Raw genomic sequence first — 104,806 nt, forward strand, 5'->3', positions numbered from 1 at the left:
AAAACCTACCTACCTTCGAGGCAATCATGAACTACCTCAAAGGGCAGACGGGAGGTCATCATGACCAGGAGCCTAAGGTCCAAGAAGTGGAAGGAATTGGGCGGTCAAAATCCCGAACGGGAAGTCCTAATCCCCGGCCGAAGCGGGCGCGCGGGGAGCTCATGCATGAACAGATTGAGGTCATGGAGCCTTCCCACAAGAACTCCCGAACTGAGCACCCGGAGCCCTTCCGAAGGTTTTCAAGGGGAGAGCTCTCCCCACGGAAAGAGCAACACCAGGTACAGGACGAGCTGGACCTACTGTTGGACCCTGAAGCGGACAGGTACATTGCTTCCCCCTTCGTGCCCGATATTGAGGACTACCCGCTGCCCGCGAAATTTAAAATACCGACCATGAAATCTTACGATGCAACTACGGATCCGGAGGATCATCTGTTCGTATTCATGACGCAAATGCACCTGCAAACGGCCGCGGATGCGGTCAGATGCAAGACCTTTCCAATGTTCCTGGAGCGAAAGGCGCGCCAGTGGTTCCAGGGACTACCCCCCAGGTCAGTTCGGTCCTTCAGCCAGCTTGCGCGACTGTTCTCAACTCAGTTCATTTCGTCGCGAGTCTTTTCCAAGAGCACTGCTCACCTGATGACAATCCATCAAAAGCCTGAGGAGTCGCTGCGGGGATACATGGTGCGATTCAACAACGAGTCTCTCCAGGTTCGAGATCGGGACGATAAGGTCGTCATGGCCGCCTTCATTAACGGACTGCGCAAGCAGAAACTATACAGCGAGTTCGTGGAGAGACCTCCCAAGTCAGTTCGGGAGATGCTGAATCGAGATCACGAGAAAGCTAATGCAGAGGAAGCCAATCGCTTGAAAAGCAGCCCAGGCCGAGCTGACCGGAGACACAGTTGAGGCCGAACAGGCCGGAGAAAGCTGTCGAGGTCACACAGGTCACAAAAGCAGCCCAGGCCGAGCTGACCGGAGACACAGTTGAGGCCAAACAGGCCGGAGAAGCTGTCGAGGTCACACAGGACACAAAAGCAGCCCAGGCCGAGCTGACCGGAGACACAGTTGAGGCCGAACAGGCCTGAGAAGCTGTCGAGGTCACACAGGCCGAGAGAGCGGCCAATGTCGAGCTGACCGGAGACGCGGCTGAGGCCGAGCAGGCCAGAGAAGCTGCCGAGGTCACACAGGCCATAAAGGCAACCGAAGCCGAGCAGACCAGAGGAGTAGCCGAGGTCAAACAGGCCGAAAAAACTGATGAGGTCAAACAGGCCGAAAAAACTGATGAGGTCGGACAAGCCAGAGAGGCTGTACAGGCCGAAGAGACCAAGAGGGTTGCCGAACAGGCCATCCCAACCTGGATATTGTATACCGATGGAGCATCAAGCACGGGTGTGGAGTCGGGCTCCTCCTAATCAGCCCTACGGGGGAAGAATGGGCTTGCGTCTTGAGGTTCGACTTCAATGCCTCCAATAACGAGTCCGAGTATGAGGCTCTTTCATTAAATTTCACTCACTCTGTCCATACATGACCTGAGTTGTTTGGCATAGCTCTGAACAAGTTAGAAGTCAGCTTGTGCATGTCAGGTCGTGCATGCGTCTATCTTTTCGCGCAAATGTATGAACTATTTTGCATTAGTTGAAAGTCAGATCGCGCGCCAGCTCGGGGTCTGTTCGCACAAGTGTATTTAGACAGTATGATAAGAAAGACATGGATGAAAAATTTTGCTAAGTATAGAAGAAACAAAAGTCTATTCAGTCCACAAGAGTCTATTTACAAAGGAGGAGTTCATACAAAAAACGGACTGATCCTACTCACTTCGGTCTTACAAGTTACTCGAGCAAGGGCCGCAATCGTGGAATCATGGGTCTCACACCGAACTGACTCTTCGCCAAGAAACTTGGTCTAGACTCACGTGACTCCCCAGTGACTCTAGACTCAAAGGGGGGTTAGTGTAGTGGGGCAAATTTCCCAGTAGCCACGTGTCAGTTCGGACATGAGGACCTGTCAGCTCGGCCAACTAATCTACGGATGCCACATGTCAGCTCGGCTGTTGTGATATGGCAGCTCGGGCAGAGCAGCTCGGAATAGAGGGAGGTCAGCTCAGCCGTAGCCGCCGCCTCTCCATGAAGTGGGCCTGATGGGCCGCCGCCTCCGGACCTTTAGGGGTTGTCATACGAAACCCTAGAAGGACTCCGAACCCTAAGGGGACTTTGACTCCTATATGGAAACTACTACCCATTAAAGCCTATATATACAACGCCACAAGACGACACAAGGTACACCATCTATAGTACTCTATACTGTGACCCTACTCATAAGCTCTACTGACTTGACCGTCGGAGCTACTCCGGGGACTTCAGCCCCGCCGTTGTTCTTTCCTTGCAGGGCTGCCTGCTCAACTTCCCCCTCCCAGCTCGGCTACACTCAGCCAACCCGGCTCGTAGCAGCTCAGCTCGGACTGTGCCTTTGGCTCCCTAACCAGCTCGCCAGCTCGCTCAGCCCGTCGTGGGAGTTACTCCGGGGAGCTAGCCCCCTCCGTTTATTCTTCTCTCTGCAGGACAGGTCGTTCGTTCTCTCCCTGTCAGTTCGGCCCCTCAGCTCGCTCCCACTCAGCTCGCTCCCACTCAGCTCGCTCAGCCCGTGGCAGCTCAGCTCGGATCTTGTTTTTGGCAGTCGCATCACACACGTCAAAGAATTTATGTTCGGAAGATTCTGATTCCAAACTAGAACATATAAATGTTAAAGCTGAAAAAAAAAAAGAGTTGATTTTGTTGGATACCTTGCCGGATTGCATCTTACTAGACCAGAAGAATTCGTATGCACCAGACAAGAAGAATTATTCGGATTTCATTGGTCATTATGTACAACAATAAGGAATTTTCACCCTAAAACTAAGGGAATTGTAATTAGGAGCACGTACTACATTGCATAGGACTACTAATTGCAGAAGTCGAGATAGGTATCTTGACTAGTGCTGCAAAACAATCAAATCAATCGCGAGCGTTCTTGAGCCGGTTTTGTCAAAACTCAACTCCAATTTGATCAGCTAGCTCAACTAGGTTTGAATTTGAGATCAAGTTCGAGTTCAAGTTTTACATTAAAATCTCATCGAATTCGAACCAGAATTTGAACTTAGTAAAATTGAGTCGAACTCCACTCAATTAGGCCATCAAATTTTAAGCTAATTCAACTCGTTTGCAGCCCTAATATTGATTATCACTGGGATATAGAGTTCTATTGATAGGAACAATGACATATAGTTTTGTTGATTATTGCTAGTATATGGCAAACAACTATCGCTTAAGTCTCCCTTTATGTATTAAAACTCTTCGTCTTTCCGGGACCTCAATAACAGACAAACTGGAAACAACCAATTAATTGAAAATTTTCAGTTGACGTCAATGAAGAAATGGTCCAAATTAATACGTTAATATCAAGTCATTTCTTAGGTATTTTCACCAGTTGATAGTTACTACTCCTACATGTAAAAGTTAAAAGGACGTTGGTTAGCTGTTCAAATTTCAAATCTCTTTTAGGGATGGGCAAGCGAACTGTACTCCATCTAATTAGGTCTGGAATGTGTTATTCAGCTCTGTTAAAATTTTCCCCACAAGTGCCCCGCCTTTTCATGTTCGATCATTTTTGGAGAGAGAGAGAGACACACAGAACATCCAATTTACTCAAATCCATCGTACAAGAGTGATTGGTCTCCGCAGATTAACTGTCAAAGTCTTTGATCCCCTAGAATAGAATCAACGGCTCTGTTTGGTACAACCATGATGGTGTCCCCTTAATCTTCCAACCGACTTCCTGTAGCTAAATATACAAAACATGCATGGACCATCCAATTCACCTTGACAATTGACGTTTGATTGCAGCCTACAAATTGCTTCTCTTTTTTCTCTTGTTCTATGCTCAAATAGTGCCGAAAGTAGAGGAAGACTCAGACCATGAATGCTACTGCACCAAAACACGCAACTGGGATAAATTTGGTTGTGGGACATCGGCAACTAAATGAGACAATCCCTTGGAATCTGCCTCCTTCCAAAATTCGTGGTTAACACATGCTCAAGTCCATTAAAAGGGAGGAGGGCTCATCTATATTTACTGAACTTTAATTAATAGCATAATTCTGCTCGGGTAATTCAACCGAAAAAAAAAGAACTATTTTCTGATACTCCAAAAGGGTTTGTCTCAGTTAATTTTCTTGATTTTTCTCTGCAAAAATATATCCACGCATTTAAAAATCCTGCGGCTTGCATTTGTAACTTCACCTTCGAGAGATAAACATGAGTGTCTTGCATATAAATAAAACAAAACTGCAACTATTTGCATACCAATCATATACAATTAATATTCACAATCAACGATCTTCCTGGAGGAAAACTACCTTGTACAACTACTACGTATTAATCCAGTTGAATAAGCAGGACAAGGGCTTTGTTTCCTAACAGTCTGAGCATGTGGGCATGCGTTAAATTTTTTCCAGAAAGCATGCACCTTCCGAAGCCACGCATCTACGGATGGATCTACGTTGTCCAATAAGGTCACAATCACAACTGTCCTTGCCTTATCCCAATCATTTCGTCAACTCTTCTCGAAAGCTAATGGATGAATCATGTCAACAGGTTTCTCAAACAATATCTTTGGATAGATCACGATGTTTTGGTTATGGTTCATCAAGTTACACTGTAGTTGTTTAGTCTATCCGCAACCCAATTTCTCACATTATCGCCGGTTGCTGACAACTTTATCATTATGAAAACTTGGAAATTCCTGCAGTGCAAGCAAATACAGATTACTGACTTGTCTTTGTCGTTGCCTCTTTGACAAGCTTCCTTTTTCGTCATCTCTTATCCTCTTTCAAGAAATTCTGAGCCTCCCCCAAGTTTGTGCACGAGATTACAAATCGACTTCTTTCACTAAACTAATTACAATAATTTTTCTCTCGCACTGTTTTTTTTTTTCCTTAGTTTGTTTCTATGACAAGGTCATTAGCATTTTCTCAATTCACTGTGACCGAAAACTATGATACTAACCTTTAATTTGGACAGCGGTTTAGTTTTTAAGATTACCTTGATCTTCCAAGGAGTTTATTAATAATTACATAGACCTACGCACCCTCTTACTCATGCAATATAATGACTTTTTTTCTTTTAGTTGCCAAAAGGGGATGAACATAGGCACCCAATATCTAGCTAGCAAAATGTCTTTATAACCAGAGCTAAACACACTATAGAATAAATTAGGTTAGGACAACTTTCTTTCAAGCTTGATATCATGTCATATTATTTGTTGATTTTAAATACTCGTGCAATTTGGTAATTGTCACCCATTAATTCTATGTGGTGTCTCGTAAAAAAACTCCATGTGGTAAATCGCCATTAAGAAGGTTGAGGTAATAACACATGGTAAGCAATGCTCTACTTGAAATAATTAATGGAGGGTTCTTAAGGTTTTGTTCATTGTTAGATTTAAGGTTCGAATATTGTGCTTGACAATTGGGGGTGAAAAGGAGAATAAAAACACTGTCATCTATTGACGACCAATTTTCATTGTTTGTTCTATTATAGTTGTAAAAGACTAGTGGGAGGACACTATCAAACACTCAAATTAGACAAAAATTATGCCTACAGCAAATTAAAAAATGTGTAATATATTCTGAAACAGTTGAGTTAAAGAATTCTGGGTGGATAAAGTGAATAAAGAATGAGAGACAGAGAGATGTATGATGATGATGTATCAAGAATTCTCAAATACGATCGAAAATCAAACACGTTTTGAGGTTCGATACCGTTTGGCAGTTGACACAGGTCATGGTCGCATAATGGTCCTGCCAATGCTATAATTGAATTGTTCCCAGTATTTGGTTTCCCTCCTTTCAAATGGTCCACATCACGTTAATACTTGTTACAACTTCAGGACAATCTTGCTCAGCCTTGTCCTGCTCATTTTTAATCATCACTCTTCAGTTGGGTTCAAATGCTGAGGACAAAATAAATTTCAAATTCTAGCAATTGAGCTACAAGCTGTTTAAGATGTACTCACATATGATAGAAATGATACAAGTGTAAATTAATCAAGCTAATCGACTCAAACTCATGTGTAGTTTGATTCAAAAAATCAAGTTCGAGATAAAGTAATCCAGTCGAGTTCGAGTACAAAAAAATTACTTTTGGGATTAAGTATTTTTTACTCAAACAGAGTTTAAGTGTTGCATTACTCAAATTCGATTCAACTCGACAGCAGCTCCAATATTCTAGCATCTACACTACTTTTGGGGGTTGAAGGCCAACAAATGGTAATTACTGCAAAGTTGGAACAAATATGTAGCACGAGTTACTAGTACTAGCAGTGTGTGTTTCCCGAAACATCGAGGAGGAGGAGGAGGCCATGCGAACAAAATTAACTGGAGCCTACTTTTTCTGCATTGAATCTCACTGGATATCCTCATAAATATGGCGAAGGGGACAGGACAAATCCAAGCAGGGGGACCAAATATCCTTAGTTCTAGACTTGTCTGTTACCGTATCTATCAAACTTTTCCTGAGAATACATTGGTAGAAATAGAAATACGTACACCAAAATAAGAAATGCCAACACTTTTTACAATAAAGACACTAGTACGTGCTCATTTGCTGACTCGGTACCGGATAGCTCGAGCCTTAATTCGTATTCTCATTTCTCATCTGTTGCTGATCCGCGTCACTAATTGTCGCTCGTTCCAAACTTGGCATGACTAGCCAATAAAATTGCTAAACCAGAATGTCGGTCCAATACAAGTAAACAACACTTACTTTTGTTCTTTAATGTTTCTCTGCTAATTACCTAGTATTTTTATGTAGTATTTCTTTTCATCTGGACAACGACATCATGCGGACAAGTAAATAAGCAAGTGAAAATAATTCCAGAACTCCGACGCAATCTAAATACTTCCATGCATATGCTAAATGCAGATTTATTCATTATATCCATCTGAGACGTATCCATGGCGGATAAAGTCCACACGTAGGGTATGCCGACGACCTTTTCTTCTTGATTTTCCGGCTGGCTTCCATCATTTTCCCAATCAGTATATAGTACCACTATTAATTGGATGCCAGACGTAATAGAACAAAAACGCCAAGGGACTGACCTTTCTTCTTCTTCTGAACAGAAGCAGCCAAGGGCAAACTTGCATACCAAGAGGACCTCTCTTTCTGTCTGGAGCTACCTGCCATCATCACTGTGCTCCATTCAATTCAAGCCTATCTGTAAAGTGCCATTTCCATTTCCCACAGGCCCCAATGCCAATGGTGGGGACTCGATGACAGGAATGGTGACAACAAACACCATAGTTATTGAGAACCCACATTATCCCAGCAAAAACCCAACACACGACTGTTCAGTGAGTATGAGCAACACACGATGCCATGCATTTTTCGGCGATAACCACCCCATCTATCATCATACCATCACGCTCAGGACGATGGAAATTTCTGAGGATAATTGTCCTGACTTCCAGTCCATGACGTCTATCTTCTGCTTCTATATTCTACTAGACTAGACGGCCAGTGCTCAGTGCTGTTTGTGCTCAATAGCTTGCCTTTTTTTTACTTGTGTAAATGCAACGTCTTGAATTCAGAACTTCCGACTTATAATAACTTGCCTTTAATTGCAAATTCTACTGCTAATGGTTATACATTCTCTTAGACTAATTCATTGAACCAAACAGTTTGAAAGACTTCATGATGATTTATACAGACCACTAATACATGCATTATATTCGTGTTCAATTCTGTAGACATCATCGGATAATACTAATTCACTTCCTCTGTGTAATTTTTCCTGCTGGAAGTGCAGCTTTCCTCAATGTTTTCACCGAACTCATATACTTGCGCTCAGAAGACAGAGATCAATACCAGGCCTCCGCATCTTCACTTCCCCATTATGTCGCCGGTCTATCTTTAAGTAAAATTAAAATTGGAAAACAATAAGAACAGACAAGAACCGAAGAACAGGAGAGTCCCCAATTTTTTACAGCAGGAAACAATTACATATCACTATATTTCGAATAAATTATCTAAGAGACGTACTTTCATCATTTTGTCATTAACAGATTCAGGAAAGTTGTAGCACTTCATCAGTAGGACTGTACTTCGGAATCAAATGAAACACTGCCCTAAACATCCTAATTCATACTTCTCAGATCTCGTAGGATTCCAGAGACCAATGACAGGACAATCCTCTGATGAACTATTTCCCCAGCAAAACCTCAACAACACTATTAACTATTTGCAACAGGGGCTGATCTCAGAAACAAATCCAATGAAAAACATCGATATGTATGTATTTATGTACATGAGGATACTAATTTTCTGTATAAGACGGTGTACTTACATGGAAAATACGGAAGGATACATCTGGGTAAGCAGGTATCACATCCAGTTACCTATTAAGAGAACATTACGTAGAAAGGGGGGAAAAGAATGAACAAATTGCAGAGGAGAATGGATAGATCAATAAACAATAGCCACTGTTAGAGCAATTATATCGATGTTGGTTGCAAACAAATATATGGCAACAAAAGAGATCTACAATTGCCAGCATCTCAGGATTGGTAGTTGGTGTATCAGCCCCCATTTTGTACGTGACATGAGATTGTCTTTATCATGCAATCCATCACTGAAGGCGTTGATATCGAAGCTCTATAATGACGTGCAGTTTTTTTACTCAATCAACCTCCTTTGCACCCTTGGGAACCTGTCCTCCCAGAGCATAAGAATGCCATCAGGTAAATCTGATATTTGATTAGTTCGACTCGTGTTTTTATTGTTCTCATGAATCATGAGATCCTTCAACCATCAGAGTTATACGCCTAGCATGGTCAGCACGCAGGATATCACCTTTATTTCCAATCTGGGATTAGAACATATCCAACACTGCTCAAAACTCTTGATCCAAGCACAGATGGGGGAAAACCACTTCAATGTAGCCAATGCATCTAAAAACTTACAAGAGAATCACATATAGCCTAAGTTTCAAAAAGATTACCTCATTTGAAACATCAGGGGGGAACCATCGCAGTAGCACTCCAAGGTGTACAACAGCAGGAATCAGTTTGAATAGCAATGGCGTAGTCACCTGCATCCTTGCTTCATAAGCATATTTGGATGCACATTTGGGAACTCGAAATAATCATACATTCAGAATAAACACTGGTAAACTTGGTAAAACTCAAAATTTAAAGAACAAAGGTCACAGAAGATGCATATCTACGGGAATTATTCAACTCATGTGAAAGCATTGTACTTCAATTATAAGTAAATGAGATGGCACTATTAACTGTGCAACATGACTAGAGCACAGCATACAAAGCAGACATTTTTATACTTTTATTTCTGCTTTGTGTGGATCAGTGGACAATAGTTACAAGAACCCAGTAATGAATGATTTTAACTGCTGTCTATCACATGTTATTTTCCTCATGTAACTGAACCATAGATAAGCATTCTTTCTGGTTTAAACCATGAGCATGCCTGGATTGACATAGAGCTTTCTTTTGATTTTGGTCAGAAGACACAGTCGATTAATAGCACACAGTTTCATGTGTCAGGTCTTAAGGTTAAAAAATGCATAATGAAGCTAGAGTTCTTGTGCAAAGGAAAAAATATCCTGATATTCATAATTCACATTCAGCATTCACATGTACAAACTAGAACTCTTGCCAGGCAGTAACTTGTACCCTTGGCAAAATAACAACAAAGGCTCTAGTCATCTAATTTATACCAGGTTAAAACATTACATTGCTCAGATGCCAAACGAATAGAAATCACACACTTTCCCCTATGCCCAATATAAAATTAGAAAGGCTTGAAGAAGTAATCTATTATTTTTCATTAGAGGATAAAACAGATTTACCCACCAGGCTGAGAGCTGTTGTGCCAAGAAGCAGCATGTACAACTTACCCTGTAATATATATAAATGTATGTTAATAGCTAAATGAATGGAATAACAGCATAGTAGGGAAACCCAAAACTGCAAGGAATATTCTTGCTTTGCTTGGTTAGAATTTTTGCAAATCAAGATTTCATTTTGCTGAAAATGCTCTCTTAATAGAGAACAGCACAGATTTTATTCTTGGAAATAAAATCTAATACGATGGAATGTAACCAACAAATGGTATAGTTCCACTTAGAAAACCACCTCAATCAGATGAAGATTTGAAGCGCGACTTAGAAGAAGAAAAGCAAATTCTCCTATCTGGGACAAGGACATTCCAACCTACACAAGATATAACTAAGACCCATCAATAAATTTGAAGTAGAAAAGTAACTTTAGAAGTAATGACACAAATAAACTTGGCAAGCACTTACAAGAAGTGATGTTTTACTACCATAGCCGAAACCCTTAACTACTGCTGCAACTACAGCAGTTTTAAAAATAATAACTAATATAACTGCAGCCAGCAGTATGTCAATATGATTCCAAAGGAATTGGACATGAATAAGCATTCCAATGCTGGCAAGAAAAAGAGCAGCAAAGAAGTTTCGGATGGGCTCAACCTACAAGAAGACACAAGAATTAGAAGTTGACCATTACTACGGTCTCCATAAGAAAGTACAGAAAGCTACACAGGTTAATAATCCAACAAAGCAATTTTATGCAAATCTTCCACAATGTCCAAGCACCTCTGTCTCACTCAAAGGAAGATAAAGGTCAAGCTCAATGCTTCAGCGATACTCTTTTTCCTTGTCTTCGCATATACAGTTCATTAAATCTTAATCCAAAACAAATTAGTAGAAAAGAATACCACTCTAACAAGGCAATAGCATCCAGATATAACTGAAATTCCATTTATCACTCGCAAGAAATTCTATATCTTGTTCCAAGGGATAGATTGCAGACATCAGCATTAAATTGACAATTATAAGTTGAATTATACCTATCTGTGGAGAATTTGTCATACAAATTAAAATGAATAGGTTAGACAAAGAAATTTAAAAATATTTATGAAAAATTGCCTTCATGACAATTATCGATGGAATGATATTATCGATAATGAGGAAATTAGCCAAATGGGGCTGACAATAAAAATGAACAGGAAAACGTTAATGGCATTGTTTAGTGACACTGTGCCTTCATTATTGCAAAGAATAGTGGCAGTTCGAAAATTAAAACAAACAAAAGGCACCTGCATACACATGAAAATTTCAAATTTGACATCTATCAACAGCATTTGTCTGCCAAAATTTAATGAAGTATTGAATATACACTAAGCCATGATAGGATCATTAAACCACAAAATGGAAATTTGAAAATAGAAACAGAAACTTGATTGAAAGTCTGAAGCACATTGATCATCCATAAGCCTCTAAGCAAACATCAAACAACATCACCATCCATAAATTTCTTATCCACAGGGGAGTGAAGTAATTTCTGTAAAACAGTGGTTGTTTAGTTATGAACTGAAGCGCTTAAACATCCTAAGGAATTGAACTTGCTGTTATGGCTCAGGATCCATTGTATCATCTTTTGCCACAAAAAATTGCCATCCTATAAATCTCATTTTTTTTATTGTTCAGAAATAGTGGTTTGCTTTCTTCTAAAGAGTTTCATATTGATGAACAATTATTGGAGGAAGAATAGAAAGTCAAGTGAAGCTATTTACAAAACACAATATAGCATGAACTAAAAAACTTACCTGCTCAAGAGTGTGCTGACCAAGATCAGTTGTTGATATCATCACTCCAGCAGCAAAGGAACCCAATTCAAAGCTTAGACCCAGCTTATCGCTACACTGTTAAGCCGCAATAATGTACATTATTCAAGATAAAAGAAAATCAATTATTCCTCAAATAGCACCTGATAAACAAGTTAAGGACCGCCTAGAAGAGTACCCCTACATATAAATAACTTTTGAGGTTTGAATCAGCATTCTCTTAGACATAAATATATTCACAGTTAAAGCTAGGCAACTGAAGTCCCATGACAGGTTGCCATAATTAATTCATCCATTTTTAACCTTTTGAAAGCACTGACATGGCTAGGAAGAACATTATATGTTGATAATTCAACAAATAGTGGTGCTTTCTTTTTCATATAACTTTTAATGTCAAGTGTATCCAGCCGTAGGAGAGTGGAAACTATTGAGAGGGTCCAAAACAACTGAAGAAATCCGATGGACCCTAAAAGTAAGTAGAGAAGAATACTCCAAGCCCTAAACCAAATTCAATAGAATGCCATCCAAAAACTGGGAAAGAGACAAACCCAAGCAACAAGCAAGCAGAAAGCCACAGATGCCAATTGGTAAAGCTCATTGGTCTGCAGAGATTCAAGGGGTACCCAGTCAAACAAGGGAAACATCAGAAAGTGGAAATGTATAAATTCAGTTAGACCAAAATTACCTGTGATGAGAGGCTTATCATCAGCTTAAGAAACCGAGGTATGCATGTACGTGCTAGTACTGCCAAAATGGTCAAGAATGTAACTAGAACTACCAACCTAGAAGAGGAAAAAGATAGTCAGATAGAGCGCACTTGAATGACACCTATAGGATGATGATTGAGATTCAGTAGTGAAACCCTATTTTGAGAATTCTCAATAAGAATTAATATTTTCAATACAACAGATAAATCACAGAGATAGATTGAAAGAATAACATCACTTATACTGAAATTGCCAATACAAAAGATTAAATGACAAATTTCAGAAAAGCACTAAAAATGGTGTGGCAATGTCAAAATGACTTTCTGAAGTCCTACTCCTCCCTTTCTTTACTTGCTTTGTTATTTATTCCTTGTCTCTACTTTTTATTTATGAATAAAGGCAGGTCGAAGGGGCCATAATCCGAGGTCACAGTTTCAATTTTCAAAGATACCTTTTAGCTATCAGTTAAAGGAGTATTGACTTAAACAAGATCATAAAGCCACTAAATCAAGCTATGAACCTGCTTTTGGTTGCTTCAGTTTTCTAAGGCCTTTTAAAAAAGCTGTTAAACCAAAGCACCTTCATGGGCCTTTTTAGTAATCAAATTGTTTCGGCTTGAAATAATCTAAAAACATATATTAAAACCAAATGAGATGCCTCGAAATTTTATCCTAGAAAAAGCAAGAATTAACTGATTTTAAGCAATGAAAGCAGCACCTATATAGCATAATAAAACTTCATATGTTCCTACCAGGTGCAAATCATTGGAGATGACATGGCAGTTATAATACAAGCAGTTGAAGTAGTCCTACTCACAATTTAGCAATTGATATTATTCCATCAAAAGCACCAGATGTACCATCCAGAATTGGAAGTAATGCAAACAGCAGCCCTACAGCACAATCCTGGTAGGAAAAGATTAAATATTCAAGCAAATATTCGATGTTGATGGAAACATAAGAAAATTCTAAACAAGATAAAACAGTTATTTCATTTTAATCCGTAAATACAAGACACATCATAGAACAATAAAGCATCAGAATTAGCTTGTTATCATAAATATACTGGTATCATAGTGACACAATCAGCTTGAAAGTACATACACACCTGCAAAATTAAGGTCCCAACAGTAATCCGACCGTGAAGCGTCATAATACTTTTTCTTTCCATCAAAAACTTTAAAACCTGTGCCCAGATAGTATCTCAGCAACGTTAAGAACTAAATGCAGAGCAATGAACATCTTTCTATATTTTCTCAATTAAAAATGTATTTCAATCTATTTGAGATTAAAATAAATAATTTAATTCAACTGTATGAACCTTTTTGCCTGTTAATAAGACAAACTACTCCTAGAGAATAAGAAGAGAAAAAGTGGCAATAGGTACGAAAGTATGAAAAGATTTGTCCTAGCTTGCATTTAGTTAACAGAATGAGACAACACTCTAGTGGAACCAAATTATAACCATAAATCTACAAGAGAAAAATTCAAAATTCTTATGCTCCTAAAGAGATAACCAAACAAATAGAACAGAGGCTTGTGTTTCCAACTGGCTATGTGGAGTGACACACACACGAAAGAGGCTGAAATCCAACCCCCTAAACATAAGTCATTCAGAAACCAATTGTTTCAAGAATATAGCACAAATGCTACTTTTAGCTAGAATAAGTAGGAAATTGTATATCAGTGGCAACAGTTACCACCTTCCTGGGTCATAATAAGGCAGACTTATCAAAACAAAGTAGTGGCTTGCTTATATTTATGATATAGTTATATAATGCACTATAAATTGTTAAATAATTGCCAATTCCATACTGAATCATACGCCCTAAAGACATAAAGATGCATAAAGCATTAGCAATGCATAGTAAATCTCAAAAACTTAAAAAAGAGGCCAGTCAGTTCGAAAATGTTGAATTAAATCTGAAGTAGATCTTGAACGGCAGGCAGGACTAGTAATTAATTCCAAACATAGAAATACTAGTCAATCAATATAAAGGGCGCATACCACAGCTGTCGAAGACATTGACAAGAAGACACCAACAAAAATCCCTTCAGAAGTTTCACCACTGCAGAGCTGCAAAATCATACATCATAACATATGAACGAGATAAAAAGGACCAGGGGTGAGCTAGGCAGTTATCACCGTTGAAAATAATAAAAACAGACAACCGAGAAGGGCTTTGGTTGAAAGGACAAAACTGTAGACCTTAAGTCATATAACTAGAGTGCAATATGGTCAAATCCTACATGCAAAAATAGAAGGCAGTAGCTTATGATGACCCAAAAAAAGGTGCACACACCTAAAAATATGATGAGAATATAACTCACCGAGGCAGTTATCCCGCACAAACACATAAAAAGAAATATTTGGAGCAAGCCCCCTAACACAGCAACTGCTTGAACAACACGAAGCTGCAAGTAGAGCTTCGGTCTATTAAAACTTCCAGAACATTGATTACCACAAATTGAAAACATTCAAAGTTTAGGTGGAGAAAGGTACACCTTAGCTGTGGAGAACTCCAAGCCCAATGCAAAAAGGAGAAAAATGACACCAAATTGTGCTACTGTTTCAACCTTCAAGTGTAAATGATTAAACTATCAAAAATTGAGAATGAATTTTGAACAACTGTCAAATGCTTAATGAAAACAAATTATCACAAAGACAATGACAGATAAAACCAAGACAAAATCACAACCTTCCTTGTTTATCGCAAGAAACACTATAAATCATTACAGAATGTTGGAACTTCTCTCCTTAGCCTAATTATTTAGAAAGGCACAGCAGCAAAACATACACTCTTCCACCTCGCAGAAGTAATAACTTGTAAATCAAATAATAAGGGTTAATATGTGACTTTTATTGAATCTTAAACTTTCAATCAGAACACCTCCAACATTCAATTACATGCTACAACAGCCACCCACTAGTGCATAGCAGCACAGTTGTTTGCTAATTGCCCCAAAGGCCCAAAGCAAGAGGAAATAAAATTTATTGAATCTTAAAAAGATGATGAGAGAAAGACAGGAATCTCAGAAATTACTTAAGGCATGGTCAAATCCACATCTCCTACCTGGAAGAGGTGGTCATATAGGCAAACGAGCACATAAAAATTTTGACAGAAAGTACAAGTGATTGCCCAAGGAGGATATCAAACTAACATACTTGCACCATTTCACTGACTATACTGAACCCCCCAGGTCCAACAACAGATCCTGCTAGCAGATACCCTGTTATTACCTGCAAATCATAGACAGGTGAATGAAACTTCTTTCAGGAATGAAGAAGCAAATCACATTATCTGCATCGAAGCTCAGCATCAATCATCTATGTTGCAACCAAGAAATGAGATACAAGTAAACTGATTACATTTCCTTAACAGATCAACAGTAATCTCACCGGTTGTCCAGCACAAGCAAAAGCAATTCCACCACAAGTTGCAGATACAATGACAACTACCAGATCCGATATTAATCTGCCAATGGTAATAAGACATTTAGAATTAGTTGATACTCACCATCTACTATGGCTATGTGCTTGAGAAGGAGGGAAAACCTTATGTCCAACTGCAGTATTGGAAACTTTGACTTGGAATTGGACAGAGTGAATTCATTGTCCTAAGTATTCCACAAAGGAGTCAGTGTCCAACCATCTTAAACATCTTAAACATGAATAATGCCTAAGGTTCTGACTGGAAGTATAGTGCATATTTCGCCTAGCAGTGAGTAGAAGCAAGATGCATGCATATATAGAACATGAAAGAACAAAATACTTTAGTTGATAAAGATAAGTTACCTCCTGATCTATCAACCTTGGCATATCTTCATCTCTGTTTTCAAAATCAAAGTTGAAAACATCAGGCAACTGAAAATCGGCATTAATCATAGGAGTCTAAAAGTTCAGTATTGCAAGTATTTACACTTTTTAACCAGGAAATCCAGGAACCATTTCTCTTACTGCACAGTAAAAGCTATAGAGATTTTTAATGGTACATTAATCGAGTACATTGGATACTCAAACGTACTCTTCCTTTGTGTCATTTTTCTTGGTCCTAACTCTTGCAACAGTTTCCAAAACTGCCTACAAAATCAGAGTTCAGGGAAAAAAAATCACTCTAAAAGAACGAAAAACAATGAGCTCAAATGTAGCAAAAACGGAACTAGACTGCAGCACACATGCTCCACAAGGCACCCTCTCTTGAGATTTAGAAGCACTAAAATTCAATATGATGAGCTACGTGAGAATTAATTGCATAAAGGATAAGGGGGCTGCTTCTAAGGACAAACTTTACCAAAGCTTAAAACAAGCTAAAAATGGAAGTGATAAGCAAACTAGGAATCTCACAACAGTTTTATAGCACAATGAGAAATTATAATAAGTAGATTAAGAGAAACCAAGAAAAGTCACATAGCATTTCATATTCATAGGCTATACACCAAAAAAGAAACTATAATATTAAAAATAAAAGAAACACCGAAAAGTCAGCTTATAACAAGTCTCAAGCTCCTAATAGTCCATGTTTTGGACCTCCATAACTCCATCTGCCAATACAGATTGAAAAATTAATCACAGCATATACCCATTTGCAATCAATTGTTATGTGAAAATTATTAGATCAACACACAACAGATCAAACCTTACCAAAATAAATGCAATTTAAAAAACTCCAATGAATACTAGATAAACACACTACCAACCTGCTGTTCCGCAACGCTATTATTGAAGCTCCCGTGATCAATTTCTACAGCAAGGATGAGACAGAAAAACAACGATAAGACAAAAGCCGTAGAAACCTACACAACATACACACATACATTGCCTTAATCAAGCATTACTTGCCAACGGGCAGTCCTTTCTACTCGAATTTAGCCAAAATTAGCTTAAGATTACATCTAGGGTTATCAATTCTAGAGAACGAAAACGGAATAAAAAAACAGACAAATGAAGTAAAAAAAAAAAAGAAAGAAAGAAAAAGAGAGTAATGTGAGTTCCGTTCCGTTAACTAACCGTCGGATTGTTCATTGGTATCGTTAAACTCCTTTTCCAGAGCTCTATTCATCATGTCAGCGAAGCTATCTTCTTTGGGCTTGTCCGGCGAGGAAGAGTTGGATTCAAGGAGCGCGGCATTGCCGACGTTGGCTTGATCGACTGCAGTTAGAAAGCAGCAGAAGAAGCAGAGAATGAATGGAGAGAGAATCTTTTGTTTCGGTTGATGCATTTCTGGAATCTTAGTTGTAGAGATGAAATGATGGAGTCATTGAAGATGGGGAGGGTTTTAAATGAAAGGGAGGGAGGGAGGGCGGGGTTTGGAGTTTGGTGGTTCGCCCGGATTGCGGGAACGGAGGGAGATGGAACGGGCGGGGAGTTGGACTGAAATTACGGAAAGGACCTTGGGATACCGTACTTGAGAATTGAGCAGGTGGGGGCGTGAGGTGGAAGTAAAGGAATGTTAGGCGCGAGTTTGAGAGTGTGGAGACGACGCGCTGATTGATGATGAGGAGCTCAGGTGGGTAGATCATGCAGATTTATTGCAGATCATGGAGGAAAAGTGGTCAAAATGGAGTCACAAAAGGAAGGGGTCAGATTGCATTTCACAAATCAAACGCTGAAATTGAATATATTTAAATCTTTTTTTTTGTTCATTCTTTTTAGTTTTAACATTTTCTTTTTTTATTTTAATATTAGAGTAATGTTATTTGCATTCCCTTTATATTATTTGCACTTCTATTATCTCATTTTATCGTGATGAGACCGTATTACCCTTGTCTTAATTTCTTCGCCTTACCCATGAGTTAACTTCACTAGATTTAAGATTATTAAATCTTAACATTACCCTTAATATTATTGCACAAAATTCAAATTGGGACTTAGATTTAAGATTTTTAATCCTTGGACCCTCAATTTTGATTATTAGATTAAGGCCTTCAGTTCTTTTTTTTTTCAAGATAAAATCTCTCCAAATTTGGAGAACATCTGCATTACAAGAGATTATGTCTCAAAATGTTATAATTAGTTAAAAAAATTTTATTACGGACATTTAGGTAAAAAAGACAGTTCTATATATATATATATATATATATATATATATATATATATATATATATATTGCATTTTAGGTTATGTACTTATTTTTTGTTGTTGATTAATCTCTCAACAAATTTTTTTCTTTTTATTTTATGTTAATGAAAGTGTACTTTGACAATATTTTGGTCTACATTATGGCTCTTGTATTTCTTAGTAATTGTTAATATCTTTTTTGATGGTCTATGGCAAATGCTAAGTGGGTATGGGTGTGTTTTTAGATGGTAAGTTATTTGAGATATTTTTACTGTGGTACCTTTTGTGATGTGATGTATGTGAGATAAAAAAACAATTAGGAAGATAAAAAGGTGTATTGAAAATTGTAATAATGATGTAAGCAAATATATTTGGAAAAATAATCAGCTGTCCAAACAAATGCATTGCTTCTGCTGTGGAAAATAGAAATCAGTTGGCTTGGGGCTGTACTAACATGGACATACTTTTTTTTTTTTTTTTTTTGAGTATTCAATGAGAAGGACGTAAATTCTGGGGATGACTCGATCATTAGAAAATTATTTTCTCACATTTAGACGGACCCTGGAAGGCTCAAGGGCCATGTGGAGTCTGGACCGTTTGCTTTGCTGCTGGACTTTTATGTCTTCTGAAAAGTTTGGATCAAACTGGGTACTCTATTCGCTCTTAAACTCGTGGATCCATCTGAATCAGTATTGAACGCGAATTCCCAGATTTTCTTTTTTCCTTTGTTCAGCCTCAAAACTGATTGAGGTAAACTTTGTCCAAGCTCCTGGGCCTATAGCCCATGCCATTTTCCAGCCGCGTGCTTGACTTTGTCGAGCAGGGAAAAATGCATGGGGAAGAAGACCTGTGATGCTGGACTTGAAGGAGACTTAGGTTCCGTTTGAATGTTTGATAAAACTGAATTTGAATTCTGAAGTCTGAATTCTAAAATCTGAATACTGAAACAATTAATTTGCTGAATTTTAAGTACTGAAAAAAATATATGAATGTTTGAATTTTAATGCTAAATCTATTTATACTGTTTGATAAATATTTATAGATGAATGCTTAATAAATTTAATTTGATAATTTTGCCCTTATATCCTTTCATTCAAAAAAGAAATAGAATCTATGATTTAATTAGTTTAAAATTGTTAGGTATGAAAATGACAATATTTATTTTTAAATCAAATTAATATAAAAGATGAAATATATTATATGAGGAGTATGGAGAAGATGTGAAAGTCATTAAAAATGAAGAAAAGAGAAACTTAAAATCGTTAGATAGAGAATATTAGGTTGTTTAATTAGATAAGAATTTTGAACATAATTAACAAACAATGGTAGATTTGGTAGATAAGATAAGGTAGTTGAAGTAATTCTATTGATTCGTATCAGAATTAAGCATTCAGTTAGGATTCTTGTGCTGAAAAAAATATACACAGGTTCAGCACTGCTTAACAAGTTCAGCAAATAGATTTTCATTTATCAAACACTCAAAACATCTGAATGTCTGGAAAAATTCAGATTCAGCACTTTTTTATGTTATCAAACAGACCCTTACTTCTAGCGAGCATCATCACCAAACTGTCAATTTTCTTTCCTAATTGCCAGCTAACGTAATATAATACTAGACAAAAAGAAGAAAATGTAAATATCTACCCCATCAGTAAAACCAAAGGAACTTGTTCAACTTCAAAAACTAGACAAATATTCCGTGGAAACAATTTCCTAAAGATTTCATGCATTCCTCCCTTGGATCATAATAACACGGTTTTACCTGAAAAGTCTACAAAGTCACATTAATGAAAAAATGACTTCTTGGCATTTCACTATGATTCCCTGGTCGTTGTCGTCCAAACTCCAAACCTAACCTATAGATGAACAATGACTATGTTCCACACTTGCACTAGCTGAATAATTGAAAAATCTGCCGGCACTAGTTTTTGTCTCGAACCTGTAACGTGAAAGACCAGGATACATAGCAATCAGTCAACGATAGAAAAAGGGACTCCCAGGTACTTCATGCCAGAACCGCCCATTGGAAGGCTGAGGCTGGGGCGGTTCCCTTTCCACTTGACGCCGCCTGAAGCCATTACTGCCCCTGGTTTTCCGCAATGCTGATGAATTAGAATCCAAGGAACTTCCAATCAGAGTAAAGTTTCTCAAAGCATGTACTGCTAGTATTTAAAGTCCTAGATGACAATTAGTAGTAGATTACAAACAGAAATAGAGAGTCGCAAAGGGTCACATGGGTGGGATAAATATAATAGAGAGAAGCAAGCAAGAGTGAATTCTTGGTTTTAAATGATGAAAGCAAATCTTGGGTGTATGAGAGGGAGAGAGCAGTTAACTGGAAGTCAAAGGTTACAAAATTATTCCAATCACATGGTTGGCGGTTAACTGCATTTGGCCAAACGTTCTTTCCAATGCACCACCCCTATAATTCTCCCTTCTTTGAGGTATGGTTTAACTGCAACTACCATTGCTTACAAATCTAACTCCTGTTTCCTTGTGCAGAATATAATAACAACATAGAGTTGAATTCCAACCTCTTTGCCCCGTGCCTATATATACTGCACCAAGTTGCGCATCTTAGCCATCCCGAACGAGAGAAAGCAGAGATGGAAATTCCTGTCATTGACTTCAAGAAGATTGAGGGGGAGAGCAGGAAGGAAACCTTGTCCCTTCTGCACCAAGCTTGTGAGAAATGGGGCTTCTTTATGGTAACTCGTTATTTCATTTTATATCTGATCACGTACGTGAAACTCTTGTCCAAAATGAAAAATTCAATTTGAACTTTTGCAGATTGAGAACCATAGCATTGATGTAGAGTTGATGGTGAAAGTGAAGGCATTGGTGAACCAACACTATGAACAGAACATGAAGGGCAGGTTTTATAACTCGGATGTGGTAAAGAGCTTGGTGGATAAAGAAATTACGAGAAATGTTGACTGGGAAAGTGCCTTCTTCATCTGGCATCGACCAGTGTCCAACATCAACCAGTTTGCAAATCTCCCGATGGACTTTCAGTAAGTGCTCGTGACAACGTACTTCAAGCTTTCAACTATCAATGACGAGGCTTTACTTTAGAACTTCATTCAGTGACAACAGCATCTTGCAACCGCAGTACTATATATCAAATGGCAAAACTATTTATTGATTATGATGTTCAATACAATACTTTAGCTATACTTTTAAACTGCGTAAAATTTTGCTTACAAATGAATTACGCATGCAGGAAAACAATGGACGAGTACATTGATCAACTGATCAAGCTAGCTGAAACCTTCTCAGAACTCATGTCTGAGAATCTTGGTTTAGAGAAAAGCTTCATAAAGCAAGCATTTTCAGGGAGCAAAGGTCCCTCCGTGGGAACTAAGGTTGCAAAATACCCTCGTTGTCCGCGTCCGGAGCAGGTGAGAGGGCTTCGAGAACACACGGATGCTGGTGGCATCATTCTCCTACTCCAAGATGATGAAGTCCCTGGTCTAGAGTTCTTCAAAGATGGAGAGTGGGTGGAGATCCCGCCATCAAAGAACAACAGAATCTTTGTTAACACGGGTGACCAACTGGAAGTGCTGAGTAATGGCATATACAAGAGTGCTTTGCATCGTGTAATGACTGACAAGAATGGAAGCAGACTCTCCATTGCTACCTTCTACAACCCTGCTGGTGATGCCATAATTTCGCCAGCATCCAAGCTCTTGTATCCCGGAGGTTTCTCCTTTCAAGAATATCTGAAAATTTATGCTGAAACTAAGTTTGCTGACAAGGCTCCCAGACTCGAGTCCATGAAGAAACTGACAAATGGTCCACGAGATCTTCTCATGTAACAGAACGAATCATACACAACTCTTGTTTTATTTCCTTGCAATATTCTGCCTGTGTTTTCGTATTCAGAGTTGCCACCAGCCGTTTGGGGTAAAAGTTCAAGAGAAGCCAATGTGTATCGCTTCCGGTACTTTGCTCAAAGATGGTGACTGACTGTCTCAGCTTTTCCAAAAGTCCTGTTTTATTTCCTTGCAATCTGATTGTGCTTCCAGTACTTTGCCCAAAGGTGGTGACTGTTTCAGCTTTTCCAATAAATGAAGATTTATTATAGTGCTGTGTCCAAGTAAACTCAATCTACAACGTAATCTAAAAGCATAGACAGTGACCTAAATTCGTTAACCAGCTTAGATGAACTTATTTTTCCCTTTGCTTAGGACAAGTGACGGCAAGCTGAGCTGGTTTAGTCAGGCGTAATGCACACGTGGAAACTCAAAAAAGTGATTATTAACTAAACAAGTTTCATAACTAGTCTGACGCTCATAAATTGTAGATTAACCTTTGCATTTTGGTAGAGGCATTTCATGCTGTCCCAATAAATTTAACCAGAAAACTATCAGATCTATGATGTATTGTCAAAACTAGTGAAGCTTCATTTCATAATCTTAGGAAGGAGAGCAGATCCTCTCCTTAGGAAGAAAATTGTGTAAACAAAGGAAACCCAAAAAAGAAGAAAAAAAAAGAAGTATAAGGCAGCCAAACAGCCACCTATTTTTAGTTGCCATATCAGCAGATATAATAAGTGAAACTACGTAGTTTCACATTGGACAGGAAATTGGACACAAAATATTGGACAGAGGATCTGCTCTCCTTAGGAAGTAGGCCGTCAGAATATCCTGAAGATAGATCATCGGAAAATTTATATCCCATTCTCTTAAGAAGCCACAGATAATCGAGAATTATCATCATCATAGTAAAAAAAAAAAATTCAATTGTTGATTTTCTTTTTTGGGTAAATTATCCATTTGGCCCTTGAACTTTTAGTTTAAGTAAAATTAAGCCCCTTAACTATTTTTGGGCAACTTTTACCCCTCAAACTTGTAAAATTGTGCACCCGTGACCCTTTTGGCCAGTTTATCCGGTTTTGTAACCCTTTTGACCATTTTGCAACCGGAAAACTAGTTCACACGAATGGCAGTAATTTGAGTGGGAGGACATTTTTGTCCGCATATTCTAAGGAAAAAGGGAACAACTCCTCCCTATTGTGATGAAACGCCCAGTAGGGGAACCATCCTAAAAGAGGATTTTTGCAACTGAATGCCTGCGTGTCGAACTGCCACCTCCATGGCCATCTTGACCACGGCCTTCATTGTGTGACTGATTCGTATGGCCTTTGCTCTTGAATTTTGCACTTACGTTCCTACCAACGAAGACTCCAACTTTTACTGTTGTATACAAGCCAACTGCAATTGCTAAAGGCCGTACAACCCAGTGAAAATCCTCAGCATGCTGGTACTTCTCCACTACTCCAGGACATGTATCGAAAGAGACAAGCTCCACTTCAGCTGGATCTGCCAAGAAACTTTTACATTCTCCCCCAATCACAAGTATTGCTAGGAATTTCACAATGAGGCACCCATTTGGAAGTATTTGAGAAATTCTTCCAATTGCCCACATACCTCTGCCTTTACGAGGCCACTCAAAGCGGGGATTCACAATACTTGCCTTCAACCTCACAAACTGCCCCACAAAATACGGCTCTGCCATTTGGAGATCAGAAGGATGTCCTTTCCACAGAGTTTGTAGCCCTAAGAAACCAACAGCAACATTTCCATCACGTTGTATGAAGTGTAGAATACGCACAGATGAGTGTTCTTCGTTTTCCTTAATCAAGCGGACCCAATTCCCAGCAGCAAATCCAAATGTAACCCTCTCAAGAGTTGAACGTTCAACCTAAGAGGGTTTGGCAAACTAGGGATTCGCACAAGAACATATCCATCTTGATCAGTGTCCTTCTCCAAGCCAACTACAGTTCCTTCTGTTACAGCCATTGTCTAAGTACTACAAGAATTTATTGCCTTCCGTGAACGCACTATGTCACCAACTTGAAGGTGATCGTTTGAGAGAAACCATGAGGCATAGCTCTTGCAAGTTGACTTGTCCAAGAGGATGCTCTGAGGACCACTCCAGTCCCCTTCAATAGTAGCAACATTCAGAGATCTACAAGCATCCGCTCCTCTATTTCTCTTAATTTTGCCTTCAACTTGGCAGCTTTTGCCTCGAATCTTGCTGCTGCAATTTCAAATTCCTCTTTTTGCTTTTCTGTTGCATTGATCCGCCTTAGAAGACCTGGTATCAACTCAATAGAACGACGGCACATCTCGTCGTCAATCCAATTCCAATACCCACAGCCAACAACTTCTTCTGAGCAAACGGCATACCTTCTCCTTGGATTTCTATCAGTCAAAGAAATAATCATTTTCGTGACTTTACCGCAAGGACAAATAGAAAGCACAGGACTACGATATTTGCGCATTTTTTCTTCCCTTCACTTCACTTTACCTTCTTCCCTTTTTCTTGTTTCTTTGCCAACTTCTCTCTCTTCCCTCTGCAATTCGTTTGTTGAATAAATTAGCAGTTGGATTAGGTTAAGAAATGGGAAGAAGGAGAAGGTGTTCCCTTTTTGCTTAGAATATGCGGACAAAAATACCCTCCTACTCAGATTACTGCCATTCGCGTGAATTGGCTTTCCGATTTACAAAAGGGTTGCAAAACCGAATAAACTAGCCAAAAGGGTCACGGGTATACAATTTTACAAGTTTGAGGGCTAAAAGTTGTCCAAAAATAGTTAAGGGGCTTAATTTTACTTAAACTAAAAGTTCAAGGACCAAATGGATAATTTGCCCTTCTTTTTTAACTTATAAAAGAACTCTTTGATTTGTTTAAGTTTTGGTACAATATAAATCACCGAGACAACAGTCGTCTACAGAATAAAAACAATTTTTACTTTTTTTAAAAAGTAAGACTGGTGAGAGTACAAACATAACATCACCAACCATTATCTTCAAATATCTGATGACGATCCTCATCTCATATGCTCCAAAAAAAGGATTAACTCCTGCCCAGAATCCTACCTGTGTCAAAATATCTGGCAACAGAACGGTAATTTTCCATGTGCAGTTACAAGCTAGCCAATTTAGATATCAAAGATTTGGTAACTAGAGTATCAGTATGCTCCACAGCTTCCATCAGCGATCGCTTATGAGGCCTTAAGAGAGGAGCAAATTTGTTGACAAAGCTTAACAAAAAGTTGCCTAACTTCAAAGATCTTGGAAATCGCTTTGTCGACTTGTATACCTCTTGAACGAGTTGCTCAACAGCATCTTGGGTCAAATGAACATTGTGATTTAAAACATTTTGCATCAAGTAAAATAACGACTCTGTCCATACCAGTTCACCGGCTATCAGGCATCTGTGGCAGGGAAGGCATATGAAATTCTTGGCATCTTCACATAGAAGTTTTTGGAAGAAGGCAGCTGCATGGGCTGGATGCAAGCACTCTCTAACTATCCTTGTAAGAACATCACACATGGGATTATTTATTCCATCAACTTTTAGAATCAATGGAAACAGCAATGCATACTCAGCAGCCCTTCCATGGATCTTGCAGTATTCTATGGTGGCACTGACCAGCACACGAGAAGCAGGCTCTGTAAGAGATAACATTTTGGGAAGAATGATAGAGCAAAGAACATGACTTGGCCAGCCAAGTTCATCTTCACCTCCACCTAAAAGCTGTGAAATCATAATTGAAGCAGTCTCATCATCGGCCTTCCAAGGTTCAATCAACTCCAAAATAGCCAAAGAATCCACTCTACTTTCCACACAAAGCCGGCGAATCTCATTAGTCACTTCCACGGTCTTGGAAGTAGTCTCAAACTTTAGGATCTGATTTTTCAGGAAATCAGCCCTCGTTTCAACTTCAGGGTTCATACCAACGTCTTCCTGACCACCAACCACATCTTCTCGCATTACGTCATCCCCATACTCTTGTTTCTCCTTTTCAGCATCGTTATCCGAATCTTCATCATCTTCACAATTACCAAATGGCTTTCTCAAATTGACCTCATCAGGTAATATCGGAAGCCAAGGAAGTAGTACAGAATTACGATTCTTTGCAGCATCTTTAAGCCAATCTGGCATTGCCCTAAACTCATCCTCGGCATTGTCTTCTTCAGAATCCAGGTTTAAGTTAGAAATCCATTCGAAACCTGAGCCAGACAACAAATCAAGCAATTGGTGCGCACCTCTCTTCACCCAAAAATCCAGCTCTTGATCCTCACCCAATATGCTTCTAGCAAATTTAATCAAATCTCTCCTGCAGAATCTCTTGCGGTCATAAACAAGAAATGACAAAATTCGAGCCTGGACAAAATTAGGCAGCGTCTGTATAAACATAAATCTGCTCATCAACAATCCAAAAAAGAAAAACAAAAAAAAAAATAATTCATGTCCCGATGTAAAACCTTTAAAAAGCACGAGGGCCAGTATATAAAGATAATTAAACTAAAAATTACTGCACCTTTTGGTATGAGGTGGTGGAGATTGTAGAGAGGGGGAAGAGTTAAGAACGATGACGTCGGAAGGATTTGTGAGCAATTGAAGGAAAGAAGATGTGGAAATTGGGGGAGCAGTTGATGAAGGGTCAAAAGAACGTTGCAGCCATAGAGACGCTTCTGTTTCAGGACAAGGGGAGTTCAAGAAAATGTCGAATAGTGGAAGCCACCGCTCCATTCTTGGCTCTGTCTCGCTTCGGAAAGGGAAACAGGCAGAAAGAGTGGGCAAGAGCTGCAGCTCCAGAAGAAAGCGCGGGAAGAACTTTGCCGCCCAGAGCAGAAGTCCTGGTTTGAAAAGTCCCCTTTTGTTTTGGGCTTGTCCCAATTTGGACCTGTCTTTCTTTTCTTTTTTCAAATTGGGTCGCGTTCAGTTTATAGTTTACACTTTATACCATTACCAATTTGAAACATCAAATTTTGTTTAGGTAGTGGCTTACTTGCAAATTTTTATTTGTTTGTATCGTCGTCACCATAAACATATTTTTTAACTATCTTTTTATTTTAGATATGTTACATCAAAAAAGTGTTATAATTTTTTAAAAAAATTTATCTCAAATAATCTACTATCCAAACACATTTATATAGTAAGAAAATGGATTTGAAAGTTAAAATTTTCTTTGTCGTGGAAGAGAAAAAGATAAAGATGTTTCTTTTGTGTAATAAGGGTGAGATTTCTCGATAGCTCAACTTCTTTTCAATTTGGACTAATCTCATTGTGAGGATCATCGTCGACCTCGCCATGAGTTTAGCTTAGATCCTAGTTGTCAAGCTGTTGGATAGTGCTAATCCGTAACCTTTTCTAAGTGACCTCATGAACTTCTCAAAGTGGCACGAGCCTCCGAACTTCACTTGAAGCAACACCTTGAGGGACTAACCTAGTTTGACTCCTTGACGCATGCTAGGTTTCAGACCTAAACTTTGACACTGCAGAACTATCTCAAACTGGAATATCAAACTCTCTTTCATTTCCCTTTCTCTTGTTCACCAGCATAAACATCCCCCCAAGTTTATGATGTGCATACTCACTCCCTTGCTTTCACTAATGCCCGCCCCTTTTGGGAATCCTTACTTATTTAAGTATCGGAGTAAAATCGAGAGATAAGTTTCACTCGAATTTCTTTGTGTTCACAATTTTCTATCTGATATTTATCCCGATATGATACTTGGACGTTTAGAATCCTGCCTCCACACTCATCGTATGAGATGAATTGAAAGACAGTTAAATGTAATTTAATAAAATTTCTTATGATAATACCACTTTTTCTTGATAGCACGCACTTATACACGTTACGTGGAAAGATATGCTTGTAAAAGCATATTGAAAATCACTCTTTTCTTTTGTCTTCCAAAAACTAGCATAGAATTAGTAATTGCCTGCCTTTTGAGTATGTTGGTGGAATTACCTTAGGTTAGGTAACCGTGTGTATTTGCCGCTTAAAATTGACAAAAAAAAAAAAAAACTAGCATAGAATTGCTACAAAACATTAAACGAAGTAATAATCATTCTAATATCTTCTAAATTATGTTCTCTTTTATATCCTAAACTCAGAAACTAGATCTCGAAGATTAAACTACTCAATGAATATTACGTTCCATATTAACTAGCAAAATGGCATGTCCACTTTACATGTACAGGCCAGCAAAAGCTATTAGGAGGTTAACTAAGCTATTTGTCTCACCGTCTACGCCCATGATAAACGTAATTAAGCATATGAATTACAAAAAACACACATTCATATTCTAATTGCTGGGAAGAGTCATTTCGTCTATAATTACTTCATAGTTATACCAACTTGCAAAATGCAATAAAATTAGAACCATGCTTAGTACAAGCTACAATTTGTCCTTCTAAGTCCGAGAATAAGGGAACCCTCAAATGTTCTGAACTTCCGACCAATTAGCTAATGTTGGTATAATAGATCACGGACTCTTTATGAGAAATCCAAATTCAAAGCCGGAATTGTAACAAAGACAAAAAGAATGAACTAAAGTCGTCCAAATTGTTACATCATAGTATTTCTTTTTGAGAAAGTTCACTTTATATTCTTCATTTGTATCTAAAATACCTTAGTTAACCTTTCCTATGGGATTCACTTATTACTATTCACTTCATAAACTTTAGGGCAAAAAATCTCAGCGGCCACTAAACTATTGGTCAGATCATGTTTTGGTCATCAAACTATTTTTCGTCAGTAATTAGCCACTAAACAACTTAATCAGTAAATTCGTGACCATTTAGTCGATAATTGCTCTTAATCTGTGAAATTAGCAGTACACGTGGCAAAGTGCGGGGTAATTTTATCCAAAAACTATGCGACCCTATCTCATAGATTAACTGCTAATTTGACAAATTAAGAGCAATTATCGACTAAATGGTCACAAATTTACTGATTAAGTTGTTTAGTGACCAATTATTGATCAAAAATAGTTTGATGGCCAAAACATGATGTGACCAATAGTTTAGTGGCCGCTGAGATTTTTTACCCTAAACTTTATTACTATATGATATGACAGTTGCTATATTACTTATCTGTCTTCAACTAACAAAATTCAAAACAAAAAAGAAAATAATTTCCAACTGCTGACTTGTAGTACCTCTTCAAAGTAGCACTGTCAAAAATTGTCGCATGGATATAGGAATAGGAAGTAGTACTCCTTGGACTGTATGTGAGGGTTTAAATCTTATCTGCAGAAAAAAAAAAGTTAAAAGTAGTGTCATAGCATTTTCTTGATTTAATTGGGTCTGTATACCCACTAATCTCTAACACAAGTCTCTTTAGACTCCCCATTTTCTTATATTAGAATAGAGTAGATTATACGATATATCGTTGATGGGAAAAATATATATATATAGGAATAGGAATACATGTCTAAGAACTCTTTTGTGAACATGACTTCGAAGTAAAGAGGACGGATCAAACCGAATAATTGCCCAATTGCCACCCAGCTAGGCAGATAAGAATAATGCGTCGGTAACCCAAAAGGCAACGTCTCTCGTATTTGTCGGGGAAAGAATATACTAACACTCCTACTTTTCTATCGCTTTTGTTCCATAAAATAATGATGCCATGTTTGTCATTTGCGAGATATTATTAATTGCTTGCATCTTTGTTCTGTCACTACCGCTCCATCTCAAGTGTATTTTGATAAGGTTGAAGACCTCAAGTTTGACATTCCCTTTTTTTTTGGTTGAAAATGTATATTTTGACGAGTTAAATCCAGTTAAATTGCAGTCGATACTCCACCATTCATAGTCCATTCGCATTCTTGCACAATAATTATGGATCATTTAATTTGACATTTCACCAAAATAGCAATACAAAAATAATGATTTGCTTTTATGCTACTAAGTTAGTACAAAATGAGAAATTCCTAATGCATTTGTAAAGCTCAAAATGAGGCTTTGCTCAAAGTTATACGGCTTATTTTGATATCAACAAATGTTTCCGTAAAAAAAAGAAAAAAAAAAATCATCCCTCTTTCATTGCTTTACGCGGACGGGAGTGCGGGCATCCACAATGGGAAACAACGTGGCAAAGCTATATTGGGACATGTGACATGCTGTCGTAATGCGAGTTCTTTGCCATCTTCGAGGTTTTGGGCAAGGCCAACTCTTTCTTTTTTTTTTTCCCATGACGGTGGCAGTAAAATCGAAAAGAGTTAACATATACTAGTATAGTAAACTATTGGGAAAGTAGCTGCGCTGGTGGTGGCGCGTCATGGAGACGCTGTAGGTGCTCGCCGGTGGGAAGTTTGCACTTTGCCGTATCTTTGCGGCTGTTTAAAGCGAATTGAATGCTCCCAGTCCAAAATGGGGCAGGCGCGAGCACGACACGACCTCTCCTCCCGTGTGTACAGTGTACGGCCACCAAAGTCTTGGCTTTTCACGCGCAAAAATTAGCAGTTGATTTCGATGTTGCCATTTTTGTACGGAAATGGGTCTGGTTAGTCTGTACTTAATTCAGTATGAACTGCGGAACAGAAAAGGAAATAACAATAATAATAAGAAGTCGAAGTTCTTATTTTAATGTTTTAGCCCTTTGTCTAGATTGCAAGTTTTTACATGAAAATTCTCTCAACATATTTCTTAATTATCTTTTTACTTTATATACTTAGGTTGTGTTTGGATTGCATTTTCCATGATTTTTCATGGAAAAATTACTGTAGCGATTTGATGTATGTGAGGGAAAAAGGTAATAGGAAAATGTGATCACGGAAAACGACGTAATTTTTCGACGGAAATCGGCGATCCAAACAAAAAATTCAAAAAATTTACAATTCAAACAACTAGGCTTTTTTCATTAAAATTTACAATCATCTTTCACATTTGGGCAAAAGAAATATGTACGCACTTTGTGTTATTTATGAATTAGTCCCCCCATCCTGGGACCTATTCAGAGATAGATTTATGCATTGAAAAACTAGAATTGTAAATGCCTTTTACCTTATCATTTCCCATCGGAGCACTGAATCTTTCAAGTCTTCACAACGTTTAAACTGAAGTTTAGTAGCTACTAGGGCTGCAAACGAGCCGAGCCGAGTCGAGTTTTGAACTAATCGAGCCGAGTCTCGACTAAATTTTACCAAGCTCGAGCTCGAGCTCGAGCTCGACGAGCCGGCAATTTTCGAGCTCGAGCTCGACTCGAATCAAGTCGAGCCGAGCTCGAGTCGAGCTCGAACTCGAGCTCGAGCTCGAAAAAAATAAAAAATAATTATTTTATTTTTTAAAAAATAAATAAAATAATATTTTTTCTTAATAAATAATAAAATATTAAGGATATATACGTAATTTTACTATGAAAATAAAAAATAAAAAAAATATATATATAATTTACGTAATTTTATTATTAAATAAAAATAAAAATAAAAAAATATATATATATATATATATATATACTTAAACTCGCGAGCCGGCTCGCGAGCTAACGAGCTTAATATTCTGAACTCGAGTTTGACTCGAGCCGGCTCGAGCTCGACTCGAGCCGGCTCGAGCTCGACTCGAGCTTGACTCGAGCGGCTCGCGAGCGGCTCGATTCGTTTGCAGCCCTAGTAGCTACTCATCAAAGGTAATAGCTTATGCATGAGCTTCTTATGATGGAGTTTAAGATTTGGGTATTTCTTTAACCAGTGAATATCCAAAAAGAAAGGTCATTATATTATTAAGTATAGTACGAATTAATCACCAAACTTTTTTTTTTTTTTTGCCACAAAGGTCACTAAACAGGCTAAAAAGGGATCAGCGAAGTCATTTTATCAAATTTTATAAAAAAAAAAAAAAATTCCTACTGGTAAAGGCCATTTTTCCAAAAGTATCATTGAATTTTAATGATTTATCGACTGTTTTACTAGTACAATTTGACAAAATAAAGACTCTTTTTTGTCAATTTAGTAACCTTTATAGCCAACAAAAAAAATTGATGAGTGAGCCGTGTTATATAATAACTAGGTATTCTGCCCTGACGCTATGCGTCAGGTAGCTAGGACCTGATATTTTATTAGAATGAGTTTGAAAAATTGGAGGGCAGAAAGAATTATTCAACCCACAGGAAAAGGCAGCAGGGAAAGGTTAGGCCGTGGCGGTGGGTTGTACTGGTGTTAGCCAGGTGTTGTTGGCATGCCTGTTTGCATGCCTTTGCAGTATTTGGTTTCTAATTTACCTGAGTTGGGTTGCTACTTGTATTCCAATGCGTTGATTGAGTTAGGAAAGGATTGCCAAGTAGTGCTGATTTTCTTTGTACGTGGCCAATTTCCTGCTGCTATATAAAAGGATCATTGTTTTTTCATATGGGTAGTAGCTATCTCTTTTTTCTTCAGGGTGATACAATTCAGGGAGTAACATATTTATCTGATCTGGATGCTATGGATTGTGCATTCAATTTTGCCAAGATCTATCTAGCCTTTTTTTGCCAATTAAACATGAGGAAATGCAGCAGATTGAGAAAGTCCCAAAACTGAGATAGTCTTCACTGCTTCCTGCTAAAGCACTACTACGTCAGCTGATAATCACCATAGAGACATTCAATCAATTGGAAATATCCCAAAGGTATAACACGCAATAGAATCAATCTAAATAAAACAAGACACAATCTAATCACATAGAGAAAACAAGCCACTCTGAAGATCCTTAGGAGCAATATAAACTTAAACTAAATGAAACAGACAAACCTATCATCCCAATAGACACAATTTAGCAAAAAGATTCAATTATTACCTAAAACCATCTATTGGGGAAGCTTCAAATGCTTGAGACATGGCTTAGTACAATGGATATCTTTGACTTATCTTACATCAGAAACATTGCTAAGCTTAGATCAATGATACAGAAGCCAAAAGCATAACTATGATACAAAAGTAAAGCAACTAAAAAAAGAGAAAGCATGACTTGTATACGAACATCAAACATCCAATTTGCAACCAATGAGTAGTAACGAGTAGTAATGCAAATTTACCACAAAAAACCAATCCCAGTTCAGAAATATCCGTGAGAAAAACAAAACTTAATCCAATGCTCAGGCTCCATAAGAATTGAAAGGAAAGAATCCGAAGTACAGCATGCAAAATACCAGCCAGATTCTAATTCATATAAACCTCAACATGATTGAAGAACACACATGCATGACAATCAACAATAGCAGAATAATACAAGACCAATTATACCTCATATCTAGCATAAGATCAGTTCAAAGTACCGGAGATTAGGAGAGAGTCCCAAAACAGAGATTGATGGGCATTAAGTCTCATAGGATGCAGAGAAAGGGATTGAATCAGCAAAATCAAATTGGCCTTGGTGGAGTGAAATGGATATAAGACAGGTATATGAAAAATAAAAAGGGATTGAATCAGTAAAACCAAATTGCCCTTGGTGGAGGAGATGGATATAAGGTGGGCATATGGAAAACAAAACTGATGAGGTTGGTAATTCAAACTCTGCCAGTCATAGGAGAATCGAAGATCCGGTTTTGCATTTGCTAGGGGATTTTAGATAGAAAACAGTAGAGAGGAGGAAGAGGAAGAGTGGGAAGCAGAGTTTATCAGTGTTTTGCCATGGAATTGCCGTATGTCCTCCAGGTCGTGTCTTAGCAAGCTACTTGTTGGCATCATAAAACACAAAAACAAATGCGAAAAAAGACTACAACTCACCTTACCCAACACAATTAGCAGCTAGCCCTCATATATCCGCTGCCGAGCTTTCTTAGTTACACATCAGCCATTCATGCAAACCAACAAAACAAAGTAAGGCTCACATAGAACACCTGCAGAACACCTAAATACTGATGAAAAATCCTAAAATCCACTACAACATTTCAACACATCCCCAGATTAAACCGCACCACTGTCAAAAACAGCAAAAATTAACCAGCTCCTGCAAATAACACCTACCAAGTCACTTGCTCCTTCCTAGACTTAATCGGCCACCATGAATTTCCCCACTCTTTCTAGAACACTTAAAAGTCAATTATGGACGAAGACGCAGTGGAGGAGGCAATCAAATTGGAAGATGACGAGGTGAAAAAAGGACCGGTAGAGCAGGCTAAGAAAAGACTGTAATGGAAACTGCAAAGCTTTCGAGCGGTGACTCTTGCATCTTACCTCAATTCGCCGCTAAACTTGTTGTTGTTGAAGAACAACACGTGGAGAGCGGTGAATTTCCAGCAAAACCACTCCCATCCAGCGCCAAGACACCGCCCACTAAGGCACTAACCAGCAGCAATTGCTAGCAAAAGCTAAGACCGCCCACCGCCCACTAACCACCAGCAATTGTTGACTGCCAAAATTGTGAAATTCCAACTGAACCATTGCCACTGAATGGTAAAAGACCAAAAAGCCCCTCAAACTCACAAAAATAACGGCATAACCGGTCCATTTTTCACTGTTTACAAGCGGATTCTCGCTTTATATATGTAAGATTTAATGACCTTGGTTTTCTTTAATATATCACTCTCCTATTTCAAATCTTGGCTTTATTTGTTCACCATCTGTCCATCGCTCAAGTTTTTGATTTTGCAAAGATTAGACGCCCATTTATCTTCCCGGCATATGTGACAGCAAAACACACACACCTGTGCCTCCTATATGTACACCTTTACCGCCCAAACACAGTAGTTTCCAGTTTTCACACCAAGAAAGCGAAGTAGCTGCGAAACTTCAAGACAACAACTCAGACCCATCACTTCATCCCCCCACTCACTTCCCTTCTTCATCACCTCATATTCCCAGATTAAATTCCCAGCTTCTAACAACATTCCACACAGTAAACTATAAGCTTCTTCAAAGCCCACCAACTCAAATACCCTCTGCTGCTCGCTAGCTCATCCCCAGCCATAATCATGGCAGTAAGCAACAATATTACAGCCTTCCTCAACTTCCTCGCACTCATGTGCTCAATTCCCATCATAGCCTCCGGAATATGGCTGGCTTCTAAACCGGACAACGAGTGCATCCACTGGATCCGCTGGCCGGTTGTCTTCTTGGGAATAGCTGTTCTCTTGGTTTCTTTAACCGGCTTCGTGGGTGCCTACTGGAAAAAAGAAGGCCTCCTCGGGCTTTACCTCGTATGCATGGCCATCCTCATAGTACTTCTCCTGGTCTTCCTCATATTAGCTTTTGTTGTCGCCCGTCCCAGCGGCGCCTATGATGTGCCCGGAAAGGGATATCAGGAGTACAGGCTTGAGGGCTTCTCTTCTTGGCTCAGGAATCATATTACTAGCTCTGATAACTGGGGGAATATAAGGGCGTGTTTGGCCGATTCCGGGATTTGTCTTAAGCTTAACGAGGAGTATCCGACTTCTGACCTGTTCTTTAATGCCCACCTCTCTCCTATCCAGGTTATTTCTCTTCTTATTAATTTCTTCAGCCAAGACAATCTTAATTCGGTTCTGTTTTCCTCACCAGAAACAGCAATTTCCACCCTCATATATTGCCTTGTTTGTTTGGAAATTAGGATGGCAGAGATCAGTCAGATTTCGAGATCTATTTTGCTTTCACCACACAAATTATCTGAAACGTCCTTGTAAACCATACAACTCGATTATCCCTTGTAAACCATAGGTTTTTAGGCGACTTTTTTTTTTTTTTCTTTTCCCGCAATCGTCTGTCTTTTAATCTCGCCTGTTATGAATTGCAAAATATCACAATCATCAATTAATTTCAAAATGAATTGGAATATTAGGCTTTTCAACGAGCATCACGAAAAGTCAAAAGGAGCATGGTACTTAATGTTTTTATAGTTAATGAACTTTACATTATTGGAGTAATAGTAGTGATAATGTGATATGGTTTGTCCGACTGTGTAGTGGACAGTAGAACATGGGCGAAGCTTTGCTCCTCGAGAGACCTGTAAAAATTTTATATAGGTATAATTGCAGAGGTTGACATTTGCACTGATCTCCCCTATAGTTTGAAAAATTACACTAACCTCCCCTGAGGTTACTAATCCTTTGCAAATTCAGTCCAAACGATTAAAATATTGTTTTAGGGAGTGAAATTAGAATTTTTTACCAAATTTGTCCTTTGTACTACATGTTCAATGAATGAAAAAAATACTACAAATCAATTAACAATTAATAAACTTTAAGGAGTATAGTTTATAGGTAAATATGTATTACCTATTTAAAGTACCGGTTCTTTATGGGTATTTTACTTTCAAACATTTAATTTAATACAAATATTTACGCTCAAATACATATTTGTATTTACTTTCAAATATTTAATTTTTGTTAAATACAAAAATTACCAATCTCTTTTCCGTAAAAATATTAATATAACACTTTTTCAATTTTAGTTACAAACATTTATGTATTTAATATAAATTAAATGATTCAGAATAAAATGCACATAAAGAGCGAATACTTTACTCGTGTAATGGATGAAAGCCATAAAAAATTAATACTTTATGGGCCATTTATTTTTTTTTAAAAATATTTAATTTATATTAAATAAATAATTTATCGATTTTCTTTTTGCAAAAATATTATTATAACAATTTTTGAATTTTACTTACAAATATTGATATATTTATCATAAATTAAATATTTGAAAGTAAAATACTCGTAAAGAGTTGGTACTTTAAATGAGTAATGCATGTTTGCCCATAAATTATACTCCTTAAAATTTATTAATTGTTAATTGATTTATAGTACTTTGTCATTCATTGGATATGTAGCACAAAGGACAAATTTGGTACAACATTCTAATTTCACTCTCTAAAATAATATTTTAATCGTTTGGACTAAATTTGCAAAGGATTAGTAACCTCAGGGAGGTCAATGTAATTTTTCAAATTACAGAGAAGGTCAGTGCAAATGTCAGAAATCTCAAGGGAGATTTCTGCAATTATCCCTTTTATATATAGCACTACTCTACTCTACTAGGATATTCCAATTGCACTCAACTATTGGACCTACCATGGAAATTTGTTGTCAAGTTACATTCAACTAGATAATTATTCCATGACATAATCAAAATGGGTGTATCTAAACTTTTAGAAATGTCAAAATCTGCGATCATGATTATGCTTGAAATATGACCGCCTCCCCCTAGAAAAAAAAAATTGTCTATATGTAGTCTTTTGATTGATCCAAGTTGTTGATTTGATGATGAATTCAGAAGATTAAGTTTGACATAATCAAGAGTTGGTGACTCCCCTCCTTGTAATAGCATCATCATTTTCCTAGGAAATTGTTGTATGTTTTCATGGCCACCCTAGGAACCATGATATTGAAAAAGAAAAGAAGAAAAGTTTGCAACATATATTATACGTGTTTCCACTTTGCCAGGAATCATTACACAATCAATCTGGATATTTGAGATCAAATATGTGTCTCCGTTAGTAAAGGGTTGCCATCAAAACCACTGAATTTAGTTTAGTGGCCACCAGGAGGGATTTAAATCCCTTCTTGGATTATAGGTAGGGGTTCAAACTCTATTTATAGCAAAAAAAAAATTTAAGAATGATATCATAGTACCGTTTTGATCTAGTTAGATAAGCCTATCTATTAATTCCTACACATAAGCCTCTGATAGTACCGTTTTGATCTAGTTAGATCTGCCTATCTATTAATTCCTACACATAAGCCTCTGTAAGTTCTCGCTTTCCTATAAATTAGGATATAATATGTTATACTTATCGTTGTTAAAAAAAAAAAAAAAAGTAAAGGGTTGCCATCATCTATCTAACAATAATGTATTATTGTGTTGTAACAACCATGTAATAGGCAAATTTGGAGGACCTTTCACGTCTTGTCGGATGTGTTTGTTACATATAGTCTTATTGATGGGACAGACTAATAATCACGTCATTTAATGTCTTGAATTCGTAATACGATGCAGTCCGGGTGCTGCAAGCCTCCAACTGTTTGTGGATACCAATTTGTGAACCCAGTTATGTGGACTAACCCAGCAAACCCAGTGGCAGATGCTGATTGCTCCATCTGGAATAATGACCCCAGCCAACTCTGCTATTATTGCGATTCTTGCAAAGCTGGATTACTGGGGAACCTGAGAAGGGAATGGAGGAGTGTCAACATTATCCTCATAATCACTGTTGTAGTTTTGATATGGGTATATATCATAGCCTGCAGTGCTTATAGGAATGCTCAAACCGAAGGACTGTTCAGCCGATACAAACAGGGTTGGGTATAGACTGTAGAGATTTAATGTACTAGTATCAAATGGACTATTATATTGTGTGTGCTCTCCACTTTTTGGGGCTAGTGGATATGGTCTCTGTAACTTTTTTTTTTTTTTGTTTTGTTATTTTCCCTCCCTCTGTAATTGCATGGTCTTTCTTTATGAGTTGAGGTGTACAACTGTACATATTCCTTTGTACTATTAGATCGAGTTCTAGTGGACTACAAGTAAAGACAAGTCGCGCGGATTGAAATTTTTGATTGCTTTTGTTGTTCCATACTCTGGTAAATTTTGAAGAAAAAAGAGAACGGGAATCGAATTCAAGGAACAACCCTTTACTATAACTCTTTTTTTATTATCAGATTCTTCTCACTCCGCATGTTATTTTGGGGCAACTTGCACCGTTGTTCCCTTAACTTTGGTAGATTTGCGTACGTTATTCTTAAGAGTTTTCCCGGGACCAAAAGTCAGTTATTCTTTCTTTGTTAGTCAATTTCTTTTGTTTGTTGCTGCTGATTGGAATTGAGGTGAATGCACGAAAATGCGCGTTTTGTGTGTGGTGAGAAGTGAATGGAGAGATACATGTTAACTGCATATGGGATTCGAAGACACAGCCACCGACCACACCGACGCGGTCGCGAAAAATTGCTAACTCGTTTACATGACATCTTTTAATTTGTATCAACAAGGAACAGTGACCACTACTGCGTTCAAAGCTGTTGGCAACATTGGGAATTCCCGACCAATCCCATCCTTCCCCAGCCCCAAGGCCCGAAGTACAGCCACTATTATCCAATTGAGCCCTCAAAGAATGATTAAGATTAAGAGTACAGTATTCTTACTAAGTCAGCCCCCCCGCACCCCACCCCCGAAAAAACCCCAACACACATAAATGATAAACCCTTCCCCCAGCCAGTGTTGTGCAAATGCACACAATATACACTTCTCTCTCTCTCTCTCTCACACACACACACACACACACACGTATAAACAGAAGAGAGGTGAGAAGATTTAAAAAGCGGAGAGGAGGATTTGAACTTAGGTTCTTCAATTTATGGAATTTTAACCTTAACTACGAGATGATGGTCACCTTGGCATGTTTAAGGAAATTACTTTTTAGGAGTTTGAACAAATTTCCTTCACATGATATAGCAACATTAATAGGCAGTCAATTTCTACATTCAAACATCTGTTAACAAATAAACAAGGATTGATGTACACAAATTACCAGTGGATACTTTCAGGTTTCAACAAAACAAACTAGGAAGCATAGCTTCTCTCCATAATGCACACTAGAAATGTTGTCCCTATAGTACCTTGGCGAGATAGAATTATAGCACAAAAAGAATAAGCTGAATCAAGAATTTCCTTTCTATAAGCCAGATGTATATAGCCACTCTGGAGATACGTGGCACTAGTTAGCTCTCAAAACGACTCTGGCTTTCAGGCGGCGGCTAGCTTTCTTGAGTACACAACATACATAGGGTCTGACCGTCCAGGGTTTGGAGATATATCTACAGCCTAAAGCAAAGTTAGACAAAATCATAAGAACTCAAGAGCGGGAGAGTTATTCTCCTGAATCTGACGAATATGTTAATTCACGAAAACAATAATAATCCTCACGAACGATCTTGTTTTGAAGAAACTGGGAAAAAAGGCATGGACATGGAGAACATGGAGTATTGTAACTTAATTGGGTAGCCCAGAAATTCCGTGATTAATGCAAAATGCTAAAAAAATCCTGTTTCAGATTTATCAGCTGGTTAGTCTACGAGCTAAAATGATGCAATCACTTGTGTTAAAAGGAACTTCCAAGGCAGGCTAACAGGTTTCAGCAGTACTGAATTTAGTACCTGAGGCGGTTCAAACCCTCCAGCATAATGGAAGTAGGATCCAACAATCATGGCATGATCAGCATCTCCAGTTGATGTCCATATAGAAATTGCTTTTGTCCAGAAACAGCGGTTGGAAAAACTGGTACACAAGCACAAGTCAAGAACTTAAGATCCATGCAGCACAATTCTCAAAACAGAGGCAATTTTTCAGATTATATCTGACAAAATGATTTAGTTTTAGTAAGGTAATATGGACCTTACCTCATAATTTAAAGATTGGCTTGACTAGACAGTCAAAAGTTAAAACATATCAAAATCTAGTAGTAATTAACATAAGCTCACCTCATTATGGCAAGTCCACCTGGTTTAAGGATGCGAGACATCTCCTTAAAAACCTCAATAGGCTTGGTGAGGTAATCAACACTAACCTGCAAGATGTACCATACAAAAGGTCTATTACAAGAAAGGGACAACAAAGACCAACCTATTACTTAGCGTGAGTAAACCCCATAGATTCATACAAATATAAACATAAAATTTCCAGGAAATTAAAATTCCATTGGTCAAGGTGTTTAGCGCACGGTTGTTTGGTTCAGTTTTGAGGAATTATACAAGCTTAGCCAGGTTTGCAGTCATGTACAAGAGAAAAGAGGCAAAGCAACCCCTAGAGATGGACAAGTCAGCACGCATGTGCACAGCCGCACACACAGAGTGCCAAAAGTATCAGAAGAATCAACTGATGATTTCAACTCAGACTTGCTTAGCATGCAATGGATTTTAGTGCTCAATATAAACAGAAAATCAAGGAGTTTATCTCTATAATTAAGTTTGTGATACTGCTAATCTAGATGGAGACCAGACAGATATGCACATAGAATGTGGCAAACAGATATAACAGGGAACTTGCATAAAAGTCTAGTTAAACATAACGTAAAGCAATTAGTTGTCGGTGATGGCCAAGACAGAGTACTTAGGAAAACGGAACGTACCACGTTTGTGATAACATCAAAAGTATTGTCTTCAAATGGAAGTTTCGGGTTAACATTCAAGTCTTGCACAATATATTCTGTCAGAACCTACAGTGAAATTGCGTCAAGATGGCAACCTTTTTTGTCTCATCAGAGGATAAAATGACGTTTAAGTTACATATAACAGTGTTGAGAAAAATTCAAGGCAACTGAATTTTGCACTGTATGCATGTCATATCTCTCTCTGATAATAACACCTCAAGGGCAAATCTCTCTCTCTCTCTCAAGAAGAACCTGATTGAATAAGAAAAGTGGGCATGAAAGGAAGCTAAAGTCATATTTAACATCTTTCTAACTAGTACCCCATTCCTTTGAACACAGTGAACAACTGGGCCAAACTTTAAGTTTTGCTAACAAAATTAATAATGAACTCACAGGATTCCGCTTTAGCTCTTCGTCATTCATTCCCATCCCTACAATGCGGTCTTGCTTATACCCTTTAGGGTAATGGCTGACCTAGATAAATATAATATCAGAATTATGACATGAGATTATGCTCAACAAAGTGTGTGAAGGATGGTAAGACTTGTCTCACCCAGCTGCTGCACATGTCAAGGACAGCCACTCCAGGAGTATTACTAGGAGGCAGAACTTCAGAGTAGTATTTAGTAAGTGCAGCTATAGCTGGGTCATCTATATGTGTCACAAATCTCGGTGTATCATAGAAATATGAATCAGATGACCTGAAAATTTCAATTTCATCCAAAAGTAAGTGAAAAAATTGTCCAAAACATGCAGTGCATGGCATCATTCTGAACTGGCACCATAATTAAGCTTAATCAAGGTGTATAGCTGCTAGACAGTTAATCATCATCAAATTTCCTTAGTCTGTTTGCTATAGTAATCAGACATCCTCAACCAATTAAGCAAGTTTAAGGTGCTGCTTCTGATTATGTTTAACCAACTTCTGGGTTCAAGCTTAAACCTCAAACAGAAAGGGCATGTAAAGCAGAGCAAACCAATTTTGGGTTCTGGTTTTTCAGTATTATGGAGATGAACAATGAGTTGCAATCAGAAATCAAGTTCATTTTCAAGTTTTCTTTTCTTCAAAAATCAGCCCAAAAGTGCCCAGCATTTGAATGTTCCAAACATATATTTCCTGTACTCAAACGTATTTTTGTAAAATCATTTTTTACTTTAATTAAGAATTTTTTACCATTTATTCTGAGGGCCTAGACAAAAGAGCATTTAGCTCGGTTCCTTGATTACGCTACTTTTACACAGAGCTGTCCAAAAATAAAAGAAGCTCTAAGTAATTTACTCATCAAAGCGCTGGAAGTCCCCTTCTTTAAAGGGAAATTGCTCTGGCCAGTCCACATTCTTCAGCACCTTAATATTAAAAGCAATAAGAGAAAAGATGATTGAGTATCAATAAGCAAAATGACTTGAATTGAGCAATCAGCAGAAAGAAGCATAAAATTTTGGAAACTAGAAGTGTATTGCATACCGTGCTATGGTCGAACATCATAACACAAAACTTAGCAGGTATATATAGGGATTGATTAACAGTTCTACTTCTATTACTACACAGAACACCAAGGCATCAAGGATCCCAAAATAGGAGTTAACAAATTTATCGACGTAGGATCTTTAGAAGCAACCAAGGACACTATGACAAACAATTTGAAACACCAAAAAGGACGAAATTTTCTCTAATTCAAGGCGAAACATCTAGCCCCAAAGTTCATGAGACCCCATAACCAAATTCTTGGATAAATAAAAAAAAATCACCAAATGGCCAACCATTCGATCAAGAAATAATTATTATTCGAAATTCAAATGCAGTCCTTCTCCAGAAATAAAAGTCAGGAAAAGAATTGACAGCACCGCAAAATTTGAAGAATAGGAATGTTTACCTCCTCAATAACACCCTTTTGCCTAGCAGAAGCTAAGAAAGCCTTATCACCAAGATTACCAGCCGTACTCATCCACTGTGACCAAAATGACGCTCCTAATCCCAACGCCACCCTCCTGTTTAATCTACAACCACTATTATATTCTGTATTTCTTCTCCTAACAATTCTCACAAGACCAGGAACATAACCCGTTTGACAAAAGCAGGTGACTGAAGTACTGTTAGTCGTTAATGGTAAAGACTGATAAACCCCCGCCAAATTTGGTAGACTCTGCTGTGACTTAGTGCCGAAACGATTAGCCATAGTTTTCCTTCACTACTACACCCAATTAGCTGAAAATATAGCAATGGGCCTAAATCTTTTTTTTTTTTTTTTTTTTTTAAAGTTTGGGAAAATTAATGGGGCTCTTTTGATATCATAGATTCTGTTGAAGGACTAATTCCTTGGCTAGTGATGTCCGTCGCCTTTACGTGGCTGACGTTCTATCACTGTGATGCATATTTAAATTCATATTTATTTTTTGATTTAAAAGATAATCAATCAAGGGTGCATTATGACTTGGATACTACTTTGTAAAGTTGCGTCACCTCTGTCTTTTAGTGTCACTTCTACTACGTGTGTCAATAGGGTCTTGTGGGCCGGGTTTTGAGAAGTTTACATTGGGGTCACACAGTAAAATAGAGCTTTCGGGCTTTGTAACTCAGACACGAGTTCAATTTCCAACGTTCACGTCCCACTCACAAAGAAATTAGAGCTTCGGACCTAATTCGACGGAGTTTTTACTCTCATCGACTTTCTCGTAGATTAGAATAGATTAGGTTATAATAATGTTATCGTTGCAACAAAAAAAAAATATGAAAGTTCAGTTTTAATTACCTCAGCACATTTCCCATAGGAACTAGGAAGCCTTTTTTCCCTTTTCGGGTAACGTGCTACTCCAAAAAAATAAACTTGGAATAAGAGAGTCAGCTTTCATGCAATAAGACTACGATGGATGGACGATGAAGCATAGATTTAAAAATAAAGTAGTTTAGACACAGAAATAAAACCAAAGATCTTTTTCGCACATTTTCAAGAGGTTGGCAGTCCGTAAAAGCCCTCCACTGCGAAAATTATCTCTTGAATTTTTTCGTATGCACAAGGCAAATGCTAAAAGTTGAGCTATTATTGATGTCACTAATCCTTATATATAGGCCAAGAACTTCCACCAAATATTTGATCTGTTAGAAAAGCAAGTATACTGGTGTATACAAACAAAAAGCAGCACAATCTAATTAAAGTAAACATTTTATGCTATTGTATATTGATCTGTCAAAAAGATAGCAGTTGAACATGATGTACAGACGAGCAGCATTCTGTAATTCAAATAAACAGTCTATGATGGTGAAATAGTATCTCTGATTGGATAATGAACGGCAAATATAATACAAGTAGAGTACCTACCATCTTACTTATAAGGTTACAATGCTTGCAAGCTAGCGCCACCTAAAACTATAATATTAATGTGCAAGTCAAGTAAGAATCCTACGTCGAAGTCTATTGGCTAAAAGCCTAACTTGTTTACGTATACACCTGCAAAGAGCAGGAAATTGAAAGTAATTTATCTCCTCCTGGAAGCTAGCTAGCTAGATAAAGAAAAAGAAAAGGGACATCAGAAATGACTTAAGGTAACTGGTTTAGAATAGCAAGTTTTACATCAAAATCAATACATTATAGCCATATATATATAGGAGAAGAAAGTGTAGGGAGTGGCTGAGTAAGAGGGGACGTAACTGCAATGGTTTTGATAATTGATGTTTGAACCAGAGAGAAATGTCACGGTACTTGTGATGATCTTCTAGAATAACTCAGTTTTAGCGTCCTGTCCGATCGAGTTGATATCAATGAGGATTCTTGCCCTTTTCTTTGGCTACAAACTTTGTAACAGCATTTGTGCCGGATCAGACTACTTTTACGGTGCATGCATGTAACTAGATCTTTTTTTTTTTGCATTTTGGATGCATGTGGCGGCACTAACCTTTGCGAAACAGAAAAGAGCCGGATCTCTGGACGCCTTAGCCATTATCAGCCACGGCCGGAATGGGATTCTGGTCCTCCATTGCCATTTGGTGGAAATGCCATCCTCTATAAAGGACATCTTGTTGTGCAATGTGCGTCTTTTGCATCCTTCTTTGGTTGCCAATTAATAAGGTGGTTGATGGGAAAGTGCAAAGAAGGCTACCCTTTTTGGACTTGGATGTACAACTAACAACCCTCCTCCGTTCAGTGGTAAATTTGTTGATCTAGGAGGAGGTTACTTTTGTTTTCTCTACCGGGCCAATGTAGCCGGAGATGGAGCCATGGGGGAACTTTCAGATTCTAAATATGCGAGGCCGTCTACTGGTCTGTTTCCCATCGTAAAACAACGAAGGTTCCCGTTCCCCTGAATTGACTTGGGCTCTCACCTATTTAGCTGTGGAACATTTACCATTATGGTAGAGATTGCGAACACGTTTTCTTCTTCTCTTCTTGCGTAAAACGCTAAAAGCCCTCCAGCATGAAAAGTTGCTATTTTTATTAGTTTTTTAGAAAAATTTACAATTGTGGTTTGATATGTAACTACATGTAAAATAAAAAGTGATAGAAAAATATACTTTTATGAAAAAACAGCAATCCAAAAAGTGATAGAAAAATATATTTATCAAAAATGCTTTTATGAAAAAACAGCAATGCCTTAATGTGTTTCTAATTCTTATTGCTATAGGCCAAAAACTTCCCACCAAATACTCTTTTTCTAGTGGAAAATCACGTATACTATAATATATACAAACAAAACATTATTATACTCTAATTAAGTAACGAATTTTATATATGATTTTTTTGAAAGCAGTTACGAATCTTATGATATTGAAACGTCAGCAGAGCTAGTAACAGAACAATAGTTTACAGCCAGCAGCATATTCTAATCAAAGTACGCAGTCTATGATAATTGATAAGGGGCAGGGACGGTCATCCGTTCATGGCCAGGATTTGGCCATAAAAAATTGTATGATCCAAATCACGTATTGTACCTTGATTTTCATAATATGTGTGGGGCACACAAAATTTTGTTGTAAAGTTACACATTATGTAAATAAAATTACACCGTATATAAATAAAATTACGCGATGTGCAAAATACACAAAATCGCCGGCCGTTCCTGCCTGTGGTCCAATTGGATCCCGGATTGGACACTGAAAGGCAATATAACAGTAGAGTAGTGTCTTAAAATGCTTGCAAGCTAGCACCAACTAAATATACAATATGCAAGTCGAACCAAGAATCCCACGTCCACGTCTACTGGGCTAAAAGCGTAGGTTCTTTACATAATTGCATCTTACTCTTTTTAGGTGATTAGTACTTGCAAAGCATGAATCATACTTTGAAAGTAGTAATTATCTCCCTCTGAAAGATTGGTAAGTAAAAGGAAAGGATATCAGAACAGAAGCTAACTAGAAGTTACAGTAACCGGTTTAGAACATCAAACTCAATACACTAGGAGAAGATTCTTGCATCTATAATATTTCAGTTTTAGCATATCATGCCCAAGTTGATATCAAAGAAGATTCTTGCACTTTCTTTTTGGCCACAATTAAACTTTTGTAGTAGTGGCATTTATGCTTGGATCATGGCTGCCCCGACATTTTTCCATCACGTTTTAATGTGCCTTATTTGGATTCTATTCTATGGTGCGAGAATGTAGGCCTTGTTTGGCCAGCAAGTTTTTGATTAAGTTTATCTGTTACAAGTTTTTTAACAACTTTAGATACAGTAATTCCAAAAAACTTTTCAAAAATTTTAAATTATACACTTCAATAGTAAATTACAGTAAAATTTTAAACAAACACCCAAAAAAACTCATTTACCAAACGGGACCATAATTCTCTGGAATACACTGTTCAAACAAAAGCAATGAATTTTTAAAAATTAATCGATTTTGTTTATGCACACCATTACTAGTATATGATTGAACTTAATATTATTTGACTTTCATTGTTTTACAAGTCAAATTGGTATGGTGTCTTGAAACTTCGCATCTTAAAGTCATTTTTCGTAATTTTACCATCCATAAAAATGTTATCGAGAAAACCACCAGCCTTTGGGTTGGTGGTCACCACTAAGCCATTTAAGATTTGGTGGGATGGGAGGAACCCTTGCCTGCCACCAATTGTCACATTAAGTGGCTTCTTAAAAAATTCAAAACGGGTTCAGTCCCCACCAGCCTCCTAGATCCAATTGGGTTTTCACTTAAATTAGGATAGTATAGGATTCTATAGACAAAGTGACAATTGATTATATTTTTCAATCACCTTTTTATCTTCCATACATTAAAAAATTATATATATTTTTATAAAAACTTCAAAAAATAAATAAAATCTCATTTGATTTATATCTTGCCAAATAATCTATAGCCTACATGAAAAAGGCAAATTGGACCACTATGATGGATCTTAACCTATATGAAGTTATGAACATCTTTAATTCATAGGAGCCTAGTCACGTGACATACATGATACCTTTTTTCCCTTGTTTTTTGGGTTGTAAACATCTACCTCGAAGAGTAGGAAAACCTATTAAGATCAAACTCGTAGACGGGACAAATAATCACAATAATCATATCATAGTTTGATTGAACCTAATGACAGCTGTATCCCAATCAATTTATGAATAAACGTAGGCAATTGTACCTCCTCCTCCTCCTCCTCCTCCTCCTCCTCCTCCTCCTCTCCATCACATCCCCATCCTGAAAGTAAAATAAAATAAAATAAAATAAAAAGTAACTTTTTATGTGGTATCAATATATACACGAGCCGATTTAGATATACGTCACACATGATTTTAACACTTGCAGTATAAAATTAAAATATTTTGTTGTTGCCACGTAAGTTTTGCGTGCCTTAAACAGCGTTACTCGCTCAAATGTGTGATTATATAATTGGTAAAAGACTGGTTGATTCCTAATTTTGGTTGCATTTACGTAAAGCAACAAAGTTGACCTCACATAGTTGTATTGTGTCGTTTGATTATTACAACATGAAACTAATGTCCAATGTGCAGGAAATGTCCCCAGGTCGTTTGGGGCATGGGGTCTCCTTTCTAATAATTCGTGTTTGTTTTTTTGCATGCTTTGATGTCATCACGTTATACTTTTACTTGTTTTTTTAATACAAAATTGTGGCAGTAGTACTTCTCAATGCTAATGATAGAGCACAAAGTAGTACGGCTGTAGAGCATCCAACCGGATTTCATTTCTTTTTTTTTTTTTTCTGGGTAACAATTATGATGCAACAAACCCAATTTGTAATTTTGTCTTGGAAGGGATTGGGGGCTAAATTCTGGCCAAAAACCATAAGTTAGATGCTGAAAATTTGTATCTACAAGAACTTTGAAAGTGGGTTAAGGGAAGAATTGGGAAGAATTTTCTTTCTTTAAGGGGGAAAAATTGGCTGTAATTTTGCAATCCTCTCTTCTATACAACGATTCTCTCCAATTTGTTCCAAGACTTGTCCGCGCACGCATAGTATTGCCCATTTGCAGTTTGAGCATAATTGCTGGGTCAAGACAACCTGATTTTCAATTGCACTTTGTCCGTGGATGAAGATTTTGAATATTTTAAACGTTTACGTCAATAGCTCCAAAAATTGTGTATATAGTATGTATGATGGAATAAAATTTTTAAGTAGTATTTAGACTATGAGTTGCGTAATTCATTTAAACCAGAAAAAACTTAAAAAGTTGCTTAACTTAGTTGCAGACGCATACTGGTAAGCTTGTTTGGTGATGGTCACTTTGGGTAGTCATTAATCTTTGAGAAATGTTTATTGTACTCAATTTTTTGTTAATCGCACTTTCACTATCATTTTTATTATATGATTTTTATTTATTAAATTATGAAAAATCATTCAATACGTTTCTCACATTTTGTAAAATAACTTTTTTCATCCCTTACTTTTAAAAATGTAATTTTATGTCCCTTACAAATTCATATTGGTTAAATTTAGTCTCTATATAGGTTTTTGACTAGTTTTTGGCTGGAATCTAGCATGTGCCTTGCACATGGTCATTTTGAGGGGTAAAATTGTCAAACATATTCCACATAATTTGATCCATAGTCCCTCATATTTCACAAAATGAATTTTTTCGTCCCTTACATTTCACAAAATAAAATTTTTCATTCCTCACACATTGCAAAATGAAAGTTTTCTTCTCTTATTGATCATATGGACGATAGTCTTTTCTTATTTTTGAATACTTATTTATATATATATATATATATTTGATTTCACATGAACAGTACAAATAACATGTAATATATCTTTATTCAATTTCATCTGAATAAGTTAATTGTAGTTGTAAATGAAATCAAATATAGATATATTACATGCTATTCGTACTGTTCAGATGAAATCAAATAGATGTATACATGGATTAAAAAAAAAGAAACTATTTGTACACATGATCAATGAGAGATGAAAAAAATTCATTTTTTTAAAAATGTGAGGGACAAAAAAATTTATTTTGTAAAATGTGAGGGATGAAAAAATATGTGAAATTTGACTTGACAATTTTGTTTCTAAAAAATGATCATGTGCAAGACATGTGGTATATTCCAACCAAAAACTAGTTGAAAACCTAGCAAATTTGATCAATATGAATTTGTAAGGGACGTAAAATTACACTTTTAAAAGTGAGGGACGAAAAAAGTCATAATGCAAAATGCGATGGACGTTTACCGTCTTGAATGATTTTTCCTTAAATTATATGACAAACCAAATAACGAAAATACAATTAACAAAAGTAAGGTGCGATTAATATTTCCTTAATCTTTAACCTTCGCCAAAATAGAGCCAGCTATAACCAAATGAAGCAAACGCACGTAAAGAAAAACGAAGGCCTTATCATTGTGCATCCCTTCTTAGGTTCCCCTTTCATCCACCCACTCGAAAAGTATTCTAGTCAAAGTTATTATGCAGTACCATCCCCAATCAAATAAGCAAGAAACTCAAATAGCAAAAGCACATTTGACTTTACATAATAAATAATATCTATACAATAAATATATAAAAGGAGAATAACATATTATGTATGTGTGTAAACATACAGTATCACTTTTTAAAACTTTTAATGTACCTTTAATTATAAGGGCAAATTGGTCCCAATATATTCCAAAAAAAAAAAAACTACGCACAATCAGATATTACTTTAAGATCAAATTACAACTTTCTCACACTAATTCCCTCACATTCTCACTTTTTCCTTCACAACTTTTTTTTTTTTTTTTTTTAAAAAGAATAACTTCCTTTAGAGTAGTAATTAGATATTTTAGATAAATACATGTATGTCTATCATGATATGTAACTTAATATGAAAAAAATAATACACCATACATTTTATTGAAAAAAAAACACACATCTACATCTACGGTGTGCCAAAACACACTAGTTTCAGGATTAAGTGTCATGTAACCAATGCCTATCTCGACCTTTAAATTCTATGGACTGGAATTAACCTAGCGCTCTGATTTCTTGGTCATGAATACTTTACAGGGATCCATGTCATATTCTGCAACTTCTTCTTCTTCTTCTTCTTCATTTTTTAGCCCCTCTCGGTGCAACTTACGCACGATTATTGCAATTTGCATACAGTCCCAGGAATTTTTCATGCAGGTATAAACAACCGCTCATAGCCATTGAGTGCACAACTCATCATTGCTTCCAATGCAAACTGTATCCATCCCATTCCTATCTTTATCACCAAAAAACAAAAACAGTAAGAACACTATAAATACCCCATGATGCCAGCCTCTTTCCTTCCCCTTCCTCCTCTCCTCTCCTCTCCTGTCCTCCCGTTCTGTACTTCTAATTTCTAAAGCTCTAAACTCCTCCATGCCGTTCAATTTCACGATCTCCTCCTCCTCTGGCAAGACTGATACATGATAAATCACTCACGCACAAATAAACGATTATCCATTTCATCCCACCTCATCTCCACCACACTCCTCAATCAATTACTTACAAATATATCCACGTCCTCTCACTTTCAGTAACCAGAAAAAGAAAAAGCACGGCCCCCCTACTTCCCAGAAGAATTAGCACGACAAAAACAAAGAAAATACTACTACGACATTCCAGAAAAAAGAGAACCGTACAATCATCAAAATGGATCATCTCAAATTTGTAATACCAGCCAGTGAGGCTGAATCGGTGGCCCAATCATTGGGTCTCCCCTCCGTCCTCCACCTCCTCCCCACCTTGGTTCAACCGGCCCAGTCCCTTGCTCGTCCTCCCATCTCCAAATTCCCCGTCGGGGCCGTCGGCCTCGGCTCCGACGGCCGCGTTTTTATAGGCGTCAATCTCGAGTTTCCTGGTCTCCCCTTAAATCAATCCGTCCACGCAGAGCAGTTCCTCTGCAACAACCTCGCCGTCCATGGCTGCCCTCGCCTCATTGCTCTCGCCGTCTCCGCCGCCCCTTGTGGCCACTGCCGCCAGTTCTTCCAAGAACTCCGGGATTCTTCCTCTCTCCAAATCCTCATCACCTCCGACCACCCAAATCAAAACTTTTCAAAATCTCCCCTCCCCTTTAAGCCATTGCCGGAATTCTTAACCAACCCATTTGGCCCCTGTGATCTGTTGGATAAAGAATCTCCCCTCCTCCTCGAACCCCATAGCAATGGGCTATCTTTTGATACTTCCCGAAAACACGCAAATTTGTGCAATGGATATTCAAAAGAATCCGAACTTGATGGGAACTTTAAAAATTTAAGCAATGGGTTTAACGGAGAGCTGGAAGAAAGTGAGGCCCTTCTGAGGATAGAAGCATTGGAGGCTGCCAACAAGTCACATGCACCGTATAGCGGGTGCCCATCCGGGGTGGCCCTGATGGATCCCGAAGGGAAGGTGTACAGGGGATCATATATCGAGTCTGCAGCATATAATCCGAGTTTGGGGCCGGTTCAGGCTGCACTGGCGGCGTATATAGCTTGGGGAGGAGCTGGATACGAGAGGATTGTGGCGGCAGCTCTGGTGGAGAGGGAAGGTGCTAAAGTCAGTCATGAGGATACTGCGAGGTTGCTGTTTAAGAGGGTCTCACCTAAGTGTGAGTTTAGGGTGTATCATTGCTCTTCTGTTGAGAATGGATGTAAAAAATCTTCAGAATGATCTGAGGTAACAAATAGTATTCAGGGTAGATGCTGTGATTGAATTGCCTGCAATTGTGGATTTTGTACGTCAGATATCTCTATCGGAAGTGAAGGGATGAGTCAATAATATTTGAGAATCTAATAAGTTCTTCGTTTCTATAAATTTTTGTTTTTGGTGTGTGTGTGTGTTTCCTGTTTTCATGGGATACTAGTTGCATAGGCTATATGTGTATCATTGCAATTGCTATGTGATCTCTTCACTTGAACTCGCTCCTACTCCCTGCGCTTATGGATAGTGATCCCAATATAAACTAGAGTTTCGAAGGAATAGAATTTGAAAAAGCTTAGCATCTGCTGATTCACAGAACAATCCCGGATGACAACTGGTGCGGCCGTGCAGGTATAGCCGTACAAGTAAAGCATGACTCTGTTATTATTGTCTGCGGACCAGTTAATGTTGTTTGAGGTGTATAATTACTAAATAATTAGTAATTTTATTATGCTTTTCTGGATTTGGATTTCCACGTTACTTTATTAGAATTTGCGCCGGAAATTCTATGCCCCCCCCCCCCCCCCCCCCCCCCGATTAAGTTGCGTATGAGGAGTTGTGAGATAATTTGGTTGGAGGTAGAGCAGTCTGAGTAGGATCTCCACTATCTGAACTTTTACAAAGCTAACTATTTGTGGCAAGCTGAAGTGGACAAATCCGCCACTTTTTGTATATGAGATGAGCTGCAAAATCCTATCTATAACTTCACAGTAAGCCCAGTAACATATTTTCAGCTACGCAGAAAGCAGAAAGCAGGGGACAAAGATGAAGAAGGAAGAGTTAGTGGTGCTGGTGCAAATTGTTGTTCTAAGACGATACAAAGTTTCTGCACCCCACTCTTGGCCACTTGACAACATGCATAAAACTCATTTGACTGTCTTCTAGCCCTTGCAACTTAAAGAAGCTGCAGGAAACAGTAATTAGACAGTAAGAATGGCCTGAAGGAATGGATTTTAGGAGATATGAATGCTGTAGCTTTCTCCGGGTTGAGCACCTTGATTTTGAAGTGCAAGAAAGTTCTGGTTAAGCTGTCAATTTTTCGAGGCTATCGAGGAGAGAAACCAGGTGGCTTTTGGACACTTTTCACATGAAAATGCTCTCCTACCTGGTTCTACAACCACCCAAAAGAATGTGGGTCAAAGAAGTGCTAGAATCCGTCACGTTTCTGTTTGGTAGGTACCATGCATTTGCAGCGCTTCTTTTCCACCAACATTGTTCGAATCAAACTCCGGTGTTATACTAAAGTAAACAACTCTAAATCAAGATTAGATTAAACTAGCCATTTGTGAGTTTCGCGGTAACTTGTGTGGAATTTCTTCGTGCAGATTCCTAGGTGCCGTGTGGGGCTTTTTTGACACTTCGACTTGGAATTCTTGCCCGTTATGTTATGTTTAAGGTGGTGATGCATGGTTGACCGAGTAAAGCACTTGGGAGGCATATGAAGGTCCTGGGAAGCCCTCTAGTTATAAAATGCTACTCGAATTTCTTTTTTGCCAATTAGGTCGATTGATGGTCGAGCTTGACTAAATCAACATCTGGCGTTTAATAATGTGTGCTATTTAGCATATTCTTTGCTCTAGAATTGTAGTGAACGCAGAATTGCAGTGTGTACTAATGAATTCTCTCTCTTTCGCACGTTTTTCTCTGCATTCTGTACATGTAGCTGACTTTGCTAAATCTGTCCCAACATTTGGTGGTTGGAGGCTGGACCTGATCCCCGCTGTTTGTATTAGAAAAATAAATGCTTATACTACTACTATTTACTTTATATGGCCGTTCATATTGCTGTTCTGCTTTGAACATATGAATGGTTTTAATGTTACATTTTCCTAATCTTGAACCTTTTAAATTGAAGGAGAATCTGATTTGTTACCATAAAACACTCCGGCCGGAATATGGGTTTTAGCATTTGATCAGAAATCGTTCCTCAAACAGAAAAGATGAAGGGGAGGCATATTCGTCAAAGATGGCAATGGCTCAGCGACAATGGGGGTGTCCTTTAAAACAATCCGAAATTAAAAGCAGCGAAATGGATAATTAGATCAGCATATTGCAGAATTTATAGATTTTATTTCAATTGTTTTCGTTGTTGCTATATATATATATTTTGGAGAGTGAATGAAGGATACAGTGTCTATTTACTAATCAACCCCATAATCAACAACAGAAGCAGAAGTCGGCAATTCTACAGTCACAACAGCATGCCATGTAAGTAGGAGCATGCAAGTAATAGATTTTCATTCATGTATCTACATATTATCTTCCCAGTTGATAAGAATGAGTATGAAACAGAAGGGAGACTTTCCCTGATTTCTGGTAAAATTGCTTGATCCAACACCAATTATAAAACTGAACCATGGATTTTCTCAATACTGCAATTCCCAAGATCTTGGAACCACAAACTGAAATTACAATTTGATTGTTATGCAACGACGTATACGAGCTTTATTTACGAAGATGAAGAAAAAGAAGCAGCAGCAGTCTCCATTAAATCCAGCCTCGTAGGCCCTCCAACACCTTCGTTCCCATACACGTTCAAATCTTCAGTCATCCTAAACGCCCCATGCACCACCACCACCGCCAACCCTACAGCAACCCCCACCACCACGTTCAGGGTCGTGCGAGTCACCAACAAAACCACCGTAGAAATGGACAGAATGGTCAGGACCACGCGTTCATCCACAGCATAACCAAAAACAACGATCGGGTCATCGCGAAGGAAATAGAGGAAAAGCCATGCAACCATCACGACAGTGAAGACGATGAGCGAGACAGGGTGCCATAATAAGCTGAGGAAAAGCACAAAGAGAACGATCATGGCATAGTTCATGTGGAAATATGCCACATTGGTGTTGATGCGCGAGAGCGAGTGTTGGAAGCCATCAGGGAATGAAAAGGAAGAGAGCATTTCATTCCATGGGCGTCTTTTGCCAAGATCTGATCTGACTCTGTCCAATCGGTCGGCATAGAAGTCTGATGTGGGGATTGTGCCGTACATTGTCGTCATCTTCTTGAAGATTGGAATAGAAATTAACTTCCGTGGTGGGAGAAGAAGAAGAGGCCACGGGGTAATTGGAGTTGGCGATGGAAGGAGTTACAGGTTCTTGACATTAATTTCAGGAGGAGAGAAGTAAAAAAGATAAGCAAAAGTCGAGGAAGTTGTTTGTTGCACCTAGTGAGTCATGATTACAAGTGCAAAGTTAATTATCCGACTTCATCAACGGTAGATTATGCATAAAAAGGCACATTCTAGAAGGATTACCACCGTCAAATGCACGATGCCAATACAAACTTTCAATGCTTTTAATGCATAACCTTTGACAGAGCATTTTGCCTATAACAATTTCACCAGGGAAAAAAAATGTACCACTACTTCGTATATAGTACCTAAATTGTTCACTTGAGGTATCGTATTCTTGCGGAATTGTAGACTATATCATTTGCAAGGACGAAGATTTCGTTTAATGAATCAGGAGAATCTCTGATTCACAGCCTCGACCCATCTCTAATTTCCTTTTCAGCTCTTTCCAAATAGTGACAACGTTTTTCGTTAACTTCCATAATGGCCAACCGTTGCATCCTACGTTTTTGAGGGAAGTTTAGTGATCTAGGTGAATATCTGACTGAACGCATTAAAGCCTTAACAGCATAAACAGTAGTACGCTTCAAAGGTATCATGAAAACAATTATCTGAATAATTTAGGAGCATATCCAACTCTTAACTTGAACTCTAAAATAGGTAAAGTTCGATAACACCTCAAAATCTGTATATGATGGACCGTGAGAATAATGATAGCTCTTAATACACAAAGAACTAACTGGTGGACGGATACATGTCATTGGAGGTAAGTTACAGAAAATCTCGGAATACGTTAGACAGGAAATCTATGCAGTTGCTTAACCCTGCTTGATCGATGGTGGTACTTCTCCTCTCATTACCCTCCAAGGGCCACCATAGAACTTTGGTTTCATCAGAGGCACTGCTTCTCCTGGATGATCTTCCCAATATTTCTCCTGTTTAACAAGAATGTGCATAATTGTCCATATTCAAGGAGAGGAGCTTCAATTTCAAAAATAAACCACACACATAAGCCCACAATTCGACACAGAATCAAGAAAAAAAAAAAGTTTTAGTCCAGAAAAAAAGGCAATTCCAGTGTTAAAAAGGTAATGGGAGTAGGACATCAGTCCACTCAAGGCAGTAAAACAACTACGATCACGCCTCTCAAAGTTCCCAGTAAACATAGAAACCCAATAAGAAGCCATAGCAGGTTGAAATCTACACGAGCAAACAGCACGTTATGTACGAAGCTCCTCAGATAGTTTTATGAGTAGTAAGCTAATCAGCTTGCACATTTTGTTTCACATTGCTCCAACCTATTCCAAGACGCATGTATGAGAAATGCTTAATTCTGCTCAGAAGAGTCCACAAAGAACAAAAATGTCGTGGAGGAAAGCATCACCATGTATCTTTTATGACGATAAAATGAGTGCCAAAAGCAAAGCAATTTGAGAAGGGAAGCACAAGACGACCAATGGGACCCACAAAAGTTCATAGCATGCATCAAGAATACCTTATATAGTTGCTCGGTAATAGCTGATCCAATAACCCCCGTGTAAAAGGCAAAAATGTAGAGTGTGACAAGGGGAGTGAAAGATTTGGGACGCCTATATGGCTCCAGCATGTCCCAGAGAATCGTCTTTTCCCACTTGTAATACAAATAATCAGCATACTTTCTCCACAAATAGCTTGCCATCCTCAAAATCTCCTTTCTACCACCTGAAAGCTACATGGGGGAACTTCCACTTACCACAAACGAAAGAAAAGATAGTTCCAGTACACAAATGTAAAAACTGAAAAGAATCATATTATCACGAGTCCTTTAAGCAACCCGTCATTCTGATTTTTTTTTTAAAAAAGGTTCTTTTCCACCATTTAGCAGCAAAAAAAAAAGGGAAAAAAAAAGACGGGCGATACATAAACTACTCGGAAAGCCTTTGGTGCAAGTGTTCGTTAAACGGTTACCCTTCGTTCGGGCAATTTAACAAACACTTAGTCAGCTTAAGAAATTCAGAAAATAAGTGATTCAGCAAAACATATCAACACGCATGAAAAGATGAATACTTCTCAATGGGTCACCAGAATGTTACTTAATCAAATCACTAATCGCGTCAAAAAGGCAAATTGATACATTATACCAGACACAAAATGGTGGAACAGTCAAATAACAGAAGAAAAAATGGTAATTGTTCGACTTACAGAGAGAGAGAGAGAGAGAGCAGAGAGCGGCCGATTGTTGAGACCACTGAGTGCTGGAAGAGACAGCTGCTTCTGTCGCGTGAACCGTGAACACTAGAGTCGGATCTGTGGTAGCTCCGACATTTGCCCCGTTTAGATATGGTAATGAAGCCTTGTGAGTTTCAGACACGTGGCTTAGTGCAAATTGAGTACAACACAACCGCGAAGCCCAGATTATACAATGGGCTCAGTGAATCACGCGAGCCCAGCCCAACGTCTTTATAATAGTTTTTCATTTTTTCATTATCGGCGTTGAATGAATGATAACTGTGTAAAATTTAAATTTAAAATTTAATTTTTACACATCGTGTTATGATCCAATGGTAATGATATACGTACTATCAGTGTGTATAAAATTTACTCTTTTATTTAATAAATAATTAAGGAAAGCATGTCATGTATCAACAAAATTAAACCTCATTGCTGTTCTGAAACTAAAATAAAGTACTCCACCATTAAACATTATTGTTTGCATTTTAGTAGCTGCCATGAAATAAGGTACCTTTCTATTGAATTCAGGAAAGCGTCTCATTACATTGTGCCAAGAATTGCAGTGACAAGAAATGCAGCTTGAATACTGCAGTTTACCATTCTTTAAGCAATATACATAGATAATCGGATAGCTACTGACAAATATTTAACACTCGTTAAAAAATGTGGTCCTATGATGAAGATCCAGCGACTTTGTCCTTTGCTGTAGAAAGGCTTTCAAGATTGACGTCTCCCACGCCTGTAGGAGGGCCAATGCTGCAGCGAGCTGTGTTATGTAGTTGAATGGCATCCTTTATTTTCTGAAACTGCAAAGAGCATGCAGATGATTGGAAATTACTTTCAATTAAGTACCACCACCATGTTACAGAAACTCAGTTCATTCCTAAACCATTCATGTATGCTTAATAAAAGTTAATTCACCATCCTAATTCGGCCAGGTAGCAAGGATTATCCACCCTTCAAATCTGCTCAACAGCCTATTCCAATTTTGGAACCAACAAAGGAAATTCACCAGGTAACTTTACTCACTTTGGCAAGGGAACAAGAGAAGGATTCCAGCTGTCCATCAGCTCCACGATAGAAGTGGAAATACGGGAGAACTTTAACGTTCAGATTCTTGCACATGGGCTTATTTTCATCGAAATTGACTTTAAGGAACAAAATATCAGGATGTTCCTCAGCAGTCCTGCAGAGCTGATTAGAGGTCTAAACAAATCAAATACATTTACTTGGAAACAAAATCTGCAGGCCAAAATGGTAATGCATGAATGAACTATAACTTGCTTTCATTTTTCAAGTTAATATACCCATAACCACCGGGTCAACAAAACAAAGGCAGGGCAAATCATTTCAAGTAACCATTAGGAGATAGGAAGCTCTTCATTCAGAGATGTAACTTCATACCATACTAGTAACAACTCTGTGAACTGAATGCACATTGATTTGGAAAACTCTAGCAGCTCATCTGTTTTTCCCCCAGATGAAACCAACAAGAAGATACGTCATCCCAACATTAGGATCTGTCAACCCCACAAGTATGCTCCTAGCTCTCAAGCCTGCCATGAGCACACGAATTCTCATGGGGTAATGCAAATTCCAGGTTAATAGCGTAGAAAATGCTTCTGCATCAATGCTAAGGAGAAAAGTCCTACTTCTGATGGAAGGCAGAGAGAAGATATTGGTTGGGCACAGATGGTTTGCTTTCTAGATTTTGAGCTCGTGGACCAATGATAGGTGGTTGTCTCCAAGTGAAGGAGAAGAGAGTCAAAAGAGAGAGTCAATTTCTTCACCGCCATACTCATGTCAGAATTATGCGGTTTTCCAAAATGAACAGAAATTTTCCTACTTGCATTTCTTTAAGAACCAAACATAAGAATACTATTTTTCACAAATAAATCTTTTCCCATTTTTGCACAAAAATCATGTGTCGAAAAGTTCAAGGTTAAAACGAAAACCTTAAGGGATCAATAAACTGACAAAAGCAGAAGAAAAACAATTGAATTACATACATCTCTGAAGATAATGATATTACTGACAACCAACAAAATGAAAACTTTAATCACCTTGGGAAATAGTGCTCGGCAGGACGCGCACCATGTTCCATAAAATTCAACAATGACTAGCTTATCTCCAGCCTGACTTAAAGCATTCAAGAACTCTTGTGTCGAATGTATGTCAATCATATTTGGTCCTGCATTTTTTTCCCACCACTTTGGCTTCTCTGTTTCGGTAACAGCAGCCTGTACCTGAAGTAATGCAGTCAAATAAAAAAAGAGCACAAGTGAAGCACCAGAATATAGTCAAAACATAATAGCGATGCAAAATCAATAATGCAGGATGGCGTCAAGAGATTAAGATGTTCTTCCAAGAAACATAAGTCGGTTATGAGGTCATGTGACAAATTTGTCAACTAGGGAAGTGAACAAAAGAGGAAAAAAACACTCAATAACCAAGATGGAGTTCGAGAAGGCGGTCAAATCTTATTCTCCTTTCCTTTTTTTGCCCCTTTATTGGTCATCTTCACTTTCTACTAAAATTGAGACACTTTCAAAATTGAACGTGAAAAGCTAAAATGTTAGTTTCTTTATAATGAACAGAGATACACACCAATCTACTAAGAGCAACAGGCAGAAAACCTCCTGTAATTACTTAAAATTTACGTAAAAGGCTACTAGACTACATTCTTTTCACTTATGTCACATTTTTGAGAGCTTGATGAAACAAGAACTTGATGATTAAATAGACAACGGTACATGTATATCAGTTGTCCTACGGGACTACAAATTTTCAAGGATCTAGTGAGCAGTTCCCGCAAAAGGGTCCTGAAACCCCGCTAAAAGACCTCGTGGATTGAAACCATAGCAAAGAAGACTTGAGCAAGAATTCTATCACCAATTCATCCATTAACCAACATACTAGCTCCTCCTCGCTACCCTCCTCCCCTCTTGGCGAAAGAGAAGTACTACATCAATTTCATCAGATAGCAATAATCAAAAGCAATTCGGGAAAACTATACTCCAGGAGAAGAAGAAGAAGAAAAGATAAAATTTATTCAAGTGTTCATACTTTACTTCGTTCTCTCAGCCCAAGAAAGAATTAGTCTTAATTTCTGACAACTAAATCTACCCCGAGTTCAAAATAAATAAAAACAATAAAGTTTCAGTCTTTACCTTAAAAGATGTCAATCGCCTCCGAGGTTTGAAGCCAATTTGCGGAACAAACTCTTCAGTAGGTGGCGAAGACACTGAAGACGAGATGACCCTTTTACAAAATCTCCGGTGGGGTGGTGCAAGAATTGGCTGGGAACAACTCGACGGAAATGAGGTTAAGAATGATGACGAAGAGAAATCCAATAAACCCCCACACAATCTAATCACAACAGCCATGGAACAGAAAAACAAGAATTATGTAGAACTTTTCTTTGTCTTCCCTTTTCTCGATATGGTTCGATTCGAAATTCTTCCGGGATATTTAAACGTGAGTACTTTTGCCGGTCACATCAACAGAAAAGGCTGTAACATAGGAGCCATTGGGGGGTGACGGGGAGGGATTTGATTTTTGTTTAGCTGCTTCCGGGATGGGGAGAGGAGACTTTGGACCAGGCCGGTGTGTAGTGTAATATTTGTGTGAACCAGAACGTACCATGAAAAGCTATAATTTTCACATGTTATTTAAAAGATTTTTCGTATTGGTTGCTATAGTCTAAAGATGGCTGTGTTTGGATGCATCCTATTTTTGTTGTTTAAATTTGCCACCAAAAAAACTTTTGTACGCTTTCTTTTTTTGTTGACAAGGACAATTGTCTAACCTACTCCTACTCCACTGAAAAAAGGGAATTCTAAGGAGCCTTATTAGAGGTTGGGGATGAATCACCACATCATATACAAGGACAATTATCTAATTAATTCCTACTCTATGAGAGGAGAGGAAATTCTAAGGAGACTTGTATAGAGAGTGAGGGTGAATCACTACATCAACAAGTGCACTATTGCAGGATTTTTAAGAACAAAAAATACTATATTTTTGTGTGATGCATTAGGTGGGATTTGAATCTTCAATCTCGTGCACGCACGGTTTAAGGGTTTCTTCCTGGCTATTAGACCAACGCCCAATGGTTTTTTGTACGCTGAGCAAGGCAAATTGCTTGCAATTTCCTTATTTTGTTTTCATTTCACGTGTGAATATTCATGGATTGAGAGATATCCAGTCCTTTTCTTCTTGGAATGAATGAGCTACTATTCGCTATTTTGCATTCTGAAAAGGAATTTGTAACCCTGATAATAAAATTTTAGACAGCAGTAGTCCAATATAGGTTATTCATAAAAGCTTTTTCTCGGCAGAGATCGTAAAATTATGTTGCATTAAACATGTAATGGCACCATTATTCGATTAGACATACATCTGAAAATTATCTTCGGATTTAATAGTCAAAACATAAGGGAAAACAGGCATTTACGCTTCGGCCTAATATGGATAAAGCATGTACTAATAAATAATGAACCAAAAAATTTTAAATTTTTTTTAAATATATTTTTTCACCCCACATACATCAAATTGTTACAATATATTTTTCTACAAAAATTTCAAAAAAAAAAAATTCAAATGGGCTTTTAGATTTTTACAGAGGTTGAATTGCTCGGGTATAGGATGTGCTCATGTTACTTTGGAATTGCCACGAAAATGAAGGTTAAATGTTCACATCGCCTCCACATTTATGAGCTCCATAGTCCATCATACCCCGTCAAAATATTTGAGATTGTTGAAGCATCTGGTGGCAGCTTGGACAAAAGAATTGCATCCTTCCAAGTATCTACCTTCGTTACTTAAATTATATATGTCCAATTCCTTTGCATACCCTTCAGGTGCTAACCGATTCTCCGAGACAGACAAATTTAACAAAGTTTATTGACACTAAGGGGTATTTATGATTTATCTCCACCTCCATACATACTTCTCAGAATCCTTGCTCGTGTGGAACTTTGGGAAGATTGAAGGATCGTTTCTTTTATCAGACCACCAAGAACCAAAGAAATCACACTCCGGAATTTGAAAAGCACCGAAAAGAAGCGCTAGCACTGAGCTTGGGTTAGTGTGTTTACTAGGGCGCAACTGAAATGTCAGAAAGAACAAGATTTCCTTGTCCTCTGATGCATTTTATGGCTTGAAATATTGACACAGGAGCTCTCGAATTTTAGACCACTTGATCTAGTTTTAGCTGATCCCTCTAAAAATCCCTTTTTTGTTGTAATAATCATCAGGACTAATGCATTATGTCGCGTATTGCAGTGTATAATTCCAAAACATGCAAGGATACAATTATCAAACAGTATAATCCACTGCAGAATTTCTCTGCATACAAACCGCAAGAAGAACAGCATATACAACATCTAAAGTCCAAATGCTACGTCCGTTCTCATATAAGCTGCAAGATGGATACAACACATTATGCATTGGGAGAGAATAGCAAGTGACCAACAGATTGCCTATCACTTCAAAATCAACTGTGATGCTGTTGGAGCCTACTGAGTTTGAGCATCACGGCAATTACCTCTTCAGACAGGCCCCGCCATCTTGACCCATGAGTTTCTTACATAAGAAAATGAATACTGCAGGAAGGATAACCACCTCCTCCTTGATACTCCATGTTGGTAAGTAAACTAAACAATTCAGTGGCTAGGCAAAAGAATTGTCCGTGGAAATGATAATGTCCCATTATTTGGAGCCCCTTGTATGTTCAGAATCGTTGTAACCAAGTTATATATCTGAACATTTTCAAAAGATGGAACTTTGCGTCCCCTTGCAAACTGAGGTCCATGGGCAATAAAAATAGTCCTCATTGAGAAAAATGCGTTATCATAACCATGTGCTCCTCCGCATTCTTGCTTTCTCGATTTTGTCTGCTCCACCTTAAATCCTTCCTCAATCAGACCAATAATGGGTGGAATCCGGTAGCTGTCCCAGTAATGCAGCCTACTCGGCAACTCCTCCTTGAGATAAATTTTCAATCTGTTCCCATTCCCAACCTTATCAGACTTCAGTCCCTCATTCATCTTAGCTACAACATCCTTAACAGAAGTTCCTGATGGTGGGCGAATTGCAAGCAATGGGCTATACGACTGAACCCACTCCTTTGGAATTTGAATCCATGGAGCCAAATCATCTAAAAATATCAACTTCTTATCACAAGTACCAACCATCCCATGATCACCAACCATGATGATATTCACATCCTCGAAAACCCCTCTTTTTTCCAAACCATCAATCAACCTCCCAATCAACTTATCAATCCTACCAACAGCTTCAGTAATATCAGGGTCATCAGGCCCAACCTTATGACCCTGATGATCAGGGTCCTCAAAATACAATGTCATAAAAACAGGCATATCATCACTAGGCAAATCAAAGTACCTTAACACAGCATCAACTCTATCTTCAAAAGGCACAGAACCATCATATTGCATACAACAATTAGCAGGACAATTCCAAGAACCTTTATGTACCTCAGAACCAGGCCAAAAATATGTTGCAGCTTTCAACCCGTGATTAGCCACAGTTTCCCATAAAGGCTCCCCAAGCCACCACTTGGGCTCATGACTGCTCATACTGAAAAACTCACCAGTTTTAGGATCAGTAAAATAATTATTGATAATTCCATGATATGCTGGGTACAAACCAGTGACAATTGAGTAATGATTGGGGAAAGTTAGAGTTGGAAAAACCGGGATCAGACCCGACTCAGCTTCAGTCCCATTATTTATCAATCTGTGAATATTTGGAGTATCGGTCTTGAATTGGTATCCAAACCTGAACCCATCTGAGGAAACCAAGAGAACAACCGGTCCTTTTAGTTTATTAAGCGGACGGGAGACTTCAATATCGGGAGGCGACGGTGGTAATGACGATGAATGGGAGGCGTCGAAGAAGAGGTAAGCAAAGGCTATAGCTGCAGACACAGCTATACAAGTTGAGAGGACGAGAGAGATGAAGAGCACTGTTTTAGCTGTGGCTTTGGGTGCTGTGGGAGATGAAGAATATGTGCTCAACGAGAGCAACGCTGTGGTTGAGGTTTGTGGGCCATCGTCTGCTTTTCCGGCTGGATTTTGGGTGAGTATTTTAATTTTGCCCGAAGGTAAAAGAGAGAGAGATTCTGTATCCATGATCCTGATAATATTGCGTTGAATGGACCAAAAAAAAGAAAGATTCAAGATGCTGTGATCTGGGTTGTATCTACATTATCAAAACGATGGGATTCTGAATCAGTCAAAAGATGCCAAAGATTGAATCTTGGTGTAGGTTTTGATGAAATTTAGCTTTGAGGCTTTGATACTCTTCTTCTCCCTTTCAAAGTGGAAGTGTATAAAGGGAAGACGTGAAGATGTGAAGGAGAGAAGAGGGTCAAAGAGTGGAGCGGGAAGAAGGAAAGGGAAAGTTGCTGGAATTGGTTAAAAGAGAGCTGTCGGAGGAGAGCTGGGATGCTGGCTGACGGACGGACGGACGGACGGACGGACGGTTTCCCAAAGTTGGTGGTGGGCTGGTGACTATTCCTAATTGGATCGTTTCAATATCAGATGATGATTGATGAGGTTTCGGCTATTGGCAGGCCTGCGATTACCAGCTTTGGAGTTTGGACTTGGAGGCCTTGGCCTGTCTCATTTGACGATTGACACTTTGATTCCAGTTTTGTGTGGGTCTTGAATTGAAGGTCATTTAAAAAAGTGTTTTTGAATGAAGGTTATTATTAAAAATAAAAATGTCTTAGGTAATTCATAATTGTCTAATCTTGCTTAATTTATATGTCTTTTGAAGGCGTGATGTTTAATGGCTTATTACATTTAGCTTTTTCTTTTATTAATTTTGCGTCACACACATCATCCCCCGCATGTGCACCCAATACATATTCGCATGGCTAGTCAAAAGCGTTACTATAAAAGTTGAAATTTCACACCTCTGCTCAGAAAATTATCACTATAATTAATCTACATACACTCTGGAGAGGCATGGCAGATATAATTAGGAGGAAGTAGTAGAGGCTAGAGAGAGATTAACTATGTGTTCTTCTGGGATCAAGGCCGGAGCATTGTATTGTTTTATTGAGTGGTGAGTTGACTGGGCTTGCGCCGCCGCCACACTCTCCGGCCACCGTCGGTAGTACCTCTTCCGTTAGCTGCAGCAGAAAAAGTAAAACCTCCGAGCTTTAATTGCTCAATAGAAGCGAGAGAGAGGTTGTGGAGGAAGAGGAATTTATTTGGAAGAATGGCGGGAGCATACATGATGAGCATGGGGGAAGCACACAGACGAATACTTGAATATCTTAACCGCTTCTCCGACGCAGTCTCCACGCAAGACGGCAAATCCCTCAGCCGTCTCCTATCCATCTCCTCCGACTCTCACCACCTCCTTTCCCTCGCCGACGCACTCAACACCTTTCAGGTCCATTCACTCTGTCTGGTTTCCGACCACTTTAGCCTCTATTTGCGGTTGACTGCTTTGAGCTTCCTGATTTAAAAGCAGCTTTGCTTGTGGAATTTTGGGTTTCTTGTGAAGCGTTTTCCTAATTTCCCCGAGAATTTAGATCAGTAAATTGAGTTTTTTTTAATACAAAGCTTGGAATTAGAACGGTATTACGTAATGGAAAGATTAATTTTATGCGATGTATATAAGTGGCCAGAGATCAAGCTTGTATTATAGATGAAAAAAAAAAAAGGGCTAGTATTGCAGTTGGCAAAAAGATTGTATTTTGGAGAATGGACTTTCTTTTTTCTTTCTTTATTTTTAAAGAGAAAAAAAAAGGATTGTATTTGACATAAGAAAGGTAATTTGCTTCAAGTAAATCTTAATTACAGGTGAAGTTTTTAGGTTTTCAATTTGGTTGAAGCATTTGCTGTTTATGCGGCCCCTGTCCTCTACTTAGACATGCTCAGAATCCACACTTTTTACGACATTCACTGTGTACACACAGCTATGTATGTTTAAGCATATCTTCACCTTTCTAAACTGCACTGCACCTCCTACAGTCCCACTAGAAAGATTTGCTGATTTTGTTGTTTTTATGACTGCAGGACGCCAATAGGCTGATTAGACAGTCTGAGGAATACTCTCAGTATGCTGACATACTACTTCCTATATTTCGCGCTTTGCAAAGTTATCGTCTCAGAAACCTGGTCGAGTCCTACCAAGCTTTTGAGAAAGCTTCCAAGTATGTTGATTTCATTAACAATAATTATATGCTTATTGGGATTTGGATTAATGTTGGGATTACAGTGCTTTCATTCAGGAGTTTCGTAATTGGGATTCAGCGTGGGCTTTGGAAGCACTATATGTACTGGCCTATGAGATTAGGGTTCTTGCTGAGAAGGTAAGAGCCATGTGTATGTGATGGTCATGTTTCCCCTGTACCGCATTGTATAAGTATGTGATCTTTCAATACGATTGATATTGAGCCAGCTAATTCATGTCTTTGGAAATGTTTTTGAAAATGTAGGCTGATATAGAATTGGCTTCAAATGGGAAGACTCCAGAGAAATTGAAAGGGGCTGGTTCACTCCTTATGAAAGTTTTTAGCACTCTTGCTGGAAAAGGTCCCAAGCGTGTTGGTGCTCTATATGTGACCTGCCAACTTTTCAAAACTTATTTCAAGCTTGGTACTGTTCATTTATGCCGTAGCGTCATAAGAAGCATTGAGACAGCTCGAATTTTTGATTTTGAAGAATTTCCTGTTCGGGATAAGGTCACCTACATGTATTACACAGGCCGTTTAGAGGTGTACAATGAAAACTTTCCAGCGGCTGATCATAAGTTATCATATGCTTTATCGCATTGTGATGCTCGGAAGGAAGCAAATATAAGGTCTAAGTCTGAACTTTTTCTTCTTTTCTTCTGAATGACAGATTACCTCCCATCATTTGTTTCTGCATTTTGACAAGATTCCTTAAATCTACCCAAGTATATCAGCTTGCTGCCTGATTAACTGAAGCCTACATATTTTGTTCGTGGCATAGTAATTTATTTCAACCGAGGATATTCTGTACCGTCACCTGAGAATTAGCCCAATAGGTTAACAGTAGCACTCATTTTTACTGTATAGGTAAGGCTTTTGCCAAAATTAAATTTTATATGTGTGGACAGTGGTTGAACTGTAAAGTGCATATATTCATGTTTTGTTCTGCTAAACAGTTTTGTTTCTGTTGCTTCTAGTTTAAAGGTACATTATAATGGTTGCTCCTAATTCTGGCTTAAATGAAAATGAAAAAAATTGAAGATCTATTCCAGCTGGGGTCTTGCATGATATAGTGGCTTGGAATCTGTAGGAAACTTAGAGTAGAATGAGGCAGTTTTTCAACTGCTTATGTTGAATTACATTAGTGCTTCCTGGAGAAATATAGACACGTGGAATCAAAATTAATGAGAGGTGGGGAAAGATTTAGGTTTATGGTGTAGGCACTAGGCTATACTTATGAAGAGCACATCATCAACTCTGCCAAACTGCTCCTTGTCTATGGTCACTATTCCATGTTGTTAAGGCCAGGGAGAGATGCATATCGGAGAACTGGAATAGAAGAAAGATTTTTAAATTCATAGATGATATATTGAAATTTGGAAATGAGAAAATTTCTCCAAGAGCTATTAGATGGTTGAAGCTTTGGTGTGTGCTTGGCATGTTATTTTTTCTTGGTTAACTATTTTCAAGGGTAGCTCATCGGTACTGAATTCGGTGATTGATTTTCTTGGCATGAGCTGGGTAAAAGATGAATTAGTTGAAACTTTCTTGAGAATGGAGCATTGCACTGCAGGCAGTCTTTTCTGGTGATATGGATTGAAATTAAGTAGAGGCACCTTTCAGAATAGAAGTTTTTTGGTGACAGATTAGTGACAGTAAATTGTCCTTTCCAACATGTTTGTGCACCTAATGGAAAATGCTTTGTGAAAGTTCCAGAAAAGTCTAATCCATCCCTGACATTATTGAAAATCCTTTCTGAAACATAGATTTTAAATTGTTTGTTAGGCATCTTTTAATGTTTGGTATTTGAGGGACTGCATGTCCAAGTATTTTGGTATACTGCTTGTATTGTTGCCCAAATATTTTAGCTCTAAGTTTTTCTGATATAGTAGGTTCATGGTGCTAATAGTTTTCTTAGTTGCATTGTACAGGATGATACTCAAATATCTGATACCTGTAAAGCTATCAATTGGAATTTTACCACACGCACAGCTCCTTGAGAATTATAATCTAAACGAGGTATATCCTGTGTCTGAGTCATAAATTTCCTTCCTTGGAAATCACTGAACCATGTTGATATGTTTTCTTTGTTTTTCCATAACCATGATGTGATTTCTCATCCATGGAAAGAAACTTCACTAATCAATTTTGATTGTTGAAAAAGAAATTTAATTCAACAATTTTGCTGATCTTAGAGATCATGTTCTTGTTTCAGTCATACGATTTTCTTTATTTCCTTTACAGTACAGTAACATTGTGCTTGCACTGAAAAGAGGTGATCTTCGACTTCTTCGACATGCCCTCCAGGAGCATGAAGACAGGTATGTTCAATTTACTGTTATGTGATCAGTAACCAGGTGTCAACATGTTTAACAGTGAGTAATAAAATTGAGCACTCTTATCTCTCCAGATTCTTAAGGTCAGGAGTTTACCTTGTCTTAGAGAAGCTAGAGCTCCAAGTTTACCAGAGATTGTTGAAGAAGATGTGAGTAGTAGTAAATACAACTGTTTTCTATGATTTATAGAGATTGTCAAATAGTAATTGCACTTGTCCTCGTGAATTCAGCCACATCATCCAAAAGCAGAAGGATCCAAACAAGGCTCACCAGATAAAGTTAGAAATTATTGTTAAAGCAATGAAATGGCTTGAGATGGACATGGATGTAGATGAGGTATTGTTGGTTTCGTTTTGTTATTACACTGGTTGTTTTCATGCTTTTTTTTTCCTTTTCTTCCAATTGATATTGTTTAGACACTTACCTGCGGGGTAACCTCATTCTTCTGTTGCATCCGGTGCAGGTGGAATGCATAATGTCCATTCTAATATATAAAAATCTTGTCAAAGGGTACTTTGCTCACAAGAGCAAAGTGGTGGTTTTAAGCAAACAAGATCCTTTCCCAAAATTAAATGGCAAGCCAGTTAGTTCCTAGAAGATTCTGCTGATACGTGCTCAAATTCATAATGGTCCATTTGTTCAGCTGCCTCTCTTCTGATCTGACTGACTTTGCGGAAGATGCGATGGCGCTTCTCAGACGGTTAAGGTCCGCTACATCTCATTGTCTGACCGAGATTGGAGTATATGGCGCCGAATAGTTTTGATTCCTAAGCTTCATCTAAATTCCATTTTACTCTTGTAAGTGTAAAATTAATGATGTTTTTTGGGCTTGGGGAGGTACAGATTTTGATTCTTTGAAGCACGTAGAATTACTTCTGCAGCTATATTCTGCAGCTTGACTGGTTATCGGGTAGTTGCACGTTATTTTCTGCTGCTTCGAAAAGTTTTTAATGGTTCTATACTAGGCCCAAATGAAGGGTAGTTGTAAATTTGCGGCAGAGATTTGCTTATTAGTAGCTTTGTAACCAATGACCCTTAAAGATTGGCCTCCGGCGTCTTGTGCTATTTATTGTTGGCCTGGTCTGGGGGAGCCTAAGTTCTTCGGCAGGCTCGAATTATAGCCATCCTCACTAAAACTTGGACAATTCTTTGTTTAGCTGACAGATGATGCCAAATCCTGTCTTCACAGTGAGATTCAAGCCGAAATTAGAGTAGTCAGCTGGACGTACTATTATTGATGCATAAATTTGTGAAATTTCTGCATCAATCTAAATGATAAATCCAATTCATCCTGGCGTTCTATCTGTGTCACTGATGAATGCCAGCGTTATGCATGCTACTAGAGTTGGGGCAGTGGCAGGAAAGTTGTACACTGCAGGGCAAGCTTATCCGGTGGACAGCAGCTCAAGCAGTTAACACACGGTCACAGTTTCGAGTTCTCAGCATGAATCTGAGGCGAGAGCCTGGAATATGCACTAAATGCAGCAGCTGGTCGAACTCTTGCGGAGTTTCAAGAAGCAAACCAGCTTTTTATAAAACTAGCTCAACCTAAATCACATCCTTTTGAACAGATCTTTCCAGCTCCAACTTCCCCTGCCCCAAATCTTCCAAAGGAACGGCGCCATCCAATAAAACCTTCTGGGGCTTGATCATTCCAAAAGAACAGTGCTAGCCGAAGGATTGTGCCGTAAAATATTTTTGGCAGCGGACACTAGAGGCAATCAGATTCTTTCCTTTGATTTCATTTCTCAGAATTTTTGTAGCAAAAGAAAGTAAAAAGATGATGTAAGATCAAGAGTCTTCCGTACTATAACCACAATTAGATAGGTGCTGAGACAAAATTGATATCAACTTTTTAACTGCGTACGGTGACCTCAGAAAACTGTTTGCAAGCGATTTGATCAATGTTCATCCCCGTGCCTTTTCAAACAATCAGTGTGATGCTGAGTGATATGTCTTCCGGAATGGAATGGATGAAATTGTTTCAACTGTCAAGCATTATTAGCAGGGAGTGAGCTTTCGATATTTGATGGCATTAGTACATTAAAGCCATCTCCAGCAGTAGATATAATCATTCCTGGAATCTGTGCATGCCAGTGAAGTTCTTTCATGTCTTTCTGGCCCTGTACAAGTTAAAAAAGTGAAGTTTAACATTTGAACAACCAACAACTATCACCCTAGGTAGCTATAAAAAAATATAACCTGATGAACAAACAGCAGCTGTTGAGGCAGATTAGCAGGGGCATCTACTCGCTCCTGAGTCTTAGCTTTAAATTCAGCCTCCTCTTCATCATCTCTTTCCAAAGCAAAGTCCCATAACCTGAACAAGATGGACAAAATAGTAGAGGTAAACAACTCACATAGACACACTTCACTTGACCACACACACACGCACAGAGGCAGCTAAAGATTTCTTACGTCAATTGGTTGTCAGATGATGAAACTGCCAAGGTAGACGCTTCATGTGGACTCCACTCAATGGATGTAATGGGATGCTTGTGATAATCAAATGTGCCCAAATTAGAATCACCTTCCTGCAAAGAGGGTGAGAGAGAGAATTCATAATCAACGACAAAGACAATCAACATGTATCATACATAAAAGCACTGACGTTTGTGAAAAATGCCATGTCGGCAGGTTATCTCCACTATTTCTTTTAGGTGCGACCTTGGGCATTTTATGTTGGACTACTAAGTTGGTAAAACTGGTCCCAAATAATACACATTCCAACTAATATATCTTAATGGTTCCAATTAATCCACATTCCAACTAATATAACTTAAATGCACTAGTAATCATCCGCATTCCATCTAAGATAACTTAACTGCACTACTAATCATACTTCTAGGAAAAAATTGTATACCACCACGTGAATGCATTAAAAATTCACTGTTCATATCTACTGTGGAGGACCATCACCATCTCCCAACTGCCCCAAGAATCATCACCCTGCCACAAGTGAGTAGTTCCATCCACCTACTAGTACTAGGAAATAGGAAAAATACTTTGATTTATGTCCCTCAATGACATTAAAATGCATATACGTGATGGAGAACCATTCCAAAGCAGCCCATTCAAAACTTCAAGCACTTCATGCTTCTAAAGTAAAATGTTTAGAATGAAAATCCATACCTTCAACATTCTTAGATCTCGAATGGTAAATTTCCCATCATCACTTCCAGAGGCCAGCATACAACTTGCAAGCCTAGTTACAATCAGATGACTACACAAGTAAACTAACTTGAAGAAAGATTATACGACATTGTCAAATGAAAAGCAATTTTAACACCTGTTCCATGAGATCACATTGACATCTGCATCATGTGCTTTTATCGACACTGCTGGAGACTTCCCTAAACGAGTATCCCATATTGCAATCTTCTGATCCACAGAGCAAGAGGCAAATACATATGGTTCTGCAGGACTCCACTGTAAAGAAATAAGTGACTTGAGTAATGTTCAACTAGAAATACAAAACAGAACTTTTACCACTTAGCAATTCATAGATCAATTTCTAACTCTTGGAGATGGAAATTCTGATTGAAAAATTTTATTGTACCTGTAAATCTTCAACACTTGCAGTATGTCCAACAAAAGGAGTGGTATCCACATTCCAAGTTGAACTGGATGTGGGCTCCCACAGATGAATACAATTCTTGCAGTCCCCTATCGCGATGAAAGAAGCATCAATTTTGGGTCGAATACAACATTTAGAGTTGCTGGCTGAATGCATGAAACAATAAACATGAAGCAGTACCTGATATAAGCCTTCCAGGGACAAGAGGACTCCAGTCTATAGCATAGCCTTCATCTTTATGCCCAAACTTGATTACAGGAGATTGATTAATTACTCCAGAACCTCCATGGCTGGTATCAGTCTCTGATTCTGCCAAAGCATTTAAATGAGAGCTGAAGTCCCAGATCTGCAAAGCCATCGGAGCATGCACAAATAAGAAATTAAAAGAACTGGATGCCTTCTAAGTATCTTAGCTTTCCAGTAACAAACACCTAAAGGCACAAAAAACCCATTTGTGAACTCACAAATTGTTTGGATGGTTCAAGTCAAATTTAGGAAAGAGTTTGATTGTCAATTCTATAATGACAAGCACTCCTGGACCCACTTTTCAGTGCCGCTAAGGTTAAATATGCGATGCCAAGGCCCTTGCATGTTCCATCAACTAAATGGAGTACTAACTTGAGTTTCAGAAAACCATAAAATTTCCCTCTAACATATCTCTTTGTTTCTATGGTATTGGAAAACTCGAGGACAGAAATTCTCTCCTACCACCTGCCAATAAGATGGTGGAGGTGCCATGGACTTTTCTAATGGTTTTGGTTCATATCTCCGACTTAAGAGGCTGCGCAACCTCACACACAGTTCAACAATACATCGAAACTCTTTTAACTTGCACACAGTTCAAATAGCATGGTATTGAAGTGGAATCCAAACTTCTGCACTTAATTGACCAAAAACTCAGGAGCAAGAAACGGACCTGGACATGACCACTATCTGACCAAGAAGCACATATATGGGGATTTTGTGTCATTGCACGTATTCTGTTAACACATCCTTCATGAAACACCTTGCGGAGCTGTTAGATTCATTGTAAGGCAGGAAAAGAGAATTATATGCTGGAAGAAAAGCTCAACAGATATCAAACTGAACAAGTTTTACATGAAAGGAAGTATGATATACCCGCAAAACAGGCGGCTCAGAACCACTGCCCTCCTCCTCATCATCCGTGTCACTGTCATCACCACTATCACTATCCATTTCCGAGCCATCAGCATTTACTTTATTCGGAACTAGATCTCGTCTCTTGCCAGAAATGTTAGATACTTTAAAAATTCCAATATAGTTCCAGGAAGCTTTCTCTGCCTATAAGAAATATGAAAAGAAAAAGAAGCAAATCAGAAGCCCACATAAAAATAAATATAAATACAAACAAAAGAGCTTGTTCAGTCAATGGTCTAAGAAACAACAAATGCAGTAATTTTCCAGTTGCAAATGCTCAAGGAAGATTAAGACAAAGAGGAACACTGTAGAATAAATTTTACAGTATCTTCCAAGGCAAAAAATTTTTTTTTTTTGATATACGGAATGATCTCTTGACTAAAAACAATTCCATAAGCCTTTTGGCTTAGCAAAAGTATCCCACCAAATTAAACACTTCATGCATGAACTCGTGAGTTTTTTGGTTAGGGTCCAATAAGACGGAATAACCCAATAAACTCACCTGAGTTCCGGCAACACAGTACACTGTATGAGGGAACTCTGTGCGCACCAATCCCAACGAGTCGTGAAGAATATCAAAACTGCTCAAAGCCAAAGAAAATAAATAAATAAACAAAACACTTTGATCCATTTCTCATCGAGCAAAACCCACAGCTCCCATTCCCACCCACTTCAATGACAATAAAAAAAGGTGCAGAAAAATAGTTCAGAGCAGACAAGCACACTGATACAGCTAATTAACAAAAATCCCACCTAGAAAATTAACTAGAAAAGAAGTGAACAGTACTCAAACTAACAATTGAGATAGAGAGAGGAAAACAGTACCTCAAACAGGGCCAGCCAACATTGAAGGCATGGAGAGAATTGTAAGCAGTAGGGTCACACTCAAGCTCTTCTCCTTCCTCCAGCTTATCCACTCCTGGCTGCCACACTTTTGTTGGCACCGACGGCGCAGAATTTGATGACGACCCATCTCCTTTTTTAGCTCCCTGATCAAGATGTTCATGTCAAAATTCAACCTTTAATTGATTTCATAACTGATTTAACATGTATAAAGGAATAAATGGATACAAGATGGTTTTTTTTTTCCTTTTTCCTCTTTTATGCTTGAGTTAAAAGAAGACGCAAAAGGGCTAGTACTAAAATTCGACCTTGTTCTTACGCTTGGCCTTCTTGGGATTCTTGAGGCTTCGAACCATTTTCAATTGCAACTAATATTCGTTTTGTTTGAGGGTGAGAGGCGGAGGAGAGGGAGTGAGAAATACGGAGTTTTATCTGAGGGAGCAGAACACTACTAGAACAGAATATGCACACCACTTTAGGGGTTTAGGGCTTTAGAATCGTGCGTGGAGCGGCGGACAAAGGTAGAAGGCGGGGTCGGTCCAGACGGGGCTCCAGTTTATTTTTTTCAGTTTGTATAGATGATGTTATTTATGGGGAGTTGTACTGTACCGTTTTTGGTACATTACCGATGCCTATCAATTTACAGTTGAATTTACAAAAAAAAAAGATATCAGCTCTTAAATTATTTTAAAAATTTAAATTATTGGATGATATAATAAGAATTTATTGAATTGCAATTATAAGTATCATTCAAAAGGGATGGTGGAACTTGCTGTTATTTATATTTGCGAAAGTTATATCTATAAATCCTTTACTTGGAATTCCTTATGTGCAAGATTTCATTTTTTGCTATGAAGGCAATATTAGGGTCTCAAAAAGTTAAAAATGGTTAATACCAAAGTTAAAAATTCACATGCAGCCATTCAAGATTTAGTAAACTTTAAATCAAAATTCGTACGTACTAGCGTATATCGGTATATGGGATAGGAAATAATTGATATCGCTAATTCTTTTGAACATCATCATTTTAAAATCCTAGAAACTTTACACAAGTTGGTTCTCCGTTTAATAGACTTCTTATTTAGAATGGATGCTATTCCAGTGAGAAATAAGGAAAAAAAAACCATTTAGTTGATTTATAGAACAGAATTGTCCGTATTTCTCATGGGTTGGATAACAATCGGATATAATGAACCTCAGAACTACCAATGTAAGGCGTCCATAGCTTGAATTTGTTGCAAATTTGGGTGGATGGATACAAAATTTTAGCAGTGCACAAGTTCTGGAAATTTTTTTTTTTTTTTGGAAATAACTCCAGAAACTAAACTTCGTTTTCTTAGTCAATCATCCCTTGGAAGTTTTATTTTTCTCTCATTTGAAGTTCGAAGATACAAGCCGTGGAAGTTGGAAGAAGCGCATTATTCCTCTGCTCCTTCCGGATTGTCTGGTGAAGACTGGTTAATTCTGAACCTTGCTGTGCTTCTGGCCTCTTGGAAGAAAGGATATCAGACATTTCAAGCTTAGTGTGCAGAAGCCAAAGTTGCTTCCCCAGTCTGCAATTAATGTCTAAACTTCATTCAGCTTTGATGCCAATGTATTTAAGATGGAAACGTGAAGCAGGGACATAAAAATGTCTTGCATGTATAAGCTATGTGGACGTCTCTCAGACTATCTACCCGTATACTAATCAAGAAAAGGACTCCAGAATCTGCAAAAGACATAGGCAACACGTAGGGCGACGAATGCTTCTGAGATCCAACCCCCTTTGCTTTTGTCTGCGACTAGAGAGCCCAGTAAAAGTTAGTATGATCTATGACGATAGGCAATTAGCAAGTCAGTTTTATATCCAACTCTTTGGTCTGCTGTCAGTCTACTTGTTCTGCTGTAGTTGTATGTTCATCCATGTACTCTGATCTTGTGAAGAAAGGATCATTTGTGTCTCTTTTGCTCTTTCTGACAAAAAGGAACAAAATCATTTAGATAGCAGAAAGATTAAAAGAGTTGTAAAAATTGGACAAAGCAATCTTTTCTTTTAAATTACTTTAGCTGGACAAAGCGTATTGGATGGACAGTATACAAGAAGCCTGGAATTCGCCCGACTATACACGTTAATCACTAACAGGCCAAGCATTCTGTTTTGGTTATACACTTCAACAAAGAAAATTCTCCAAACATGTGATGACGCGTGCATGTGTTAATGGTGGTAAGCATTACAAGACGGAAATAAAAGAACCTATCTTTCAATTTTGTGCTCTGCACAAGAAAATCTTTTCAAAAAAGTGGTGATGATGCACTTTCTTCTTCTTCTTCTTCTTCTTTTTTTAATGCACTTTCTTCTTCATTGGGGTTTCGTATCAACAATTCGAGAAGTGCGAAGTAAAAAACAACAAAAGCGAATCTGATCTCATCTCAAACATAAGCTGCTGACAAACCTGGGCTCTCGTTGTCTAGTAAAGAAAACAAGTATTCCAAAGCCCACGATGATTGCAATCTTTATCACCTGAGAAGAAGAACAATTATAAAAATTAGCTCCAGTTATCTTGCTCTTCTGCGAGTATGTTAGTGTGCAGCATTAAGTAATATCACCATGTTCTGGAGTGTCAGATCAAAATCCATAAGGTATTGATAGTGTATGTTGCACCATGCAAAGGACTGGGTCAAGAAGTACTTCAGAAAGATAAACTTCTACAAGAATCATGATTATGCTCACAAAAGCAGTCATAAGACGAACATTTTCCAATTAAATGTATCAGGTGCACTGCCGAAAGAACCATGCTAGATGACTACGTACATATGGAAAGAATCATATAACTTAATTAACCTGTCCAACAAGTCCACCAGAGGCATCATTTGAGGAGCTCTCCGACCTTGATATTCTAGGACTCTGAGATTCTTTCTCACGCTTTTTCATCTCATAGTCAGATCCATGCTGCAAAATTGCTAAAACTAATTACCTTCAAATAACAATCCAGAATTGATAGCTAAATTAAGCAGAAGAACTGTACGTGTGGCCTGTGTGATCTGAGTTTGATCAATACTCCTCTATTACATGGAATGAAATTTGTAAAGCTGAATTTTTAATCAACTCTATTGGGGCTAACTAATTGCAATGGATATTGCTGATTACCCAATAATATATACATCAATGATCCTAAAATTGAGGTTATCAAGTACGTATGAATAACTGAAAGGGTAAAACAGTATGTGTGCTATCCAAAGAATGTTACTGCAACTTCAGAAAAAACAATAAAAGTCAGATACCTTCCTCGTATCGCCAGATGAAGAGGAACTGTTCTTCTTTTGATGGAGTTTGGCTTCAGTAGCACCAGTTCCTAACAAATTCATTACTCTCTTACCTGCAGTTGTGATACACAAGTGTTTTGTGTCATTTGGGAATATCCACATGCCAGAATTTTCAGAATTAAAATTCTCCTCCTCACAATATTTTACTGATTTTGATTTCTTTATAGAAGCCACTAGAAAATCAGTTTTTGTGGAATCGGTTCTTCCTTTTCCTTCTGCATATGAAGTGGCAGAAGAGTGCTGTTTCTCAGCAGACAACCGAAATGAGAAAGCTCTTTCAGAATGGTCAGTATGCATTCTACCAGATGTACTAGCTTTTTCAGTAGTTGATGATCTCTCTAACTGTGCACATGATTCCATCCATTCAATTGTACTCATTTCTTTTTCTACTGGTCTAATGGCTGCCACTAATTCACGCTCTGATGTCTCTATCACCTTACTCCATATGTTGCTAACAGAACTTTTGCCAGATCCAAAAGGCTCTTCCCTTTCATCAGAAGTAGCCAGGGTCGGTTTCATGTCCCCTGCAACAAATGGATTATTGTTCCTTCCTGAAGTTGTTTCTGTTGGTTCAGTGACATCCTTTGGGCCACAGTCCTTCAAATGACCTCCCTTCCCAACATTTTTCGGTTCAGATCTGACAGTTGGTGCTTTTACAGATGATTTCACATCCTGCTGGAATCCAGGTGGACCACATCTTGAATTTTTGTATGAACAAAAAATACATATACAACTTGAAAAATCAAATGCAGCAACATGCTAGTGCTAAAAAGTCTTGAAGTACCTTAGGCAGACTACTTTCAAAAGCACTAACTAACTTTCTCACATTGCTAGGTGTTTTCTCCAATGGACCTCGTTTCGGAGATTTACCGACATCATCATCCTCCAGCCTAATAGAAGCCGAACTGCTCTTTTGTAAAAAATCTAATTCAGTGTTTATGGAATCAGATGACTGTTCTTTGCCAAAAACCAGATTTACATCAACTTTAGGCACTGATGGCTGAGTGTCAGGCTCCTCTTCAGATGCAATCTGGTGAGCTTCAGTTCCATGAATCTTAGGAGCAGTGAATGTCCCTGCTCTTTTATCCATAGCCTTCTAAAAGAGGCGGCTTGACTGTTAGGAAATCTAACTGATTTAAAAATATTTTTGCCCGGAAACAACAAAGTTTATCAAGCAACAGTTTTGATCCTTAACTGGGTTTACTTGGAGGAGGTTTACTTCTTCCCTTTGATAATTAGATTGTAAACCAGCAGGGGAAACATCAGTATTTGGCGATAGACTGGCTAGCACTGTAACATTATTAAGGGTCACAACTTTGGGAACATTTCTTGTTTGTGATTCTTCAGAAGGCATAGCAGTCATATCATCAACAAAATTCTCTTCAAAAGAGGTAGAAGCAGTTACACATACAGGCGATGTTGTAAATGTTCTTTTATTTTCTTTTGCTGCCAAAAATTTGTCTGTCCTATTATATATTCTTAATTCCTAGTCAGAACTAACCTGAGACCTGCTGCTCGGCCTGGGGGGGCAAAGTGACAGAACCACCAAATGAAGTTGCAATTTCTGGATTTTCATTGCTAATGTAGGAGAAACTCTCTTGTTTCTTTTTCACTGCTGCTTCTCTCTGCAAAAGGGCTCGTGCACATGCAATTGTTAAATATATATATATCATAAGCTGCTGGAAGCAAGCAGAATTTAGCTTAATTTTAGCTACTAAGTTGCGATATATAACCAAATTCTATCGCCATTTATCTATCTTACGTTTTGACATACAGATTTTAACTGACTCTTCTACAGAAATGCCGTCTTGGAAGCCTTTTAACTACCCAAAAGGCAATGCAGCTCTATCTCAGACGATATGGTATCTAAATAATTCTGCATTCAGTAAGTAGAAAGGAAGGGCAAGAAATGTGCTTTGCGGTCAAGGTGGATTTGGGAAAGAATTGTGACAGGCTCTGTTGATATTTCATACTCTGACTATCATAGAGGCCTTTTAACAGTTATCAGTCTTATGGCCTTTCATTTATTAATTGAAGCAATGAAATGCACAGCATCATTCATGTAGCAAGCCTGGTTTCAGATTGTAATCAAATGATTACAAGTCAAACAAAAGCATGGGTAGACAGTACCTTTAAGCGGATGCGATTTCGCTCTTCTTGATTGAGAACAAACTGTAACTTCAAGTGCACATGCCCACCTCCATCAAGAGGAAAATTTTCATCCCAAGAAACCTTTTCAACAATCGACATTGTCTGAATGCCTGCCATGAACCCTTATCAGGCTCCGTGTGACTAAAATGATAAACCAGTAGGTAATATCTTTAAGTGATTTGGGGATGTGTTAAACCTGTGAGAGCTATTTCATTTCCCTCAGCATCCAGAAGCCTAACAACCAAATTGTCGTGAAGAGTTGTCAATGGGCTGCATAATGTTAAGCACATTAAGAGTCTTATCTTTCCTTGAGTTAATAAATTAAGAGGAACATCAATACAAAATAAAACTTCAAGTAGGGTTCATTACAATAAGAAGTCCCCTGTATCTGAAGTTAGATACTCTCTTTTCCCCAGGGAAACTGCATCACAATAGATATTCATCAATACATTCTCTCCAGTGTAACTATACAAGTAAGGGTGCTGAGGTCTTGCACCTTCTAACAATCCACCAAAACCTTAAAAGGGAAGGAGGAGAGTTGACTACTTACGCTTCAAGCATGTTGAAGGAAGGCCCTTGAATTCCATAACTGTGGTGCATCAGTAGAAATAGGTGTACTTGAGAAAAGTTTTAAAAACTTTCGTTCTGAAATATAACAATAAAGGGAGGGAGTCTCTCAATACCTGAAACTTGGACAGTTCCTGGCATCAGAAATGGAAATCTGGAATGGAAGTTGACCAAATGAGCTAAAACGAAGAAGAAAGTTCAGGGATTATTATTTTTGCGGCAAAAGATTCCAGTTTAAAATTCGAGAGTTTCAAGTCAATTGCAATCCGTATGAAATGCTGGAGACTCCTAGGACAGTTATGAATTCCTGGGCAGAAATGGAATGCGGATTTCAGATTGGATGAAATAATGGAAGCTCGCAGATGCAGATGTGGTTGGACTGGAGGAAAGGAAAAATTCATGCTGGGGTCCAGTTTTTTTCCCTGCTGCTTATTAACCACCTCAAAAGGCAGAACGCCAAATTTGTACTTCTGTCTCTACTCTCTCCTCCGCCTCAGCTTTGGCTTTTTCGCGAAATCGTCAACTAATTGTTGTCAGGAAACTAATTCAGTAGTATGAGATTATCAGATTATTGTTGGTGCAAGAAATGGAACGAACTGATTTCTGACTCTGTCATTAGGCCAATGTAATTCAGCTGGATGCATGGATTGATTAGAGGTTTAGAAACTTTTAAGCACACAAAATCGTTCCACGTGGGAAGTTAAAGAGCCCAATGTTTACTACAAATGAAATTGGCGGACGTTCTGCGAACTCCAATAAATGCAGAAACCATCATAGCACTAGAAGTCCATATCATCATGAATGCCCAAAAATTTGATCGCATTATTGCCTAAGGAATATGGACCTGCGGAACACAGGCCCGTAGGCAAGATTACTTCGGGCATGCCCCAGCTTTGAACATGGCCCAAGCGCGCAAAGGTTCTGTTTCGTGGGAGTTTCCCAGAACAAGTTGCTCGGGAAGGAAGCCAACTTGAATGGCATTATGATTGAAATTATGCATGGCTGGCTAGCTTTGTAGATTATTGCTGAGAAGGATGATATTACCCAAATTAAGAGAAACAAAAATCAAATATGCAGTTAAAGCATTCTTAGGAAAAAGCAAAACCACTCAAGTACTGAATCCGCCAATATCAACTATTGAATCCACCACAAAGAGCAAAACCACTCAAGCACTCATCTTTGCTTTCCCTGTCAAGTGTTTCTCCTCTACAACAAAACTCAAAAACTAGGATATTAGTCGTGGTGGCTAGTGTCAGCTCCTTTCCATTAACTATCAAACTGGTAGTTGACAGCAACAATGTACACGAAGAGTGAGTACTTTTGCTTCAATCAAGGATGAGCCAAATCATACCCGTCTTGAGAATAGGTCAGTACATAATTAACCAATACACTTCAGATACTTGGGATGGATTCCTTTTGAATGAACTGCTTCAGAATAGCTTTCTCTTCATCAATACGCTGCTTCTCTTTACGATTCTGGGGTTTCACCTTTCTTTTCTCTTCAAGTATCCACTTGAATAGCTCACGTTGTTGGTCTTCTGGGACAGGCTTTTGCACCTTCACAGGCACTTCAGGGGAAGGAATAAAGGGAGGTTCCTCATGCACTGGACTGGTTGTCTCAACTGGAGGAGGGGGTACAGCTTCTACAGCTTTGCTGCTCTCTGCATTGATCTGTTTCTTTTTTGGCATGATGAACAGATAGGCTGCAAAAACACCCATTGAAGATTAGCAATTGGCTGGAGATATCAAAATTTGAGGGCTTTCTGTGTGACAGAAATAAGAAGTTAATTCAATATGTTCTAACGTAAATGATCTCAAGTTGGAAAACTAATTACCATTCAAGAAGCAAGAAATATCAATTCTCATCCTTTTTTCTCCACATCAAAACTCATACATCAAAGATGCCCCAAAACTAGCATGCTGCATTTCAAATTGTTGCAAGTTTTGAATTTATATGCATCAGAGCCTCGAAGGTCCCACGTTAACCAAATGTAAACACTGTATCTTTAAGTATTACAGGTAGCAAGAAGGATATTGCACAGAGAAAGTTTTAAGAAGTAATTGATCAGGCCTTCTGATCCCGCCACAGGCTGAGACGGCAGCCAATTCCATGGGCAGTGTGCCTGGACATAGCCCTACAGGTCTGTTTATGGCCTTTACAGAATAAATATTTGTCAACAATACTTGCAGTAAGTTGACAAGCATCTGTCCACGTACAGACAAACTATCCCACATATGCTTGGTAAGTAAATAGCAAAATTCTGGATTTTGAAATGGTCGTAAGACATCTCTCTTTTCAAGGTTTTAGATTAGTTTACCAGTATCCTCTTAGCTATTCTTACTTCCTCACCTCAACAGCAAGATGACATAAAAAGCAAAAAGATTGAAAAACTTTAGTATTGAACAAAAAGTATCAACGCAAACAACTTAGACTAGGATTTGATTCCCATTGAGAAAGATCTCATCCCCGAATAAGTCAAACTATTCTTATACCAATGGTTTTGATCAAGGCAACAGAAAATTTTGATCTCAGCATAGATGGTGGGGTTCTATAGTTAAACAGCCCACATACTCACGTATAAGAGCCAAGCAAGCGCGTTGATTGTAACAATAACTGATCCACTCGGCTATTTGTCAAACCTAAATACTTTCTTATCCATTTACCTACAAACATAAAAAATAGTAGCCTGTTCATGTTGTTGACTACAAATGCATAAGAGACAAAAGGGGTATAGCCAAATGAAAATCAATAGCTAGTCAAGATTTTATGTCATATATTTTGGCTGACATGGTTAATTAGCCCACTTCAAGAAAAAGAGATTCCCTGCCTCAGTCTGCAGGCAAAATACTTCGCTGAGTCCCCTGAAAACCAAATCTAAAAGTTCACAGTATTTAAGTCCATATCGCAGGTTCATCAACAGCAGGCAAAAGGAAATAATGACTACAACATCTTACTACACGTATGGAAAAAAAACCTTCCATCTAATTCCTGAAAAAAAATCAAAACCAGCCATACACTGCCCTGATCATTCAACATTTAAGTGTCAGCACAATGTGACGTCCTATCATTAAATCAAACAGAACATAGGCAACCATTCCCCCAGTGCCAATATCCCCACCTCCCTTTCCTCCAACCTTCTGGGGCCAAAAGGGACATGCCTCAAACCCCATTTCAAACGATCACCGCCAAGCACACTATCCTGAACAAAATGCATGGACGTATAAAAATGCAATATTGTCAAGAAGGACGAGGAACCCAAGTAAAACAGCAACTCAAGAATGCGGGGAAAAAAAATGAAGAAGCTGGGCTTCAATCGTTCAACGCAGAGCATCTTCATAAATCCCCGCAATCACCATTTCACAGAGCAAATTCAGCAGTAATGTAGACGTGCATTTATAATGCAAGCACGTACAGAAATAAGTAGCGCGAGTGCAAGAAAGAAGGATAGTAGTATTGGAGTTGTTTTTTGGGGAGGTGGGTGCTGACCTCCAAGAACAAAGTTGGAAATTAAAGCAGCACGCCAATAGAGTTTCATGCGTCTGATTTTTTGGTCAGTGGGAAGCTGAGGTGCTGACCACGCCGCCGAACTTGGATTACTATTGGAACCACCACCCTCCATCTCTTTCGTTTTCGGCCTTTCTCCGCCTCTTCTAGCTCTGAATCAATCGATCAGACTGTTGTTTTGGGCCCCAACAGTCCTAAATAGTTTAGTTCTTCAGCTTTCACGTTTCAATTCAACGGGCATCGACGGATCTGAGGCCCGTTAGGTTAGGAACTGGTGCTCCGCGCTTCCGTGCCACGTTCATGCACTGCTTATAGAATTTTATTTTGGTGTACAATCACCCAAAATAATAAGTATATCACTAGTATTTTGGGTTAGTTCAAATAAATCCCCACAAAAAAAAAAAAAAACTTGCCTCCCTCACATCGCCTCCGGTGAAAATCTAATCGAATCAATTCACCCCCCCCCCCCCTGCTTGTGCTATTCCAAATTTGTCAATTAGGTATAATTAGGTCGAACAACCCAATTTTGGGCTGAATTTTGGCATGCTCAATGCATATGCATTTGTGAATTGACCAAAATTTCCTCCCTATGCTATGGAGGGTTAACGTCCCTGTACAACAAAATTAGATTGCCCGACCCAATTACACACGATTAGAAAATTATAATAGCACAAGGGGTAATGTGGGGAAAAAAAAATTTTTGAGGGGGTTTATTAGAATTAACCCTTATTTTGCTTTTAGAATGACATTATATTATTATTCTCTTAGTATCTAGATTAGTATATTTTTAATATATTTTTAGGATTAATCTTCTATACACTGACAATGTATACACTTTCATCATTAGATATATTACACATAATCCGAATTTGAATTTGAAACTCAAATTTTGAATATGTATCGTATATCCAACCGTGATAATATATACACCGTCAGTGTATATAAGATTTACTCATATTTTTATATCTACTTTTTTAGCATCTAGAGTTGATATGCAACAACAACAAAAAAATGTAACAAAAATTGATATGCTTTTGATTGTGCATCAACAAGTGCTGAACCAACGATATATTCAATTTTGAGCAATTTAAATCTTTCCTTGTTGTTTCTTTTGCTTTTCCATTTTTCTCTTTTTTTCCCTAAATAATTTCAAATTTTCCGTTTACACTATAAAGACGATGCATTTTTTGGGAAAAATCTTTAGTAGCTTAATTGTATAATATAGATTATTCATGTAACCAGTTTAATAAAACGTTTCCTCGTACAAACTAGTGTAGGATGAGTAATAATAATAGGTGTTACATTCGGCCAAACCAAAGGAAAAAAAAAGGTTATCTTCTTGCTACCTAGGAAATTACTGGCCCAAGAATTAATTTGCTCACTTGGTGGAATTTTGAATCACTGCTATGTATATTGAACAATATCAATATATTCTCATATTTAGGAACAAGGACTACTGTCCAATGATGAGGTCGATTAAATGAGTCGAATGGCGGAACTCTACAGTTTGCACTTCAACCGTTGTTCCTGGGAAACAATTTGATACATACTAGCATAAATTTCTATCCTTAACTAACTTCTGCCAAATTGGAAGTTGCAGACTTTGCTGTTATAAGAGCGTTAATTTGAGCTGACAATGCTCATCAATTTCCTGTCAAATCCAAGATATTTAGGCAGTATAATTGAAGTGGAAGAAAGCTCTTAAAAGAACCTAATCAAATACCCTCTCTCAGATCTCCTATCACATGAAGTTGAACTGATCTACAGAACAACTTTGTTTATCCCTTTTTTTTTTTTGGGTAGAACAAAACAAAGCTGTTCATAAAAACGTGTTTCCGACATGTACATGCACGGGATCGAGGGAGTCAGGAGACATGGAGGGCCTAATTGTTTCACCGGGAGGACCCTTGATCGCAAAACTACAATCCTCCCGTATTAGGCATTAGCTAGAGTGCTAGACTTCTCATGGCTCCAAAAGCTGCTGCAAAATTGTGAATCATCGTTATCAACCATATGGCTTTCCTCTCCTGCAGAACTCAGCCCCACCCCCGGCCCCCAAAAAAAAAAAAAAAAAAAAAAAAAAAGGGTTTCTTTTGGAAGGCCTTGAATGATCACAATAATGATTGAACGAGCCAGTCTAAAAAGTGAATGGTTTTTGTTTTACATTTTTCTCCCATGTCAACTCATGATCTGTGAAGTCTAGAGCTTTCTTCTATGTCAGCCCCACGATGCTCTAAGTATACTCCCGACTGCCATGTACATTCTCTATGGGATTGCAAGTTTTAAACATTTTAACTGCTCATGAGGTTGAGCTTCCTAAAAACTCTACATCAGTATTAACAAGTAGAGTAACTAAAAAGATTCCAACGCTTACTTCTGTTAGGAATAGAAGGTCTTGTTTACTTTTTACATGTAAGGTACGCTTGAATATCATCAAATGAAAGACAAAAGAATTGGTATAAAATTAGTGAACTGAAAGAAACTAAACTATGACAGAAGAGGATATTTGAAAAAAAAAAAAAAAGAAGTAGAGGCAACCGTATGAGTAAGCTAGAATAAAGAAAGTGAAACTATCTCTGGATGATCCAAAATATACTTCATTAAAATTGGTAGCACACGTAGATAGATCAAGAACAGGATATCCACATTTTGGTTATCAACCTGTTCAAATCTATCATAAAGGATAAGAAAATAAATCATCACACAAATTTATTTTCGTCCTTAAAATTGATTATGAGTAGCTAGATATTATTTGCAAGCCAGCTAGATAGGTTACTCTCTCTCATTCTCCTACTGATCTAACTCTAATCACTATCACACGTTCATGCTTTTGATCCAATGGCATTGAGCAAATAAAACAAGAAACAATTAAACCTAGGCAACGTATGGGGACTTAAGGCAATAGTTTATAGGACCACCCCACTGATCAAATTCAGCTAACCATGAACCAGACCACAAGATAGAGCCATTAGCAGGATAGCAGCTTCTTTCTCATCTTGCGGAAACACGCGATGAAAGGCTAAATTCTTACTCAAATTGAATAAGAAGTCCTCGAAACCACTCTTCTTTTGTACTGCATGAAGATTTTGAGACGACTCAGCAGAAGTATTGAGTTTGCACCGCTTCTTGAACTGACCGTTGCTCTTTAACTTGTCTTTGTTTTGCACCTTGACCTTCAGTGGTGCTGTAGTGTCATATGTTGGAGGGGAAGTGCCGTTTGCGGCAGCCGCAGCGGCAGCCATGGCCCTTCTTGCCTTCCTTTGCCTGATCCCACATGCGTTGCAAAGCGACTGAAACAGTGGATGAAACTCAGATTAATTAGAGGAGTGGAAGCAAAAATTGAGACCAAACACCGCCAGGAGCAAAAGACTCCTAACCACTGGTGTGTGTTTGGTTCTCATATTATCGTCTGATTATCATGTAACTAAACGAGATCATGCGAAGTTTAATGAACAAAGATCATACCTTAGGGCCTTTTGGACCACTTCTCCAAAGTGGGGTCTTGGTTGTGTTACAATCAGCGCAAACCCTAATTGGAGTGTTGCTGATGTTTGAGGAACTGTTGCTGCTGAAATGATCAGCTTCAGGAGAAGCTGAAGTTGGCTGCTTCTGATGATCCTCAAATTTCATGGCGGTGGTGGTGCTGCTCGTTATCTCCTTCAGGTCAGGCTTGTTCATCTTCTGCATCAACTTCACCTTTGAAGACACCCACTTATTATTAACTGGATTGATCTCCTCATGATCATCAGCTTGGTTTCCATTAGTATTATTCTTCCACAGAGATATCTTTGAGCCTTTGTTAGCCTTCTTCTCTGGATCCTGTGATCCAGTGTATGGAGCATGATTTTCAACCTGAGAGATCAAAGCAAATTATTTTTGTTTCCGGTCAGAAAACATAAAAACAAAATAACTAGAGAGTGAAATAAGAAGAGTAAAGAAGCGATCGTTGCGATCACTGAAGCACGGATTCCTTGTACTGCATGGATGTACCTGTTGTTGGTACTGCTGCTGGTGCATTTGAGCATGATAATCTTCAGTTTGATCCTGAGTTATACTGCGGAAACCAGAAGAAGAAACGGAAGATGACGAGGCCGTTTGGTAATTTGGAAAGAAGAGCTGAGGACGATCGTGTTCATCATGATCTTGAATGGGATCGCGAACAGAAAAAGGAGATGGTGATGCTGAGGTAAGGTAGTTTGGAATCATGGGGAAGAGACAAGGACAAAGAATTTCGAGTTTTCTTGTTTCTGCTTCAGGGGGGGTGGGGAAAGAAAGAAGGTTTGAGAGTGGCGGTGGGGTGTGGAACTTGCTATATATGCCAGGGAAATGTGATCAGCCTAATGAGATACTATGGCCAAAGGGATCGATCTAAAAGGGCCTAATGAGAAGAGTTGGAAAAGGGTTTTAAAGGGGCGGGGTACGGAAATGAGAATGAATGAGCTGCAAAGATGGGGCTGTGGGTGGCCTAGACATTCACGTGACTTCATGACAGCCAAACAAACAGGTTAAGAGGACAAACTTAAAGGAGAAGAGCAGAATGCTACCACACGACCATTTGACAGAACCCTATCTTCAAAAGTTGCCATCCATCGGATTAAATCTTAGTTTGAAATTGATGCAAAATATATATATATATATATATATATATATATATATATATATATATATTATGTACTAGTGGAGAAGGTATATAATATCTTAGCCACACATAACCTTCAGCATCACGCGTCTCCCCTTCACATCGGTTCCTCTAATTTTTCTTAAATTCATTACCTTTAAGTTGTTCCTCCACATTTTTTCTTTTTTATCATTCGTCATTTATCTACCCTATTCTTACTCTAATCCAATTTAGGGAAAAAGTCAACTATACCTATGAGGGAGCCAATTTAGGGGGACTGAAATACTATCGAACTAAACGGATATACTACGCACCACCCATATAGATTTGAGAAAATCACCCGTCCAAGTTGTTCCTCCACTTGGATATCCAGAAATGTTAAAAGTCTAAATTACGTTAATGGCATTGAGATTGTGGGATCGATGTCATGTTGCACACTATAGAATACAACGACCTTTTGCTTTTGACTTGTAAGCCATGAAAATAGGATTGGACATGGTTATAACGACAATGACCAACCGTGCTAACCCTTGCATTTAAATCAAATTCTGCGATTCTTGAGTGTAAAGATCAAATTCACCTCCTTACATAGATGTGTGTGCTGGTTTAGACAAATTACAAGATCATCCATATTAAACGGCATTCTTAGATATGTCTAAGTGCAAAGAAAAACGATCCAAAATTAGCCCTTGCAGCAAAAACCAACCCTTAAATTCTCTAGTGCAAAGTGAGAAGGGTGAAGCCTCTCCTTTTCCAAAGTGTAGATGTATGCACGAAAATGAAGGCAGCATGTTCTCATGACCCAAGATCTGTAGATGGTGCCCACATTATCAATAAATCTTTCTATGCTTCCTCCTCCTCTTCTGCATTACAATATACTTCTTCAAATGGCAATTAATGGCTTTCGGATTTTTCACAGGAATACGAGAGCATGTTGAGGATGATGAGAAAGAAATGGGCTAAGATCTGCATGCCAACATATTCTCATTAACCTTAGTATAGCCAAAAACTCATTGAATGCAGTGCAGGCAAAGGACAGTAACAGCTCGCCACCTCTCCCCACGCCCATACCATCATCCTCTACTGCTTTATTTATTTATTTACTAGGGGGAGAGTGGCCACGCATGCGCGCGGGTGTTTGGTGCTTATAGTTAAAAAGAATTTTTTATTACACAAACAATAGTATATTTTGGAAAGAAATAGTCATCAAATATGATAAAATTACTAATAGTACATTCTAATTGCATCACACACCTGTACACTTTATTTTATCAATGCTTTTACAATTTTATTATTTTCAAAAAACTCCTACAGATGTCAGTTGAAAATCGCTCAAGAGGAGACATAAGTTGTTTCAGACAAAGGAATATTCTCGAACGGCTAGTAATAACAACATGTTAATTGCACAACGTGTTAATATGTCTTTGTGTTAAGTGTACAACAAAAGTCATTCTTCAATTAAATGTGTCTACAGCACCATTTCAATAATTACACCAACACATAAACTTATATGAGTTGTACTCGATGCAAAAATGGTTGCAAAATAATTCTATATTTCAAAAATATCCAGATGTCTCCATAAATCAAAACTTTAAATATACCAAAATGATGGCATTTCGATAAAAATATATCTAAACACATGTTGTCCTTATTTGTACCAAAAGTTTTTTAAAAAACTACACAACATTCCATATTCCCAAAAAACCCCTATTCATGCCGTTGAAATTCAAACCCCTTTGACCACAGCTCATTCTTATATAATATAAGGATTTTTATATCTTCTTCTGGTTTCCGATTTCCTTTTAATTTCTTTTACTTGTTGATCAATGCTAAAGCTTACCGCGAGCCCCTTATTTTTCTTGCAGTTTACCTTTGTTATTCAAAGCCAGAACAACTAGTTTAGCTGATTAAATATTGTTGGATCCATCAATAATTATGCTAAATAACATTATCATATGTGAACGTTTAAAATGAACATATATGTTGTAAACAAATTATGATCAAAACAAAATATGGTAGACAGATTAGATGTGGTTAAAGCCAAAAAATTGACCATATCTGGCAAAAAACAAATTTTTTTTTTTTGGAGGATGCCATATCTGGAAAAACTTTAGTTCAAAGAGCAAAAAATCCACCTAAAATTGAAGTTTCGGTGTGCTCTGCGAGTGCAAGTAGCTCACTTGAGACACCAATGATTTCTACTAAAGTGACGGTGCATTTGGATTAAGAAATACTGGCCGCAAATATTTTAAGTGGGAATATTACCGAAAGCCAAAGGGATTGTTGACCGAAATAACACTTTGGTTTTGCATATATTTGCAGTAAATTCAATGGATAGGATCCTATAAATCAAGCTACTTCGCAATCTGAGATGAGGGTGGAATTGTGTGCTGTAATTATTCTCTCCGGGTCCTCCTTCTTTTTTGTTTTTTTTGGGGGGGGGGGGGGGATGAAATTTAGGGGTTAATTGATCATTTGATTGCATAAGAAATAAGTTCTTTTTTTTAACAAATTTACTCAATTCTTTGACCTTAACATATTTGGTGATTGAGACACTAAATTGGGTTTTACTTTGGTTCTAAACCTAGAGTTCTTCAAAATTGAGCCCCCGCATACATATATATGTTTTGTTTCACATATAGTTACCTCTAAAAATCCTTCAAGATTTTGGAAATGCCCTGTTTAGATTGCTATTTTTAGAATTTTTTTGTAGAAAAATGTACTATAGTGATTTGACGTATGTAATGTAAAAAAGCGGTTGAAAAATATGTTTACGGAAGAAAATCACAATCCAAACAAGAAATTTCACCCAAAACTTTTTAGTTCGTGAACGCAGTCTTCATTCTAGTTGTGTCCCGAGCATACGGCTGCTTAACCCGGATGGAGCTCTGTATGGAGAACCTTTTTACTTAAGAAGATACCCGGTGGATTTTAAATTTTAAGGACCAATGGAGCAATTAACTGAGTACTCTTCCCAAATGTGATTGTGATTGGTAAAGCTGAAAAAGAAAAACAGAAAAGAAATAAAATAGGATTGTGACAGACTCGGTAATTTTCAAAAAATACAGACAACTCTTATCATTTACTCCTTTTCCCATTCTCATGTCTAGACAACTCTTTACAAATTTACTCGATTCTTATTATTTACAATTTTTCCTATTTTCATGTCTAGACAACTCTAATTATTTACTCCTTTTCCCATTCCCATGTCCACCATTATTCCCTTACCCTTGTATTTTAGATTTAGATGCATATCCACCCGTTCATTTGTAGATATGTTCTCGTTTCTCTGCATCCCTAACCTTAATTGAGAAAGTTGTAATATGTCTATGATTTAAAAAGAATTGAAATTTATCTCCACATTAACTCTAAATATCTCACGTGGTATATACATCTCTATTAAAAAGGAAATCTTATTTGTAAACTTGTGCGAAGTAATAATCGAAAGTGTGAGCTTTCTTAAAAATTAAAAGTCTCTGTCTAACGTGTACACTTGTTAAGATATATTTCAAATGTCTTATTTATAAAAATAAAAGATTAATTAGAAAAAGTAAATAGATACAAGAGAGAGTAGTTAAGATTAAATAGGAAAAGTATATAAATGCCAAAAAGGAGTAATAATTATTAGTATGTGTATATATATAATAAGTTAGATAAATTTTAAATATGTTAACAAGTGTTCGTTTGACGTTAGAAAAAATCAAAATTAAAAAGAAAATACAGCAATATTTCTTCGGCGCTTCCTTTGCCATCCTCCCTGAACTAAAAAGGTTAGGGAGGGTGGGGTGAGCGGATTCCCTAGTTCTCCCTTTTTGAGGCAGTCACTACTATGCAGTCACGTTGTCCGACATTTGAGAAATTTAAAAATGAGATACGGTTTGAAGAGATTTTTTATTTAATAAGGTCTATTTAGTTCAGGTATTAAATTTTTTAAAAAGTAATATTAACTATGAAAAGTGCATAAATATAAAAAAGAGTAATAATTGTTAGTATATGTATTCATATAGAATATTAGCTGTGATTTAAGCACGTTAATAAATATTCATTTGATACCTATTAAAAAAACCCTTTTAATAAATGTCTATACAGTAAGTCTAGTACTTTGACAAAATACTTCTACCACTTTAAATTTTGCATTTTTTTTTTTTTTGGAAAAAGTTCAGGAAGAGGGAAAGTTTTCTCATTCCATCATATTTTACATTGCATTTGTACTTTAATACCTTAATCCAAGTTTGGAAACTAATACATTTCCTTTCCAGTGGTTTTAAACAAACCACAATACAACTTCTGTTTTTGCGCCCCTTCTGTTTGTAACTCAATTCTTTATTCTTCATACTCTTGCGCGCTTAAGAAGCTTATCTCTTTTTCTCTTCTAGTATTTTTTTTTTTTTTTTTGGCGTTCAAATGGCTGGGGACAATTGGAAGTAAAAAACTTAACCTTTTTATGCATCAAAAACAAAAACAATCAAAATTATTTTCTGCGACTTGAGTCGTCATTGTATAGTTTTGCCAAATGGCGTAGAAGTTCTCAAACATTCCTCCTTTGACCTTTGAATGGTACGTTCCTGCATTTAATTTGGATGAAATGAAATCAGATGAAGATGTGAATTGAAAATTTCGACAAGGATTTGCCATTGCTATTTGTGTCCCTAGGACTTTGATAGGGAATTTGTTAATCCTTCCTTCAAGCTGTCTTTATATGAAGCTCCAAATTTCTTCAAAAACTCTAACGGAGATAATGGGACTAGTTCTTGAATCTTAATAACAAGTTTTTCATGTTTGGAGGACACAACAAATTTGTCTTTCGCTACGTACGATTTTTTTTTTTAGAGCTTTTTATATTTACAGCAATGGATATTACCATGTCTTAATGACTGCATAATTAATTAATGCAGTAGGTCTACGTTTATCTTCCATGCTCCCATGCATGCCCATCCTGTAAACTATCGATCGTATCGAATTTAGAATATTCTTCAAGGATATGATGATGATCTGTTTAACCTAGTAAGATTTTATATAAGTAACAATTAATAAACATTTTTTCTGGACAAGACAGAACTACGTGTAACATTAGCTTAATTTTCTGTGCAATAGAGTCTGAACTGTGACGGTCGAAGTAATTAATCGGTTGTATGCAGATCCTGCACAAAGAACTGATTGAACGTATTGATAACAGCAGAAATATATGTATATGAAATATCCAGGGGATTGAGATTTGAGAACATACCCTTTTGCAGGGTGAGAGAGTGTTGTTTGAGCAATGAATCGAACAACCAACCTGAATGAAACATACGTACATAAAACAAGAAGGCAAAAAACATGAACTTTTTGTCTCTATTAGGTGAAACATGATATTATCGATCGGATTGACCAGTAAGAGAAGGAAAAACATAAATTTTCTGCGATCACAAAAATGGCTACGTATGCAGTCTAGGAGTCACAGCTGCAAATTGTTTAGAGCTGGAGACGCCGATGGGGACATGGTGTAAAATTATCATGTTCGCTGTCAGGAATAGAGAATCGGGCCAAATGCAGGTAGTTTTCAGACTGGTGCTTCAAAATCTGAGGGGCCATGGTATTTTAGCTACATGACACTTTGATCAATGTCAAAAAGGTCCCATTTTTTTCACTCTGTGATCTTGTGATCTTGTGATCTCTCTCTCTCTCTCTCTCTCGCTAGCTAAATAACGGTTGCGGCCAATTGATGGGCAACGATAGGGCGCAGCGGAGAAGAAAAGATGCACATTACATGAGCTAGTGCAGGCCTGCTGCATGAGTAGTACGCTGCTCGAGTTCTGCTTGAGTAAAAATGCTCAAGTTCAAACTCGATCAAATTGATTTCAATTGGGTTTAGTCAAACTTAATCAAACTCATTCAAGTTTTTAAGCTCAACTTTTAGGTAAATTTATAATACATAATTAAGTATTGTTATATAAATACATTACTCGATAAGGTTCAACGAGTATTTGAATTTTAATTTTTTTCTACTTGAATTCGGCTCGATTACGTTACTAACTAGCTTGAACTCGGGTAAAACTCGAGCAACGCTAAATTTGAGTTAAATTTTTGACTGAGTTATTTGCAAATCTGAGTTGAATAGCTTAGTTAATTTACAACCCTAGGTTAGTGACCGTGGTGGTGCGTGGTTTTCCTTTATAAAGAGCATGCACGAATTCCTAACGATGATGTTCATACTGTGCATGAACATTTCTCCAAATATATCGGGCATTGTTACATATGCACGTGGATGTGATCGATACTTCCTCCGGTTATATGGTAGTATTTAGCACTTTATGTACATAAAAATGAATTAGGCTTTATGGTAGCAACTATATGAGAGTTGGCCCTTGTATATTAATTTGATTATAATAATTTGATGTAAGTCCAAAAGTCAAAATCTATCAACTCATATTGGCTCAATGAATAATTTCTTCCGAAAAAACTCTATTTCAAGTTTGCTGTCAATGCTATTATCAATTACTGATCGAGTACCTTTGTTTAAATTCCCGCTATTATCAATTATTGATCGAGTATTTGTGAAGAAATATTACTTACCAAATCTACGGGAAACTCTTCCTCTCCGGGCTCTCCCAACCCTCCCCCTCAATCAAGAAAAGTGGGAAAATGATTTTAATTCCGAATAATCGTCTTGGTATTAAGCTCCAATTGGAGCTCTAAGAAGAGTTCTCACAGCCTTATATACCACTGAGATCGAAGCTCACATGCACAAACAAAAACCTTTAGATGAATCGATCTAACACTATAGTAACCTCAGAAGTAAAAATAAATTTAAATTCAAATGATTTAGTGCATGATCAACCCCTATCATGGCCAACTAGCTAGTCAACGCACCTCTATTGTCAACATATCTTGCCCTTTGACGTCAAAGGCAAAGGTACGGTTGTTGATTTCAAAAGAACATATAGATCCCAAATATGACCGACTTGAAAATCGAAAATCCATTGGTTCCTTAAAAATTAAGTCTACCATTATCAAAACGTCTATCTATACATGCCCGATGAAGAGTCTAGCTTTCAAGCTGTAACAGTCGCTGGTCCAGGCACAAATGCATGGAGATGGGATGGCCAAAACTTCAAAGCAGGACCAATCCTAATACTAATGTACCCGGGCCTCTTGGTGGAGGATCTTGTCGTTTCGAGTAAGGCTATCAATAATTATGGCTCTATATATGATGCGTCTTCCGAAAAAATTCTTTGCCACTGGGTAAAAATGGATCCTTACATATGTACCTTGTGTGTGGTATCAAGGACCTCAACCTTGTCACTTGTGGTTGCTCCGTACGTATGGACACTGATAGAATAGATGTAGACATTAAAACGGCAACATATAACAGCATAAGGATTTTTCTTTTAACTTATTGAATTTTGTGTCCAAAACTGAATTCCAACTATGGAACTTTAAAATTAATTTCCCACCATCGACTGTTCTCTACAATCAAAACTGTGATGGCAGAGAACCCAGATCTCATTCAGGTCTGGTTGTCATACGATTGATTCTTATCATTAGGACTTTGTGATTCATTCATCAACTGTCCTGACAATCAAAACTCCGATGATAGAGAACCTGGATACCATTTAAATATGGTTGTCATACATTTGATTCTTGTCATTAGGAATTCTTGACCCATATAGTTTTAGTTATCGGTCCAATTTGGTTAAGAGAAGGCTACATTATCGTATACAAAAGATTGTGCTTTAATTTTGTAAATTAATTTTTTTTTTTTTTTGTAAAGATTATGCGTACAATAATGCCCATTTTACAGAGACATTATTATTTTTATTTTAGTTTTTTATCCAAAGACAACTCTAAACGGTACTAGAGAGACGAGGAAAAATAGAGAACTTGAAAGTCGAATTAAAAATCTTACCGTCGACGGACAGATCAATGGCCATGAATTGTTAATCAAAACACTAGCTTTGGACGCGAGACAATTCGTGAAGGGCGGTCGGGCCACCGGATGTTGTATCTTATGCCTATTTTGGGGGCGCATAGGGAAGGAGTTAAGCTGGGCTGGATCTAAAAACACGCAGATAAAGGAAAGAAATCAGAGTGAACTCTGGCCCAAGTAAGGATGACATGGCTTTTCAGCTGAAAATCTACGTGAATGGACCATGGCCGATGAAGTTCTAAAAATATGAAGTTGCGGTTAAGTAACGAATTTATAGGCCATAGTCCATCAAGTTAGCCGAGTTTATCAGATGATTATATATATATATATATATATATATATATATGTTAATGCAAGTAGTTGTTGGTTAATTTGTTACAAAAAAGTTATTGCGTGGAGTTCCTCCAACTTCTTCTAACAATAGTTTCTTGGCTTGACAGGCTTCATCTGGTTTTGCCTCTTCTGGAAATGTTTTAAGAAAATAATAATTAATGTAGTGTACAAAATGAAAAAAAAAAAAAAAAAGAGAAAAATCGCACGCTAAAATAAGTTTTTTTTTTCTTAAAAAAAATTCAATATGTAACTAGTAAATTGAAATACGTAAGTATATGGTAAGGTGCAGTAATGCTTCATTTTCCTTGAGAACATGACATGCAATATTTTCAACAACTGTATTGCTTTTTTACTCACAAAAACAAAATTCAAGTAACCATATGGGCATTCTAAGAGCCCCAAATAAAATGAAAAAGAAAAAAAAATTTTAATCTGCCGATTTTCGGCTGATACCTTTGGTGAAAGGACCGGAGAGAAAGGTCCATTTGTGGGTCAGATACACGCCAACTTGCCAAGGCTGAGATAGTCCCGTAAGGTCACAAAATACTACCAGGAAGAAACTCAGGACCGGACGATTGACGCCGACCACATTTGGATAAGGCATCACGTACCCCATCAAATCAAAGATTCAAAGGCCTTTCTAATCTGCCTAATTACGGTTTTCTGTCACTCTTTTGACAGTAAAATTAAGTGCACAATTTTTTTTAAAAAAAAAAATTATAATAAGCACAAACAACTTGTTTTAAGCTAACAGGTCAAATCATCAAACGTTAATATATTTGTGAAGGATAAGGTGCATCGTTTGGGATGACCTGGATCGATAAAGCTTTAGCGTCCCTTTTCTTTTCCTGGAATTTGGATCACTGCATAACAATTAACAACATGTGTGTATACACAGGAGACTCGACAGAAAGATGTCCCATAAATGCTGGTGGTGGGGCGGTTTAATTTGTTGTGAGGCGGCTGCAACTTGTTGGGCTGGCACGAACACGAAGAAGAAGAAAGAAGAAGAAAGCTGATGAGCTCGATTTATGATCTGTGTGGTTCATTCATTTCAGGCGATACATGCATTGCATGCACAAAGAAAGAAAGTGAAAATCGTCGCTTGGCTCATGACTGCCACACAATCCCATTCATCCGAAGCTTTCGGTTTTCAACATCAAAAGTGATCAGAACAAAGACCTTTTGTAATTTTGACTGAAATACTCCTGACCACTGCCAGTTTGCTTCCTCTAATTCCCGTGATGATACTCGTTTTATGTCTGCATCAGGCGCAGCAGAGATTGTTGAAAATAAAAATATAAAAATTTTTATGGAGTCCAACAAGTTTGGCACGTAGTGTGATTGCACTTTTCTTTATGATAGTATGTGGTTTGCCTTTTTCTCCAGTTTCTAATACTTCTTGAGACATGTACGCTTCTTCATTAAATTAAACTGGGTGGTTATGAAAAATGCATCTGGATCCATGTATTTCTGAGAATCTCCAATTTTGAGCTGGCCGCCGCCTCGATAGTAAGTTCAGACCAAGGCTAGGCTAAGGTCAATTAAGTACTATGTTGATCTAAGCTTAACTTCGACAGGTTGCAGGAACTAATGGGCTTCCTATTAGTAAAAAGTCCAGCCAATTCCAGAGCCCTAAAACCCCGGCCTTTGGTAAATGGCACTCACACTACAAACTGGCCAGTCTCCCTAAAGAACCAGTGAAGCCTTTCTTCGCAGCGGTGAGCAGACCATTTGAAGCACCAAAAACCAGACCATTTTCTAAACAAAATGATTTTAACCATTGTAATATCGATCGGTCCGTTTGGTAAGCGAGTCTATTAGGTGTTTATCTAAAATTTTACTGTAACTTACTGTAAAAAAATTTTTTTGAAGTGTGTAAATTTTTACTGTAACTTGCTTGCCGAACAAGGCCATCAATTTCGAATGCACGGTTGTTCCCCATAAAAATGAAGACTATACGATGCCTTTGCAAGTTTCAATGCTACGCATGACACAGGGTGTCAGTGAGTAGAAAGAACGAGAGACACACAGAAAAGAAAAGTCGTACGCAGGGTGTAATGAATACGGTAGTTCAGCTTCAACTTACGGTCGTTCTGTTGGCTCTATCCCCACAGCTCAACAAGGGCACGGCGCGCTTAATTGGTCCCAATTCTACCAAAAAGAATTGCGGGCATGTTGGGATTTGTTAAGATAATTGACCAAACTTCTCTTCTTTGAAAAAATCGACATTATGGTTGAGAAGTTAGGTAGTTAGAGGACTCCAACAAAAAAAATGCAGTAAATTTGATCCAAAACTTTGCCCACAAACCAAAAATAAAAGAAAAGAACTCCCAAGTTCTGGTGTGTGTGTGAACTTGTTGAAGAAATGCTACTGTATATATATGTTGCTATTGTTGGTGGTGGTTGAGGAAATGGATGGATGGATGATAATGCATCGGTTTCGACTTTCAATTCCAAGTAGGCATATATAACGAATCAGTCCGTTAGTGTTGCTACAATATCCTATCATACTGTCAAATTAATTTTCAACATCAAGACGAAGAAACTTAATGAATTGGTGGTTAATGTCACTACTACTGACGCAGTACATATGCATTAGGTAGACCTAATGCAAGTGTACTTACTGGTTTAGGTCCAATGATTATGTCATTGATTGTACTAGGGGTGATCGTGATTAACGAACGGAAGCTCAAATCTAATTTGATAAAATCCTAATCGCTCGAAAATGAAGGAACCCTTTTGTGAGATGTTCATTCAAAGTTGAGGTTGAAAACTGTTGAAGATAAGAGAAGGCAGTGAGATCTCGACCAGAAGAATAACTGCTGGAAAGGGACTCCGGGCTGCCTTCCCTATTGTCATCGTCGAGATCCAAATCATCACCAATTGAATTATTTTGGTGGATAAGTTCTTCTACCCTCACGTTATATTCTTCTTCATCCCCGGGAGGGAATGACCAATATATATATATATATATATATATATTTATTTATTTTTAATTGTTGCGGAGATTCAGCACGCGCAAGGCCAAACATTGGGGTTATTATTTTACGTAGTTGTTTGTTTTAAGGTGGGGGTTGCTTGTGAATATGAGATTCTTCAACTTTGTTTTCGAAGCTGATTGTGACATACGGATATGGATGCTGAAAATGAATATGACATTTGCATCTTTCAAGCCACGAAATTTGAAAATAATGACCATATTTATATTCCCATTCATAAAAAAAAAAAAAAAAAAAAAAGTGCTGATCTTGGACTAAAAGAGTCACTGGGCTGAAATTAATTTTCTATGTGAAATACAAATGATGAGGTTGGACTCCAAGAGCGAAAATTGGCTTCTTTTTTTTGCTTTCTTTCTTGCTTAGAGTTAGAGGAACGAACTTTTGTATTATCAAAGGAAATCATATCCAATATATATAATCTTGACGCAAGAGATGATGAGATAACTTTGGAGACGAGACCAGCCCTCGCAATATATATAAAGCAAAATATATAATAGTTACAATCAGTCAAAGGATTGAGTCAGTTCTTGCGATTTTAACGAATTCAAGATGCAAAAATAATAGATGATCACTTCATCAATTATCACCAACAACGACTGCTTAATTCTCCTCGTTTGTTTTTTAAATTTTGCAACAGAAGAAATTTTTTTTTTTTTTTGGATAAAATAAAAGTCAATAAATATTAGTTGAAAATCATCATGGATTGTGCGCATTCTGGAGGACCCATAACAAACATGATGGATTGCGTATCAGCGCATGAAAAAATTTTATGTGATTGAAATGAATAATACAATACTTTCCAAGAGAAAAGAAATCTGATGACTGATGAGGAGCCACCACCAACCACTACAGTCAAGCATGGATGTGAAATCCAATTTAATACTTATATTCAACAATAATGACAATCACACTGCAAAACGATAGGGCCAAGAACGAATCGGCCATCGTTCTCACCCTGGGAAATTAATGTTTTGATTGGCAAATTAACTATATTTCTTGAAAATATATATGCAAGTAATTCATCCAATTTATTTAGATTATATCCCAAGTTTATAATTTACGTTGTGTCAACTGTCAAAAAAAAAAAAAAAAGAGAGCTAAAATTCAAGGTAAGATATAGTACATAAAACCTAAGAGCAATATCAGAGGCGGAGCAGAATTTATACGTTGGCGATCCACTCATACAACCAAGTGGTTGTATTTTTGCGTAAAAGAAGAAAGAACTTTTGCATAATCTGTGACTCGGTAGGATGTGAATATATTCATTTGGTCTGGGCAAAATACGGCTGCTTGCTTGCTTGTTTGCTTAGTGCTAATCCAGTCTGAAGTTGGACAAGTGAGGATATGCATAACGAAAACGAGTAGGAGTCAGATGGTCAGAATGTGGCAACCTAATCTGCACAACAAAAACGTTCTGATTTTCTTTTTCTTTTTTTTTTTATAAAAAAGAAGAAGAAGAAGAAGAAGAAGAAGAAGAAAACTGGCCAATATGCATGCATCTGTGGATTAGTAGTAGAGTTTAGCACAACAATGAACGTTGCATGAAAGGAATCACAGATTGTCTCTGCTTTGTTGATAGAAACAATTAATAATGAAGTGAAAGGGAACAACGTAGGTCCGGCCCCGCTAAATAGAAGGACCGCCCCCGACGTGGCATCTTCATCTTGGTTTTTAGACTCTTCCGTAACTTGAAGAGTCGTCCACTTCCTGTGGTAAATTTCAACGAGAAATAGGTGATAGGCAAGGATCAGAAACTTTGTCCAAGAACCTATATATATATATATATATATATATATATATATATATATATATATATATATATATATATATATATATATATATATATATATATATATATATATATATATATAATTCCAAGTTGATTGAAGAGTGAAGGGATCTTGAATATATTTTTTTTTTATAAAAGTGAACGATAACCGTCATCAATTCAGAATACGCATTAAGTAAATTTCGTTCCGTGCAATAACTCGTCAATCATACGAAGAGGTCAGACGTACGAAATAAATCTTGTGCGACGGGCGAATGTTTCAAAAGAGGCTCGAATCCAATGTGAACTTATATCGATTTGTTAAGAGAACTTTGGTCTATATGACGGCTCCGATCACGGATTAGGACCACCTTGTTATTTTTTTAAAAATTTTGATTAACTCAAGGATTAGGACGCCTTTGGAGAGCTAGAAGATGACCACTGTATTATAATTGAGTATAGACGGCCATTAGTGAATTGGCCAGTCCCATCGTAAACATATTATCGACCATCCTAGACTCCTATAGGCTAGTAGTATGTATACATCCTCCGATTGCCAGCATATTATTTTGGAATATTTTACAAGAGAAACGAAAAAACTTCCCTCCTGCCTTTTTTTCCTCAGAGCAAGATGGTAAAAACATATTGAGTAGGTATCCTCCGAAAAGAAACTTGACTTTGTCATCTATAGATGAATAAATTTGGCGTGAGCATAAAAACAAGAAGATAGTAGTGACAGTAGAGAAAAGTCTGCGCACACATACAATATGGCAATACAATACAATATTATTAATAGAACTATGGAATTGAGTGTAGAAAAAGTTTTGAACTACTACTAGATTATATATAGGCCACATAGGGAGAGAATATTAAACGGGGGCGGGTAGTCACTCAAGCTATATGTGAAGGATGGAATTATTAAACTAGCAAAAAGCAGAAGGTACGCAGTTAATTATTCAACTTTAGACGTGTGTTCTTTTTTTTTTTTTTTTTGTCGACACAGGACCACGACTAATTCTCTGCAGCCCGGATCCGGCGCCCCAATCCGGTCCGAACATGTTAAGTGCGCGGAGGAATCCAACGTAACGGAGACTCGAACTTGTGATCTCAAGAATCATTGGTGAGAGGCGCTGTCGCTGGACCATTCCGGCGGGACAACTTTAGACGTGTGTTCAAGACTAAAGATTTTGTTGCAAAATCGTACGTAATACTTTTACTTTTGATTGTTGTCTTGTCAATTAGAAGGAAGCTAGAATTTCCATTCATCCACCTTTTAAATCCTTTTCTTTTTTTTTTTTTTGTCTAAGCATCTATTACGACGACTTTTCTAGTGAAACTAGAAGGATATATAGCATATACTTTACTTGAGCAAGCAATTGGGCGTGAAATGGACTGCCAATTTTGACTTGCTTGGAATTACCGTACAGTCACCGGCTTCAAAACTTCTGGTAGCTTTTCGTGTACATGAACATTTATTGTTCCTAGTAATATGAATACATCAATTGTCATCACACTACTATTCCTAGCATAATTTTGTGGAAACATTTATTATTATTGTATCACAAAGTCCAATTCCTACAATTTTTGGCTCATAGGTTAGTGAGATTGAGTTGGACCCTTTGACTATTCATGTTACTAAATAAACGCTATCTCTGTTTCTTTCCATGAGCTGTTTTGCAATATTTCGGGGCTTTAAATAAAGTAAGGATTTTTTTTTTCCCTTTTTCTGGGCAAAAAATTTGGTCTTGTATTTGTTTACTGTATACTCTGGTAACAATTAATTATGGAAAGTGACGATAGAAAAGCTCACAAGAATAATCCAAAGCGACACTCTTTCTTTGCTAGATTTTGAATTTTTTTTAAAAAAAAAATTACCTTGTTTGGATTGCATTTTCTTGGATTTTTTGTAAAAAAATTATTGTAGCGATTCGATGTATGTGAGAAAAAAAGATAATAGAAAAATGTGATCACGGAAAACGACGCAAGTTTTCGACGAAAAATGGCTGTCCAAACACAGGGTGAGAAAGCAATGGGATGTATAAGAAAAAACGTTATTGATAGAATCTATAAATCGGTTGAAATGATGTAACAAAATCAAGCATGATTTTTCTCTCTAATGGTGCGTCATTTGGTAACATAACAAAGGGTGTTAAGAGGAAGAATTCTGGTTGTTGAGGTGGAATGCACCTCAAAACGTGCGGCATATTTTAGGGAACTGGAGTGCAATTTGATGTAGCAATTCAAAACCAAGAAGGATAGCCAAAACCAACACAGCAAAAGCTGTTGTAGAATGCGTAGCTGATCATAGAAGCACTTGCAATTCTGCCAATTCATCATCAAATGTAACCGCCAAAAAGCACTTGGATTCATTTATGGTCCATTTGCTTCAAATTTTTTGCTTGGATTTTGGTTTGGCCGTCACCTGGCTACACTAAAAGAGGAGGCGTTGGGTTGGGTAGTGTGTGCAACAGAAATTGGAGCCGTAGCAGACACGAATTTGAAACAAAAGTGCAAAAGGAGGAGCCAACTCCAAACCCTTTACTTAACCTCTTTGCTCTCTGTCTCGAAGCGATCTCCTCCTTTTGTCTTTTTTTTTTAAAAAAAAAAAAAAAATCTCTTTTACGCTTTGTTTTCAAACTTCAAAGAAACCGAACCAAAAAGTCCAAAACTACAGTGCTGTGGTGTGTCGTCTTGGTTGACTTTTTCTTTCGAGCCAAGTCTCGTTCCATAATTCATCAACCACAGCAAGTAACAAACCAACACATGTCTTTCAAGTTTTGAACACACTCCCCAAAAGGAAAAGAAAAAAGAACCTCAAGGAAATTTGGTAATTTTGGAA

At 37.8% G+C, this 104,806-nt stretch overlaps 15 protein-coding genes and 3 long non-coding RNA genes across 31 annotated transcripts; 6 read left to right on the top strand and 12 right to left on the bottom strand.

Moving 5' to 3' along the window:
* The first annotated feature begins 6,828 nt into the window (after positions 1 to 6,828).
* Positions 6,829 to 7,663, top strand: LOC140009454 (uncharacterized). Its single transcript, XR_011816882.1, has 2 exons — positions 6,829 to 7,015; positions 7,159 to 7,663. It is a non-coding gene; the product is annotated as an uncharacterized lncRNA (long non-coding RNA).
* LOC113694793 (K(+) efflux antiporter 4) lies at positions 7,622 to 17,955 on the bottom strand. 6 transcript variants are annotated; one of them, XM_027213662.2, is made up of 21 exons: positions 17,419 to 17,955; positions 17,109 to 17,152; positions 16,436 to 16,491; positions 16,207 to 16,240; positions 15,967 to 16,028; positions 15,811 to 15,886; positions 15,577 to 15,651; positions 14,916 to 14,987; positions 14,742 to 14,825; positions 14,419 to 14,487; positions 13,519 to 13,596; positions 13,228 to 13,316; positions 12,390 to 12,486; positions 12,253 to 12,306; positions 11,687 to 11,782; positions 10,359 to 10,547; positions 10,189 to 10,266; positions 9,907 to 9,951; positions 9,036 to 9,125; positions 8,382 to 8,433; positions 7,622 to 7,942 (listed from the first exon to the last, which is right to left on the bottom strand). In XM_027213662.2, the coding sequence occupies exons 1-21, from the start codon at positions 17,627 to 17,629 to the stop codon at positions 7,869 to 7,871; spliced, it is 1,725 nt and encodes a 574-aa protein (XP_027069463.1). In that variant the 5' UTR covers positions 17,630 to 17,955; the 3' UTR covers positions 7,622 to 7,868. The 6 variants fall into 6 exon arrangements, with proteins under 6 accessions (XP_027069463.1, XP_027069465.1, XP_071911089.1 ...); XM_027213664.2 differs by having other exon boundaries at positions 7,622 to 7,946; positions 17,419 to 17,954; XM_072054987.1 differs by lacking the exon at positions 7,622 to 7,942 and having other exon boundaries at positions 8,290 to 8,935; positions 17,419 to 17,953.
* Positions 17,956 to 20,476: 2,521 nt separating this feature from the next.
* On the top strand, positions 20,477 to 22,554 carry LOC113695355 (1-aminocyclopropane-1-carboxylate oxidase 1). 3 transcript variants are annotated; one of them, XM_027214412.2, is made up of 4 exons: positions 20,477 to 20,605; positions 20,971 to 21,176; positions 21,259 to 21,482; positions 21,692 to 22,554. In XM_027214412.2, the coding sequence occupies exons 2-4, from the start codon at positions 21,075 to 21,077 to the stop codon at positions 22,284 to 22,286; spliced, it is 921 nt and encodes a 306-aa protein (XP_027070213.1). In that variant the 5' UTR covers positions 20,477 to 20,605; positions 20,971 to 21,074; the 3' UTR covers positions 22,287 to 22,554. The 3 variants fall into 3 exon arrangements, with proteins under 3 accessions (XP_027070213.1, XP_027070212.1, XP_027070214.1); XM_027214413.2 differs by lacking the exon at positions 20,477 to 20,605 and adding an exon at positions 20,670 to 20,816; XM_027214411.2 differs by lacking the exon at positions 20,477 to 20,605 and having other exon boundaries at positions 20,665 to 21,176.
* A 2,651-nt stretch (positions 22,555 to 25,205) lies between these two features.
* On the bottom strand, positions 25,206 to 27,196 carry LOC113695520 (uncharacterized). Of its 2 annotated transcripts, none has more exons than XM_027214648.2 (2): positions 26,804 to 27,196; positions 25,206 to 26,599 (listed from the first exon to the last, which is right to left on the bottom strand). In XM_027214648.2, exons 1-2 carry the CDS (start codon positions 27,013 to 27,015, stop codon positions 25,402 to 25,404), a joined length of 1,410 nt encoding a protein of 469 aa, XP_027070449.1. In that variant the 5' UTR covers positions 27,016 to 27,196; the 3' UTR covers positions 25,206 to 25,401. The 2 variants fall into 2 exon arrangements, with proteins under 2 accessions (XP_027070449.1, XP_027070448.1); XM_027214647.2 differs by having other exon boundaries at positions 25,206 to 26,683.
* A 4,748-nt stretch (positions 27,197 to 31,944) lies between these two features.
* On the bottom strand, positions 31,945 to 34,421 carry LOC140009455 (uncharacterized). Of its 2 annotated transcripts, none has more exons than XR_011816884.1 (2): positions 33,978 to 34,421; positions 31,945 to 32,810 (listed from the first exon to the last, which is right to left on the bottom strand). It is a non-coding gene; the product is annotated as an uncharacterized lncRNA (long non-coding RNA). The 2 variants fall into 2 exon arrangements; XR_011816883.1 differs by having other exon boundaries at positions 31,945 to 32,833.
* A 371-nt stretch (positions 34,422 to 34,792) lies between these two features.
* On the top strand, positions 34,793 to 38,720 carry LOC113696169 (tetraspanin-2). The gene is made up of 2 exons (XM_027215545.2): positions 34,793 to 35,662; positions 38,166 to 38,720. Exons 1-2 carry the CDS (start codon positions 35,165 to 35,167, stop codon positions 38,475 to 38,477), a joined length of 810 nt encoding a protein of 269 aa, XP_027071346.1. The 5' UTR covers positions 34,793 to 35,164; the 3' UTR covers positions 38,478 to 38,720.
* Positions 38,721 to 39,614: 894 nt separating this feature from the next.
* On the bottom strand, positions 39,615 to 43,576 carry LOC113694906 (uncharacterized). 3 transcript variants are annotated; one of them, XM_027213820.2, is made up of 8 exons: positions 43,185 to 43,574; positions 42,590 to 42,657; positions 41,864 to 42,011; positions 41,704 to 41,784; positions 41,290 to 41,376; positions 40,643 to 40,728; positions 40,319 to 40,439; positions 39,615 to 39,986 (listed from the first exon to the last, which is right to left on the bottom strand). In XM_027213820.2, the coding sequence occupies exons 1-8, from the start codon at positions 43,485 to 43,487 to the stop codon at positions 39,909 to 39,911; spliced, it is 972 nt and encodes a 323-aa protein (XP_027069621.1). In that variant the 5' UTR covers positions 43,488 to 43,574; the 3' UTR covers positions 39,615 to 39,908. The 3 variants fall into 3 exon arrangements, with proteins under 3 accessions (XP_027069621.1, XP_027069623.1, XP_027069622.1); XM_027213821.2 differs by having other exon boundaries at positions 39,925 to 40,206; positions 43,185 to 43,575; XM_027213822.2 differs by lacking the exon at positions 41,290 to 41,376 and having other exon boundaries at positions 39,658 to 39,986; positions 43,185 to 43,576.
* A 7,162-nt stretch (positions 43,577 to 50,738) lies between these two features.
* LOC113694689 (cytidine deaminase 1-like) lies at positions 50,739 to 52,504 on the top strand. The gene has a single exon (XM_027213542.2). It carries the CDS (start codon positions 51,362 to 51,364, stop codon positions 52,358 to 52,360), a length of 999 nt encoding a protein of 332 aa, XP_027069343.1. The 5' UTR covers positions 50,739 to 51,361; the 3' UTR covers positions 52,361 to 52,504.
* A 433-nt stretch (positions 52,505 to 52,937) lies between these two features.
* On the top strand, positions 52,938 to 54,712 carry LOC113691420 (uncharacterized). Its single transcript, XR_011816921.1, has 2 exons — positions 52,938 to 53,562; positions 53,716 to 54,712. It is a non-coding gene; the product is annotated as an uncharacterized lncRNA (long non-coding RNA).
* Positions 54,713 to 54,839: 127 nt separating this feature from the next.
* LOC113692896 (PRA1 family protein F3-like) lies at positions 54,840 to 55,397 on the bottom strand. The gene has a single exon (XM_027211503.2). It carries the CDS (start codon positions 55,395 to 55,397, stop codon positions 54,840 to 54,842), a length of 558 nt encoding a protein of 185 aa, XP_027067304.2.
* Positions 55,398 to 56,062: 665 nt separating this feature from the next.
* LOC113691940 (uncharacterized protein At4g29660) lies at positions 56,063 to 57,807 on the bottom strand. The gene is made up of 3 exons (XM_072054989.1): positions 57,651 to 57,807; positions 56,965 to 57,177; positions 56,063 to 56,404 (listed from the first exon to the last, which is right to left on the bottom strand). The coding sequence occupies exons 2-3, from the start codon at positions 57,145 to 57,147 to the stop codon at positions 56,288 to 56,290; spliced, it is 300 nt and encodes a 99-aa protein (XP_071911090.1). The 5' UTR covers positions 57,148 to 57,177; positions 57,651 to 57,807; the 3' UTR covers positions 56,063 to 56,287.
* A 366-nt stretch (positions 57,808 to 58,173) lies between these two features.
* On the bottom strand, positions 58,174 to 61,328 carry LOC140009456 (thioredoxin-like 2, chloroplastic). Its single transcript, XM_072054990.1, has 4 exons — positions 60,851 to 61,328; positions 59,744 to 59,926; positions 58,710 to 58,874; positions 58,174 to 58,486 (listed from the first exon to the last, which is right to left on the bottom strand). Exons 1-4 carry the CDS (start codon positions 61,064 to 61,066, stop codon positions 58,352 to 58,354), a joined length of 699 nt encoding a protein of 232 aa, XP_071911091.1. The 5' UTR covers positions 61,067 to 61,328; the 3' UTR covers positions 58,174 to 58,351.
* A 1,642-nt stretch (positions 61,329 to 62,970) lies between these two features.
* LOC113694036 (uncharacterized) lies at positions 62,971 to 65,325 on the bottom strand. The gene has a single exon (XM_027212888.2). It carries the CDS (start codon positions 64,835 to 64,837, stop codon positions 63,347 to 63,349), a length of 1,491 nt encoding a protein of 496 aa, XP_027068689.2. The 5' UTR covers positions 64,838 to 65,325; the 3' UTR covers positions 62,971 to 63,346.
* Positions 65,326 to 65,786: 461 nt separating this feature from the next.
* On the top strand, positions 65,787 to 70,095 carry LOC140009457 (enhanced ethylene response protein 5-like). Its single transcript, XM_072054991.1, has 9 exons — positions 65,787 to 66,110; positions 66,740 to 66,876; positions 66,942 to 67,035; positions 67,162 to 67,526; positions 68,829 to 68,916; positions 69,142 to 69,218; positions 69,308 to 69,382; positions 69,464 to 69,569; positions 69,697 to 70,095. The coding sequence occupies exons 1-9, from the start codon at positions 65,934 to 65,936 to the stop codon at positions 69,826 to 69,828; spliced, it is 1,251 nt and encodes a 416-aa protein (XP_071911092.1). The 5' UTR covers positions 65,787 to 65,933; the 3' UTR covers positions 69,829 to 70,095.
* Positions 70,096 to 70,945: 850 nt separating this feature from the next.
* On the bottom strand, positions 70,946 to 75,309 carry LOC113691957 (protein HEAT STRESS TOLERANT DWD 1). The gene is made up of 12 exons (XM_027210287.2): positions 75,120 to 75,309; positions 74,794 to 74,957; positions 74,471 to 74,549; positions 73,930 to 74,112; positions 73,727 to 73,825; positions 72,991 to 73,156; positions 72,793 to 72,899; positions 72,523 to 72,662; positions 72,366 to 72,438; positions 71,652 to 71,767; positions 71,436 to 71,553; positions 70,946 to 71,356 (listed from the first exon to the last, which is right to left on the bottom strand). The coding sequence occupies exons 1-12, from the start codon at positions 75,165 to 75,167 to the stop codon at positions 71,225 to 71,227; spliced, it is 1,425 nt and encodes a 474-aa protein (XP_027066088.2). The 5' UTR covers positions 75,168 to 75,309; the 3' UTR covers positions 70,946 to 71,224.
* Positions 75,310 to 76,365: 1,056 nt separating this feature from the next.
* On the bottom strand, positions 76,366 to 81,414 carry LOC140009458 (uncharacterized). Of its 3 annotated transcripts, none has more exons than XM_072054993.1 (12): positions 80,949 to 81,414; positions 80,816 to 80,854; positions 80,635 to 80,686; positions 80,462 to 80,535; positions 80,245 to 80,375; positions 79,616 to 79,739; positions 79,310 to 79,494; positions 78,899 to 79,210; positions 78,073 to 78,786; positions 77,633 to 77,740; positions 77,244 to 77,311; positions 76,366 to 76,764 (listed from the first exon to the last, which is right to left on the bottom strand). In XM_072054993.1, the coding sequence occupies exons 1-12, from the start codon at positions 80,971 to 80,973 to the stop codon at positions 76,677 to 76,679; spliced, it is 1,920 nt and encodes a 639-aa protein (XP_071911094.1). In that variant the 5' UTR covers positions 80,974 to 81,414; the 3' UTR covers positions 76,366 to 76,676. The 3 variants fall into 3 exon arrangements, with proteins under 3 accessions (XP_071911094.1, XP_071911093.1, XP_071911095.1); XM_072054992.1 differs by having other exon boundaries at positions 78,073 to 78,789; XM_072054994.1 differs by having other exon boundaries at positions 78,073 to 78,789; positions 79,310 to 79,404; positions 80,949 to 81,413.
* A 425-nt stretch (positions 81,415 to 81,839) lies between these two features.
* LOC113695603 (uncharacterized) lies at positions 81,840 to 84,639 on the bottom strand. The gene is made up of 2 exons (XM_027214730.2): positions 84,320 to 84,639; positions 81,840 to 82,535 (listed from the first exon to the last, which is right to left on the bottom strand). Exons 1-2 carry the CDS (start codon positions 84,450 to 84,452, stop codon positions 82,225 to 82,227), a joined length of 444 nt encoding a protein of 147 aa, XP_027070531.2. The 5' UTR covers positions 84,453 to 84,639; the 3' UTR covers positions 81,840 to 82,224.
* A 2,279-nt stretch (positions 84,640 to 86,918) lies between these two features.
* LOC113695209 (uncharacterized) lies at positions 86,919 to 88,817 on the bottom strand. The gene is made up of 3 exons (XM_027214226.2): positions 88,328 to 88,817; positions 87,803 to 88,189; positions 86,919 to 87,627 (listed from the first exon to the last, which is right to left on the bottom strand). Exons 1-3 carry the CDS (start codon positions 88,541 to 88,543, stop codon positions 87,274 to 87,276), a joined length of 957 nt encoding a protein of 318 aa, XP_027070027.2. The 5' UTR covers positions 88,544 to 88,817; the 3' UTR covers positions 86,919 to 87,273.
* Between the last annotated feature and the right edge of the window lie 15,989 nt (positions 88,818 to 104,806).

Source organism: Coffea arabica, chromosome 6e, assembly GCF_036785885.1.
Source record: "Coffea arabica cultivar ET-39 chromosome 6e, Coffea Arabica ET-39 HiFi, whole genome shotgun sequence".
NCBI lineage: Eukaryota > Viridiplantae > Streptophyta > Magnoliopsida > Gentianales > Rubiaceae > Coffea > Coffea arabica.

Bases quoted from the DNA above. Each gene is read 5' to 3' on its own strand.
- LOC113694793 (XM_027213662.2), bottom strand. From the start codon at position 17,629: ATGCATCAACCGAAACAAAAGATTCTCTCTCCATTCATTCTCTGCTTC. The intron at 14,488-14,741 runs GTGAGTTATATT...ATGATTTTGCAG, and splicing joins TGTGCGGGATAACTGCCTCG to CTCTGCAGTGGTGAAACTTC. The intron at 12,307-12,389 runs GTAATTTTGGTC...GAATCTCTGCAG, and splicing joins TGATAAGCCTCTCATCACAG to ACCAATGAGCTTTACCAATT.
- LOC113695355 (XM_027214412.2), top strand. From the start codon at position 21,075: ATGGAAATTCCTGTCATTGACTTCAAGAAGATTGAGGGGGAGAGCAGG. The intron at 21,177-21,258 runs GTAACTCGTTAT...GAACTTTTGCAG, and splicing joins AGAAATGGGGCTTCTTTATG to ATTGAGAACCATAGCATTGA. The intron at 21,483-21,691 runs GTAAGTGCTCGT...TTACGCATGCAG, and splicing joins AATCTCCCGATGGACTTTCA to GAAAACAATGGACGAGTACA.
- LOC113695520 (XM_027214647.2), bottom strand. From the start codon at position 27,015: ATGGAGCGGTGGCTTCCACTATTCGACATTTTCTTGAACTCCCCTTGT. The intron at 26,684-26,803 runs GTGCAGTAATTT...GTTGATGAGCAG, and splicing joins CCACCACCTCATACCAAAAG to ATTTATGTTTATACAGACGC.
- LOC113696169 (XM_027215545.2), top strand. From the start codon at position 35,165: ATGGCAGTAAGCAACAATATTACAGCCTTCCTCAACTTCCTCGCACTC. The intron at 35,663-38,165 runs GTTATTTCTCTT...AATACGATGCAG, and splicing joins CCCACCTCTCTCCTATCCAG to TCCGGGTGCTGCAAGCCTCC.
- LOC113694906 (XM_027213820.2), bottom strand. From the start codon at position 43,487: ATGGCTAATCGTTTCGGCACTAAGTCACAGCAGAGTCTACCAAATTTG. The intron at 42,012-42,589 runs GTAAATTACTTA...TGAAATTTTCAG, and splicing joins GACTTCCAGCGCTTTGATGA to GTCATCTGATTCATATTTCT. The intron at 39,987-40,318 runs GTACTAAATTCA...ACTTTGCTTTAG, and splicing joins GAGGGTTTGAACCGCCTCAG to GCTGTAGATATATCTCCAAA.
- LOC113694689 (XM_027213542.2), top strand. From the start codon at position 51,362: ATGGATCATCTCAAATTTGTAATACCAGCCAGTGAGGCTGAATCGGTG.
- LOC113692896 (XM_027211503.2), bottom strand. From the start codon at position 55,397: ATGACGACAATGTACGGCACAATCCCCACATCAGACTTCTATGCCGAC.
- LOC113691940 (XM_072054989.1), bottom strand. From the start codon at position 57,147: ATGGCAAGCTATTTGTGGAGAAAGTATGCTGATTATTTGTATTACAAG. The intron at 56,405-56,964 runs GTATTCTTGATG...CTTGTTAAACAG, and splicing joins TTACCGAGCAACTATATAAG to GAGAAATATTGGGAAGATCA.
- LOC140009456 (XM_072054990.1), bottom strand. From the start codon at position 61,066: ATGGCTGTTGTGATTAGATTGTGTGGGGGTTTATTGGATTTCTCTTCG. The intron at 59,927-60,850 runs GTAAAGACTGAA...GCATTACTTCAG, and splicing joins GGCGATTGACATCTTTTAAG to GTACAGGCTGCTGTTACCGA. The intron at 58,875-59,743 runs GTGATTAAAGTT...ACCTCTAATCAG, and splicing joins GCCGAGCACTATTTCCCAAG to CTCTGCAGGACTGCTGAGGA.
- LOC113694036 (XM_027212888.2), bottom strand. From the start codon at position 64,837: ATGGATACAGAATCTCTCTCTCTTTTACCTTCGGGCAAAATTAAAATA.
- LOC140009457 (XM_072054991.1), top strand. From the start codon at position 65,934: ATGGCGGGAGCATACATGATGAGCATGGGGGAAGCACACAGACGAATA. The intron at 67,036-67,161 runs GTAAGAGCCATG...TTGAAAATGTAG, and splicing joins TTAGGGTTCTTGCTGAGAAG to GCTGATATAGAATTGGCTTC. The intron at 67,527-68,828 runs GTCTAAGTCTGA...TGCATTGTACAG, and splicing joins CGGAAGGAAGCAAATATAAG to GATGATACTCAAATATCTGA.
- LOC113691957 (XM_027210287.2), bottom strand. From the start codon at position 75,167: ATGGTTCGAAGCCTCAAGAATCCCAAGAAGGCCAAGCGTAAGAACAAG. The intron at 73,157-73,726 runs GTCCGTTTCTTG...ATGGCTTTGCAG, and splicing joins CAGATAGTGGTCATGTCCAG to ATCTGGGACTTCAGCTCTCA. The intron at 71,768-72,365 runs GTATGGATTTTC...CCCTCTTTGCAG, and splicing joins GAGATCTAAGAATGTTGAAG to GAAGGTGATTCTAATTTGGG.
- LOC140009458 (XM_072054992.1), bottom strand. From the start codon at position 80,973: ATGCCAGGAACTGTCCAAGTTTCAG. The intron at 78,790-78,898 runs GTACTTCAAGAC...CCTGGATTCCAG, and splicing joins TTGAAAGTAGTCTGCCTAAG to CAGGATGTGAAATCATCTGT. The intron at 77,741-78,072 runs GTATCTGACTTT...GCAATTTTGCAG, and splicing joins CATCTGGCGATACGAGGAAG to CATGGATCTGACTATGAGAT.
- LOC113695603 (XM_027214730.2), bottom strand. From the start codon at position 84,452: ATGGAGGGTGGTGGTTCCAATAGTAATCCAAGTTCGGCGGCGTGGTCA. The intron at 82,536-84,319 runs GTCAGCACCCAC...GTGTTTTTGCAG, and splicing joins TTCCAACTTTGTTCTTGGAG to CCTATCTGTTCATCATGCCA.
- LOC113695209 (XM_027214226.2), bottom strand. From the start codon at position 88,543: ATGATTCCAAACTACCTTACCTCAGCATCACCATCTCCTTTTTCTGTT. The intron at 88,190-88,327 runs GTACATCCATGC...TTGATCTCTCAG, and splicing joins AGCAGCAGTACCAACAACAG to GTTGAAAATCATGCTCCATA. The intron at 87,628-87,802 runs GTATGATCTTTG...CCACTGTTTCAG, and splicing joins GTGGTCCAAAAGGCCCTAAG to TCGCTTTGCAACGCATGTGG.